The sequence below is a fragment of the Staurois parvus genome, unplaced genomic scaffold (assembly GCF_062004578.1).
Source record: "Staurois parvus isolate SC_StPar_1 unplaced genomic scaffold, SC_StPar_1.0 ptg000657l, whole genome shotgun sequence".
Lineage (NCBI taxonomy): Eukaryota > Metazoa > Chordata > Amphibia > Anura > Ranidae > Staurois > Staurois parvus.
Window position 1 is genome coordinate 798,734 of NW_028318453.1, and position 144,179 is coordinate 942,912.

The window sequence follows — 144,179 nt, forward strand, 5'->3', positions numbered from 1 at the left end:
ATCAAACCGAATCATTAAATAAGGAAGCAATAATATTGGCTAGTGCTTAGCTTTCTTTTTTTCTGCAAAGCTTGGTAAAAGTCTGGTGTGGATGTCAAGAAGGGCTCCACACCAAAAAAAACAGGGTCAATCCATAGTTCCTTGAGATCTGTTATGGATTTTAAGGGGGAAACCCACACAAAACACAAGAACAATTGTGAGGCCCTCTTGAAATTTATACCAAATCCTTATCCAAACATGCAGCCTGGCAGGCCAGGAATGGGGGATGAGCATGTCCCCCCTCCCATAACTCCTGAACCATACCAGGCCACATACCTTCATTATAGGAAGGATGCCTTGCCAGGGGGAAGAGGATGGGGGTTCTCTTCCCCACAAACCTGGCCTGGTGGTTGCAGTGGTCTGTGGGTCAGGGACATATTGGAATTTGGAAACTTCTTTAAAAATAAGGGGGCCCCCAGATGCGGACCTTTACCATGTGAATCACTAAGGAGTACATAGTATCACTACATATTCACAAAAAATGTAAAGTAAACAATGACAGCACAATTTTTGACAAGTTTTCTATTAACCGCTTCCATGCCGCACTATAGCAGAAATACTGCTACAGGGTGGCGTGGGTGTGCAAAATCACGTATATATATATGTGATTTTGCAGTTCTGGGTAGGGGGCGTGCCCTACCCATGCCACCATTCACGGCCTCGGCTGTCAATCACCGGGTCCCGGCCAGTGATTCTCCACAGATCTCTCCCCTGTCAGCTCCTGCACATTGCTTTGTATGGATTTGCATAGCAGAGCCATACAAAGCAGTGTGCTTACAGTGAAATAGACACACAGCCCTCATAGTAAAACAGCACACAGTTAACCCTTTGGTCGCCCCACATGTTAACATTAGTACAGTGTCACTGCTTTTTATTAGCACTGATTATTGTATTGGTGGCACTGGGGATGTCAGTTATACCAAGTTAGTTCCCCTCAGTGTCATAATGCCCGCCACAGATCCGCTATCAGTCGCTGATTGCCGCCATTACTAGTAAAAGAAAAAAAAATCCAATATATATACTGTCATATGCAAAAGCTATAACTTTCACATAAACCAATTAATATACAGGTTTGGAATTTTTTTCTAGCAAACACATGTAGCAGAATATATTTTGGCCTACATTTATGATAAAATTAGATTTTTTACATTATTTTACTAGGCATGTTTAATAGCAAAAAGTCAAAAATATTGTTTTTTTCCTCAAAATTGTTGGGCTTTTTTTATAGCGCAAAAAAAAAAACCACACAGGCGACCAAATTCCATCAAAAGAAAGCTCTATTCGTGGAGAAAAAAGGACGTAAGTTTCATTTGGGTGCAGCATTGCATGACTGCGCAATTGTCAGTTAAAATAACACAGTGCCAGGAAGGGGGTTAAATCCTCTGTAGGGCAAGTGGTTAATAGCAAAAAGTAAAAAATAATGTTTTTTCTCAAAATTGTCGGTCTTTTTTTTATAGCGCAAAATATAAAAAACGCTCAGGCGATCAAATACCACCGAAAGAAAGCTCTATTCGTGGGTGCAGCATTGCATGACCGTGCAATTGTCAGGTAAAGTAACACAGCGCTGTATCACAAAAAATGGCCTGGTCAGGAAGGGGGATTAAATCCTCTGGAGGGCAAGTGGTTAAAAAATGAAACAAAAAAACACCCAAAAATGTCCCATATTGTAAATCCATCATTAACCATATCATCCGTCTTTGTCAATCACAATTAATGAAACTCACAGACATGTCTGTTCCTGTCACTACACTTGCTGCAAATGATAGCTCACAGTCCCTGCCACTACATGTAAATTAAGGAGGAGGGTCTCCAAGGTGATGTCATTAACCAAAATTAGATCTGAATGGCTGGAGTCCCCCTTAAAATCTATACCAGATCTGAAGGGTCTGACATGGATTCTGGAGGACCCCAGTCCATTTTACCGCCTCTTTATTTACATTCACCTGTAAGTTGGGAATCCCTGACTGACAGCTGAATGATCCCAGCAGGGATGAGCCACTGATTGTCAGGACGCTAGCAGTCACAGGCTCTCTAACAACCATGTGACCTGAGAGTTAAGCTGTTACATTAAGCCGCTCAGTTATGAAAATGACTATCCTATATTTTCTATACTTTTGAAAATCTCTCTATACTAACCCTACAAAGCACCCTAAATAATTTTCTTTGAAATGATAAAGCTTGTAGGATGTCTATCTCAGTAATTTTGGCTATTTTTTAGCTGTTCCTGAGTTAGTTAATCATTTGTCCTTCTGAGGATTTACCCCCCTTCCCGAACAGGCCATTTTTTGCATTACGGAGCTGTGTTACTTTAACTGACAATTGCACGGTCATGCAATGCTGCACCCAAATGAAATTTATGTCCTCTTTTCCCACAAATTGCGCTTTCTGTTGGTGGTATTTGATCGCCTGTGTGTTTTTAATTTTTTGCTCTATAAAAAAAAGAAGTCCGACAATTTTGAGTAAAAAACAATATTTTTTACTTTTTGTTAATAAACATGTCCTGTAAAATAATGTAAAAATCTAATTTCAGCATAAATTTAGGCACAAATGTATTTTGCTACATGTCTTTGCTTAAAAATAATCCCAATATGTGTAAATTCATTGGTTTACATGAAAGCTATACCGTTTACAAATGGCAGTATAGATTCTGGAATTTTTTTTTCTTTACTAGTAATGGCGGCGATCAGTGACCTATAGTGGGACATTCTGACACTGGGGGGGAACTGACTTGGTTTCACTGACATCCCCAGTGACACCAATACAGTGATCAGTCCTAAAAAAAGCACTGACACTGTACTAATGGCACTGGGCAGGAAGGGGTTAACATGAGGGGCGATCAAAGGGTTAACTGTGTGCAGTGTTTTACTAGGGGACGGTGTCTGTGTGCTTCACTGTAAGCACACTGCTTTGTATGATTGTGCTGTGCACAGCCATCCAGAGCAGTGTGCCCGAGCTGACAGGTAGGAGAACTGTCAGTAAACAAAACAGTCCTCCTCCTCATCAAAGATGCTTGGTAATCACCAGGCGCCGGCGGGCAATCACCGGTTGGGACCCGGTGATTGACAGCTGCGGCCACGAATGGCGGTGCGGGTAGGCCGCACACGTGGCTTGCGCGCCCTCTACCTGGAAATGCAAAATTACATACATACACACATACATATATATATATATATATATATATATATATATATACACACACACGTGATTTTGCACACCCCTGCTGCCCTGTAGCAGTATATCTGCTATAGGGTGGCGGGAAAGTGGTTAAATGTTACTACGCTGTCCACTTAAGACATACACCATTCAGGTTTACCCTCCTAACCCATAATAGCTGAATGGAAATTTATTCATCTTTGCTATCTAATCTGGCCTCCTAGTGAAAGAAGATTTGATATTCCTCTGCTATCTCCTATAGACTTCAAAGAGCACTTCATAGTCATTTAACCATTTAAAATTGTTGTTGGGAGAAATTTCCTCTATCCAAAGTCCTTTCTCTTCTTACTAATACCTTGCACAAACCTGTGTAGCTGGGTTTCTGCCCCTCCCTTTCCTCCTGTCAGCAATTCAGAGTATAACCACAAGACAGACTATGTGTGTGGACTCTTCCCCCTCTCTCACAGCAACAGCAATGGAAAATTTTGTATGTAAATGGATAGAAAACTGGCTAAAAATCATATTCAGAGGAGTAGTGGTTAATGATTCATACTCTGAATGGTTTGGGGTCACCAGTGGTGTACCCCAAGGTTTCGTGTTGGGACCCTTACATTTTAATATATTTATAAACAATGTAGGGTCTGGGATTAAAAATCTCATTTCAGTCTTTGCAGATGACACCAAGCTGTGCAGGGGAATAACGTCCTTACAGGATGTCTTCAATTTACAAGCCGACCTCAATGCACTGTTTAATTGGGCAACTATGTGGCAAATGAGGTTTAATGTTGATAAATGTAAGGTTATGTACTTGGGGGTTAAGAATATGCATGCATCATACATACTGTGGGTGGGGGTACAACTGGGAGAATCAATGGTGGAGAAGGATCTGGGAGTTCTGGTAGATCACATGCTTAATAATGGCATGCAATGCCAAGCTGCGGTTTCTAAAGCGAGCAAAATCCTCTCTTGTATTAAAAGAGGTATAGACTCCAGAGAGAGAGAGAGATATCATATTACCCCGGTACAAATCATTAGTAGTCCCTCATCTGGAATATGCAGTTAAATTTTGGGCACCAATTCACAATAAAAACATTGGGGAACTGGAGAAAGTACAGAGAATGGCAATCAAACTGATAAGAGGCATGGAGGAGATCAGCTATGAGGAAAGATTAGAGGAACTGAATTTATTCTCTCTTGAGAAGAGAAGATTAAGGGGGGATATGATCAACATGTATAAATACATCAGTTCTTCCTATAGTGAACTCGGTGTGGAGTTATTCACCTTGAGGTCATCACAGAAGACAAGGGGGCACTCTTTACGTTTAATCTCGAAATACGGAAAGGTTTCTTCACAGTGAGAACTGTGAAAATGTAGAATAGACTCCCTCAAGAGTTAGTACTTGCCAGCTCAGTGGATTACTTTAAAAAAAGGCCTGGATTCTTTCCTAGATACACAGAATATAACTGGATACTAACATTTATAGGCAAAGTTGATCCAGGGAATATCCAATTGCCTCTGAGGATCAGGAAGGATTTTTTCCCCTGCAGGAGCAAATTGAGTCATTCTGTGCTGTTTATTTTTGGCTTCCTCTGGATCAACTGTGGGTATAGAATTATAACTTTTTTTTTCTTTTTTAATGGTTGAACTGGATGGAGTTTTGTCTTTTTTCAGCCAGACTAACTATGTAACTATGACCAATCAGCAGTAAGGAGGGCAAAACCAGATGTTTCTGGAAAATGGATTCTCCTCATTTTGTGACAAGAGAGGGATGTGACGGGGACAGTGCTGAGGAGCTCCATTTTACCAGAAAGATAGCCTGTCAGATGTGCATTCTGGATTGGCGTGTGACCAGAGCTGAGTATGACAAGAGCTGAGTGTGACAGGACCATGTCAAAGAGCTCCATTTAAGAGAGAAAGAGCCTGTGTCAGCAGACTACCAAAAGCTACAAATTGTGACCAGATTTAGTGGACAAATAAGGCTGCATACCAGAGTTACCACAGACCACCCAGAGTGAGCGGATACCTGATCGGAGGGATCATTTCTGCTGTGTTGCTCGGTCTAGTGAGAAGGCCTTGTAGCCACTACTTTTTACCACCTTAGAAACTGAGTTGTACTGGGCTGCTTGTTACCACCATTACAGACTGAGCCATGAGGAACTACCTAATCAGCTGTTTCTCATCCCTAATACTGTCTGCAGGCATTATTTACAGCTATAATGCGCGCCCACGAGCCCCAACGTTAAGCTTAGCTGAAGAGTCAGGACTAAAGACAGTCCCTAACGATTGCTGCCTTAAGTCCTTGGTTTTTTTTTTAGTTAAGAGGTACCTCTTAAAAGACTCTGCATTCCAGCCAGTCCCTTGGAGTGCACTATAACCTAGTGTAGTGTTATCACAATTTATACTGCTTAATATACATTTATACTGCTTAGTAGGAATTTAGGAAGAATTTTGTAAGTTATGTTGTCTTTATGTGTTCTAATTACAAGTGAAAAAGTGTCAAACCAAAATAACTAAGCATTTCTGAAAATTTTGTGAAATAAATATATATCCAGGCAGCTGCCCCTTTAAGTGCAAATTACACATACCATATAAAAGCAGGCACTTACAGTTATTTATTTCACATTGTGTTTATGTGTGCTAATAAGGATTTTAGTGGGAATTTTTTTGTGAAAATAGCGATTTGATAAACATTTATGCAACTATTATGGGGCCTAAAAAAATCAGTAGCACTTCTTTTTATTGTAAGGTCGTGTGCTTTCAGAAAATATGTTTTTTGGATCTTTTACAAACCCTGAAAGCTGTAAACTAAACTAAACTAAAACCTCCAGCTTTTTGGAGAAATTTGTGTGTACATTTGATTTTCACCATTTCAGAAAAAGGTGCAATTTACAAATACATGTTATTTATGAACTTAATACAGGTTAAGCTTTTATATTTAATATGAAGTATTTAGTATTTAGCAGGAATTTTTAAAAAATGCTTGTATCTGCAAACAACAGTTTTAGTGTATTTTTAAAAAGCAAATTTGTCTTTATTATATTTTTTAGCAAATTTAACAGTACAAAGCATTAAAATAATCATAACATAGACAAGTAAGTGGACAGAAAAACATCACAGGTGTGACTATGATCCATGTGGTGAATGAAAATGATTCTAAACAACATCAGGATGGAGGGATCGATAACACATATTACAGAGATATGAAAAAACATAGATGCAAAGGGAGCATCCCCAGGCAAAAACGTATGAAACAAAAATGAGATAACTCTGTATAACCAAGAGTATAAACCCAAACAGACAAAAAAGAGAAAAGAATCTAAAGAGAAGAGAAAAAAGAGAAGCCAGTTGTAAAGATAGTGAAGGAGAAGAAGAGAGAGGGTCGGCAGAAGGATACGGCAAAAAGCAGAGTCAAGGTGGCCCCCCACCAGTATCCTATCGGAGTGACCCTGCCGCCCGCACCCTGGTACAGCCCTCGGGGCCAAACCGGTGAACATGCCAGAATGAAAAAGAATCGGGGGAGCAAGGTTCAACTCCTTTAAGGCACAACAGGGGAACACAAATCTCTGAGAGTCAAAGAGGAGGAGAAATGGAGCCAGACCGACCACAGTAACTTATGTTTATCATAGGTATCATTGGCAAATGCAAGCATTTCCTCCATTCGCATGGTATCATTAAGCACAGAAACCCAAATCGGAAGAGGTGGGGGAGTGGCCGTTTTCTAAAAGAGAGGTATCAATTGGCGGGCCACGGATAGAAAGAAACGCAACAAATTTCTGGTGAAGGGACCAAGAACTCACCATAGATCCTGTCATATACAGCAAAGACTTATCGCCAGAAGGGTTGTATTAGGTCACAATCCCACCAAATATGGAGCTGTGTACCAACAGCTTTAGTACAGTGCCAGCAGAGATTAGTTGTAGAAGGAAATATTTTGTGTAGGGAGAGGGGGGTCCCTGTACCATTGAGAAAGGAGCTTAAAATTCTTTTCTTGTGAATAACAAGAAATAGATGATTTATGACAGAAGTGGAATGACGTGGACCAGTCTTCAGCCGATATGTCTTTACCTAGGTCTCAAGCCCACGCCTTGGTGTAGGAAGGAAGTTCGGAATGAAGAATGTTGTACAGCACTTTATAGAGGGAGGCTAGGACATGTCTTGACGGTTCAGAGAAGGAGCACAGCCGCTCAAACTCAGAGAGTGGACGATGAGTGTAGGAGGAAGAGTATAAGTGTTTGCAAAATGAGGAAAAATGTAAAGTGGTCAACCAATCCTTAGGCCCACCCTGAAGGAGTGAAAGACCTGATTAAGGGCAAATAAAGTCTCGAGCTATGGGCCAGGAGGCACGCGTAAAGGGACCAATGGTAGAAGAGCCCAACCCCTAAGGAAGAGCGGGGTTGTCAAATAGGGGTGATAAGGGAGAGGGATCAGAAGATAAGAGAACAATGGTGCCCCGTTGATACCACAATCACAGTACAGCCACAGTAAATGGGGACAGGCTGGGAAAATGCCGATGGTCCTGGCTATAACCCCATGGTAAAGCCCAAAGATCAACCGGAGAAAAATCTTGTTCAATCATATAAGAGGCTTTACAGAAGGGTCTGAGAAACCAATCAAGCATCCGGGATAGCAACGTGGCTCTATGATGTAGCTCAAAGTCAGGAAAACCCACTCCGCCTTCGAATTTTGGGTAAATAAGTAATCTATATTTTAACCTTGAGAACCCTCAGTGTCAAATAAATCTAATCAAAAGGGAACATAGGGAGAGGAAGAAACTCTTAGGGACAGCAATCGGTAGAGTCTGAAAAAATATATAGTAACTTAGGTAAGGTATGAATCTTGAGGGTGTTGATGCGGCCAAACCAGGCCAGTGCAGAAGCACTCCATCATACAAGAAAGCAAGGGTAAGTAATTAAGGGAGTACAGAGCAGTAAGATTGGCAGAAATCATAACCCCCAGGTACGTAATAGCCTTTGGTCGCCATTGAAAAGAGAAATTAGAGCGTAAGTTCACCAACACATGGGCAGGTAAAAGTATATTCAAGGCCTCCGCTTTAGAGATATTAAGTTTGAAGTTACTGAAGAAACCAAATATGTGGAATTCATGGAAAAGACTGGGGAGTGAAATAAGTGGTTGTTGGACGTAAAATAAAATGTCATCTGCATATAAGGATAGTTTGTGGTGTGTGTAGGGAGTACGGTTGCCCAAAATTGAGTCATTCACTCGTATGGCTCATGCGAGATGTTCCATTACTAAAACAAAAAGAAGAGGCGAGAGGGGACAACCCTGTCTAGTCCCATTCGATATAGGGAAGGGCGAAGAGACCGTACCATTCACCAGGACAGACGCCGAAGGACGAAAAAAGAGGGACATAATCTGAGCGAGGAATCGCGAATCCAACACTATTAGTTCTAAAGTAAGATGTAGAAAACACCAGTCAACGCGATCGAACACCCTCTCAGCGTCAAATGAAAGGAGGCAAGCCTTTAAGCCATGTTGCTTGATATAAGAGATAAGATGGATTGTTTTAGAAGTATTATTCCTAGCTTAGCAACCAGGGACAAAGCCAACCTGATCATGGTGAATCAAGGTTGGTAGAAAAGGGGAAAGGCAGTTTGCCAGATGCTTAGCAAAAAGCCTAACGTCCAGATTAAGTAGAGAAATTGGGCTATGGCTACCGCAAAGAGAAGGGTCTTTACCTGGGTTAGGGATAACAGAAATATTGGCAGACAAAAAAGCTGATGAAGGCATGTTCATATTGTCGATGACATTAAAAGCTTGGGCCAAAAGTGGGGCCAGTTGGGCAGTGAATGTTTTGTAAACACGTCCGGGCTCGGGCACTTACCAGTTTTCAGGGCCTTAATCGCCCCAAGAACTTCCATAGTCGAGAAAGGCTCCTCCAGATCGAATGCATCTTGGGCATCTAGAACAGGTAACACTGTCTCCGTAATGTATTGGGACATAACCGGAAGAGAGGAAGCGGAAGGGGCATCAGAATTCACCGGGGGTAGATTATAAAGTTGAGAATAGTAACGCTAAAATGCAGAAGAGATTCCCTTATTGTGGTAGAGTTTAGCATTGTCAGGCGCCTTGATGTGCTGGATCGGACGACGGGACAGAGGGGGGTGGAGTACACGCGCCAAGTGTTGGCCACATTTATTAGCTAGGGAGTAGTGAGTGTTGCGCGCTTTGTCTTGTGCAGCAAGAGAGGAAGAATCTAAAAGTTGGAACAAGTCTCTACGAGCATTAGATAAGTCCAGCGCGAGCACCGGGTCCAACGTGAGTTTGTGAGAAGATTCCAGGTGCGCAGTGAGTGAAAATAAGTGAGAGCCATGTTTAATAAGAACCCCTCTAAGAACACATTTGAGGGTCTCCCATTGAGTGAGAGGGCCGGTAGTGTCCAATGTGTGATCAAAAACAAAGTCTTGAATAGTCTTCACGACCTCTGCGATACATAAAGAATCTTTGAGCAGGGTATCGTTCAAACGCCATGAAAAGTGATGCAAAGATAATGGTTGGTCCTGAATCGTGAGATGGATTGGGGTGTGGTCCAACCATAAGAAATGATGAGAGGATGAAGTTGGACAATCTAGAAAAGACTGTGACACAAAGAAATAGTCTATATGACTGTATGATGCATGAGCTGCAGAATAATAACTATAGTCTTGCTCCGAAGGGTGTTAGATATGCCAAATGTCCACTAAATGTAACTAATGCAAACACAACTTAATTTTAGATAAGACCACTAAGGAGAGAGAAGATTTACCCACGGAGGTGTCCAGGTCTGGAGAGAGAGCCATGTTAAAGTCCCCTTCCGACAATGAAACAGGGACCCACAAATCGGACAGCTTAGAGAGGACTGTTGCAAGAAATGGAGCCTGATCTTGACTGGGAGCGGAAACGTTCACCACCATAAAAACAAAATCTTGGAATTTCAAGTTGAGGAAGATGTAGCGACCAGCTGGATCAATTAGAGAGTCCAAGACCTCCAGGCCAGAGGTATGATGAAAGGCCACCGACACCCCCCTAGACCTGGCCTGCGGATTAGTACTATGATACCACTGAGTGTAGTAACGATTGTGGAGGACTGGGATACCATCAGAGTGAAAATGAGTCTCCTGAAGGAGCAAGATCTGCGATCCATGTTTATGGAAATGATAGAGCATCTGGCTCCGCTTCTTCGGAGTGTTAAAGCCCCTACAATTAATAGAGGAAAATTGAATCGGAGTCATATTTATCTGTGGTGGAGCAAATAGGAAAAAAGCGCGTCACCGACAGCGCTTCGCCAAACCTCCCCCAAACGTCAAAGGCGCATGTATCCAATTTCGACCCAGGCCTCCTACATGCAAATGATAACTTTGAGGAAGGTCACTCTCAGATGAGGATGCGCACCCCCCCACAAAACATATTCAATAAACCCTCAAACAGGCATGAGAAAACAAGTCCCTTCCCCAGACACATAGACATAAACATAAATACCACCTGGCAATAACAGGGTGTAAATGCAGCAAGTAGTTGGAGGGCCCAAAACCCCTGAGGCTATGGCCGGAGCCATCCCCGCCCACCATAGCAAGTGGCAGAACTCAGGAACTAGCCCCAAGCCACAGCCCCAAGGCCCAAAAGACAACAGGCACAAGTATAAGTCACAGATCCAACAGGAGTAGCAAACAGAATGCATAAAAACTGTAAGAAAAAGTAAAAAGGGAGAAACTTCCCAAATTACATGGATAGGGGATCATCTCTCTGGGATCTTCTGGGAGGAAGATCTGGAACGCTTTTTCTTCCTTCGATCGGACCGCTGCCAGGAAGAGAGAAATGGAAGGCCTGGGTTCTGGAGCTGGAAGAGCCAGTCCAGGAGGGTCACCTGGGGTAGCTTGAACACACCGAGAAATGTGGGCAAGTCCCCAAGAGTGCGGCATTGAGAGGATTTACCTTTCTGTGAGGCGTGGATTTGAAACGGGAACCGCCACTGGTAGCGAATATGCCTTTCCTCTAACATCTGAGTGAAGGGCCCTGCGCATGGCCAGAATCTGGTGGGAAAGGTCAGGGAGGAGCATCACCGGCACTTAGTTGAATAGAATGGTATCCTGCATGCTGGTTGCACGCATAATGGCGTCCTTGACCTTTAAGTAGTGGACTCTGCACAGGTTATCACAAACAAAAGATGGATCAGGATTCCTGGGGCCCATCGTGCGATGTACGCGGTGCAACTCAATATAGGTGTCTTTAGTTTGCTGTAGTAGTTGATTGAAGATGGTAACGGCCGCGGCTAAATCTTTAGATTCAATGGATTCTGGTGTCCCCCTGATCCGTATATTATTACGGCGGTACCTGTTCTCAATGTCATCTTGTTGGTACATGAGTTGTTGTATTAAAACCGTATGGGAGTTAAGGGTCTCTTCATGGGATTGTAAGGTGTTACTTAGACCATCAGCAGTATTTTCAATCTCTTCCATACGCGTACAAATATCTTGTTTAAGAGCAGAAATTTCTTGTTTGTATGTACTTTCAATACGTTTCACACAAAGTTCAAAATCCACCTTTGTAGAAAGAGATTTGATGTAAGTGTGCAGGGACCGTATGTGGGACTGCAGATCCCAGCCATCCTCAGAACAGAGAGATGCTGGAGATTGGCTGCAGGACCCCTGTGGCCCTGTGGTCTTAAAATAGGATCCCCAGGAAGAGAATAAGAGCCCCAAGGGCTTACCTGCCCGTAGTCAGGAAACTCTGTGTCCAGGGGGGATTAGGAGGGGAGAGATGCCAGCGCCATCTTGGATGCCGGAGCACCCGAGGCCTCAGCCGAAGATCGGGTCAAAAACCAGCTCATATCGCCGCCGGACCTGCCCTCCGTTGCCCCCCGAGGGGGCCGGTGCTGTTTCTTGCCCATGAGGAGGGTGGAAGAGAGCCCCTGGGGAGAGATCACCCTGCAGCGGAGGTCTGGGCCAGGAGCTGTGCAGTGGTGCTGCCTAACTTTCCATGCGCCTTTTGTACATTGTATTTTTAGAGGAAATATTGTTTTGATAACAATATGCACAAATATCGCCAGGAGGCCTTAAAAATCAGTATAAATCAAGTTTAGGAGGTCTTTTACAAACTCTGAAAGCTGTAAGTCAAAAATTAAAACCTTCACATTTTTAGAGAAGTTTGTTATTTACATTTTTGTGTACATTTGATTTTTACTGTATCACAAAAGGGCACAATTTAAAATTTACATATTTTTGTTATTTATTAACTCAATACAGGTTAAGCTTTTTTATTTAGTAGGAATTGTCAGGAATGGACTTGCCAGTGGTGGTGGGACTCACCTGCCTTGTGGGCTGCAGTACCAGGGCTGGCCAGCGGGTGCTCTCAGCAACCAGAGGCTCACTCCTGCAATGAGCCATCACCTGAAGCTGATTACAACAGGTGTATTTAAGGAATGGCCATGCCTGTGATCAGGGCCTTGGTGTATGTTTCCCATGGGCCCCTGTACCTGCATCCTGTCTGCTTTCTGCCTGATCCAGATTCTGCTTCGATCCCTGACTCTGCATGAACTCCGCCTGTCCTGACCTCGGCTATTCCTGACTACTCTTCCGCCTGCTCCTTGTGCCCTGCCTGCCCGTTTGCTACCGACCCGGCTTGCCCGACTACGCTTAGTATTGTTTCTATTGTTATCTGTTGGAGGTTTGGTTTGGTTTGTTTGCACTGTGTTGTTGTTTAGTCTTGCATTGCGTCTATGTTTTGTTTAGTCTTAATAAATTGTCTTATTCACACTATACCTGAAGTCTGCGTTTCCTAGTGTCAGTCCACACATTTCTGGTCATACCCGGATCCCTAATAGGAATTTAGCAAGAATTTTGTAAAAGTTGCTGTGTTTGTATATGCTAATAATGATTTTAGTGTATTTTTAGCGAAAATATTGATTTGATAAACATTTGTGCAAACATTGCGGGCCTTCAAAATTCAATAGCACATTTTTTATATTCTACTAGTCATGTGCTTTCAGAAAATATATGGTTTGGTGGGTCTTTTCCAAACTCTGAAGGTTGTAAGGGAAAAATTAGAGCCTCCAGATTTTTACGAAAATTTGTTAATCTACATTTTTGTGTACGTTTTGATTTTCACCATTTCACAAAAAGGCGCAATTAAAAATTTACAAATATTTTTTATTTATTAACTCAATACTGGTTAAGCTTTTATATTTAGTAGGAATATAGCAGGGATTTTGTAAAATTTGCTGTGATTGTACTCTCTGAAAGCTGTAAGGGAAAAATGAAAAAGCAATTGAAAAAATACAAAAATGGTCTGACCACCTGAGTTTAAAAGTGGAGCGCGGGGCATGGCAGCAAAAGTGTTTAAGGTATTTTACAGTTGTGTATTTATCCGTGCTTGCAGTGATTGTTAGTCAACTAGGTTTGTCAGAGGGGACAAGGATGTTCTTGGAGTCTAGGCACAGAACAGAGAACCCAGAGTTATCAATCGGCTCCTTCGTGGGTGGCGCTGTACCTGCTTTGCCTAATAACTTTTACATAGCCATAACATCATTATGGCCACAAGCAATTTTCTTTCAGCATAGAATTGTCACCTGCCCAGTAACATATTGGCTTAAAACACTTGGAGAATTATGCACCAAGCATGACTAACCTAAACAATTATTCTACTTCTATTTACAATTTAATTGTTTGGCTGTTAGATTACCAGCCTACAGTTAGAGCTCTCCACTGTTTTGAAGCCTACATTCGCAAGACCCTTCTCAGCCTTATATGATTACCAATTTTAACCAACTACTCTTTTCTACTTCTGATGCTAAGGAATAACAACACCTATACAGGATAAAAAAGGAGAACATTCTCCTTTTTTCAAAATTCTCCAACAATCAATACCTGTAACATTATGGAAAAAGATATAGTATATAGCTTGTGAATCTTCACTCTACACCACTCAAACTACATATAAAATACTCATGTTTTGGTACAAAACCCCAGATCTCTTACACTCATACAATCCTCTTATTTCCAAAGATATCTTATATGGAAGTCAGGTGGCACAGTCTACCATACTTTTTGGCAATATCAGTTTATTCAAGTTTACTGGAAAAGGGCAGCTGATTTACTACACCAGGCTTCGTGTCTAGAGTTTCTTTTGAACCCTCTACACAGGGGTCTCAAAATGTTCTAAACAAAAGCTATTTATCTTTCATTCAGACTTTAAGGGCACTGGATTGTGGCCAGTGGGGATAAAAAATGCCCCAGGTCCCAGGCTTGGTGGTCAGTTATATAGAGCCTGTGGTCAGTAGGAGGAGAAATAGTGCCCTATCATTGATATTAATGGGAGGAATAGTAACCCATGGTTGGTGTCAGTGGGAGGAATAGTACCCCACATCCTTGGTATCAGTGGAAGGGATAATGAACCAACATTGGCACTAGTAGGAGGAATAGTAACTCATCGTTGTTGTCAGTGGCAGGAATTATGCTCCACTGTGGGTGTCAGTGGGAGGAATAGTGCCTCATATCAGTGGGAGGAATAGGGCCCCAAAGGCTAGCAAAGTGCTGCATCTGACCCTCGGGCCCAGTTAGAAGCTTTACATTTTCTGGTGACCAGAAGATCCATCTCAGCTGGAGAAAAAAAAACAACCCCTTCACAGATGATTTAATCAATAAAATCTCAAAAGGCTTGAGGAAATAACTGCTTTATTGTAGGATAGGACAAGTACATTTCCTAAAGTCTGAGCCCTTTGGGTCCAGTCACTTTATGGTTCTCACTTTCTTTCAGCTATATCAGGTACACACTAGCTAAAAACCACTGCACTTCATTTTGGTAACATGTTTACAGTTTTAATTTTTTGTTAGTATTTTTATTTTATATAGAATTACCAAATGTATCAGATAATGTTCTCAATTATCTACTTTTCATAACCTTTTCCTGTGATTTTATTATCAGATCTACTACTAGAGCTAGTTGGAGATTCTCTGTGTAGTTCTATTGAATGCCACATTGGTATAACTACTATGCACTGTATATCACTCCTGTTGTTATATTTCTATTCAAATGCTGAATGTATCTTAAAGGATAGCTTTACCCTTGGGAACATGTTGCACGTTCCACCCATTTTTTGGGTGGAACATGTAACATGTTCCCACTGCCGGAGCCACTGCCCTCTTCACTGTATCTAGTGACAGCTAGCAGGAGATCTTCTCCCCCTGCTAGCTGCCAGCCAGGCTACATCCTTCATTCACAGAATTCTGTGAATTAAAAACTACTCTGTGGTTGTCAGCTTGTAGTTATGAATGAACTAACACTACTGAGCACTGTGGAAGTTCATTGTCTCTTTCTGTCAGTGTGTTCTGCTTGTCTGTACAAAGTATGAGCACAAAGATACACTGACAAGTCTGTAGGAGTCCTGCATAGCACCCTCAATTTGCTGATTGTTGGTGCAATGCTTTCTAGGCTCCAAGTAAAAAAACAATAAAAGCTAATTTTTTTTTTACCTGCAAAAAAAGATGTGCATTTTTTTTGTAGCGCTAACCCCATAGGAGCCGCTGAAATAAAGCCCAGGTATTCCCCACTTTAGTCTAACAGCCAGGCACACTGTAGTTTTACAGCCAGGTGCACACCCACATCCACTTGTTGTCTTCAATGATCAGTCTAGGTGGATTTAGTAGGATACTCCAAAAATAGAACTATTTACAATGAGGACATATATCTGATCTCTGGTTGAGCTCTAGGTGAAGTCCTTGCTGAAGCAGATGGCAGACTTCTTCTCGTAACTAGTAGTGAAACAGCTGTAAAGTTGAGAAAAGTCTCTAAGCAGCAGTGTTAGCTGGACAAAGCTCTTCGAAACGTTAGCCAGTGTTCCCTTGTCTGGATCCTTAGCTGACTCTAACACACCAGAGGGGGTTAACAGCAACAGTCTATGAAATCCTTAGGATGTCTGTACTCACAAGGCCAAAAAGAATAGCCTGTAGCCTGTTCTCCATGATACCGGACTTGGTCCTCAGTAGACATGCCCTCAGCCAGCTTTCTCAAGAACCAGGGTCACTCTGTTTCTCTTGCTTTAGGCTCTCAGGTCACCCACCTGAGGCCACTTGGCAGCAGGTGCCTGGGGAGGCAGCGTGCCTTCCCCTAGGCTGGTGCAATCCTCTCCAGGAAGGACCCCAGGCTTAGTGTGCCCAAAGAATAAATACCTTCTCAATGCTTGCCACCCCCTGTGTAATATTTATATATTATACACTATATTGCCAAATGTATTGGGACACCCCACCGAGTCCTTGGATTCAGGTGTTCCAATCACTTCCATGGCCTAAAAACACTTGCGAAAGAATGGGTTTCTCTCAGGAGCTCAGTGAATTCAAGCATGGTATCGTGACAGGTTGCAACCTGTGCAATAAGTCCATCCGTGAAATTTCCCTGCTACTAAATATTCTATGGTCAACTGTTAGTGGTATTATAATAAAGTGGAAGCAACTGGAAACAACAGCAACTCAGCCACGAAGTGGTTGGCCACGAAAAATGATAGAGCGGGGTCAGCGCATGCTGAAGTGCACAGCGCCCAGAGATTGCCAACTGTCTGCAGTCAATAGCTAAAGACCTCCAATATTTGTGTGGCCTTCAGATTAGCACAACAGTGCACAGAGAGCTTCATGGAATGGGTTTCCATGGCTGAGCAGCTGCATTCATGCCTTACATCACCAAGTGCAATGCAAAGCATTGGATGCAGTGGTGTAAAGCTTGCCTCAACTGGACTCTATAGCAGTAGAAACATGTTCTCTGGAGTGACAAATCACGCTTCTCTGTCTGGCAATCTGATGGATGTGTCTGGGTTTGGCGGTTGCCAGGAGAATGGTACTGGCCTCACTGCATTGTGTCAAGTGTAAAGTTTGGCGGAAGGGGGGTTATGGTGTGGGGTTGTTTTTCAGGGGTTGTTCTTGGCCCCTTAGTTCCAATGAAAGTAACTCTTAAGGCATCACCATACCAAGATATTTTGGACATTTTAATGCTCCCAACTTTGTGGGAACAGTTTGGGGATGGTCCTTTCCTGTTCCAACATGACTATGTACCAGTGCACAAAGCAAGGTCCATAAAGACATGGATGAGTGAGTTTGGGGTGGAGGAACTTGACTGGCCTGCGCAGAGTCCTGACTTCAACCCGATAGAACACCTTTCGGATGAATTAAAGTGGAGACTGAGAGCCAGGTCCTCTCATCTGACATCAGTGCCTGACCTCGCAAATGTGCTTCTGGAGGAATGGTCAAAGATGCCCATAGACACACTCCTAAACCTTGTGGACAGCCTCCCCAGAAGAGTTGAAGCTGTTATAGCTGCAAAGGGTGGACCAATGCAATATTGAAACCTACGGACTAAGATTGGGATGCCATTAAAGTTCATGTGTGTGTAAATGCAGGTGTCCCAATACTTTTGGCAATATAGTATAAACAGAATATATATATATATATATATATATATACAGTTGCAAGAAAAAGTATGTGAACCCCTTGGCATTACGTGGAGTTTTGCATGAATTGGGCATAAAATGTGTTCTGAACGTCATTTAAGTCACAACAATAGAAGAACACAGTCTGCTGAACATAATACTACACAAACATTAGATGTTGTCATGGTTTATTTGCACATAACATGTAAACACTCACAGTGCAGGGAGGATAAAGTATGTGAACCTTTGGACTTAATAACTGGTTGACCCTCCTTTGGCAGCAATAACCTCAACCAAACATTTCCTGTAGTTGCAGATCAGACCTGCACAATGATCTGGAGTAATTTTGGACCACTCCTCTTCACAAAACTGTTTCAGTGTAGCAATATTCTTGGGATGTCTGGTGTGAATCGCTCTCTTAAGGTCATGCCACAGCATTTTAATCGGGTTGAGGTCAGGACTCTGACTGGGCCACTCCAGAAGGCGTATTCTGTGCTGTTGCAGCCATTGTTTTGTTGAATTACTTGTATGCTTTGGGTCATTGTCCTGTTGCATCACCCATCCTCTGCGGAGCTTCAGTTGGCGGACAGATGGTCGTACGTTTTCCTGCAAAATGTCTTGATAAACTCTGGAATTCATTTTCCCATCAATGACAACAATCCGTCCAGGCCCTGAGGCAACAAAGCAGCCCCAAACCATGATGCTCCCTCCGCCATAATTTACAGTGAGGATGAGGTTTTGATGTTGGTGTGCTGTGCCTTTTTTTCTCCACACATAGTGTTGTGTGTTCTTCCCAAACAACTCAATCTTGGTTTCATCTGTCCACAGTATATTTTGCCAGTAGTGCTGTGAAACATCCAGGTGCTCTTTTGCAAACTTCAAACGTTCTGCAATATTCTTTTTGGACAGCAATGGCTTCCTCCGTGGTGTCCTCCCATGTACTCCATTCTTGTTTAATGTTTTTCTTATTGTAGATTTGTCAACAAAAATGTTAGCATGTGCCAGAGATTTCTGTAGGTCTTTAGCTGACACTCTGGGATTCTTCTTTACCTTATGCAGCATTCTGCACTGTGCTTTTGCATTCATTTTTAAAGGACGACCACGCCTAGGGAGAGTAGCAACAGTGCTAAACTTTCTCCATTTGTAGACAGTCTGTCTTACCGTGGACACATGAACATCAAGGCTTTTGGAGATACTTTTGTAACCCTTTCCAGCTTCATGCAAGTCAACAGTTCTTTATCGTAGGTCTTCTGAGAGCTCTTTTCTGCGAGGCATGGTTCACATCAGACAGTGCTTCTTGAAACCAGTAAACCCAAAACAGGTGTGTGTTTTTTAAGGGCAGGACAGCTGTCAGCAACACATCCAATATCATCACACTGATTGGAGTCAAGGTTGGCTCACTCCTGGCTCCAATTAGCTCTGGGAGAAGTCATTAAGCTAGGGCCTCACATACTTTTTCCTCCCTGCACTGTGAATGTTTACATGTTATGTGCAATTAAACCATGGCAACATCTAATGTTTGTGTAGTATTATGTTCAGCAGACTGTGTTCTTCTATTGTTGTGATTTAGATGATGTTCAGAGCACATTTTATGCCCAATTCATGCAAAACTCCACGTAATCCCAAGGGGTTCACATACTTTTTCTTGCAACTGTATATATATATATATATACACACACACACTGTATACATATTTTATATACATACTGTATATAAAACAAGCTACATAGAGATGCCAAGGAGCCTTTGCAATACTTAACTCTCCTTGTTTACACTTGTGATTGAGCTCCATTTTTACCACCCCAACCACTCTTTAGAACACTAGTGTAAACCAGGGGTGGACTGACAACTCATGGAGCCCCTGGGCAATAGGGGATCATGGGGCCCCTGTGTCCTCGCCCACAATCAAACCACACCCAAAAAAGCCTATGAAAGGTACCAGGGGCATCTCATGGGGCCTCTTACTGGCCCTGGGCCCTCGGGCAGTGCCCGAGTTTCCGAATGGTCAGCCTGGTGTAAACTAGCCTTTATGGTTCATAATATGCAACTGGGGTCAGAGAACACCTCTTTCACTTTCGACCCAGATGGTGCCAAGAGGAAATAGGAGAATATTTTTTTGGTCTCAATGTCAGTAGAGCAGCAGGTGAAGAAAGTGCTCAGTGACCAACAAAGCTTAGATATGACAAACTGGGAGCACAGTTATCATATTGTCAATAAACCTCATGCCTCTCATTTTCCATGAAATTAAGTAAAGTCAAGGTCTTTGTGAAAAAGGCACAGTACCTGCCCAACCAACGTCTAGAATAGATGGATCACTAAGTCTCTGAGGACCCCTGTTCTACTGTACAGTCTACATAAATTTTATGTCTGTCCCTGGCTGATCTTCAATGAGTGGTTCGTGTTATGCTGATGTGCACTTACATCACCAGAATGAGAAAAGAGATGGCCATAACGGTTTTATTCTCTACAGCCCGTGTTCTGTATATCATCATTGTGTTGAGTAGGGATTCATATATTGGGCTTTCACTGCAATTGCACCCTTATCAATAAAGAACAGGAAGTGTCTCATGTTTGTTAAGAATAAAGATTTCCCATAAACCATTGCAGCCTTTTTAGCTTCCTGAAGAACACCAGTGAAAGTCTCCTCCATTCTCCCTTCAATACACATATATCTTTAAGTTCTTTCATTGTGTTTGTTAAAGTCACATACATAGCTAGATCACGTTTCAATGTATTCAAATGTGATTTGTAGGTACCTGTTTGCAAGAAATGTGTTCATTGTATACATTTGAGAGGGTCGTGTACAAACAAAAGGTAATTTCAGTCTATGTGATTGTATATCAGTTTTACAGAACTATTCAAAGCAACAAATTCAGTTTGCTTCTGTCTGTTTTGTTAGCTAGCTGTCAGCTGACCATTAGTAGGACAGCACAGCCAGACTAGGCAGAAAAATAAGAGCTCAGCTGAAGGCTTCACCAACAATTATAGAGAGGAAAGCACTTGTGCTAATAATTTTTTTCAAATAGTGAAGTGGCATTTTTGGAGTGATTAGATATGTTTCTTAATTTGCTCATCCAGATTTCAGTTTTAAGTATATTTAATCTATATATTTATATCTAATTTATATCTAATGCGCTTTTTACATCATGGACTATGTTCTTACTTTTTGGATGGATTTATATTTTCAAAATACTGCTGACAGTGCTGTCTGTCAAAGGAAAAAGTGAAATTTTTCTTCTGCACAGATGTATCAAGTTGACAGTTTTTTAATAAGGATTAATTAGCATAATTCTGTGTATATACCCCCTAACAATTTTCTAAGCTTACTGCTGCAGGACTCTTGCAAAGTGAATCATCTAATTAAATATTGCTTCTTGTACATTCTCTTCTTCTATGGAATGCTACCACAGTCATTTGTGTTTATCGGGAAATTTTAAAATTAACATCAGTTGAGTAGCTTCCTACAAGGTTTGATTTTTTAACCAATTCCCTCAAATGCATCTCTTTTATATAAGAACTCCAGTCAAGGTAAATATTATCATTAAACATTCACAATTACAATTTATGTGCATTTTCTGTTTATTGTAAAAACTGAACTCCAGGCAAAACACCAGGCCAGTCGGCAGGGGGGGTCACCAGGTGACCCTGTCTTCATGTTTACCTGTCATTTGGCGAGTGACGTTTCCTGTGGAGAGACACTTTCCCAATGACAGGCAAACATGGAGGAGGGTGACATAATGGGTGACCCACCCCCATGTTTACCTGTCATTCAGTGGACGATGGGACAGAGTGGATCTACTTCTGGGGACTTTTATTTTTTGTTTTTTTTATAAAGGACTTTTTTTTACTTCCTTTTATTTTTTACTTTGGACACTATTTTTATTGAATGAGAAGACCCCCACAACCACCACCCAGGGTTGTGGGGAAGAGGCCCTTGCCTCCATCTACATGGGAACAAGAAGTTTTGGGGGGGGTCCCCATCCCCCAAAGCTTCCCATCATGTTGAGGGCATATGGCCTGATATGGTTCAGGAGGAGGCACTCACTTGTCCCCCCCCCCCTTTCCTGGCCTGCCAGATTATGCTCAGATGAGGGACTGGCAAGGATTTTGGGGGGATCCCACACTATTTAAGAAAAAAGTGGCATGGGGTTCTCCTCAAGATCCATACCAAAAGCAAAGGACCTGGTAGGGATTTGGGGGGACCCTCACACTATTTTTATTTTTAATGCCGGCACTTGAGTCATGGTTGATAAGGACGCGGTGGCTGCCCTCTCCTTAACAACCAGCTATTCACAATCAATTCAATATGTATTGAATGAATTCAAAAATCCCCAAAAATAATTGAAACAAATGTGTTTGCTTTTTTTCGTTATACCTTTTATTCGGATTAGTTGCCATTTGTTTCTGTCTCCATAAGAAAATTCAGATACATACGAACCTCCAAAAACAAACCAAATTTAAATGAATTGCACATATCTAATAGAAGAATTTAATTCTACTTCAAGTAAGTGAGGGCCTCTCAAGACATAATGTGGCCCCTTGAAGATGCATTCCTCATGATTCAGCTCCTGTTCCAATTTAGTTTGACATGCCTGCTGTAGATAAATAGTGCTTGTCTAGTTATGTCATTTGTCTCATTTATAATAACAATAAAATTTTGCTTGTGGTACAATGCATGTTGAAGTAAATGACAATGCACCGTGAATATGGCATAAAAGCATTTTCTTTCATATGTGCAGATCAAAGGATCATTCTTTGATCTGTACATACAATAATTAATCTGTTTGCTGGCGCCATCTATAAAAGACTGTTGCCTGTACATAAATTCAAGACAGTCGTTCAAATGTCACTCTTTTCAACTGGGGGAAGTAAAAGTTGCAAGCCCAACTCCATCCAAAACTTTGATTTTAGAGTTAGATCCTCTGTCAGGTTTTTATTGCCCTTCATGCTCTATTGTGGAGATTTTCTCTCACTTCCTATTGAGATAAGAAGTGATGGGAGTCTTGTTAAAGGGTAATTATATGTCGCTAGAATGGCTAGGAAGATAGGGTGGAGATGGAAGATTCTTTAAAAAGTCCCATAAAAGAGTCACAAAAATAATGGAAGTCAGTAAAAGGTATTTAAAGTCAATATTTGTGGCTGCAGCTTCCCTGTGAAGTGATGGATTCACTTGGTATCTGTAAAAAAAGAACAAAAGGGAAGGAGAGCTGCCACCTAAGTGTAGATGTATTGATTGTAGAGCTTGGTAGGGTAAAGCATAGGTAGGCAGGGCTGGAAACAGGCACTATCCTGGGCCAATATGGAGGCATGTCGTCCATTAGGTCCAGGGCTGAAGCAGAGATGCAAATATCATCAATGGGATGATGTGGAAGGCAGCGTTTACAACAACTTTGCACACCGCTCCTGGATGTTTCCAGCCCTGCCTGCCTAGCCGCAGCCCTGCTGAGCTCTGCAGCCTCTCACAGTGGATGTCATGCTTCTAACCTACCAATAAATGTGAGCGTGTTTTTAGTCCTATTGTCCTTTTTATCAATACATCTACATTTAGGTGGAGGTATTCCTTGTCACTTTTACTTTTTTTAATGATGGAAGCTTCTCCAACAAGGACACAAATGAAAAGCAACAGGACTTTTTTGGGGAAAATGGGGGTAAAATATCCACAATGTGGTTGCTTACAAAAATCAAAACCTGATGTAAATTGTATGGCTAATATTTCTTTACTGAAATTTTAAGAATATGAACAAAGTCACAAAATGATACATCCATAAACCTTATGGTGGCATACAGTATATAGTATATTGCTTGCTACATGGAACAATTATGCATGAACCCAGCAAATTAGATAACAAGTGAATGAGTAGATGGTCGTGATCGTGAAATCAGAATGCCTAATGACTTAAAGCGATATTAAACCCCCCAAAAAATTATTTTCCTGACAGACTCCATGACAGCATACGTAGAGTCTGTGTTCCTTTTTTGTCCTCTTCCTATGAACCTAGTGAGTGCAAGTCTTACCTTGTTCCTGTATACAGATGGCAGCATCCATGACCAAGAAATGGCGAGCCTCTCCGGGAGATGTAAGGTGACATACCGCTTGTCAGTTCCAGGGGTCCCCAGCTAATGGTGGGGTATTGGACGCAGCAAATGCAACACTCATCAATTACGGTGTTCCCCAGCTATTGGGGGAGGGGGAATGGGCAAGCAGTGTCTTGAAGAGCTAGGGTCTGCCAATGGTGGGCGAGCAGCAACTTGGACTGGATAGCACGCTAACAGTGAGTAGCCATGCAGCACCCTGAACTGACAATGTGGTCTCTGATGCAGGCGGTCATGGGAGTGCCGGGATTGGTAAGCGGTGTGCTCCCTTTTGTCAGTTTTCCCAAGTGCTGTGGTCCACTGAGGAAGGTCAGTACCCACTCCCTCTTGCCTCCCCTGGTGGTCTGTTGAGATCCTGCTTGTGGCATGTCATGTTTTTTTTTTTTACAGCTTGGTTTGCCTTCACAGCCGACCCAGCATGGATGTTGCACCGACTCCTTGTGGCCAGGCCTTGCGCAGTAGGTATGGACTGGCGAATTTATCCCCTTGATCCCCCACTGCCACTTTTGTGTGGCTTTTAACTATTCCCTGTTCTGTGTTTTTCAGCCCTGCTAGGTCTGATCGTCATTATATGGCACATGATGATGGACGTGCTTGCAGGTCTCTACGCCAGGGCTTAAAAAAGCAGCTCGCCTGCTCGCCAAATGCGAGGAGAAATTCTTGTGTGGTTAGCGGTGAGCACAGATGATGGATGGAGCGGCTGCACCTGCGCTGCAAGCCTCATTGTGAAGCTGAGTTTCGGTTTCTAACTTCAGGTTTCCGGCTTCTTCGGCACAGACATTAAACTGGCAGCACCACTGAGGGGACAGGTGCAGGAGAGGCCCCCTCTCTACCGCCTTGGGGGATTACTGTAGAGAAACCACTGCACTGCCCTCACACAGAGCTCAGTGGCCTTAGTATACTGCAGTATACCTCTGAGTCTAGGGCTACAAAATAAACTGTAAGACACTTGTTATTTACTGTTCCAAAACACATTGATTTTCTGTGTATAATTTTCTGCTAAAATACGACTGAACTTTATTAAATGAATAATAAAAATATAAAAGTGTTATACAAAAATCAGTTTAAGGAAAAACTGCAATAATAACTGAAAATATGTGCTCATTAACAAAAATCATATTGTCATTTTAAAAAGTCTCTTTTTAAAGATGCAGGAGATAACCAAAAAAAATACAAAATGTTCACTACAGGTTTAAAGCTGTAAAACTTGATATTTTGATTGCACCCTATTGCTATTAAGCTATTGCTGTTATGTTTAAATTGACATAATAAAGCTATGTTATAATTGCAGTTTTTTATATTTTAGACTCTTTATTCTAAAGAAAATGTAATTTCATAAGCTTTAAGGGGGCGTGGTTTGGGGCAGGGCTGGGGGCGGGGTTGGAGGATGGACTGGGGTTGGGGTTGGAGGCGGACCTGGGCAAGGTTGGGTGGGGCAACTGGTGGAGAGTAAGGTTTGTGCCTGGCTAGTAGGTCTAGACTCGAAATTATGCCATCACAGGTCTCCTTCCAGCTCCAGGCATTCTAGGAAAAGTTCTCGTTCCTCCTCCAGGCATCATGTTAAGTGACATTCCAGCCACTCCGGTAGGAAAATTTGCCAGAGGTGCGAAACTCAGGTTCCTGAGAACAAGTCATTATGTGCCTACTGTTTTGCCCGGCCGACTAGTGAGAGAGAAAGCACCAGACAACAGGTAGAGGCTTTGATTAGGCGGGTGGTTCAAGAGTACCTGACAGAAATAGGGTCTAGTCACACCCGAAGCCCAACGGTCAGGGTGTGCTTCCCTTTCAAAGACCCCCAAGAGGGATTGGAACCTTCTCAGCCTAGTCAACTGTCAGCCAGAGCCAGAGGCATTTAACTGCACCATTACCTAGATGACCTGCTGCTACTATCCAATGACAGAGAGCAGTTGCTACAACACAGGGCCCATGTAATTTAGACCCTTCTCAAGTTTGGGTGGTTGTTGAACATGGAGAAGAGCCAGTTGAAGCCCACACAGTCTCTAATATTCCTCGGGGCTCATTTCGACACAGTCAGCGTCACCATCTCCCTGCCCTTGGAGAAGATTCCAGTGATCCGGAGCCAAATACTACCTGCCCTGTCCTCCTCACATCTTCTGGCCCTCCAATGCCTGAAAATCATTGGCACCATGGTTTCCCCAGCACAGATGGTGAAGTGGGCACAGTGGAGAATGCGACCCTTCCAGAAGAATTTTCTTCAATAGTGGAACCCAGGCAACATGGGCCAGGTTATTTACATAACTCTGTCCATTAAGGAGAGCCTTCCTTGGTGGCTACAACTGCTCAATTGCCACTTGATTGCCCCCATCTCCTGGGTCACAATCACAGTGGTCGCCAGCAACTCTGGATGGGACGCTCTCTGCCAGTCAGAGATAGCTCAGGGCAGATGGAGTTTTCCCTCCCACAGGTTTGGGTCGAATATCCTGAAATTGTGAGTGGCATTCTTTGCCCTACAGGCCTTCCCCATATGGAAGAAAAATATATTTGAAATATATTTTAAAAATTGTTCTTTCCAAATATATTGCCATATATTTGAAATGCTACAATTTAGGCCATATTACTGCATATTGAAATGCGCTTTTATTAAAAAATATATGAAAATATTTTTAAAAATACATTTTTTTTAATATATTCTTTAGATTTTTTTTAACATATAAAAAAGTAATTTTAACATATATTTTTACATATATTTGTAAATGCATTCCAAAAATGTAGATTTGTATTTTTAAAGACATACAGTATATTTGAAATGTATTTTTCTAAATATTTTTCATATATTTTGTAATAAAAATGCATTTCAACATGCAGTATATATATACCCCTCTTGTCCCTCTTGTGGGAGGTAGAGCCAATCATGACCTGGGCTCAGAGAAATCTGTCCAATATATCGGCAGTATATGTCCACGGAGCCCAGAACTCGCAAGCAGTCTTCCTATCCAGGGTTTAATTAGACAATAACAAGGGGTTTCTCGACATGGAAGTCTTCAAGAGGATACTGACTTTTGGGATGAGCCTGGAAGTGTACTACACCAGGAATCGCTGTCCCAAGGTCTTTGGAGTGGATGCTGTGGCGGATCAGTGGAGGTTTCGTACAACCTATGTTTTAACCCCTGATCCCTGTCATTTTCAGGTTTCTTCAGAGGCTCAGAGCAGAAGCAGTGGAGATAGTGGACGTAAGTCTGTACTGGGCAAGCAGACCATGGCTTCCCTTACTGGCGCAGCTCAGCTTTCGGGATCCAGTTCCTCTCCCTCTCAAGCCAGACCTGCTGTCACAGGGGGCCATTCTTTAACCTTAAAATACACCCAAAGTCCAAATAAATGTCCCAAATCGTGAAGCCTTGTTGACAAAGTCCGGAAGTGACGAAACGTGTCCGGGGCACGTGACATAGTGATGTATTGACGTTCCCGGAAGTCCGGCAGCGGCCATTTTGAATTCTGGAGCGCATGGTCGTCTGTATTCCTGAGACTCTCAGTACACTCCTGGCATCCTTCTGGGGCTGAAGTGTCAGTGAGAAGTACTGTGACAGTATATACCTATAATTAGGAAGCTGTTTGATACCACAATATGGCTGTATATACATCGACAGGACCAGGAAGCTGTTTTTAATAAAATTTGTATGTTATTTGATTCACACGCTGATCTCTGGTCTGTTTGTGAGGTCTAAGGGAAGTGTCTGGAGAAGAGGATGTCTATCTGAGGATATTCCATGCCTAAAATTTTGGATTATATGTTTGATTATATTGAATTTAGGGTAATTATGCATTCATACTATATGGTTTGCAGTGGTGTATATTGAGTATGTTTACACGATTGCTGTGGCACTATAGTGTTTGCATGCTGCACGTGTGGCACTGTCTTTAAGACCTAAGATAATACACTATGTCTAGAATTTTCTTTTTTTGAGGTATTTGAAAAGCATCTGGGATTCATCTTCACTGTGTACGAGTGGGTACCTATTTGTCAAGATCTGGATGTAATTTGGACAATTTTTCACAGTTTTTCACGATTTGGGACATTTATTTGGACTGTTTGGGTGTATTTTAAGAAAAGAGGTAGCGCCAATAGTGTAATAGGTTCAAAACTTTATTGGATCAACAATAATGGTACAGCCAGGGTCACATGTGCATACAAATACCATTGGCCATAAAGCGGACTGGTAAGTGTGAAAAAAAGTTAAAACATGTACTAACCCAGCAGAGGTAAAGATCAGAGACCACCGGACCTCCTCGTGGTCTCAGTGGTCGGGAAGTCACACTTGCTACTGGCTCCTCCTGAGGCCTTTCGTGCTACGGCACTTCATCAGAGGGTGGACGCCATTAGCCAAAAAAAATGGCTCCCTCTTTTCTTTGAACCTCTTGTTGGAGGGCTTCAGATCTACATCTACCACTTCTGGGGTACCTGGAACCAGGAGGGGGACCCCTGTCTACCTATCATTTGGGGCAAAAGGGCTCTCTGGACCTGGAGAGATATATTACTACACCCAAGGCTGATGTCAGTGTTTAAGAGGGATGATCTATGTGTTCTCTGGATCTGCATGCCTGGCTGGTCATCCGGATAAAATTACACACATGCGCATTTAAAATGCGCGGTCGGTGAGTGCGCATTTTTTCTGTTTTCTTTTCCATTTTTTTCTGTTTGATTCCAGTCACCTAATGAGGAGGAGGCCTTCACATGTTTGAATATTTTATTGTGAAAGGACTGTATCAACTATCTCACTTTTATCTATTTAATTACATTACAGCGCTGCACTATATATTTAATATATATATATATATATACATGGTGCTCCTGTGTCACCCCTCAGTGATTATCCACCTCTGACACACTATTGCGCTCACCTTCTGATCTGACCTGAATATTCAGGTCAAACTGCGCCTTTCCCATTAACCAGGGAGGGTATGTTGGTACAAAAGCTCTCCACCTCCTTCAGCACATCTAAGCTCCAAAATGAATTTCAGAGCTTTGATTTGGTCTGTCCATTGTAACGGATAATGTCTTCTTTGTCTGTTATTCCATAAGGATTCACATACTCTGTATGAACTATCTCCCAATAAATATTCCACTTCTTTCCTGTACACAGGCCGCTCACACCACACCAGCCAGCCGGATCACACTGCTCACACCAATAACAAAGCAGCCTGCGACTCTTCTGTTTCCTGCGCTGCTCGTGTGTCCGTGTATCACTGTGACTGTTCTGGATACTGACAATTCACCGTTTATATGATTCATTTGGTATTTGGATAAATTATTATTTAGCACTGGTATATGTAGTTTATTTACATATATGTGTTGATATTAATTTAATGTAGCACATATTATTGTCATAAAGCACGATGGTATTCAGATATGTATATTGATTTATTTAGCACTTTGAGTTTATAGTACTGCGCTACATTTTTTTGATTTATGGTTTATATGTGGGAACACATTACATGCTAGCTGCAATATTTGATGTATAGGAGATCCATTGCCCTGTAGGTATTTCATACATATTTCACATACATATACTGCCATGCAGTCTATCAGGAAAACGGCAAATTTCCTATTAAATACTTACCGTAATTCTCCTTTCTGATGGAATCCATGGCAGCAGGAGTACCCTTCGAATGCCATGAGTAGCCTCTGGTGAGGAGCAAAGATTTATGGGAGTGGGGTCCTATAGGAGAGGCATGGTGAGTTTTTTGAAGTTGTAATTTTTCCCAAAATTCTTTGGAAAACGAAGAATTTTTTTCCACAAAATTGTCATATTAACAAGTCATTTCTCACACACAGCACAGGCATACTTGCAACTACACCCCAAAACACGTTCTGCTACTCCTCCTGAGTATGGCAATACCACATGTGTGAGACTTTTCCACAGCCTGGCCACATAGAGAGGCCCAACATGCAAGGATATCTAGGGACATAAAGTACACATCTAATATCTTGACTACCTATTACACTTTTTAAGGCCCTGAAGCACCAGAACAATGGAATTATCCACAAAATGACCCCATTTTGAGAAGCAAACACACCAACGTATATTCTGTAAGGCATTATGAGTCTTTCGAACATATCATTTTTTTCCACAAGTATTCGGAAAACGTGGAAAAAAATTTACATTTTTTTTTACACAAAGCTGTCCATTTATAAGATATTTCTTTTCAAATCTTTTTTATTAAAGTTTTCATAAAACAATTACAATAACATATATAGTTCATAGTAGAAGCTTTGCATAGACTTATTGTAGCACCATGGCGCTAATGCGCTCTTAGATCTAGAGAAACAATGATATAATGGCACGTAGGCCTACAACTGAGTACATATAAAAAGTCAAAATTTGCAATATAGCTTACCAGCAGATTAAGTGACCCATAAGGCATACAGTGCATACATAGTGCTTATTTCAGTCATAAATAAACAAAAGAAGCAAGAAGGGAAAACAAAGAAGTAAAGAAAAGGACGGATAGAAAGAGGAGAGATTAGAGCATGAACTCAGCCCAGAACACATCATGACATTCGATACTATATACTCATATAATCAAAGCATGGTATACAAACTTTCCTGACAAACCCGACCACTTTAGATCGAACTTCCCCATATGTTGGCATTGAAGAGCCACAGCTCTCTCGCAGATGTAATTCGAATTAACTCTATGGATTACCTCTGAGATAGAGGGGGTCTTCATAGATTTTCATGCAGCAATGATAGACATTCTGGCAGCTATAAGTATACGGCCGACTAGTGTTCTAGACTGGATAGGGAATAAATGTAAGGAGATATTGAGTAGTGCCAGACAAGGTGCTGGGCTAGTTATCATTCCAGATACTCGTGAGATAAGTGCAAAGACCTCTTGCCGGAAACTTTGTAAGCAGGGACATGCCCACATAATGTGGAGTAGGTTGCCTTCCTCTCCACAGTTCCTCCAGCATAGAGGGGACACATTGGGATACATTTTAGCAAGTTTATATGGTGTAAGGTAGCTTTGATATAATATTTTAAGTGAGCAATTCCATTGATTTGTACATTTAGTAATACTCAGATTACTGCTCAGAACAGAATCCCATTCATCTCTAGTAAAAGACCTTCGAAGGTCTGTCTCTCATCTATTTATACTGTGGAGAATAGCAAGATCGTTATCGTAATGTAAATAGTTGTAGAACCACAAAATACCTTTTTTTATTCGGACAGGGTTAGTCAAGGCATGCCATAATTTAGAATCAATTTCAGTCCAAGTCTGTGGGTTCACCCTATGATCTCCTAGATTGTAAGCTCCAAGGATCAGGGCCCTCCTATCCCTCTTGTATTGAACTGTATTGTTGCTGTATTGTCTCCCGTTATATTTAAAGCGCTGAGCAAACTGTTGCCGCTATATAAATACTGTATAATAATAATGATACCCTCTAATCTGTAGAAGGGAGTGAAGACCTCTACTTGGAATAGTGTTTCCCATTTCAGTAAAAGTATTGTAGCCCAAATCCTGTAGAAGTTTAGTGTTAAGATTTGGTATAAAGTATTTATATGCTGAAAGTGATATGTCTATTTGAATTTTAGAGAAGAAGGTCTTTATTTTATTTAAGCCAAATATCCATGCCTCAGGAGATGCAGTAATAGATTGGAGAAATTAAGCGAGGAGTCTTGAGATGACAGATTTAGCTAATAATAGGCCCGAAGGTCTTTATTGGGGACTACAGATTGTTCAATTTGTACCCATAGTTTGTCTGACGTGGTGAACCACGCCAGACGTTGGTCCAAAATAGCTGCCTAATAATAAGTGGAAAGCACTGGAAGACTGATCCCCCCTTTGGGTTTATGTTTAGTGAGGGACAGGAACGGAATTCTTGGTTTCTTCCCCTGCCAGATATAGGATTTAATAGCCACCTCCAATTTATTGAAGTAAACATGAAGGACAACAATCGGAATTGTTCGAAAATAGTACAAAATTTTGGGGAGAATCAGCATCTTAAAAGCCGCCACTCTACCTATCCATGAGGTTTCAAATTTATTAAGTTGCTGTAATTCTGCTAAAACAGATCGATATATCTTTTCGTAATTATCTTTGAAGGTATTAGAAGCTGGGGCTGATATATATATACCAAGGTAATCAAGTTTTTATGAGTCCAGCTATAAGGAAATTTATCTTTGAGATCTTTTAAGGGGTCCTTCGCTATAGCTATTGGTAGGGTACATGATTTTGTAATGTTGAGTTTATAATAGGAAACCGCACTAAAGGATTGCAAAGTAGATGAAATTTCTGTAAGGGAGTTCACAGGGTCAGTAACAGTGAGTATTTCACCGTCAGCATATAAACCAATTTTATGGGAGGCATCCGCAATTCGGATGCCGGAGATCCGTGGATTATCTCTAATCGCAGTTGCTAAAGGTTCCATTACTAACGAGAAGATAATAGGAGATAGTGGGCAGCCCTGCCTTGTTCCATTAGTAATGCTGAAAGGTTCCGATAGGGCATTGGACGTAAATACCTGTGCGGTGGGAACAGTATAAAGTGCCATAATAGCCGATTTTATAAATCCTCTTATACCAAATTTATTTAAAGTAGCGTCCAAATATTGCCAATGAACCCTATCAAAGGCTTTCTCAGCATCCAAAGCCAAGAATACAGCCTGTAGTCTACGAGATTCAATTAAGAGCCTCAGGTCAAGTATTCTACGAGTACCATCCGCTGCCTGTCTGCCCTTAACAAAGCCCTTTTGGTCAGCTCAGATCAAAAGAGGTGTTATACTAAGAAGGTGGGTCGATATAATTTTGGCTTATATTTTGAGATCAGTGTTTAACAAGGAAATGGATCTAAAGTTTTGGGGGCAGTCCGGGGACTTCCCTGGTAAGTAACAATGATAGCCTTTAACATTTTTGGTGGAAATATGGACTTACTTATAGCTTTGTCAACTGTTCGTTTAAGGTGAGGTACTAAGATAGATTGGAATTCCTTGTAGTATTCATTTGAAAAACCGCCAGCCCCCGGAGATTTCCCTTTTGGCAGTGCTTTAATAGCCGCAATTATCTCACTTTCCAAAAAGGGCCGGTTAAGGTCTTCTAACTTTTGGTGATCTAGTGTAGGTAAGGACAGCTCATTTAAAAATTGAGTGATCAAATCTGGTGTAGGTTGAGGAGTAAGAGGGTCATCTTTAAGGTTGTATAATTGGGAGTAGTAGGAGTGGAACGCTTCCGCTATTTTGTTAGGATGATAGGTGAGTGTATTGGATATGGGGTCCAAGATTGAGGATAATTTAGATTTGGCTTGTCTAGTTGCTAGGAATCTTGCTAGCAATTTGCCTGCTTTATTCCCGTGTGTGTAGAATTTAGCTCTAGCCTTTTTTAGATTTTGACTATGACGCCCTAGTAGTAGAATCCTAAGTGTAAGTCTAGTTGTTTGGAGCTCCTGTAAGATGGTAGGATACAAGGTTTGTTTATGTGTGAGTTCAAATCTAGCTATTTTATCAATCCTGTGAGAGAAAACTTGATTCCGATTATGTCTAGCCTGTGATGCCAACTTCAATAATAAACCTCTACAATACGCTTTATGAGCGCACCATAAATTAAATGCATTTGTGTTAGGAGACAAATTAATAGCAAAATATTCCTCTAAGGCTGTAATGAGAACAGAACGGAAAGAGGTATTACAAAACATAGAGGTATCATTCTGCCATAGAAATACTGGAGAAAATTTCAGTGACTCCTCAATACTCAAAGAAATAGGAGAGTGGTCCGACCATGTCATCGGATGAATCTCAGCCTTAGAAATATTTTGCAGCATTTGAACATCCATTAGAAAGAAGTCAATTCTTGAGTATTATTTATGAGGCGCTGAGTAATGCGTAAAATCCTTTTCAGATGCGTGTAGACATCTCCAGGGATCATAGAGGTTGGTTTCAGTTAAGGCATGAGCTAGGGAATGTCTCAAGTAGCGGGAGGGGTTGGAGGAGTCAAGTGAATTATTGATAATAGCGTTGAAATCTCCACAATAGAGCAAGAAACATTTTTGAATTTTTGCCACCTTCTTCCGTAGGGAATTAAAGAAGTTGACCTGGTGTATATTGGGGGCATATAGATTCACAATAGTATAAACTATATTGTTGATTTAACACACAATAATTAGAAATCTACCCCTACTATCAGACACCTGAGATTGCAATGAAAAAGCAACAGAGTCTCGGAGAGCGATTAAGACACCGCACTTCTTATAAGGACCATTGGATGTAAAAATGTGTGGAAACAGGCGATGCGAGCAGTGCGGTGCTTTAGATAATGAGAAGTGTGTTTCCTGAACACAAATCACATCGCCATGTAGCCGTTGAGCTTCTTTCCATAACATTTGGCGTTTGAAAGAACTGTTAAGACTATGTGCATTCAGAGAGACAATCTTTAAGACCATAAGAAAACTTAGAACTGAGAGATGTAGTCGCTGTCAAGCGGTAGAAGTGGAAATGGCATGTCAGGGTGTAATAGCCAAACAGGTAATCTTACATTAACCATGGTTTTCCAGCGTAGAAAGGGAAGTTTCAGCCCTCCAGGGTCATCGCGAAATGTCATATTGAGATCCAGTGGCAAAAATGGTGCTGAGGCTCTGTAGAAAAACACTGAGAAAAGGGAGGAAAATTTATGAAGAAAATCAAAATGAAGGAATAACATATAAGTTCATGTGAAGCAAATCATTTGACTGGATGGGGGAAATTGGCAAGGCGTGCAGCCTAAGAAACCGCTATTCAAACGCGCAGTGGGTAAAACAGAAAAAACAAGAAATTGCGGGGTTATTATGTTGATTAGCATCATCCTGCTACTTGTTCCCATTCCGAGGAGAGCTTCCTGGGAGAGGCTTTGTTAGGTGCGGTTTCCTCGTCTGTGGAAAGAAGTCCCTATTGTTTAGCTAATTGGAAACCGTCTTCTTCAGAAGGTAACTCTAAGCACCCGGTTATCTTTCGTAATCAGCAGTTTAGTAGGGAACCCCCACTGATACTTAATATTGTTGTTGCGTAATAGTTTCGTAAAAGAAATCAATTTCTTGCGAGCTAGTATGGTATATTGTGAGAGATCGGTAAACAGAGAGATCTCATTATAGGGCACGAGAAGTGGGTTGTTCTTCCGCGCGAATAGCATTATTTCCTCCTTCACATGGTAGAAATGGATTCTCGCTATGACATCCAGAGGTACATGGTCGGGGAGAAAAGAGGGATTTGCAGTCTAGGCGCCCTATCCACAACTACCTCCCTATGTGGAGTATGCAGCAACAATGTAGATATCATTTGTTAAATATACTGTATTTGCGGAGATCTGTGACAGGAGTATTTTCGCCAATCCCCCTGAATTTTATATTATTTCTACGGGAACGGTCCTCCAGAACCGCCATTTTCACTTTTAAGGCCTTCAGATTTTCCTCAGCCTCGTTATGAGCATCTACTAATTCGTTATGAGAGATAGCAAAGTCGCATATTTTAGTTTCCACATGGGACACCCGCTCCCCCAGATTTTCCACTTCGGTATTGATTTGTGTCACAAAGCTCATCATATCTTTATGTAGGGACCCTTTAAGGGTAACTAACATATCTTTCATAACTGCAGCAGTAAGTGGCATAGATTCTGCAGGATAGTCCTCCAGATGTTCTATAAATTTTCTCGTAGTGTTTTGTGAAAAGGAATCATGAGATTGCTCACCCACATGTAGCACATCTGGAGAGTACTTCTGTTTGTTCTTCTGAGGGCTGCATGTTGGTGTCCTCAGTGCAGGTTCTGCCATCACTGTATGCACAGCAGGGCTGGATGAGTGCAGAGGAGAGCTATGGCTGTCTCCCTCCTCATGTCCCTGGGAGTCAGGAGAAGAGCAGGGACCGGCACCATTTTGAGAGGAGGGGGGACCCGCCGGAGTGAAGAACTCCGTCAATTTGCAGGGTCCCTCCTTTATCTTTCTTTTCCCCATCTTAGCAAACAATGCCCCACACCATTTGGAAGAGCACAGTGTTGTTAGTGGGTTTTCCCACTGGCGATCATTGCTTCTAATAGCTGCAGCACTCGGCGGCTCACAGAGCTCTCCTGCTATGCGGCCATCTCCATCCGTGGCCGGCCACGCCCCCCCATAAGATATTTCTAAAACATAACATTTAAATACCAAAAAATACACACCAAAATATATTCTGCTACTCCTCTTGATTATGGCAATACCACATGTGTGAGACTTTTCCACAGCCTGGCCACATAGAGAGGCCCAACATGCAAGGAGCTCGATCAGTTATTCTAGGGACATAAATTACACATCTAATATCTTGACTACCTATTACACTTTTGAAGGCCCTGAAGCATCAGGACAGTGAACCTACCCACACAATGACCCAATTTTAAGAAGCAAACACCTGAAATGTATATTCTTTGAGGCATACGGAGTATTTTAAACATGTCATTTTCTTCCACAAGTTTTCGAAATATGCGGGAAAAAAAATAAAAAAAATTTTTTCTTCACACAAAGTTCTCTATTTATAAGATATTTTTAACACATAGCATGTAAATAACAAAAAAATACACCCCAAAATACATTCTGCTACTCGTCCTGAGTATGGCAATACCACATGTGTGAGACTTTGTCAAAGCCTGGCTACATACATCCAAGAAGCACTGTCAGGTGTTCTAGGGACATAAATTACACATCTAATTTCCTGACAACCTATCATTTTGAAAGCCTTTCAGATTTCTAACACATGTACATACCAAGAATTACCCCTCAAAATACATTCTGCTGAGCAAAGGTTAAGCAAAAGATTACCTGTGGTTATAGTAGTGCAGTTGTCCACAGAGGAGAGCATTGGTCCAGGCAGCAGGCATGGACATACTCAGCTACATCAAAAGGAATTTTACAGGCAGCAGGCAGGAATATTGTCTATAGTAAGTACAGGCAGCAGGCAGAGATATTGTCAGCACAGCCAAAGCATTGTGCCAGGCAGCAGGCAGAGATGTGGTCAGCAGCAGCCAAAGGAATTGTCCATCCAGGCAGAGACATGGTCAACACAGCTAAAATATCGGTCCATAGTACAGGCAGCAGGCAGAGGTGTGGTCAGTTCATACAGTCGGCGGATGCGTGATGGCAGTAAGTCGGCAGCAGACAGAAATATCAGGCTTTGGGCCTCAGTCCGGTAAGACTTAGGCACAGAGGTAGAGGCTTTGTCCCACCTAATCTTTTCAAAGCCTCTGGACTAACAGACTCTTTTCCAGGAATTACAAAACCCGGAGAAAACCAAAAACGTAGTTTTCTCCATTCTGAAAAACTATTCTGAAGCCCCTCACATATGTGATACCCCTGTGTTATCTTGGGTCCTACTACTACAGTAGCAGGGCAGAAGACCAGTCCAAGCGGCAGGCAGAAAACGTGGTCAATTAACAAGCCGAAGTCAGTTCAGATGGAAGGCAGAAACGTGGTTGATAGTTTAGACAGCAAGCAGAGGCATCGACAATAAACAGGCCAGGGTCAGTTCCAAAGCAGGCAGAGGTATGGTCAGTTTAGGTGGCAGGCAGAGGCGTAGTCAAATAACAGGTCAGGATCAGTTCCAGAGAATGCAGAGGTATCGTCAGTTTAGGCAGCAGGTAGTAACATGGTCAAATAACAGGCTAGGGTCAGTTCAGGAGCAGGCTAATGGAATTCAAAATTATGTTTACCATACTTCACTAATATTGTAGAGGAGTATGGTAATGGCGGAAACAGTCACCTATGCAGAGGCCTGGTTGGGAAGGACACTAGGAACAATAAAAACTGGTGTTTCGTCTAACTCCTTTTGTGGAGCACACCTGCCTTTTTTTTATACATCTTTGACCTCTTTCTCTGGGAAGGACTTTTTCGAATGCTTTCTGGCGGGCTTTCAGGGTACAAAGGGACAGTGACAATTTCCTCCTGATAGTGAAGAAACAATGTGGGTGTCTTGATGGATTTGCGGTAGATCACATATGAATTATGGCCAAATTGAAAATATAAATGGAGTCTTTTTTGTACCAATGGTGGGTTCTTCTAACAGCAATGTAGGGCTAGATCATCTGATCACTGATGTCAACTCCCCCCATGAACAAATTATAATCATGGACACATGATTTTTGGATTTTTTCTGGTTTTTGGATTGTGCCATTCCTTTTGGTGCTTTGCACGTGGGTGTCATTGTGAATTGATGAGAGCATGTAGATGTTTCGTTTGTCCCTCCACTTCATAGCCAATATCTCTTCATTCTGCAAACTCGCCTACTCCCCTCGTTGTAGTCTTGTGTTCACCAGCCTTTGCAGGACACCCTTCCTACTAGCTCTCACGGTGCCACCTGCTAGTGTTTTCCTTCAGTGAAGATTGCAGAAAAGGGGCAAGCTGGTATACAAATTAGCAACATAGAGATGATAACACTTTTCAAGGAATGGAAATATAAGCTCCCAAAAAACTATTCCACTTGATCCAATGTAATATGGGCATTCAGGGGGATGCAGTTGGGTGTCCTTTCCTTCATACATGAGGAAGGCATACACGTACCCTGTGGCTCTGTCACATAATTTGTAGAGTTTAACCCCATATCACGCCCTTTTGCTGGAGTTAAATTGCTTGAAGCTCAGCCTGCCAGTGAAGGGGACCAATGACTGATCCACACAGATATTTTTGTCCGGGATAAATAATTGGGCGATCCACACTACTGGTGGATGCCATTGATCTACTTGTGGATGCCACCGCGCTACTTGTGGTAGCCTGCTCCTACCCAGTACGCCTTTGTTTGGTGGGCACACTTTCCTCCTCTGATTCTGTAACAGACCCACTGCCTAAAATGGGCTTGTAATCCAAATCAGAATCAGACTCAGAGAGATCCCTGCTGCTCTTGTCAGTCATCCTTAGAATTTGGTATGCCTCCTCACAGGAAAATAATTTTTTAGACATACAGGAACAGATGTGGCTGCACTGATCTGTGCTGATGAGGCTGCTCTAATGGGTGCTGATGAGGCTGCTCTGATGAGGCTGCACTGCTAGGTGCTGTTTAGGGTGCACTGATGGGTGCTAATGAGGGTGAACTGATGGGTGCTAATGGGGGTGAACTGATGGGTGCTAATGGGGGTGCACTCATGGCTGCTAATGGGGGGGTACACTGATGGATGCTGATGATGGTGCACTTATGTTTCTGATGTGAATTGATGAGGCTGCACTAATGGGCATTTATGATGTGCACTAATGCACCACACTGAGGCTGCACTGATAAGCTGGCACTGATGTGCAGTGATGAGGTGGCACTGATGGGTGCTAACAAGGATCCACTGAGAGGGCGGCACTGATGTGCACTAATAAGTGGCACTGATGTACACCTATAAGCTGCAGTAATGAGGTAGCACTGATGGTAACTGATGAGCACTGATGTGCACCGATAAGCTGCAGTGATGAGGCAGCTCTGATGAGCACTGATGGGCACTGATGTGCACTGATAAGCTGTAGTGACAAGGCAGCACTGATGAGCCCTTACTGATGGGCACTGATGAGCACTGCTGAGCACTGAAGAGCCATCACCGATGGGCAATGATGAGCACTGATAAGTTGCAGTGATGAGGCAGCAATAATGGGTAAAGATGAGCACTGATGTGCACAGATGGGCACTGGTGAGCATTCACTGGTAAGCACTGATGAGTACAGAAAGGGCACCGTTCAGCACTGATAGGGAATTTATTGAAAAAAACTCACTTTGCTGGAACCGATTTTCTCTCCTTTCCTCACACTCGGTATTGGTGTGAGGAAAGGAGAGAGAAGACCCAGCCATGACCCCTGTGTGTTTATATTTGTGATTGCTCATCATTGGACAGAGCAATCAAATGGTAAATGGCCACTGTGATTGGCCCTTTACCCCTGTTCGTGATGCGCTGTGTCCAAGGCAGTTCCTGATGTCGGGGGCGCACGGGAAGCACGATCACGGGTGGACATCATATGATGCCCTCCCAGAACTGGCCAGCTCGGTGTAGCTGTCATATGGCTATTACCTGGTCGGCTAGCGGTTAAGTACTTCTAATGTTTCATTGTAGAAATAAACCCCATGCACCCACTTTCATGCTATATTGGCTACCATTTTCTTTGTTCACTAGACATGCCTTATACACTTGTGTCACATATTTATTTTGTTTCCAACCATGCAGACAGTGTTCCATGAACACAATGTGAATTCAATGATAATTTGTAAAATATATATACTATATAAAATAAATAAAACAACTTAACCTCTAGAAGATTTACACCCCGTCATGACCAGGCCACTTTTTGCGATACGGCACTGTCTCACTTTACCTGCTTTATCTCCGCCCCATAGCAGAAATACTGCTACAGGGTGGCAGCTGTGCGCAAAATCACATATATATATGTGTGTGTGATTTTGCATGGGAAAAAAAGGACCTAAGTTTAATTTGGGTGCAGCATTGCATGACCGCACAATTGTCAGTTAAAATAAAGCAGCGCAATAATGCAAAAAATGGCCTGGACAGGAAGGGGGGTAATTCCTCTGGAGGGCAAGTGGTTAACTGACATATGCGCAGTCATGCAATGCTGTACATAAATGAACTTTGTCATTTTCTCCCCACAAATAGAACTTTCTTTTAGTGATATGTGGTTTTATTATTTTTTGCGCTATAAATGAAAATAAACATTTAAAAAAAAATATATATATATATATATATCTTTTTACTTTCTGCTATAAAACATATCCAATAAAAAATTTTAAAAAATTTAATTTCCTCATAAATTTAGGTCAAACTGTATTCTACATATTTTTTGGTAAAGAAAAATCCCAATAAACGTTTGTTGATTGGTTTGCACAAAAGTTATAGCATCTACAAATGGCGGTGTATATACTGGAATTTTTTTTTTTCAATACTAGTAATGGTGGCGATCAGTGACTTATAGCGGAACTGCGATATTGCGGAGGACAGTCTGACACTAACTGACACTTTGTGGAAACCAGTGACACTAATACAGTGATCAGTGTTAAAATATACTCTGACTTGGAAGGGGTTAAACATCTAGGGCAATCAGGATTATTTGTGTGCCTAGCCAGTGTTTTGTGTGCTGTTTTTACTAGGCAATCTGCTAGATTTTATTCCCTGCTAGATTTTATTCCCTGAATAAAATCTAGCAGATCACCGTTGACATAACACAACTCTGCCTTGTTTACATAGGCAGAGCTGTGTTCTATCAGTCTCCTCAGCAATCAACAGGTGCTGGCACTCATCCATTGGCCGGCAGCTGTTGATTGGCTTCTGCTGTGTCCAATCACAGCAGAAGCGGTGCTCCAGCAGCAGGCGCATGCCCCCCAATGGCGTAAATATAACATCATGTTTATATACATGATTTTGCACAGAATGTCCACCCTGTAGCAGTAACTCTGCTATAGGGCGGACGGCAAGTTGTTAAATAAAATTTACCAGCAAAGTTGTTCTTACTTTTATCTAGTTTAAAGTTTCACTAATCCCTTTACTGCATTAAGATATACATAATTAAAAAAAACTACAAACCTCAGACCCAACTGTGTCACAATTGTTTCATGTTAAGCAGACATATATCACTAAAAATGATATTTCTTGCATGTCAGTTTTTGAAGAAGCGTTTCAAATTTGTCCAACTCTTTAATGTCTCATAGCTGCAGCTCAAGTTACAATGTTCATATCTTTCACCACCAGCACTGATTTTTTTCTTTTCCCTTTTAATGTACAAATACCTGTCCTCTGGAAGCAGACATCTAACCATTCTGTACACATAGTTCTGAGATGTCTTGGAGGGATTACAGTATTTGCATTTAAAGACTTCAACAAAAATTGCTTCCATGTCTTGAGCGGTAAATGTTTAGAAGGGATTCGTTATAGAAACCATCACTGTTCCAGGATATCCAAATCTTGGCCTCATGGTGGAGCTTTTTTTTGCTATAAAAAATTCAGTAAGGCAAGTTTTGTTATCGGACCTAATCACTTACATTGTACACTGTACATTGTAAACAGGATTGATGTCCTGGAATCAGGGTGGTACTTGGCCAAGGGACAGGGGGGCAATTGCTACCCGGGCTACTTTGATGCACAGCCCCACTGCATGGTAAAAAAAATTAACTGGAGTTCTGCTTTAGCACCTTGAGCACAATAAGTAAATATTACCCAGTAAACTGTGAAAATTCTTATCCCAGCAATTGCAGTTTACAACTTTCAATGCGGAAGGCTCCTGCTCTCTCAGTGCTGCTTCCCTGAACAATTCACAGAAAAAGTGACAAATCGTGCCACAGTGCGACCCCCAGGCACAGATGAGGTGGCGAGCCAGGAGGACATCATATGACATCCACCAGGATCGATGAAAGGCCTGTCCAGACTTAATTTTATCATAGTCCAGGTGTGAACTGGTTAACCACTTGCCCTCCAGAGGATTTACTCCCCTTCCTGAACAGGCCATTGTTTGCGTTATGGCGCTGTGTTACTTTAACTGACAATTGCGTGGTCATGCAATGCTGCACCCAATGACATTTACTTCCTTTTTTCCCACAAATAGAGATTTCTTTCGGTGGTATTTCATCGCCTGTGCTTTTTTTTATTTTTTGCACTATAAAAAAAAAGACTAACAATTTTGAGAAAAAAACTATATTTTTGACTTTTTGCTATTAAACATGTCCAGTAAAACAATTTAAAATCAAATTTCATCATAAATTTAGACCAAAATGTATTCTTCTACATGTCTTTGCTAACAAATCCCAATACGTGCAAATTAATTGGTTTACGTGAAAGTTATAGCGTTTACAAATGGCGGTATATATATATACTGGGATTTTATTTTTATTTTTAATAGTAATTGCAGCTATAAGGAACTTATAGCGGGACTTCAGTGGGCATTCTGACACTGGGGGGAACTGACTTGGTGTCATTGACATCTCCAGTGACACCAATACAGTGATCAGTGCTAATAAAAAGCACTGACACTGTACTAATGGCACTGGGCAGGAAGGGGTTAAAATGTGGGGCAATCAAAGGGTTAACTGTGTGCTGTTTTTCTGTGTGGTGTGTGTGCTTCACTGTAAGCACACTGCATAGCAGTGTGCAGGAGCTGCCATGAGAGAACTGTATTGTTTATTTACAGTTCTTTCCCTCCATCAGTAATGCTCCTTGATCACTGGGTGCCGGCGAGTAATCACCCGTGATTAACAGCAGAGGCCGCAAACAGCAGCGTGGGTAGGGCGTGCGCAGCAGCTCGCATGTCCCCTACCCAAAAATGCAAAATCACATATATATATATATATATATATATATATATATATATATACGTGATCTTGCGCACCCATGCTGCCCTGTAGCAGCATTACTGCTATAGGGCGAATGAGAAACGGTTAAAGTTACTAAGAGTGATAACTTATTATTTTCACGCCTATAATTTTGTGCTGTTTCACTGTGCTCTTACTTGACTCTATTATAAACAAAGTATCACTTCACTTGTTTACTCTGGCCAGAGGTGTATGGTGGTGTCAGCAGGGGTTGGGCTTTCAGAGTGGGGTCAAGAGTGACAGGGAGCCCAAAAATAACTTGGCGACCCTTAAGGCTTATTTCACATATGTGCGGGTGGTGCTGCTGCGGATCCACACAAAAATCCATGCAGCCGTGCCACCTGCACAAAGGAATGTGGACCCGCGGGCGGGTGCCATTACTTGTAATGATACGTCGCCCGCACTGAAAAATGCAGCTGTACTGGGAACCAAGGTTCCCGTGTGGGCTGCGTTTTCAGAAGAAGTGCAGGGACTCTCGTGTCCACGCAAAATGCAGCCCGCACGGCCGCATATATGTGAACCAGGGGTAAGGGGGTAGTGCTACACAAGATTGACTCCATAAGATGCTGTAAGAGAAAAAAGCCACCTTGAAACAGGAAACCTAAGGCAGCAGACATGGCAACCGCTTAAACTGGAAGGTAGGCAAGAATTAAAATTTAAAGAAGATGTATACTTTTTTAAATGTATCTGTTTTAGGTCAATTTTATTTTCTTTAAGTTCATTTGCAACTTAGTATTTAAAATAATGTGTTCCCATTACTTTGGTTCTGCAGAGTATTCAAGAGTTTATAAAAAGAGAGCACAGAAGTACATTTTCCCTTTGTGATTGTATCTCCTTAACCCCTTGCCACCCATGTAACGTATATATGTGTAGCAATAAAGAGGGCAAGCTTTAATATTACATATGTGTTCATGGGTGGAATAGGTTTCTGTGCTGAGTGCATGCTCATTGCATGCTCCCAGCACAGTGTCCAAGCTGTCAAAGACAGCTCTCAGTTGCTACTAATGATCAGGAGTTGGCAGAGCTGGCTTTCAATTATGTGACCACTGTGACAGCCAATTACAGTGGCCACTTGATCAGCTGATCCCCCCTCATCCCTGCTCAGGAGTAAAGACTGCAATTTTGTGTGTGGTTTAACCTCCCTGGAGGTATTCCCGAGTGTAGCTCGGGGTAAAGTTTCAGCACCACAAGCGGTAACCTCAAGCTACACTCGGGAATACCCTGCAGCGTTGCTCCGGGATCCCTTCTGCACAGGGGCGGACTGACAACTCATGGGGCCCCCGGGCAATAGGGGACCATGGGGCCCAGTGTCCTCGCCCACACCCAAAAAAGCCTATGAAAAAAAACAATGAAAGGTACCAGGGGCATCTCATGGGGCCCCCTACTGACCCCAGGCACTCGGGCATTGCCCGAGTGCTTGAATGGTCAGTCCGCCCCCGCTTCTGCACTTACCTTGTCCTGCGCTCCCGCGATGTCCCTCCTGCAGTGTCCCCAGTAATGTCCTCCGGCCGATGACGGCATCTGTCTTCCGGGTTCCGTTCCCTGTGACGTCAGGACATATGGGGATGAAACAGCAGGAAATTCAAAAATGTGAAAAAGTGACATTCGCTCAATACACCAAAATTTCATAGTATAACATTACTGTATCAAACCATTTCACATACATTTTGTCCCTAGTGCTTTGCCCTGTGCCCTGCCTGCATTTTTACTGTTCTTTCTGCCTGGAAACTGAGAAACGTCCATGGCGTCCAAAAAGCGTCCCTTTAGGTCAAAAGCGGTTTTAGACCAGCTAGAGAACAGCGATAGTAAATTAGAACTACTTGCAGAATTGAGCGATAATGATTTGTGAGGAAATTCGTCATCAGACACTGAAAACGATTTTGCGACTAAGACCAGTCATGTGCTATAGTTCAAATTTCAGTGTTTTTGGTTTGATTATATTATTGCATTAAATTTATTATTATATTATTATTTTTTATGATTATTTATTACATTATAATTTATGATTTCGTGTTTCAAATTTTAACATACCCGGGATGTTTACTAGACTCTTGTTCAGACAGATTTCAGTGAGTTATTCCTAAAAATTACAGGCCTATGATAAAAAAAATACATATTTCAATGCAAAAAAATGTACCGCTTTGAGAACAGAAATACTGACATAATCAGACCGCTAGGGAGGCTACGTCAACAAGCTAAGGTTAACTTGATAAATGCAGGCTTAGCCTAGCTGGAAATTGTAAATGTGTAATATTTGTTTACCTGACTACAAAGTTTAAAAAATATTTTATATATATATATATATATATACACTGTATGTTTAGTCCTAAGAATCCACAGATCCGATCCATCCTGCAGGGATCGTCAGCTTGCAACCTATACAGGGCTAACTGATTTCCCCGTGAGCTCCACGAAAAGGTAAGTTTTAAAGCAAGCCAATGATTCCCGCAAGATAGATCGGATCTGCGGATTGGGGAGCATAATGGATCGGACTCCGATCCATTATGCTCAATCTGCAGATCTGATACATCCTGCGGGGATCGTCGGCTTGCTTTAAAATTTACCTTATCTTGGAGCGGGTCTGGTGTCACCCCATGCGATAGGTGTCACCCCTGCACCTGCCTAGGGACGCCACTGGTTCTCTGTAATGTCCTTGGACTCCACCTTATATTTTATGTGATTTCTATAAAAAAATTTCAATAAACATATATTGTTTAAAAAAATAGCAGGCAGGTGATGTTGAGCAGTGGTCTGAGCATGCTGAGAATTTATAGCCAGGTAGCAGGGATATAACCATCTGCTGCTATAACTCATGAAGAGCTTACTGACATTGCTGAACATGGATACATTTTGTAGTCCTGGAGTACATCACATTTCATCTGCCTACATTTCTCCCTCAATCCTGACAGGAACTTTTCAGAAAAAGCCATATTCAGACATAGATTAATGAGGGTAAATCAGGTTAACTAAGACCTTTGAAACATGCTAGCAAGCATATTGATGTATTTGTAAAATGAGTCCCTCACGGCAATAGTCAAATAAAAAAACAGTGCAGCGCTAATAACAGAATAAATAGCTATACCTTAAAGTGTTACTAAACCCTGGACCCTGCATTCACCATATCTGATCTCCCACAGTACACACAACATGGAAGTGCAATTATTTTAGTAAAAATAAACTGCTAAATACCTTTTCTCATCAGCTGTTAGAGCAGTTTTGTGTTCAGCGTTCAGCAGAGCACATGTTAAAGCTTGTAGGAGGAGTTTTCTTCTGCTCTATGAAGATGCAAAACCCCTGACCCTCAGTCTGGACAGTGCTGATTGGCCCTGTGCTGATCACATGCACTCTCCCAAGAAAAAAAAACTCTTTAGCAGTACACACTAAACTGAGCATGTGTAGAAGGGCTACCGGTTCAGTCTGTCTTATCAGCATTGCTATTTGAGAAGTCAGGATCAGAGAAGTCAGGATCAAACAGCCTTTTTACACAATGCAGAGGGTTAACCCCTTAGGTTCCACAGTGAGTATAGCAAGCATGCTTTACTGCATATACAGACTGATTTTACTGTTGTGGGTTCAGTAACACTTTAAACTTAAACTTTCTGTTTCCTTTTATATCTGAACTGCACTGTTGATGAAGTGTCTGTTATGGACAAACAAGCTCTATATCTGCCCCCACCCCACAACCACCACCACCACCATGCTGCTATAAGTCTGAGGCAGCTGCCCTGACTACACAAATTCTAGGGGAAAATTTCTCTCTGCTTTGTAGTCAGACCAAGAGGTTTTCAAGTAGTTTTGTTCCATTTGTGACATACATGACAACTCCACATGCCCTACTCTGTATTTTCTGCCTAGTGGGTACCTTGCTATAGTTTTACCAGTATTTGGACAGACATTTCTCATCATTACATTTAGCTGTTTTCCTAAAGTCAAACTTTAACCTGTAAAGCACACATGTCAAACTCAATAAAACAGCAAGCCGAACTGAGTGATACAAATCTTCAAGGAGCCATATTGTATCTATTAAGGATCACACTTCCCCTGTAATTCATAAAGTGTACCATAGATAGTCTTAGAAATATGCCTCAAAAGTGTGTGAAAAACATTGGAACTTGTGACAGATTCAAGTCCATGTCATTTAGATGTATATGAATCTGTTTTAACTCTGACAGGACTATTGCAAGCATCATTCATGAGATTAAACTGGCTTTTAGGCGTCTTTACGGGCATCAAGTGGTTTTTTTTCTGTCAAAACGCTGCTACTCCTGGACTCAACGTCAGTGGTGGGTATTCTACTTCTAAACTCCTCTAAAAGTCTATGTGTGCATATAGACTAACATGCAGGGGCATTTAGAGGCAGAAAATAAATACACCAGATACGTATAGGAGCGGCTTAAAATATGTCCAGTGTACATGAGGCCTTACTGTATATGTCCCATGTTAACACCAGATATGTTAAGTTTTAATAACACCTGTGTTGTAAGAAATATAATCTTTTTTTCTTTCCACATTCTTGAGAAACACATCACTCTGCAGCATTACAGTGTTTGTATTATCATTTTTTCACTTCAGGGTATTAAAATACAGTCACTCCAGTCAGATTTGTTCATAAATTGAACTGAATTTAGATTTGTCAACAAAAAAGTTAAAATGTTAGGTGATATATTAGTTACTTTTGTCAGTGTGCATCTTTAAAGTGGTTGTAAAGGCTCAAGGTTTTTTACCTTCATACATCTTATTCACAAAGGTAAAAAACCTTCTGTGTGAAGCAGCACCCCCTAATACTTGAGCCCCATTGCGATCCAGCAATGTGCACGAGAGCCTCAGCTCGCAGGGGACTCTCCCTCCTCATTGGTTGAGACAGCAGCCGGAGCCATTGCAGTACCTGGATCTGTGAGTAAACAACGAAGTACTGCAACTTTTTGTGGTGTGTGTATGTGTGTGTGTGTCTGTGCATGCATGTACATGTGTCTGTGTGTATGTACATGTGTGTATCTGTACATGTGTCAGCATGTATGTACATGTATGTGTGTGTGCACATGTGTCTATGTGTATGTACATATGTGTGTGTGTTTGTGTGTATGTAGGTACATGTGTATGTGTGTGTATATGTGTCTCCGTGCGTGTGTGTACATGTTTCTGTGTGTGTGTGTGTGTGTGTGTATGTACATGTCTGCGTGTGTGTACAGGTGTCTCTGTTTGTGTGTGTTTGTTGGTGGCTAGTAACTCTTAAGGCCTAGCTAGTAGCTCAGAACTTGAAATTTTAAGCCCTGGTATAGACACTGTCAATACAATGATCTTCATTAGCTTTCTGGGTCAAGTGCCAATCAGCTGTCCTGCTTCACTGGGAACACAGGAGGTCACCATTCAGAGATTGCTTTGTATTAGTCAGTGAATGCAAAACATTCTCTGATTGGACTAGATGGAGAGCATGACATCACCAGCTGCATCTCCACCTTGTTCAATCATTTAAATACATCAGGCTTTATGTGATGTGAAGTTTACAGTGCAGTGAAATCAGAGTAGGAGAGGAGCCTATCCAACTGTGCAAGACTATAGAGAAGGCTGGAGTTCAGCTTTAATAAGTTCTGTGTAGTAAATCACGAAGAGCACAACTACAAATGTACACCAGGCATACATCTATATCACATTTTCCTGCTAGATGTATATTAATAAAGTACAAAAGCAGCTGTGAAGGCTGACAGTTGTCTCCTGTACATATAACAAATTGTATTTATGATTGTGCTTTATACAGCAATGAGTAAGTAATATCATGGTTCAGCTCAGAAATGTGATGCTTAAACTGTCATTACATAAAAATGTAGGTGTTTTAAGTTTACTGCGAATGTTATGAAGCCTATATTCAGTTTTACAAATGACTGTGGAAAAAGCCAACCAGTTTATTTATATGCAAGAGATCTCAAGATGATGGATTTTGCACATGTATTCATCCGCATTTATAATTCATGTTCCAAGGATTATGGCAGGGGACTGGAAAGCTTTCTGTAGATGAAGATGCATGACGTGGTACCTCAGCTAAAGTATCTGTTATACAATGAGGGGTTAGATCTCTGCTGTGGTCACAGACGGTCACACATGGTTATACAAAACTGGTCTGGTGAATACCTAAAAAAAAATCTCACATTGATAACTTTAATTCAGACCCCTCTGTAGTCAATGGGAGGAGAATCTTGAAATCAATTAGGGCAATTTTCAAGGCTAATATTTTAAGGGAGACCTCATAATAAAAAAAAAAAGCATCAGGTCCCCCAAAATTACCTGGTCTATCCCTAAGCATGTAGCATGCAGTGAGCATGAATGAACCATACTAGGTCACGTGTTCTCAACATTGGGAGGATACCCTGTCAAGTGTGCCCCCTAGTAGGGCACCATTTCTCTGTGTTGATTGGGACAAGGATCTCATCTAAACAACCATGGCCCAAAGTTTGTGTAGAGGAACCTATTGGCATCTGGAAGCCCCTTTAAAATATGGAGGTGTCCAGATATCTGTCCCTTCATGTGAATGAGTTAATCATTTTAAAATGATGTAGAATTCAAATAAATACACACACTATGACAAAGTATTTCATTAAAAAAAGTCCCATGGTGTAAATCCATTGTCAATCACGTTGTCCAGTGTTTTAGTTCCAGCATCAGTTACTATGAATGATGCCTGATCCACTGACACAAACACAATCACCTGCACACAATATTTCTCTCCTGTCTCCTCTCCCACCACAAAAGACAGCTCCTAAACTAGCTACTGAATGTCAACAAACAGTATTGTATTCTGTTATGCATTGTGCTGTGAGACACACCAGTTTATGGTTTAGTGCACCCAAACTGCTACTTTTATGATTTTTTTTAAATTACCTGCAACATAACATGCAGGTCCATTCGGTACCACTAAAAAAACAAAACTGATCTCTCTGTGGGCTTTAGGTGCCTTTTTCAAATGTGGAAACTCATGAACAACCACATAAGTACATTTCAATCACTTTTTGATCACAAAAGGTGATTTATATTGCTGCCACTGCTGCCAGTGAAGGAGAAGGAGGGGATTATTTATTGCTAACACTGCTGTTGAACACTATTGGTGGTGGTGGTATTGAGGGGGATTTATAGATGCTATTGCCTTTGGACACCAATGCACCAATGGTGGTGGTTTGTGGTATTTATTGATGCCACTGTCACTGAACACCAATGGTAATGGTATAGGATATTTATTGCTATCAGTGTCAACGAACACCAATAATGGGGTGGTGGTGTGGGGGCGGGGGGAATTTATTACTTCCACTGCCATTGAACATCAGTGGTGGTGTGGAGTATTTAATGCTGATACTGCCTTTGAACACCAATGCTGGGGGTGGGGGGTATTTATTGCTGCCACCCATAGTGGTGATGTGGAATATGTGTTGCTGCCACTGCCACTGAACACCAGTGGTGATGGTGGGAACGTATTTGTTGCTGCCACTGCTACCAATAGTGGTGGTGGGGAAGTATTCATTGCTGCTACTGACACCGGAACTTTAAAGAAAACCAGTGCTATAACTTTACTATCTAAGCAGTAATTATAGCAAGTACCTTTTCCTTTCGCTAAGCCACCAGAGTCCTAATGAACACTCAATACCGCTGGAGGAGCACATGAGACTCCTGCCTCTGTAAATGTATTGCTCAGTGCCTGAATGGCCAATTGCCAGGTTCAAAGTGTGGTAGTGGTGATGGTGTCTGTGTGTATATGGGGGATCGGGGGACCATGCATAGCATATTTCATATTTTAGCTTTCAGGAACATTTTAGGGGGTTCAAGCAATGGCACTGAGCAGTGAAGGAACAAAGGAAAGTTATGAGTACTGTGTATCCCCTTTGCTGCCTACTACTAATGCCACTGCCTAGATTGGAACCTATACACCTATATAAATTGCTGACAGGCATGAAGAGCAGATAACTAGACATGATTGCACATACCTGTAGCAACGTTCAGTTGCTCTTCTTTACCCACATGCTGAGTGTTCCCTCCTACTTTTCTGCATTACCTTTGGGCAGTGAAGCTGCCTATCATAGTGATGACGCAAGGAAGAAGGAAGAGGTGTAGATTGAGAATAAGAGGAGTAGGAGAATAAGAGGAGTAGGAGAGGAGGAAGTAGAGTTGTAAGTGACACTGAAGGTGCAGTGAGATAGATAAGATTCAAACCAACGGAGAGTATAGTCACGGAGACTAAGTATTTTTTTGAGGAGGAGGGGGTGGTCAACTATGTCAAAGGCAGTGGAGAGGTCTAAGAGCAAGAGTACGGAACAGGGGCGGACTGACAACTCATGGGGTCCCCGGGCAATAGGGGATCATGGGGCTCCTGTGTCCTTGCCCAAACTCAAAAAAGCCTATGAAAAAGGTACCAGGGGCATCTCATGGGGCCCCCTACTGACCCCGGGCCCTCGGGCAGTGCCCTAGTTTCCAAATGGTCAGTTCACCCCTGGTAATGAATAGTGACCATTGGTTTTAGCAGTTAGTAAGTTGTTTGTGTGTTTTAGGAGAACAGTTTCTGTGGAGTGTTGTGGGCGAAATCCAGACTGAAGGGGATCGAGAAGGTTATTTTCAATAAGGTGGCAGCTTAGCCGGTTGTAGACTAGATGTTCAAGGAGTTTGGAGGCAAAAGGGAGTAAGGAGATGGGTCTTAGGTTGCCAAGATTGGTGGGGTCCAGTGAGGCTTTTTTAAGTATGGGGGTGACTAGTTCATGTTTTAGAGAGTTGGGGAAGATGCCAGTAGAAAGGGGGAGATTGAAGATATGAGGTAAAGAATGAAGGATAGAGCCAGATGGTGACCTTAGTATTTGCGAGCGAACAGTGTCCAGGGGGGCAGGTGGTTAGGTGGGCTTTAGAAAACAGTTTACCAACCTCCTCTATAGTGGCTGGGTTAAACAAGGGAAATATAGATTGTGAAGGTGGACAAGGAGTGTAGGGTGAGGGAGATATGTGTACAGTGGACATCTCATCACGAATTGTATCAGTCTTATTTTTGAAGTGATTAATGATCCCCTGGGCAGTGAGTGAGTTAGTGGGTGGAGGTAGAGAAAGACGAAGTAGAGAGTTAAAGGTAGAAAAGAGTTGATGGGGATTGCGTGAGAGGGTGTTAATAAGAGTGATAAAATAGGTCAGTTTGGCAATGTGGAGACAAGAATTGTATTTTTGAAGAGCAGATTTATATTGGTCGAAGTCTTGCTGGGTCTTAGTCTTACGCCATAAACGCTCAAGAGCACAGCTATGTTTTTAAGGCATCTGGTATTGTCTGTTTGCCAGGGCTGTAGCAGTTGGGGCCTAATTCTGTGTGTAGTAAGGGGGGCCAATGTGTCCAGGGTGGATGACAGTGAACTATTGTAGAGAGAAGTGGCCAGGTTGGGGCTGGACAGGGCTGAGATTTTGTCATAGAGACAATCTGTTGCCGAAAAAAGAAGAAAAGGGTTAGGATAACAAAGGTTTCTACAGGTAACGGTTTGGTAGTTGGAAGCCAAAGAGGAGGAAGCCAAGGAAAGAGTGAAGCTAATAAGGGAGTGATCAGAGAGAGGAAGAGGAAAGTTGGTGAGGTTGCAAGGATTGCATAGGTAGGAGAATGCAAGGTCGAGGCAGTTACCATTCGGCTGAGTAGAAGCATGTGTTCATTGTTTTAGGTCAAAAGAGAATACCAATAGAAGACCAATAGAAATGTATTGCGGGGGGGTGTTCAGTAGTAATCTCCAACACAGGGCTCAGCCATGTGTCCAGATAAAGAAGAAGATGCTGAACACTGCTGCACTCATGTCACCTCTTGGTGTCTGCATTTTATGCATTTCTCTTTTTTAAATAATGAGTGATACCTTATTCATGTGTGTAAATTGACACTAAATTAGTTTCCTAGACAACTCACCCAAGCACTACTGCTATATTGGAAAAATGGGAGTGGAGGACTGGTGCTCAGGCTTCAAATGCTCACTGAAGAATATGTACAGATATTGCCGACAACACGATCACTTCTTCATAAACAGTCTTTATTAGTACAACATGGGCATGATATGATCCATAAAAGCTGAAGCCCTCCTCAAAGCATACATGAAACAAATAAATTACAAGTATACAGTATATATAACAGCCCCCTAATATAGGGGGGTGGTAAGATCTTAATTAAAAGCATTGATTGATTAATTAGCATCAGATAGAGATAGAATTGCTTCATTAGAACCCTCATTTTGGTAACAAATCGATTGATATAGACAAAGATATGCATGATGTTGAATTTGATAGCCATTTAACTTTTTCTTTTAAACACTTATATATGGTGTCTGTTCTTGATCGTCTTCAATCTAAGTCTGGTTTGGGTCAGCATGGGATAGAAAAGAGTATGGTCACAATGGGTGACAAATATTTTTATCCCGTCCAAGCCTGGAATGAACTGGTGGACTCATTTAAGATTATTGTAGAAATTGAATTGAATAAATTAAAGGAGTCCTCTAGAACACATACTGTAACCATCCTAGCAAGCTCAATTTAAACAGAGCAGAATATTTGGCTCTACAAGATTTAAAAACTAGGACAGTCATCATTATCTGTCAGGCTGATAAGGGGGGTTCTGTGGTAGTTCTAGATGTTGATAGCAATAGGTGTCAGGCTCTCAGACAGCTTAATGCTGTAAATACCTATCGTGCACTTGACAATAACCCCACATTACTATTCCAACAAAAAATGCAACAACGTTTGGATGATGGTAGGGATACGGGTGGTAATAGACCAAAAGATGATTGATTTTTTAATGGTGAATGATCTGATCATCCCATATTCCACCATCTTCGTAAGGTGCATAAACAGCTTATTCCTATTCAGGGGCATCCCATAGTGGCGGGAATTGGTTCCCTATTAGCGAGTGGGTTGATGGACACCTTCAACTCCTGATTACTCAATTACCAGGTTATCTTAGAGAGCTGACACTGGGTGGGAACTGACTAACACTGACATCACCAGTGAAACTTATACAGTGATCAGTGATAACACTATACACTGTCATTGTACTAATGACACTGGCTGTGAAGGGATAACATTTCGGGGTAATCAAGGGGTTAACTCTGTGTCTAACAATTGTTAATGTGTGTATTATGTGCTGCTTTTCACTGAAAATCTATTCCCTCTGTACAGAGCTCTGTATTAGTTGTCAACACAGAGCTCTAGACTGTGATTGGACACAGCCATGAATCATTGGCCAGGATCTGCTGACAAAATCACGCTGTGTCTAATCACAGCGGGACCCGGTAAATGGGGGGGGGGGGGTGTTGGGCTCTCAAGGTGCTCGCGACATACAGGTATGTCACTGTGCCTGTAGGAGCCATCCTTAAGTGATTTTAGGAAGAACAAAAACATACACTATATTGACAAAAATATTAGGACGCCTGCCTTTACATGCGCACATGAACTTTAATGGCATCCCAGTCTTATTCCATAGTGTTCAATAATGAGTTGACCCACCCTTTACCAGATTCAACTCTTCTGGGAAGGCTGTCCACATGGTTTAGGAGTGCATCTATGGGAATGTTTGACCATTCTTCCAGAAGCATATTTGTGAAGTCTGGCACTGATGTCGGATGAGAAGGCCTGGCTCACAGTCTCTTCTCTAATTCATCCCAAAGGTGTTATATCGGGTTGCGGTCAAGTTAAGTTCCCCACCCCAAACTCGCTCATCCATGTCTTTATGGACCTTGCTTTGTGCACTGGTGTGCAGTCATGTTGGAACAGGAAGGGACCATCCCCAAACTGTTCCCACAAAGTTAGGAGCATGAACTTGTCCAAAATGTATTGGTATGCTGACACCTTAAGACTTCCCTTCACTGGATTTAAGGGGCCAAGCCCAACCCCACACCAAGGTCCCCCCTACACCAAACTTTACACTTGGCAGAATGCAGTCAGGCAAGTATTGTTCTCCTGGCACCCTCCAAAACCAGACACGTTCATTGGATTGCCAGAGAGAGAAGTGTAATTCTCGCACAGTTGGCAACTTCTGCACACTGTGCGCTTCAGCATGTGCTGACCCCGCTCTGTCGTTTTACATGGCCTACCACTTTGTGGCTGAGTTGCTGTTCCCAGTTGCTTCCACTTTGTTATAATACCATTAACAGTTGACTGCGGAATATTTAGCAGCAAGGAAATGTCACGGATGGACTTGCACAGGTGGCAACCTATCACGGTACAATGCTTTAATTCACTGAGCTCCTGAGAGTGATCCATTCTTTCACAAATGTTTGTAGAAGTAGTTTTCTTGCCTAGGTGCTTAATTTTATAAACCTGTGGCCATGGAGGTGATTGGAATACCTGAATCCAATGAGGGGCGTCCCAATACCTTTGCCAATATCCTTTTAGTAATAAAGTTTATTAAACAGCAATTCCAAGCCAAAACTTAAAACATGTAATACACTACTAATGCTATTCAGTGTAGGGATATTGTAATTTTTTATATATATATATACTGCATGTGGTGTATTCTCAAGTTATTGAACAAGCCAGCATAGGACTGAGCTAGATGTATTTTACACAACAAAAGCATAGCCAATGACTCTTTGCTATGTTAATTTTATGCAATATCACCATGGCACTTGGGGGGCAACTTGTTACATTTTAAAGGAAGTAATTTGCAAACTTGCAAGGGTGATAAGATGCAAATAGCTCAGTCTGACTTGAAAGGACTTGGTCAACATCTATTATCTGATAACATGAAAAAGGGTATTGAGTATGGTAAATAGCATTCTTCAAAGGGTAACTTGTTTATCTAATTAATAGTAAAAGAATGCAGTTTAGGAACTATCTAGACAACTTTGATTATTATTTTTTGACTGCAGCTGTCCAAGCCCAAAAGGCATTACCTGTCACCCAGAAGATCAAAGGGGCTCCTAAAAGTGGCCAATCAGAGTGCTTGTCATTATACTGAATTGGGAAAATGTGTACATTAGGGAAGTTTCTTTTTGTTTAAGTTGTGACAGGAGAAAGTGGGTCCTTAGAATATTCATGCAACCATCAGAAACCTTCAAAGTACCCTGTCATCTGCCTTGTCTGTAGCTCTGTTTTATAAACTGTTGATGAACTGATTAAATGTATCTCTCTGGAAAAGAACTGTTGGACTAGTTGCTGGGGAAAGTACATTTATAAATATACACACTTGTCATCGTCATCCATCCTCCATTTGAGATAAAGACAACAGATCTGGTTTATGAACTGTGTCTGTGTGGACTTCCACATAATTAATATATGACAACATTCAGTAAATGTGCAATTCAGAATGTTTTCTCTATTTAACTAAAAATTAGTTTTCTGTTATCACTTTCTGATTAAAAAGAAATTCCACTTTTGTGGGAAATAATATCACAAACTAGAAAAGCTACAATTTCTGGGGAAATTGAGTGAAGTGTTCTTGCCTCCACCAGTAGTCTACAACTGGATTGGGCGGAGTAACTGTGTGGAGTGGCTTGTCATTCTGCTGCTTGCTCACACACCTGGGTTCCTATGGCAACTCACTCTACAGCAAGGGCAGAGAAGAGAGGTTAAAAACAAACTGCTCCAACTTGCTCACTTCACTGGCGGTTGCCATCTTCAAGCGGTTGTAGTTTAAAAATTATAAATCCTACACCAAAGAGCTTTATATTGTGAGAATCACAAGATATACATGTTGATGCATAGTATGTCTCTGAAATATTAAAAATGAAGGCACAGTCGCAGTTTAGAAATTGCCCTTCAAATTTGAGGTGGCTAGAGTGGAGTTTCAATGAATGTCAATGGGCGGCGTGAGTTGCAAACAAATGGTCATATTGTGACAACTATCAGGACTATGGCTTAGCCGTGGACATTTTCAGTGGCAATAGGGATAGCTGAACGGTTTGATACACGATTTGTGTAGGTGGACTTGTAAATGAGGGAGAGATGGCAGTTTAGAAATCATGTCCTGATTTTTCATCTCACACTCTAGCTTTTGTCAGCTCCCACTCTAGTTTTGAACATTCCTATGGGACCAATTTCACCACAAAAACGCAGATATTTCGTGAACCATTCGGCAAAACGTCCACAAAGTAATAGCGCACCAATCGGGAACAATCCGCATGTTTCGGTATAATGCTGTCTATGTAGTGTAAAAACTGTGGGAGGAGTTAGGGTGGTAAATTTGGCTATAATAATAAGAATATATATGTGAGATAGCAATGAGTGGTCTTGCCATGCAAGAACACTTAATGAAAGAAAAATAATATAGCATATATAGCTGTGGTACAATCCATGCTGTAATTTACTGTTATTCAAAATTATCTTTCCTTTTCAATCTGCGGAGTTGTAATTTTATGTAAAATCCAATGCAGTATGGCAACATAGAGGCATTCTGTGCACAGTTGATGTACAGACCTGCCTCAGAAATGTCATTTGCTGCTTGAGTGATTACCTCATTGATTTTCCCAGATGTGTACACTAAGATACAAGTTAGGTTTTAGGCTTCCTCTGCAACAAAAATTCTAGCTTTGGTGAGATGCTCCTGCCACTCTCTTTATTAGAGCAATGCAAGTGCATCAACTGATCAATAAGGAAAAAGTCACTCCCATTCAGAATCGGTATCCAAAAGACATAGAAAAAAAATGTTTTTCCGTCAGAACAAAAACAGGAATCTGCGACAAAGTTTGTTAAAATCCTTGCAATGTACATTGATCACTCAGAGGCGATGTTTTTCTCAGCAAAAGTGGAGTTACTCTTTAAGCACCATTAACTCAGAGCCTAGACCAATCTTTGTGGGTTTGGATCTAAACTGAACTTTCGGTGGGAATTGCCCCACAAAAAGCCATCATTTTGCCAAAGACTTCCACCTTACCCCTGTTCTACCTGACCAGGAGAGAGAGAGGAAACCCATGCAGGCAGAACATGCAAACTCCATGCAGGTAGTGCCGTGGTTAGGATTCAAAGCAACGACTCTAGTGTTACTAGGAAGGAGTGCTAGCCACTTAGCAGTTGTTGAAATATGAGTTAAAGGGACAGTACATCTATTTTATTTTTAGTAGTATTTGTGTCAAGGTATCCTGACACTAGTGAGTTGGAGTGTTTTGGTACACTCTGGGTTGATATTTTGTTAAACTTTGTACACAATACAGTGGCCTTGGCATGCAATAGTTAGAGAGCCTGAAGGCCACCGCGTCCTTAACAACCAATGAGTCATCAGCTCTCAGAAGGGAACAAGTAAAGAAAAAAATTGGCATTTAGAAATAAAAAAAGGCATGGGGTCCCCCCTATCCATACCAGTCCCTTTGCGCCCTCCTTTGTTGACAAGGACAAGGGCATCTTCTCCACAACCCTGGCTGGTGGTTGTGAGGTTCCACTGGCGGGGGCTTATCAGAATCTGGAAGCCCCCTGCAACATGGAGGCCCCCCTGGTCCAGGTCCATTTCTATGTGAATGAGTATGGGGTGTATAGTACCCCTACTCATTCACCAAAAAAGTAGTAAAAGAGTAAAAACAAAACAACGGGTTTTGACAAGTCCTTTATTACAATTTGTTTTTAAATTGTCCCCTGGTGTAGATCCAACGTCAATCAAAATGAATGCCGGCCGCCAAAAAACAGAAAAAAAAAGGTCCATCCCAAAGAACACTCCCACTGAATGACAGTTCCGCCACCTCCGGGCACTAAATAAACTAAAGGGTGAGGTCACCTGGTGACGAAAAAAAACAATTACTTGTATAGTCAGAATTAAGGGTTTCTGCCACACTTCTAATGTTGGGCATACGTGCAATGTTCTGTTTTTTTCATTTAGCCTGTAGACTGAACAAAAAAAAGAACCTAACAGATTTCTTTATTTACATCTATCAATGTGGTGAAGAAATCTCTGTCAAAAAAAGTGTATGCTCAATGTTAGAAGCCTCCAACACACATCTTTCTACGCTTCTAATGTTGGGCATATACAGTATGTAATGTTTTTTTCATTCATAGTAACAATAACATGCAGTGACAACAGAACATTAACTAGATAAAACAACTTTTTTTTTTTTAAGTTTTTTTAAACGTTTACTTTTCATAACAATATGATTTAAGGCTCTCAAAATGTGATTTTTCTGACTACCTATCATCTTTAGAGACCCTTCTTGCAGATCCCTATACTTGTGCTGTACCCTAGACTAATAGTTTACTATAGTGTGGTAGCAATGGAAGCAATCCTTGAGGCAGAGACTAGGTTAGTCAGGGCAGGAGGGACAAAAAAGAAAGTGTGATGCCTTATTCTGTGTTTACCACAGATATGACATCTTTTGGGGGAGACTTTTGTGTTGGGGTAGGTTGGAGGACATTTGAAAAATACCTCTCATGCAGCTGGCTAACTGCTTCTGGATTTGGGCTTTGGACCACAGCTCCTTCTGGACACAAAAAGGCTGAGATGATCGTTTCCTGAAATGTTAGGAAGGATCCAGTTCTTTCAGTAGATTTAAAGTAACTGTAAATAGTGAAGCGCTATAAATCCTATCTATTAAATGCAGATAAAAATGATATATTACTAGCCATGCACACACAATAGTGCTCAGTGACAAATAATTGCAAACAAATAAATATCTTTTTCCACAAGTATAAGTGAAACATGACCTTGAATATGTGACAAACTACAGATAATTGTGAAGTGATTCTTTAAGAAGAAAAAATTCCTGTGCTATTTATCAATATCTCTAAAAACACGGTGTGAATATACAAACGTCAAACAAATCAAATTATATATGTGTTAATTGAGAACATAAAGTCCATGCAAGTGAATCTGTGCTGATGTGATCTTCACTCCAGTGAAAAATGAACAGAAATCCTCAAATGGCAGCAATGCCTGCTCACCTCCATACATTGACCCACACAGGGCCACAGGGCTATAAAAACCAGTAACAGATCCTCTCCACTCCACTCCTCCTCACAGGGACCATGGGATAGGAAAAAGACCTCTGCTCAGCGCACCTTTTTCACTCCTCCTCCACTCAAGGTAATATATATAGGGTATAAAGCAAGAAACCTTCCATGGTGCAGTATCTTTTTATGTAAATTGCAGATAAAAGTTGGTAAAGCACTCACATGTATCCCCAGTAACAATCGCCTTTCAACACATGCTATGGGTGTACTGCATGGTATACTGGGTGTAGCAAGATGGCCGCTGCCAGAATTGCGTTACCACGCACCGGAAATGACGTACCGACGCGTTGCGTCATGTGACTTGTGACTTCATCAGGGTTCAGGGTTCAGGGAACCCTGATGAAGTCACGAGTCATGTGACGCAACGCATCGGTACGTCATTTCCGGTACGTGGTGACGCACTTCTGGCAGCGGCCATCTTGCTACACCCAGTATAGTACTGAAAGTACTATAGTACTTTTAGTACTGAAACTTTACCCCGAGCTACACTCGGGAATACAGCCAAGGAGGTTAAAGAATCACTTCACAATTATCTGTAGTTTGTCACATATTCAAAGTCATGTTTCACTTATACTTGTGGAAAGAGATATTTATTTGTTTGCAATTATTTGTCACTGAGCACTATTGTGTGTGCACAGCTAGTAATATATAATTTGTATCTGCATTTAATAGATAGGATTTATAGTGCTTCACTATTTACAGTTACTTTGTATCATCACTTATTGGTTTTAAGTTAAGTGGCAGCAGCTATTGTTAGGTTTGCGACTTCCGCATTAAGCGCATGATGATACTTACTGTACTTTCAGTAGATTTGCCAATAACCAAAGAATTGTATAAAGCCAATTGAAATAAACATATAGCCACTTTTTTGTACCAGTATCTGTGGAAGGCTAAATATGGCTTCATTTGGTTGTTGAAGTCTACAGCTCCTATATTTAGATTATAGTCGTGGATGCAGAGAGGCGTTTCAACAACACTAGACGCCATGTGAATTTGGACCATTGTGTCTGGATATATGGAAGACAAGATGAATACATCGTATTTGCCCTTCCATTTTACTGCTAGTAGTTCTTTATTCTGCAAGCAGGCTTTCTCCCCCTTTCTAAGTGGTGTGTTAATGAGCTGTTGGGGGAAGCCCCTGTGATTAGGTCGCATGGTGCCATAAAAAGAGGCACACTTGCATAAAAGTTGTCTACGTTCAAATGGTACCCCATAAACCCACACTATCTTATAACTGCTCCCCATGTAGTCTGAGCATCCGTGGAGCTCCACTTGACTGGGTCATTTTCATTCAAAGTGTGAATTTATGAGGAAAAAGACAGAGACAGAGACAGAGATTTCTTTTGTTGCTACTTAATCACCATTGGGTTTTTTAAATTTTGTTTTATATAAATGAAAAAAGACCAACATTTTTGAAAAAAGTAATCATGTTACTGTTATAAAATTTTGCAAAGAAATAATCTTTCTTCATAAATTTAAACCAAATGTATTTTGCTATATTTCTTTGCTTAAAATAAGATAAATCAGTGTGTATTATTTAGTGTGTGAAAATTATAGAGTCTACAAACTATGGTATATATATTTGGAAATTGGTCAATCCTAATGTTCTGACTGCTCATTTTTTGCTCATCTAATTTCTTGAAGCCCTAAGATGTCAGTAAAAATGACCCCTTTTTGGAACGTAGACAATCCAAGGTATTTTAGAAGACGGTAAATTTTTTGAAGTTGTAATTTTTGCTACAACTTTCTGGAAAATAATGAAATTAAATAAATTGTGTTTTCCCCCACAAAGTTGTAATTTTGCCAGGTTATTTCTTATACACAGCATAAGCATACTTACAATTACACCCTAAAAACATTCTGATACTCCCCATGAGTATGGGGATACCACATGTGTGAGACTTTTTCAAAGTCTAACCACATTGAAAGGTCTAAAATCCAAGGAGAACCTTCAGGATTTGTAGGGGCATAAACTATGCATCTAATTTCCTGACTGCCTATCACATTTTTAGAGGCCCTGGAGCACCAGGACAGTGGAAACACCCACCAAATGACCACATTTTGGAAAGCAAACACCCCAAGATATTTTCAAAGAAGCATAACCACTTGACCTCCAAGGGATTTACCCCCCTTAATGACCAGGCCTCTTTTTGCTACTCGGCGCTGCACTAATTCAACTGATAGTTGCGCGGTCATACAATGCTGCACTCAAATGAAATGTACGTTCTTTTCACACAAATAGAGCTTTCTTTCGGTGGTATTTGATCACCTGTGCGCTTTTTATTTTTCACGCTATAAACAAAAAAAGGCCAAAAATTTTGAAGAAGAACAATATTTTTTACTTTCAGCTATAAAAAATATATAGTAAACTCAAAGTTAGTTATAAATTTAGGCCAAAATGTATTCTGCTATTGTTTTTGGTAAAAAAAATCCCAATAAGTGTATATTGATTGCTTTGTGTGAACGTTATAGCGTCTACAAACTATGGTATAAATACTGCAATTTACGCCATTTTTTTGCTATACAGCGCTGCGCTAGTTTAACGGACAATTGCGTGGTCATGCAAAATGGTACATAAATGAAATTTACATCCTTTCTTTTCCCACAAATTGAGCTTTCTTTCAGTGGTATTTGATCGCCTGTGCGTTTTTTATTTTTTGCGCTATAAAAAAAAAGGCTGACAATTTTGAGGAAAAAAAAACAATATTTTGGACTTTTTGCTATAAAACATGTTCAGTAAAAAAAAAAAATTTAAAAATCAAATTTAGGCATAAATTTCTGCCAAAATGCATTCTGCGACATGTCTTTGCTAAAAAAAAAACCAATATGTGTAAATTAATTGGTTTACGTGAAAGTTATAGCGTTTACAAATGGCGGGAAAGATACTGGGATTTTTAGTTTTTTTTTATTCTAATAATGGCGGCGATCAGCGACTTATGGCGGCGATCAGTGACTTATGGCGGCGATCAGCGATTTATGGCGGGACTGCGGCGGACATTCTGACATTGGGGTTACTGACTTGGGGGTCACTGACATCCCCAGTGACACCAATACAGTGATCAGTGCAAAAAAAAAAAAACACTGACACTGTACTAATTAAGGGTTAAGTTTATTATTCAAGGAAAGGGTTAACTGTGTGAGGGGAGTGTTTTACTAGGAGGCGGGGGGTGTGTACTGCAGGGAACACCGCTGATAGGGAGAGAGAAACTCTTCTGTCCCGATCAGCGTGTCCTGGAACTGTCAGGGAACTGACAGAAAGCACAGCTACTGCAGCTGTGCTCTCTGTCAGCGATTGCCGCCGATCGACAGGATATAGCAGGTAACGACCAGCTGTGACCTGGCGACTGACATCTGCGGCTGTGATCAGCGGGACAGGTAGAGCGGCGGCACGCCTCGTGCGCACCCCCTACCTTTTTTAAAAACACACGTTTTAAAATGTGGTTTTGCCCAGACGTGCCGCCCTGCCGCCGTATTTCTACAGTGGCTGGGTGGCATGTGGATAATGAGTCTTTTGAAGATGTAACTTTAGCCACATTTTGCCTGCATTTTTGGAAAATGCAGAAAGAAAATGTATTTTGTTTACACAAAGTCAATTAGTAAGATATTTCTTGCACGTAGCATAGGCATACTTACAATTTCACCCCAAAATATATTCTGCTACTCCCACTGTGTATGGGGATACCACATGTGTGACTTTTGCAAAGCCTAACCACATAGAAAAGCCCAAAATCCAAGGACCACCCTAAGGTTTTCTGGGGCATAAATTACGTATCTTTACGTATCTATGTATTGTATATTTCCTGACTATCTATCACATTTTTGGACACCTTGGAGCACCAGAAGAAACACCCACAAAATTGCCACATTTTGGAGAGTAAACACCCCAAGGTATTTTTGGAAGCAAGGTGAGTCTTTTGAAGCTGTCCGAAAATAGGATTATTTTTTTTACACAAAGTTGTCAGTTTTATGAAATATTTTTCACACACAGCATAGGCATACTGAGAATCTAACCATAGCACTCATTCTGCTACTCCTCCCAAGTATGGGGATAACACATGTTTGAGCCTTTTTCAATGTTTGGACTGATTGGGAGATCTTCTCTCCCCGCTAGCTGTCACAATATTTAAAAAGCAGCCTTGCAAGGCTGTGCCCAGTATTCTGTGAAATGAGAATTCTACAAGCTCTGACAGCCTTTGTAGCTGTCAGCTTGTAGTTTTCAATGAACTACCATGGTTCTGTGGAGCCATGTGGTAGTTCATCGATTCTTTCTGTCGGTAAGTATCTGCTTGCCTGTACAATGTATTGGCACACTGATACACTGACAGGTCTGCAGGAGACCTGCATGGCACCAGCGATCTGCTGATCACTGGTGCAATGCTTTAAAGACTTCAGAAATAAAAAATAATACATGAACATTTGTTTTTCTTACCTGCAAAAAAATGTGCATTTATTATTTTTTGTTAAAAGGTTAACTTATTGCTTATGTAACCTCCCATCAGCTTGGGCCAGGGTTGAGCAGATTGCTGGAACCTGCTGACTGCTAGGAGACACCTGCTGGTGGATACTAGAACTACAGTTTTCTGCCCAGGGAAGCACAGTGCCTCCAGCTGGCAAACCAGGTCCTGACACAGAAACATGGTCAGTACAGGCAGCAGGCAGAGGTAGCAATGCACTGGTGTGGTGTTGATCAGGAATGTTTTTCCTGGTTGCACTGGCTCTGGTGATACTGTACTGATGTGGTAGGGACACTGTTGTTGCATGCATTAGTCTAGTGACATTTTCACTGGTGTGGTGATGATTAGGAACACTGTGGCAGTCTGTACTATTAGGCCCCATTCACAGGGGGCATATCAATGTGTGCCACGTGCAGGGCCATTTTTAACTGCATAGGGACACAGCCACTGCTCCCAAACTGTGAGCTCCCAAGCTTTTACATGAATGTCAGATTAGGAGCAGCGACAGTTTCCATGCAGCCACCGTGTCCCAAAAGACTCGAATGGAGTTGCCTGCATGGGCATGCACAAAACACCTGTGCATCCCCTCTTGGGTAAACATGGCCCTCGCATGGGGTATGCATTAATACGCCCCATGTAAATGTGGCCTTCTGGTGACACGGAGACAAGATACTGTGACTATCTGCATCGGTGTGGTGAGTGTGTAAGGGCTTATTTACACTTGTGATTGAAATTTGAGCTGTATTTTTACTGCCCCTCATTCGTTACCTCTTTAGCTGGGAGGGAATCATCCAGGGGTGTACACATGCCATGGCAAGAACTGTACCCCTGTTGCGCTCGGCAGGCATTACCAACTGCTGAGCACATCCCTTTTAGGTGAATAGGGTCTGTCTGTAAGTGCAGCACAACAATGCATCTTGCACGCAGTTGTGGTGCAGTCGTCCAGCATTTAAGAGGTTAAAACAGTTTTATGCTTTCTGAAGAGTGATCTGAATGTGGATCACTCTTCAGAGAGCATCACACATTTCAATCAGCTCTTTGTTTTCTTTTTTTTTTTACATCAAAAAAAGATCACTGTCACCAGAACAGTGCAGTGTCACTACAGTGATATTATACGGTTATACTGCTCTAATCAATGATCAGGGAAACTGTAAGCTGCAATCGCTTACTGTGCCACTGATCACTAACTAGAGCAGCCAGCTACCTGTGTTAACATTGTGATCATTGTGATTAGTCACTTGGCACCAGAATCATCTCTTACCCTTGAGGGTGGCTATCCGCATGCTCGCAAGGCTCAGTTCACCTTCGTTTAGAAAAATTCTGATTACTAGATGCCAGCAACCCCCTCCAGAATAAGAACATGAGGAGGATGACTGGAAAAAAGACTTTGGCATGGGATTGTTGAGCTCATCTGAACCTACGGATTCCACACCATCCACAGCCACCTCAAAGGACTACTCTGGAACTCATTGGCCAGAAGCTCTAGAGTTTGTGCTTTAAAGGATAAGTTCACCTTTGGGAACACATTACATGTGTAGCCCTGTTTTGGGGGGGGTTATGTGAAATGGCCCACACCAAACAAGCTATGGCGCTAACCTGTATATGAGTAGGCAATCCTGAGCCTTCGCTATATGGAAGAGGGGGATGTGATAATACAAATGGCAGTGCCTCCACCTAGAATAGGGATCCTGCAATTGAGGAGACTCACCCCTTTCTAGGAATGTAACAGGTAGACAACCTAAAGTAACTATACATAGCAGTATTAATGCACCCAGCTTATATTTCTAACATGAAAACATGTCACCACACCTGTATGAGATTAATGCAAAGTTTATATAAAGCAGCCACATAAAACAGGATGCATAAGAATAACATTCAGGAATTACAATTTAGCATAAATTGGGAGGTTGCAATTATACCCGGGTATATGTGCATGTAGTATACAGAATACCTCCAACCATGGGTTATAGCGCAGTCCGGTTGCAGGGGCCCCTGGAGAGGTGAGAGTCAATAAGATGCACGCTTCCACTTTAGATGCTGTGATGGCGTCCAAGTAACATGCGGATGATTGCACTGCTTGTCTGAAGATCAGCGATGCATCACCTAAAAGGATAAAATGCTCTATCTATCCTTACTCTTAGTCCCTATCCCTAAACTGGGCTGTCACTGCATCCGGGCCTCTATCTGTCTAAGTGGCCGTCGGATGCCTAACCTACCTCTAGCCTAATCTATCCAACGCTCCCTATGCTAATCCTAGCTAAAGAGAGATCCAGACCAATAAGGCTCTTTAAGCAAAGAGGCTGCAAAGATACACTGCAATTAACAGAAAGTTCACCTGACAGTCTTATGCAGATGAAAACACGGATCTATATATATATATATAGACAACTATAAGGATTCTGCAGTGTGTAAATAGAATAATGATAATGAACCACAACTCTCTCTCTTACAGAGATATTAGGGTTCCTACACAGAAGTTGAAATATAACAGAGGCAGACCTAATCTGCTTCAGTAACAACTAAATAGATAGCAGCCTTGTTAATCTGGATCAGTACTCACAGAATCCCCAGACAGTTCTCCCCAGATACATAGCACATGGCAGGCTGGTACCCTCTGCCTGATACTTCCTGGAAAACAAAACTATATAACATCCTGGGGTTTCTTGACCTCCTTGTAGGGGCAGGAAGCACACCTAGGGACTTGTCTGTAATGGGACCTCTATGGTAGTGGCTGTATATGGATGTAAACAAACCACAACTAGTGTATAAAATAACAGTTCCCTGCACATGTTCCACTCGTTTTTAGGATGCAGCATGTAACATGCTGCCACTGCTGCAGGTGCTGTTGAGCACCATGGTAGTTAATTGATTCTTGCCGCCAGGGAATCTGCTTACCCGTACATCCCGTACAAGCAGATATGCTGACAGGTCTGCAGGAGACCTGCATAGCACCAGCAATCTGCTGGTGGCTGGTGCAATGCTTTACAGGCTCCCGCAACCAAAAATAATAAAAGCACATTTTTTTACCTGCACAAAATGTGCATTTATTATTTTTGGTCAATAGGTAAACTTATCATTTAAGACAGAATAGAAGAGGCCAAAATAATGTAAAAAATCCCCCTGCACTGCTATGGAGCCTAAATAATGAATTGCTGCTCACACCCAATACTCTACCTATGTGCGGATAAATAAATATAATATATTGATAATGGTGTAGCGCTATAAATTACATCAGACAAACATATCCTATAAATCACACAATAGTGTTATTACTGTGTAGGATCCTACTGGATCTATAAAGTGTCTGAAAACGTGATAAATATTCTAAAGTACAAATAAATAATGAATGGGTCTAATCAAAGGACTTTTTAAACTGATAGCAACCAGTCCCAGGTGGGACCAACTCCCAAACTAATAAGTGATACTTATATAAAAGTGAAGTATCCCCAATCAGGGATATATATCAAAGGTAACATACATAAAGTGACTAGTGTAAATATCCTCATAAATAATTTACTTCAATAACCAAGTGTCCAAATAATACAAAGAATCTCAATACAGTTGATGTGTAGCAGTGCCTTTATCTTCATAAAAGTGCTCCAGTGCTGGTGCAAAATGGTGAGCATAGATCCTAAATGGCAGGCATGCCCCCTCACCTCCTTGATGCGACCCACAAGGTTCAACACACCTTTTGGATCTCCCTGGATCCTACAGGTAATGACTCTCCAGACCACTCAGGTTTCACAGCCCCTTATTGGTAATCGCCAATATAAATCACTCCTCCATATACAAGTACCACAGTGTATATGTCAATAGGTGAACATCATATTAGGACCATAAAGGGATAAAAAAAACAGATCTCCCATAGTGCAACACTGTTTATTAGTATAAGAATCACCAAGTTTCAACTCACATATAAGCAGATCAATCAGGATTTTCCACCACTAAGCATGGGTGTACTGCATTCAATTTGAAGTAGTAAGATGGCGTTCCACCGGAAGTGCGTCACCACGCCACATCTATGCGTTACGTCATGCTCACGTGACTTCCTCAGGATCCTATGCTATGTTTGGTGCCTGGCTATATTTGCATGTATAGATATTACTTCTTTGGAGGACCAAAGACTTTTGGTGCAGGGAGTGTGAATCCCCATCTAGAGCCATCATTATGATTAACTCTAAATTGATGAACTGTAAAGGTTTTCAAATTACTGTCACTGTACAGTTTTTAAATGACTACTACTATACAGTTTGGAGTATTGTAGTTTGTCACTGTTTTACCCACACCCACAATTTTGAGACTTAAAGTATTTGACATATATTTATCCGAGAAGTGTAACTAGGATTGTATAAGATCTGGGGTACCTTTGGGCACCCCAAGGAGAATAGTGATGATATGTGCATGGCAGCAAACAGTGGGTATGGCCAAACTGCATTAATAGTGGGGAAGACATAACAGGGCATAATCCCACACCTACTTTTATTATATATATTTTATGGCTCAGTTCTTTTAACCATAAAATATATATAATAAAACATTAGATCCTCATTCAAGCAGTGCTTTTAAAGTTTTACTAAACCCACAAGAGTAACATAAGTCTGCACGGTCAGTAATGCATGATTGTTGTACTCACTGTGGTACCTAAGGGGATAATCCTCTGCATTTTGTAAAAGGGCTGATTGATCCTGATTGCTCTGATCCGCCCTTTCTTCCAGTGTCCCGCTCTTATCTCCTGATAAAACATATCATATGGAGTCACTCTGCACATGCTCAATTTGGTGTGTATTGCTAGAGAGGTTTTTTTTTCTTGGGAGAGTGCATGTGATCAGCTCAGGGTCAATCAGCACTGTCCAGGCAGAGGAAAACTCCTCCTAAAAGCTTCAATCAGCGCTCTGCTGGACACTGACAGAAGTCAGAAGAGTGCTCTAACTGCTGATGAGAAAAGGTATTTAGCAGTTTATGTTTACTAAAACAATTGAACTTCCATGTTCTGTGTACTGTGGGAGACAAAATATAGTGAATGTAGTGTCCTAGGTTTAGTAATACTTTAACCACTTCATGTCCGGACACTTTTACTCCCTTCCTGTCCGATTTTTAGCTTTCAGTGCTATCACACTTTGAATGACAATTGCGCAGTCATATTAATTTTTTTGCTTTTTTTTTAGAAAGATAAAACTTTATTTTCGTGGTATTTATTCACCACTGGATTTTTTTTTTTTGCTATAGAAATGAAAAAGTTCAAAAATTTGGGAAAAAAGTGTTTTTCTTATAACATTTTCCAAACAAATATTCTTTCTTCATAAATCTTGGCCAAAATGTATTCATTTATCATTTTAGTAAAAAAAAATAACTCAAATTAGTTTATAACCAAATAATTATTCAAAAATTTTTCAAAAAATTGTTTTTACATTTTTATATTATTTATGTTTTTTTAAATTTTTTTTTAACTTACTGTCACCCTAGCAGTACAGTGTCACCATAGTGACACTGTACTACTTGTAGGGGGTGATGAAGATTTTTTTCTTTTTTTTTTACACTGATTGCTTTTACACCATAAAGGCTTTAAAAGCAATAATTTCTCCTTCTCTCTGGCTGCATTCTTGCAGCCATTGAGAAATACTGTGTGAGCTGTGATTGGTCACAGCTTATCACATGGTACATGGCTGTTGTGAATAGCCTTGTAGCATGTGACCTCTGAGATCATTCACAGATTTCACAAGTAGTAAGCAATGATGTCAGGAAGTGACATCTTGCTTACTAATAGTCATGTGATCACTGATTGGCCAATCAGTGATCACATGATCGAGACCTCACACAGAGGTCCCGTACAGCAATCGACACAGCGGGCACCGGATCGCAGTGCCGCGCGCTCCCAGGGCTTTTGCACAGTCCAAAATGGCGGGTGCCATTTATGAATGGCAACCCGCTCCTGCACTGCTCCCGTCCGGCCATTTATATACATGGGCCGGATGGGAAGTGGTTAAGCACAGGTGATATACTAGAATAAAACTAAATTAAACAAGGAAAGTAAGCCTTTTCAATAATTTATTCAACAAAAATATCAACAATATAATGGTGTACTGTGTATAAAGTCAGGGCACCCCTAGATTCAGAAGCTGGTATTGTCCCCTTTTGCAGAGATGAGTTCTTCTAGGTGTTTTATATCACTGCCCAAAAGTCTCTAACATGAACTACTGTATAATGCACATTTCTTCAGTTGCAAAATGTTTGTGGATTTATTTGCATGAACGGTTTCCTCCTACACTCCAAAGACATGCTGGTAGGTTAATTGGATCCTGTCTAAAGTGGCCCTAGTATGTGTATGTATGAATTTGAGTTAGGGACCTTAGATTCTATGCCCCTTGAGGGTTAGGGACTGATGTGAATGTACAATATAAATGTAAAGCGCTGCGTAAATTGGCAGCGTTATATAAGTACCTGAAATAAATAAATAAAATAAATACATTGCCTGTTTTAAATGCCTCCCATTACATTTCCATGGGATTCAAATCAGGCTTTGTTTAGGCCAGTCTACATTATTATTATTATACAGGATTTATATAGCACCAATAGTTTACGCAGTGCTTTACAATATATAACCTTAATTTCAGTTTTTTTAGCCATTCCTTTGTGGACTTGCTAATGTGCTTTGGATCATTATTGCGTTGAAAGATTCATTTGTATTTGACAGATGGCCTCACATTCTTATCAAGCACAATGTGATACAAGGCAGATTGCATAATTGACTCAATGATGGAAAGCTTCCCAGACCCTGAAGCACCAAAGCAACCCCAAATCATAACATTTCTGCCACAGTGCTTCACAGTTGGTATGAGTGTATTTTCCTAAAATGTTGTCTTCAATTTGTGCTATACATATCTAATACTATGGCCAAACAATTCTCTGATATATCAGTCCACAACTTGTGCAGAATGTTGCAAATAATTAAAGAAGAATTACAGCCAAAGCTCTTTTGGCTGTACTTCTACTGTGGATCACAGGACCACAGTTTGTTCTGCACTCCCGTGAAGCCCGCTGTCGGCTGACGTCACTCAGCCAGTCCAAGCTGGGGAAAGATCCTGTTTTTAACCACTTGCCTACCAGGCACTTATACCCCCTTATTTACCAGGCCAATTTTCAGCTTTCAGCGCTGCCGCATTTTGATTGACAATTGCGCGGTCATGCAACATTGTACCCTTATGAAATTTTGATAATTTTTTTCTCACAAATAGAGCTTTCTTTTGGTGGTATTTAATCGCCACTGGGCACTTTACTTTTTGCGCTATAAATAAAAAAAGTGCAAACAATTTGAAAAAAAAAAAAAAGTTTCTTTGTTTCTATTATAAAATTTTTCAAACAGGTAATTTTTCTCCTTCACTGATGTGCGTTGATGAGGCAGCACTGATGAGCACTGATAGGCGGCACTGATAAGCACTGATAGGCAGCACTAAAGGGCACTGATAGGCAGTACTAATGAAGTGGCACGGATAGGCGGCACTGATAGACAGCACTAATGAGGTGTCACGGATAGGCGGCACTAATATGCAGCACTGATAGGCGGCACTGATAGGTGACACTGATGATGGGTACTGATAGACGGCACTGACTGGCATCACTGCTGGGCACTGACTGGCGGCACTGACTGGCACAACCGCTGGGCACTGACTGGTGGCACTGACTGGCGGCACTGCTGGGCTGCACTGGTGGGTGGCACTGGTGGGCAGCACTGGTGGGTGGCACTGGTGGGTGGCACAGGTAGGTGGCACTGCTGGGCACAGGTGTGTGACACTGCAGAGTGGCACAGGTGGGTACACTGCTGGGCACAGGTGGGTGCACTGCTGGGCACAGGTGGGTGCACTGCTGGGCACAGGTGGGCAGAGCTAGTGGGCGTACTGTTGGGCACAGGTGGGCGGAACTTGCGGGTGGCACTGCTGGGCACCGATCATCAGGGCACTGATCATCAGTGCCCTGATGATCGGTGCCGATCCCCGCTCTGACAACTGCCGGTTCTCGGCAGTACTTTCCTCACGATCTGACAGCGTGAGGAAAGTGCAGCCGAGAACCGGCAATTGCATTTCGCTGTGATCAGCGTGTCATTGGACACCGCTGATCACGTGGTAAAAGGCAGCTGTGATTGGCCTTTTACCACATCACGTGATCAGCTGTGTCCGTAGGACACAGCGATAACGGAGATCGCCGGGTGCGCGCTCCCTGGGGCGCGCAGGAGAGCGCGTTCTGGGAGGACGTCATTCGGCTATCTGCGGTCGGCAACTAGTTAAAGTCGGAATTCACCCCAGAGTCTGGAGCGGCACCTGGCTTATCCTGTCAGTGATCTGCTGAGAACCTGAGCCTCCCACAGCTCACAGTGCTCATGTGATTGCTGAAGTCTCACCCTTAGAGCCAGCGGGGGACAGAGCCAGCATCAGTCCAATGCCGCATCCACCTAAGTAAGTATAATTTGGGGGAAAAAAAAATACTTCTCTTTTAATAAACCATCCAAGAAACCCCCAAAAATTCTTAACTTACATATTTTAGGATTTCACAGTGATCCTCAGAGGAGAAGTAGTACACGTGTTACTTTGTCAAAGCAAACCAGTAGAGCAGTGGGGTTGATTTACTAAAACTGAAGAGCGCAAAATCTGGTGCAGCTCAGCTTCCATGTTTTTTTTTAATCAAAGTTTAGTTGAACAAGCTGAAGGCAGAAGCTGATTTGCTACCATGCACAGCTGTGCCAGATTTTGCACTCTCCCATTTTAGTAAATCCTGTGTGTCATGTTAATAATGGAATGCAATGCCAAGCTGCAGTTTCTAAAGCGAGCAAAATCCTCTCTTGTATTAAAAGAGGTATAGACTCCAGAGAGAGAGATATCATATTACCCCTGTACAAATCATTAGTAAGACCTCATCTGGAATATGCAGTTCAGTTTTGGGCACCAATTCACAATAAGAAGTTTGGGGAACTAGAGAAAGTACAGAGAAGGGCAACCAAACTAATACGAGGCATGGAGGAGCTCAGCTATGAGGAAAGATTAGAGGAACTGAATTTATTCTCTCTTGAGAAGAGAAGATGAAGGGGGATATGATCCACATGTATAAATACATCAGTGGTTCATATAGTGAACTCGGTGTAGAGTTATTCACCCTGAGGTCAACACAGAGGACAAGGGGGCACTCTTTACGTCTGGAGGAAAAGAAATGTAATCTCCAAACATGGACAGGTTTCTTCACAGTGAGAGCTGTGAAAATGTGGAATAGACTCCCTCAAGAGTTGGTTCTGGCCAGCTCAGTGGATTGCTTCAAAAAAGGTGTGGATTCTTTCTTAGATAAACAGAATATAACTGGATACAGGGGCAGACTGACCATTTGGAAACTAGGGCACTGCCCGAGGCCCGGGGTCAGTAGGGGGCCCCATGAGATGCCCCTGGTACCTTTTTCATAGGCTTTTTTGAGTTTGAGCAAGGACACAGGGGCCCCATGATCCCCTATTGCCAGGGGGCCCCATGAGTTGTCAGTCTGCCCCTGACTGAATACTAACATTTATAGGTAAAGTTGATCAAGCGATTGCCTCTCGGGGGATCAGGAAGGAATTTTTTCCCAGCAGTAGCAAATTGGATCATGCATTGCTGGGGTTTTTTTTGCCTTTCTCGGGATCAACTGTGAGTATAAGATTATAACTTTTTTTTTTTTTTTTGGTTGAACTGGATGGATGTTTGTCTTTTTTCAGCCAGACTAACTATGTATCTATATGTAACTATGTTACTGACATGTTATGTTATTGACACGTTTCCCTATTGACCAAATGATAAGATGAAGATTGAGCCCTGGTTCACACTGATGCGGTGTGGAATTCACAGTGTTTTCTGTGTGAATTCCGCACCACATCAGAATCGCACCCCGTTCATACGAACCGCTGCGGATGTGTATGTTGAGTTAACAACACCCCGACATTGGTCCGCAAAACACGGTGTGATGTGCAGAATTGGATCACATAAGTGTGAATACCCATGCGATCCGATTCTAGTGCGGACCAAAAAAAGGGTCCAGCACGTTTTTGGTGCGGGTGCGGTGCGATTACAGCCATACAAAATGTACACAAATCGCATGTGATTTTCACAGGAATGCGGTGCGGTTCCTGTGCGAATCACATGCGATATACCGCACCACATATATGTGAACCCAGGCTAAAGGAAAACCTGCTGCAAGTTCTGTAACAATGAAAAGAACTGGTATATTCTAGTGATCCAAGGGGGCACAGATGTGTCTTATATATGTTTAATGGAGGAGCTACTTTACAGCTTTACATGAACCTAAGGTAACAGCTTGAACCAAAAGTAGCAGAATTGCATTTATCCTTACAAGAACAGTGAGAAATGCCAGTTTGGCAGAAGATGTAGAGGTATAGTCTCCACATTTGGGAATTTCCCAGGCTCATAGCCTAACAGACCCTACATGACACTCATCATGTTATTCAAACAAAACACAGCTGAACAATATTTTGAAAGCAACTTGCCCACAGCGCTTGATACAGTAATATCAAGCATTATAATGTCAAAATAAATAGATTAATTTGAAGTCTAAACCACACACTAAACCAAACATGTTCCATGGATGTCTACGGCACATTTCATGAGAGCATTGTGACCTTTATCTAACATCAGCAAAAGTATTTAATAATGTCTACTAAAGAGGAGAAAAAAAAAACATGGCCACATCTAGCAGTGAAAGGGTTGTTGTGAATACAGACAGGTTTAAACAGGTACTCCTTACATTATGATGTTCTAGAGGTAACAGATCAGACAGCTCATTCCATATCTAGGTCAGTATTGTATATTATGGCTAAGTAATATGTGGGCTCCAAGCCAGGTAATAAAGGGAAATGAATGAATCCTTTCTAACCAGCTCCTTTCCTGCCACAACCCAATGATGGAGCTTTGCAGCCAAGATGTTATTTTACTTGCTTACTTTACTTATCAGTAGGTGACTTTAATTGCTTGTGAAAGAAATATTTGAGCTTTTAAGCAACTTGTGGTATGAGGGTATGATTTTGAAAGAAATTCACTTATAACTGAGAAACCTTGGGCCAGCCAAAAGTGGGCAGATTAATTTGGCAATTTATAGAGTACTAAATATTGAAAACTGACATTGTACACTGAAAGTTAAGTCCTGTGTGAAATGAATTCATATCATGCTTCACCCAATGAGACACAAGAACTAAATAAAAGAAGAACAATATTGTACCTAAACGTCAACTATGTGGATGCCATGTTTTCTTTTTTTGCCATTTTTACTATTTTAATATCTATACTTAGAGGACAAGCTTTATGTAAAGGAAAGAAATGGTATACAGAACATAACGGATAACTGTACAATACAAAACACTACTTGACACCCACAGATGAAATGCGTCAGTAATAGTATCCTGCACACTAACCCCCACCTCCATGCAGGAGCAGTATACCAAAACAGGGGCGGACTGACAACTCATGGGGCCCTCGGGCAATAGAGGATCATGGGGCCCCTGTGTCCTTGCCCAAACTCAAAAAAGCCTCCTACTGACCCCGGGTCCTCGGGCAGTGCCCGAGTTTCCAAATGGTCAGTCCGCCTCTGTACCAGAATTACAATGTTGGGACTTGCTTACATTGCAGTCAGCAATTGTTGATTAACCTATGGTCCTGAAATGAATACAGCCATCTCTAGAAAGATACGCTGGATCTGTGGCTACCCTTGTTTATTTATTCAGTCTGTCCATGAATCAGATCCCTGGAAGGTGGAAGGTGGCATGAGCTAAGTTGATAAAAATTTCACTAGCAACCTTAACGTGATTCCCTTTTGTGATTGGGACTGAGTTACTATAGTGTGTCACCGTGTGTAAGTGTACATGCCTATACAGCTGTGCTCACAAGTTTGCATATTCTGGATGAAATCATGAAATTTTGGCATTGATATTGAAAATATGACTGATCATGCCAAAAAACTGTCTTTTATTTAAGGATAGTTATCATATGAAGCCATTTATTATCTCATAGTTGTTTGGCTCCTTTTTAAATAATAATAACAGAAATCACCCAAATGGACTTGATCAAAAGTTTACATACCCTGGAATGTTTGGCCTTGGTACAAACACATAAGGTCACACACACACACACACACACACACACACACAGGTTAAAATGGCAATAAAGGTTAATATTCCACATAAATTGCAATTAGTGTATTTGTATAAATAGTCAATGAGTTTTGTTAGCTCTCATGTAGATGCACTGAGCAGGCTAGATACTGAACCCTGGGGAGCAGAAAAGAACCTCCAAAAGACATGCATGACAAGGTAATGGAACTTTATAAAGATGGGAAAGGATATGAAAAGATATCCACAGCCTCGAATATGTCAGTCAGTACTGTTCAATCACTTATTAAGAAGTGGATGCTCCAGGGATCTCTTGATACCAAGCTAAGGTCAGGTAGACCAAGAAATATTGCAGCCACAACTGCCAGAAGAATTGTTCAGGATACAAGGAAAAACCCACAAGAAACCTGAGGCTGCTCTGGAAAACGATGGTATAGTTGTTTTTAAAGAGCACAATACGATGATGCTTGAACAAAAATGAGCTGCATGGTCGAGTTGCCAGAAAGAAGCCTTTACTATGCCAATCATCTTTTTCCGGAGCAGCCTGTATTTCTTCTAAGTTTATCCATGAGATGTATATTTTTTTGGAGTGCTCAATTGTTGCGTTTATACAACTGATTTCATTCTAGAAGGACCCAGTCTGCAGCAGTCATTTATTCTTAAACATTGGGGAAAGAACTAAACTACTTTCTTATCTAATGAAAGTAATACAGAATGCCACCAGAAATGTAATGTCCTTCTTTTTTGATTGGTTCACTGATTTGTAGGCATCCCCTGAAACAGGAATTTTATTTTAGGTGAGATACTTTCTAAAGCTTTCTAGTGTCTACTAAGCGCATGTAGACACAGCAGTCTCCTCATCAAAACACTCACTTTGTTCAGGTTATTATAATGAACACAGGTACACCTATGTGATGTGCTATGAGTTCAGTGAGTGCACGCAAACGCAAATCCACAAAACCTGACATGCACTGTGTTAATTGTGGGTATTTTGGTATGCAGTAGCATTGGGATTGGGTTAAGTTGAGATTGACGCAAAACAGTATAGTAGAGCAAGGGAAAAGCACTCAGCACACTAAAGGGACAGAAATAAGATGTAGCAATAGGGGTAAGCCCAGTGGGAACAGTCCTTGGTACAGCAGAGGACAAGTAGAAGGATTACAGGACAGTACTGTGCAGGGGCGGACTGACCATTTGGAAACTCGGGCACTGCCCGAGGGCCCGGGGTCAGTAGGGGGCCCCATGAGATGCCCCTAGTACCTGTCATAGGCTTTTTTGAGTTTGGGCAAGGACACAAGGGCCCCATGATCCCTTATTGCCTGGGGGCCCCATGAGTTGTCAGTCCGCCCCTGGTACTGTGACACAATAAGGGATACATCCAAAGTAATGGGGCAACAATCCATACACAGCAAAGGACAAGCTGTAAGATCACAAGGTAGCAATAAGGCACAGCAAAGGATAAGTCCAGAATTCACAGGACAACAATAAGGCACATCAAATGGACTAAAACTCACACTGTGGGCATTTTAAAAGTACTGGCTAGCTGACGGTGTTGCCTAGGCAGAGGGGTCCAAGCAAGATGGTCAGTAGAGTGAAGGGCTAGAAGGACACTTCCAGACAGATCTCACTGGGTTCTGGGAAAAAGGGAGGTCCTGGCCACAGCTTCAAGTCCACCAGGCTGCAAGGAAGTACAGGATAAAGAATCTAGAGTGCCACAGGGTATAGGGCTCCTGATTTTAAAAGGGGGCAAGAGTGGATTCCTGTATGCCCGGTCACAGTTGATGATCCATATAGACATAGGCAGGAGAAGTTCAAAATAAAAAACAGGGAAAAAATTACCCTTGCCCAGATATATAGACCTGAGGTGGGACATGATCCCACTCTCAGGCAATCTGATGCTTAGCATTGACTGCTAAAATAACAGTTCCACCACAGCAAAATCAGAAGCATGGCCAGGGGCAATCCCTCAGTGTTGCAAAAATAATTGCCAACCCTTACCATGCCACATAATGCCACCTCAAATGCTAAAATAATAAACCTACGTAACAATAGAAAGAAATATAAATATACAAATAAAAAGCAGAATCCCCTCACAAAGGATGACCAACAATGTGAGTGAATCTCAACTGCTGTTGTCTATTTCAATAACCAAGTTCTTTTAGCTAATACACAAGCATGTACAAGGCTGTGCAATGCTATTATCACTATTGGCGCATGTCACCGAATAGTAAAAAGGCAATAATGACAAACATAAATATGATAGTCCTTATAGAGAAAAATCCTTATAAATATAATAGTTCTTTTTCAGTCAGTTGGGTATAAAAACTACATGAAGTTTTTAGCTCAAAGGAAGCGTGTGTACTTTTTCAAGCTACAAGCTTCATTCAACCATACCGTATGCAAACTAGCAGAAATTAAAACTGTGAGATTTTGAATATTGAGCATTTTGAAGATTTGAGCTAAAAAATGCTCAGGTGTGAAGGGGTTTTAAGTCAATAGGAACCAAACCTTTAATATAAATTCTGGCCATTTGCAATGCTAATAGGCAAGGTAAATGCAAGTAAAAAATTGTGCATTTATTATTTTTAGTTGCAGGAGCCTGTAAAGCATTGTACCAGTGATAGCTGGTGCCATGCAGGTCTCCATATGGAATGTACGGGCAAGCAGCTATACTGACAGGAAGATTCAATTACCAACCACGGTGCTCCACAGCACCATGGTAGTTCATTGAGAACTACAAGCCGATAGCCATAAAGGCCATGCTGTTTTTAAAAAGTGACAGCTAGTACAGGGAACTCTCTGTACTTCTGTCACAGGGAGAGGGGACAGCAGGCAGCGACTGCAGCATTGAGAACATTTTACATGTTCCACCTTAAAAACTGGTGGAACATGTGACATGTTCCCAAAGGTGAACTTATCTTTTAAAGCTCTTACATTAGTTGTCTTCAGATTTGCCCAAGCTTGGCGATATGACCCAGCCTTTCTCTCTGGCTATATGTTCTTGAACCACTGATTGTGGGGTACTGTCCGCTATTTTTTGACTATTGGCCTTATTGGTGTGGACTGTTCCTTTATAGTTTTCACATTATTATTATCTTTTTTGAATGCTGCATTAGCCTACCTGGTTTGGGACACTGCTGGCCAGTTTCTATTATAGGTCTCCTCTCTCTTGTTGTCGGTGACCCTTAGTGGACCTGACTATGTCCTCTACCTTTTGAACATCTTTGGTATGCCTTTATTTGATTTTCATATGCTAGTTTTCAGCTGACTATCTGATGGCCACTCAGACCTATGTTGTTAACCTTAATTGGTATGTTGCATTACTGGTCCCACCTGTATCCCCTTTTTGCATGGGGGTTTGTTTTGTTTTTTTTTTTTTTTTATATATGAAGAAACACAGATAACAGACCCAAATGGTGAATACCTCCTGCTCCAGGGCATGCTTCAGGATGCAAAGGTTACAATCATCACTTCCTATGCTCCCAACAGTAACCTTTTCTGACCCATGTCTGCTCCCTTCTGGCAACCCATCAAAGAGGTGCTCTCCTTTTGGCGGGGACTCAAACTTAATACTAAATCCCTCTTTCTGCTTCTTCTGCTGATGCTAAAAAAATTCTAAGTCTTTACAGGTTCATGATCTGGTAGACCTCTGGAGTGATCTTCACCCTCTGGTTAAGGACTATACACACTACTCCCACTGACACCATTCTCATTCTAGAATAGATCACTTCTTTATGTTAGCAAACATCTTGCCTGGTGTTGTCAACCTCTATTCTTGCAGCTCCCTGAACTGACCACAACCCTATTTTGGTGGTCTGTCACTCTCTACTCTGCAAACCCCCACATTCCTCTTGGGTCATGAACAACTCACTTATGTCACTTAGGGAAATTCAGACTGACCTTACACAAAAATCTGTGAAATATTTCCAGCTCAATTTGGGGTTGGTCTTTTCTCCCGTGACTCTCTGGTAAGCCTATAAGGCAGTCCACCATGGCCACATCATTCAACTAGCCTCTAAGCGTAAACAAGACCTACAACTCAAACAACGCCAGTTGGAGGCTTAGCTGGAGTTTCTTACGGCACAATTTAAACAAGCTCCTACCCCTTCCTTCTGTAAACTGCTAGACCAAGTATGTACCAAACTAGGCCTTTGTCTCTCCGAATTGGCTGAGTGATCCTTGCAATGGTTTCGCCAAAAGTGGTATGCTAAAGCAAACCGGACAAGATGCTGGCTAACAGGTTTTTGTACCTTTGCTCCTAAATTCAACGCAATCACCCTACGTCATAATGTTCTTACCATTAACCAAATATGGGTGCAGGATGAATTTAGGTATCGCCTTAATACTATATGCGCAGTTCCCACCCACGTGGATGTCCACAGCATCACCACATTCTTGAATCGCCTCTCACGAGGCTCTCATGGACTGTGTTATTCAAGTTTCCAAGGTCCTCCAATGTATCAAAGACCTGAAGGAGGGCAAAAGGCCAGAGACATAAAGGCTGATTCCACTTGCAGTGTTATATACCTGGGGGAAAGAGAACTCTCATAGTGTAGTAGAAATGTTTATTTTAAAGAAGATTTAAAATTGCACTTCCAATAAGTCAACTGTAAAACGCCAAACAAACACAAAGTTTCAGTAACTCCTATGCGATCCAGGAATGCCACCGGTTAGCATACATTCCACTGAACCAGACATGATGGCACTCGCAAATCGGAAACTGGAAACTCCGTCAAAGCGTTTCGCTCCTCCCACAGGGCCCCTAGCCATATACCTGTCACATTGGAACATCGCTGACAACATAGAAGGAGTCCAGAGAGTATATAAGGAGGCATCCCTCACCAGAAAAAGCATTTTAGACTTAAAAGCAAACAGTCCACCTGGTCTGGTGAGTGCGGATTAAGTAGGGGCACAGGTAACCAAGCACCTTTGCAATTTTTAAGCACTAAGACACTTCATGAATGGTAAATAGCATGGAGTACTTTATTTGAAGAGTTTTTGGAAGTTAATGAGCATGGAGAACTTTTATTAGGGGATTCACAATATAGCTCACAGTATTTAAATTCAGATATTGAAAGACAGTTATACTGTTATGTGCTGCATTATGGTTAATTTTATATCTATAGTGATTTACACTTGAGCAGCAGCATCAGCATCAGGTATTTGTTTTTTTGTTTAACACATCACAGGTTATGTGAGCACGGGTTGATAATTTTCAGTTTGGATCTAGACTGAACGCCTCTGTGAAAGGGACCCTCAAATCAAAGAAATACTACTGCTAGTGGAATGCCACAAATATCATATAAATCATATGAAGATAAAAAAAAAAGGTTCCGCAACTAGCTTTCAAAAGAAAAAACACCTATTATCCAGAAACTAAAAACACAATGGTATACCTATCACAATTTAAAAAACACCTAAGATCCTAAATCCAATGCACAATTCCTGAAAGAAAATATAAAGTAGCCCCTTCACTATCCCAGGGGTGCTTGTACTAATCATAAAAATCTATATTGCTCATAAATGCAACAATGTAGGGTAATACTGTATTTCTCATGTCTTTCTGGAGAATGAGCAAACGTACAAATATTTCCATATTGGAAAGTCTGGAGTCTGGAAATATTTGTATATGTTTGCCCATTCCACAGAATGGCATGAGAAATATGATCCTACATTATTTTATTTATGAACAATAATAGAGTTTTATTATTAGCACCCTGGGGATGGTGGGGGGAGCTATATTATATTTCCTTAGAGGAATTGTGCTTTCTTGGGAAGATCTTAAGTGGGAGGGTTTTTAATGAGGACGGGTACAGTATACCATTGTGTTTTGATTTTTAGGGTTTTTATTTCTTTTGGATACCGGTTGCTGATTTTTTTAGGTTTATTTCATATAATTTGTATCATGTCAGAAGATACTAGAAAAAAAATCCATCATTCGTCTTTAGTGGGTACAGCAATAAGCCCAAATCATTGTTGTTTAGTGGGTGGAGCAATAAACTCCAATAATTGATGTTTATTGTGTGCAACAATAAACCACCAGCATTAGTGTACAGTGGCTTCAGCAATAAGCTCCCAGCATTGTCATTCAATGAGTGTCACAATAAAATTTCAGCATTGCTGTTCAGTGGGTGCATCAATAAATGTCCCAAACTGGTGTTCAGTGGGCACAACAATAAGCACTAAGTGCTGGTGATCACTGGGTGCAGCAATAAACCACCAGCATTGGCATTCAATGGAAGCAGCAATAAGCTCCTAGGATTGGAGTTCAGAGGATGCATCAAAAACCAGCATGTGTTCAATGGGTGCTGTAAAAATCCTCAGCATTGGTGTAAATGTGTGTAGCAATACACCCTAGCATTTGTTTCAATGGGTGCAATGACAGACTCTCAGATTTGGTTTTAAGTAGTTTTTCTTACTTGAGTACCTGCTTCCACACTGCTGTCTCTCTCTGCCAGCACTGGAATTATACGTGTAACAAGATCTATTGCAACTAAATGTGCAGGTTTAGTAATGTATTGTTTAGTCAATCTTTCCTGCAAGATTCATATTTGTCCTATTTGGATAACTGGTACCTTCTTTGGGGAGATTGACCGTTGTGTGGGCTCCTTCCTTTGGAGAGGGTTGCCCCCACTTGGCAGGGTCCACCATCCAGTTGCCGGTACAATGTAGAGGCTTGGTACTACCCAATTTTCTGATCTATTATTGGTCAGCTATCTTAGTCACTGTGCTATGGTGGTGCACGCGTTCTCGGGCTAATGCTGCAGTATGTCTCGAAGCGGCCATACTGGGTTCCCTTACAGAACTGATTAATCTTGTATATAGAGGCCCTAGGGCTTATGCCTCCCTTCCAATCCCTACGAAGGTCACCCTTGGTGTCTGGGCTGTAGCTAGGAAACGTTTTCTGCAGTCTCATCAGTGGTCCCCATACTGCTCCTTGTGGGGCAATCCAACAACCTTGTCTCACTTCCAGGCGTAGGCACGTTATGGTATAGGATTGATTAAGGACATCATGCCTATGGGTACCTTGCTATCATTTAGAGATCCCTCCTGTAAACACAGATTACCTGGGTGGATATGCTTTAGATATTACCAATTGCGCCATGCAACGCAAGAAATTCCAACCCCCCTAGACTGGAGAATGATCCAATAGAGGACCTTCTTGCACAGGAGTCCCTTTCTAAACCTTTGTCCTCTCTATATTAGGCTCTTCTCAGCGGAGACTCCCCCAAGATGAATAGGTTATGGGCAAAATGGCAGGAGGACATTCCAATCTTGGTTAGAGAATGTTTGAGGAATGTTTTGAAGATAGTTCTAAATTGGTTATTTCCAATAGAGATAAATTGCTGCAGATTACATTTTTGCATAGAGTGTACTACACGCCTCAGAGACTGCACAGAATTTATCCACAGAGGTCCATTGACTATCCCCGTTGTCATTCCGGGGAGGGCACTTACTTTCATATGTTTTTGTTCTGTCCTAAAATGGAGCAGTTTTTGATGGAGGTGTTTACCTGTGTCAACACCCGGCTGCAGCTGGCCCTTTCACTCTCCCCTGAGCTTGCATTGTTGGGAATACAAGATGATGAGCAGAGGCCTTGCCACACCAAGTTGCCTCTTTCCTATGTATAATATTATGCCAAGAAGATCCTTCATAATTGGACCCCCCCCAGTAGCCTCGTGGGAAGCATCCATTAATGCATTAATGTAATTAATGACATGCATTAATAGAGGTTGTCCTGGGAAGTTCGATAAGGTTTGGCAATCCTGGACAGAACAATGAATATGCTACTTTGTTGATGTTTTGCTTGTTAACTGGTTGCATAGCCACTGATATCGCTGTGCGCCCTGCTCTTCTTCGACTGATTAGTTGCACTGTCTTCGGATATTGTTCTCTCACTGTTCTGCTTTGTACTGCTTGTTTGTTGCTGTTATTGTACTATGCCATTGTTCAATAAACAATCATCCTGGATGTTAAAAAAAATCTTTCCTGCAAGAAGTTCCCTTTTTCTGTCATAAGATGGAGCTTTGTGGACTCTGATTTTCAGTTAAGAGCATTGCACTCTGGGAATTGTGGTCCCAGCCAGAAGGAACGCCAATACTAACCAGACCCATTAAACTACAAAAGCCAGCATGCCTTAAAGTGTTACTAAACACAACAGTAAAATCAGTCTGTATATGCAGTAAAGCATGCTTGTTATACTCACTGTGGAACCTAAGAGGTTAATCCTCTGCATTGTGTAAAAACGCTGTTTGATCCTGACTTCTCTGATCCTTCCCTTCTTCCAGTGCTCCCCTCTTATCTCCTAAGACATATCGTGTCAAGATATGCACATGCTCAGTTTGGTGTGTATTGCTAGAGAGGTTTTTTTTCTTGGCAGATCGCTTGAATTCACTAAGCTCCTGAGAGTTACCCATTCTTTCACAAATGTTTGTAGAAGTAGTCTGCATGCCTAGGTGGTTGATTTTTTACACCTGTGGCCATGGAGGTGATTGGAACACCTGGATCCAATGATTTGGATGGGTGTCCCAATACTTTTGGCAATATAGTGTACATGTATATACACTATATTGTTAAAAGTATTGGGGCGCCTGCCTTTACATGCATATGCACTTTAATGTCATCCTAGTCTTAGTCTGTAGGGTTCAATATTGAGTTGCTAAAGATAATTATTGAGAGGTTATAAAATAAATTATCGTATCACCCAATATTTGGTCTCCATTCAGTAGCCAAAAAGGCATGCAAAAAGGAGGATTTGTGAAAAGAGATTCACAGAAAAGTGGCTACATTATGAACAGAATGTGACACTCAGAAAAATTTCCAAAAATTATGTTTTATTACACTTATAAATATGACATATGGGCAGTCGCCCTGGTTTACCATCACCTCAGTATGAGACAATACACACAGAGCTAAAACCATTAAAATAACACCAAGACCGGTCTAAATGCATGTGCAACAGAGAAAATGACTACAAGAGTCTAATGTCCCTGTGACACAAACACATAGGTGAACACTTCCCAAAGGAGGTGTATCCAAAAATTACACCATAGGTATACCATAATACATGTTGTAATATAAGAATTTGGCTATTGCCATAATGGTTATATCCCAAACAGGGAATCCAAAAATTATACTATGGATATGGATATCACATGTATGCAATACAGCAAGCACAATATGCGTCAAGAGGAGAACAATATTCAATATTGAGTTGGCCTACCCTTTGCAGGTATAACAGCTTCAACTCTTCTGGGAAGGCTGTCCACAAGGTTTAGGAGTGTGTCTATGGGAATGTTTGACCATTCTTCCAGAACCGCATTTGTGAGGTCAGGCACTGATGTCGGATGAGAATGCCTGGCTCGCAGTCTCCGCTCTAATTCATTCCAAAGGTGTTCTATTGGGTTGAGGTCAGGACTCTCTGCAGGCCAGTCAAGTTCCTCCACCCCAAACTCTCTCTTCCATGTCTTTATGGACCTTGCTTTGTGCACTGGTGTGCAGTCATGTTGGAACAGGAAGAGGCCATCCCCAAATTGTTCCCACAGGAGCATAAAATTGTCCAAAATGTTTAGGTATGCTGACACCTTAAGAGTTCCATTCACAAGGGGCCAAGTCCAACCCCTAAATAACAACCCCACACCATAATCCCCCCTCCACCAAACTTTACACTTGGCACAATGCAGTCAGGCAAGTACTGTTCTGGAAACCGCCAAACCCAGACATGTTCATCGGATTGCTAGACAGAGAAGCGTGATTCGTCACTCCAGAGAACAGTTCTTCACTGCTCTAGAATCCAGTGGTGGCATGCTTTACACCACTGCATCCGACGCTTTGCATTGAACTTGGTGATGTAAGGCTTGGATGCAGCTGCTCAGCCATGGAAACCCATTCCATGAAGCTCTCTATGCACTGTTGTTGCGCTAATCTGGAGGCCACTCGAAGTTTGGAGGTCTTTAGCTATTAACTCTGCAGACAGTTGACAATTTCTGCACACTGTGCGTTTCAGCATGCGCTGATCCCGCATTGTCATTTTATGTGGCCTACCACTTCGAGTTGCTTTTGTTCCCAGTTGCTTCCACTTTGTTATAATACCACTAACAGTTGAACGTGGAATATTTATTAGCAAGGAAATTTCACAGATGGACTTATTGAACAGGTGTCAGCCTATCACGGTATCATGCTTGAATCCACTGAGCTCCTGAAAATGACCCATTCTTTCACAAATGTTTGTAGAAGCAGTCTGCATGCCTAGGTGCTTGATTTTATACACCTGTGGCCATGGAGGTGATTGTAACACGTGACTCCAATGATTTGAAGGGGTGTCCCAATACTTTTGGCAATATAGTATATAGATATATATATACACAGGGGTTGGAAGAAAAAATGGAAGCACTACATGATTTGCAGGTGTTAAAGTGATGACATATTTGAACGTGGAAGTGATATAATATTCTTTTGCTTTCGGTGTGTGATCCTAGCTAACAGGTGGGAAGCCTTACTTTTGTCCTTCACTCCATGTGTTTCTAGTAATATGGAGTCATGTCAGAGCTTACTGAGCTTCAAAGAGGGAAAATTGTTGATACCCACTTAGCTGGTGCCTTTGTGACTGAAGTTGACAATTGGTTGTTGGATTGTTTCCTTGGTGATAGCTCTTGGTGGGGTTGGGTGGGGAGGCTTTACCCTGTCCCCCGTTCGCTGTCCATTGGTTGGCGCTGACCTATATCTCCCTCCTCACCTACATGCACACTTGTGCACATCTGGTGGGTTAGTTGGTTGGTTCAGTGGCCTTGGCTTCAGTGTGGGAATGATTAGTTCTCCTGTCCGCCCTGCCACCACTGTGCATGTGCACAGTACGATGTGCGTGTGCAGTGATGCATCCACCCACACTACCAATTTCCTGGTGTAGACACCATATGCGGTGTGGGATGGGGATGGGATGACGGAAGAAGCAGCCGCCAGTCCAGATGAGCATGGTCGCAAAACCTAGGAAAGATGATACTCGCTCACCAAGACTCTCCTACTTCCTGGAGCTGTTTGCAGAGATGACGCTGTCCCTTCCATCTCCAATCCATGTTTTCTGACTGTATTAGTGTCACTGGGGATGTTAGTGGCAGTTAGTCAGTTCTCTTTCGGTGTCAGAATGCCCCCCGCAGTCCCACAGTCTCGCAGTCCCGCAATAAGTCGCTGATCGCCGCCATTACTAATACAAACAAAAAAATTCTAGTATATATACCGCCATTTGTAACTTTCACATAAACCAATTAATTTACACGTAATGGGATTTTTTTTTAGCAAAGACATGTAGCAGAATACATTTTGGCCTAAACTTATGATAACATTTTATTTTTAACATTTTTGTATTGGACATGTTTAATAGCAAAATGTCAAAAATATAGTTTTTTTTCTCAAAATTGTCAGTCTTTCTAGCGCAAAAAATAAAAAATGCACAGATGATCAATTACCAACTAAAGAAAGCTCTATTTGTGGGAACAAAGGACATAAATTTCATTTATGTACAATGTTGCATGACTGCGCAACTGTCAGTTAAATAATGTGCCGCCGTATCGCAAAAAATGACCTGGTCAGGAAGAAAGGTAAATACCCTGGAGGGCAAGTGGTTAAATATCCTCCATGTTTATATGCCAAAGTGGGTTTTTAGTTTCCCCGTGCTCCTCCTTCCCTGTGTGAAGATGAAGAGAAGGGAGAAGAGATCAGCGCTGTGCACGGCTGCATTTCTTCTCCACTCTTTTCCTCTTCACACAGGGATGCGAACAGCAGCAGGAGCCATTGGCTCTTTCTGCTGTCAATCAAATGCGGTAAAGAGGAAGTGGGGCTAAGTTCCACTGTCTGTGTTTATGGAGCGTGGCTCTGTAGACATACAGATCAGGAGCAAGCACACAGCGTGTGGCCCCATAGCAAACAGCCTGCTATGGGGACACACAAAGAAGAAGAAGAGCCATGATCACAGGCGGGAGACCCGAGAAGAGGAGGATAGGGGCCACTCTGTGGAATACCACTGCACAGAGCAGGTGAGTATAACATGTTTGTTATTTGACAGTTAATGCATGCTTTCTCTACACTGACTTGATTTTAAAAAATCCTCTACTAGTCGCAAGACTATGAACATACCGTCAAAAATGGGAAAGCCCTTAGCTCATATAGACTTTCCTACCACTACTGTCCCCTGTATCAGAACACAGACAGGTGATTTGACTTTCGATCCAGTAATCCGGTAGTCATTAATGCCTCTTTCCTAAAGTCCTTTCATACTCAGTGACTCCCAAAGTATCCTAAACTGAAGCCCACACTTTCTTAGAGGTGGTTACCCTACCAAGTCTGACCCACAAACCAGTGTGATTTGTACCTCTGATTGCACTGGGGCTTGTAACTCCATTTAACAGAAGTCAATACAAGTCGAAATGAAAGTTAAAAAAAAAGTAGCACATGAACTATTTTTTAAATCGTGCTACTTCTGATCTCACTGATTAAGACAGTGCCATAGCAATACATTAGATGCAGCTTCAGGTGCGATTTGTAAATAACATGTCACACCAGTGTAATAAGCCCCTGCTCACAGACCCCACAACCATTGATCCAGGGTTGTGTGAAAGGGCCCTTGTCAGTAACATAGGGACAAGGTGCTTTGAAGAGGGTTCCCCTCTGGCAAGGTAGCTCCCTCATGTTGAGGGCATGCATCCTGGTATGGTTGAGGAGCTAGCTCTTCCCTCTTGAAATATAGAATTTAGTGGGACCACACACTTTTTTTTTTTTTCTTATATGGTCCCTCTTACAATTTTTACCAGACCTGAAGGTCCTGGTATAAATTAGGAGGAAATGCCATGTCATTTTTTTGGAGGTCCCTCATTAACATCTAAAGACCAACATGTAGGATAAAGGTCTGGTATAGATTAATGGAATCCCCAGTTGCTTTCTTTACAAACAGAACAAAGAGGCTTGGAGGTATAATTTTGTTGACACACTCTTTTTTCTCTGTAAATGTCAGTATTGCTCTAGTAGGTTGTTTGTTTGTTTTTTCGCTTTGGTACATGCTACCCATGGTACATGGTACATGGGCTTTGGTACATGCTGCCTAGCCCTCCATGCCATTGACAATAGAATCCAATTCATATTCATATATGGTCTTCATAACATCCTTGCTAAACTCAAAAGTGGAACTCTGCGACCATGAATGCTTTTTGCACTGCAAGCATTCCTGCAACAAAAACTGGTCTTTGAAGACCCTAAGACCCCCAAAGTGCTACTGTTGGGTGCTCTTTAACCCTTTACTCTATGTTCCATTAACCGAACTTTTTTCAGATTGCTTTGCATCTACTTATGTAAACCTTTACTGCTCTTCTAGAAAACCTCCCATCCTCCTACACTAAAATGACTGAGAAAGCCCTACAAAAGAACATCCTAATTTTCAAAACCAGAGCATACCCAGCTAAATTTACTAAAATCTTGAAAGATTGGCAAGAACTGGCTGCCACTGTCTGTTTTTCTAAACTGTAATTCTTACACTATACTACTCCGTACCTCTTATACTTACCAAACTCTCTGTAATGGTAAGGGAAGAGTTTATCGCAAGTATGGATGAGTGGAATGAACCTAGGTTCAGTATGAGGAAGGTTCACAGAACATAACTACAGTTTGGTCATCATATTTGAACCCTCTGGAAGTTAATTGGAGTGGAATATTAAAGTGTTACTAAACCCACGACAGTAAAATTAGCCTGTGTATGCAGTAAAGCATGCTTGTTATACTCACTGTGGAACCTAAGGGGTTAATCCTCTGCATTGTGTAACAAGGCTGTTTGATCCTTTCTTCTCTGTTCCTCCCCTTTTTCAAGCGACCACCTCTTACCTCCTGATAAGACAGACTGAACGGTAAGCATTTTGCACATGCTTAATTTGGTGTGTATTGCTAGAGAGGCTTTTTTTTTATCGTGGGAGAGTGCATGTGATCAGCACAGGGCCAATCAGCACTGGTCAGACAGAGGTCAGGGGGTTTGCATCCTCCTGGAGCAGAAAGAAAACTCCTCCTACACGCTTTAGCTAGTGCTGGGCTGGACACAGATAGAAGTCACAAGACACCTCTAACTTCTGATGAGAAAAGGCATTTAGCAGTTTATATTTACTAAAATAATTGCATTTCCATGTTCTGTGTACTGTGGGAGACCAGATATAGTGAATGCAGGGTCCAGGGTTTAGTACTGCACATTTTATAGATTAATAGGCAAAGGATTGTCAAACAAATGGCATGGGGGACTGGTACAGCCCAGGGAGGCATATACTGATGGCATTGTCAAGTAGGAAGCTACCACAGATTGTGATGGTAGAAATAATGCTACTATATGTAATGTTCAGCTCCCACCTTATGAGAAAAAAAGTCCATAATCTGGAAAAATATACAAACAGCCAAAGTTTGGTCTGAACTTGCATGCTGATAACAGCTCTACCCATGTTAGGGGTGATGAAGAACACTAGTACAAACGCCCATAAAAGAAGCACAAATCTACTGTATATCTTCGTAAAAAAAATTGCAAAGATATTATACCTTTGCATGAGCTTTTATTAAGTATCACAAGCTAACAAGAAATATATTTATTTTACTATTGCAGCAAGCTGACATTTGACCGTTTTCTTACATTTTTCCTGATGTCTTCAGAGCTAAAGGAAGGGCAGCTTCCACACTTGGCTTAGAAACAATGTTCCAATTTAGCTCAGCAAATCATGAGCCAAATGGAAGAGCCCCAATATCCTTCATAAAGGTGAAAGCTAAAATAAATACACATCTGTTTAATAAAACCAGTTGCAGTATATGCACTAAATATAAGGTGTGGCAGCATAAATTCAACCTGCTCCTAACAGGATTCCTGGTCACAGGAAAATAATATATTTTTACATCATGCAGCACTTTTACATAGCATATAAATTTGATTTTTACACTGGATTTTGTATCTTCATTTTTCTCAAATGTAACAAGCTGAAAAGAAATCCACACATAGTAACTGCTAATATTTCTAGCTAGAGCTCACAATCTGATCCTTAAGCCTGCAGTGATTCTCTGCCAAAGCATACTAAATGGCACAGACATTGTTAAATGGGCAAAATAGTTCTATTTTTTGAACTGCATATGTCTGTTGCTTTTTCAAAAACATTCAAAATTAGTAAAGAGATTGGGTGCATTGGCGCACATTTAAATGTTTCAAATGTTAATTTCAAATTGTTAAAAATGAGAGATTCTAACATATTTGTTTCCATAGGTAAACTTAAAATGACAATCTCTCAAAAAAGTTGTTTTCCATCATATTGTTTATTCAAGTGTAATCCATATACCTGGGCACTTTTGAAATCAAATTTTTACAGATTTAAAAAGAGGAATTGTTTTGTGTTGTCAGATTAACAGTATGGCCAGAATATGTTTTTTTTAAAGTTGTGCTTAAATAAGTATTAAAGCCAAAAGCAAACAGTTATTTTATTTCATCCTACCAATTCTTATTTTTCAGCTTTCTTTCCGTTTTGTCACCTGTGATCCTGCCAGTAAGTCTGTTGTTTTTCAACAGAAAAAGCTATTCTGCAGATGTAGCAGTTAGAGGGTTGAGATAAAAAAAAAATTAACACTGACGGGGTACTCACAATGATCAGCTTTTATTTATTTGTATAAAATATTTATCCTAAAAGGAAAAGTTACATTTTTTATAATTATTTCAAGCTGGAGTCTGTTTCCACTTGGACACAGACTGGCTAACCAGAAATTAGAATCAGCTGGGGCTAGGCTGTGGCAATGGAGAAAGGAAAGAGAACTGCAAGGAGTCTTGTAAAAGCAGGGTACCCATTGAACTGGAAGGCAAGCCCAGTATGCTCATTCTGCCATGTCTTCACCAGGGTACCTGACAGTGGAAATGGGCCACAGCCGACACCCAGGTTGTGGTCCTCTGACCCACTCATGCAGGCAGCTTCTGGGAACTAAGAGTGGATATGCAGGGAAGAGTCCATGCAGAGTTAAGTACAGAAGGATCACAAAGCAGGATTCAGGCTGGAGATTAAGAGGATCACTGAAGAGACATATGGCACTGGGGAACATTGGGGTCATAGAGGCAATGTGATGGGTGTCACAACAGACATTATTAGGTACATAATGCTGGGGGGGGGGGGCAGCTGCTAGCTTGGGAACACTTTGCTTGAAGGCTGAGTAAACTACATGCTAGCCCTCTGTATTCTTGAGATGATTTGGCAGGAATGGTAGTCAAGGATGAAGGACAGGAACATTTGTTCAGGACTAATGGTTTAGACAGCGGTGTATGGAAAGAACTCAGAATCTGCAAGTGTGATTCTTGTGGTAACAATATAACGCCCAATGTACCAAGGAGCAAAGGCTAGAGTTGGTACCTTTAGGTGGATATTCTTCATTGCAAACCCAACCTTATGACTGTGATGTAGTATAGGAGTCTTTTTCCAATAAATCAGCAAATCTTTTGTGCTTAAGAGCTGCTTACTGAAGTTATACTTGTGCTTGGGCTGATATCTGATTCAATTCCTGTACTTGGAATCCAGAGCAGTTTTCAAGGCTGAAGGTACTGGCAAGGGTATGCAAGGGTTTTTGCCATAAACAATGAAAAATGGTTATTCCTGAGTGCTGCCATTTTGGTGATTATTATGGGTGAACTCTGCCCATGCCAAAAGGGTAACCAAGTTTTCCTTGTGTGTGGACATAAAGGCTCAGAGAAACTGCTTGAGAGTCCAGTTGATTCTTTCAGTTTGCCCATTTGATTGCAGGTGATAGACTAAGGAAATCTGTAAGGACACTTCCAGATATTTGCAAAGGACCCTCCAGAATCATGAGGTGCATTGACTGCCCCCATCAGATATACACCCTGGAGTCTGAAAATCTCCAAAATAAAGTTTGAGACTAATGTAGCTGTAGAAGGCAGCAACATGAAAGGCACAAAATGTTCCATCTTGGAGAAGCAGTCTATGGCCACTGAGAACATGGTACAACCCTCAGAGGGGGCAGGTCACTAATGAAGTCCATTGAATAAGGTTCAGAAAAGCAGAATTTTCAATATGAAGCCAGGATCAAGAATACCAGGACATGACTTATGACACATTATCTTACCGAAAAAGTAGTTGATGCTTGGAATAGACTTCCAGCAGAAGTCAACAGCAAGTGGATTCAAACATGCTTGAGACAAACATAGATGTCTTCAGACATAAAGTTAACAAAAAAAAATCACAAAAAAAATACAAAAGCATGTATAGAATAAAACATGGGCAGACTTGATGGACCACTTGGTGTTCTGCTGTCACTTTCCTATGTTTTTATGTTTCACTACAGAGTTTGCAAATACCTCAATGAAAAAAAGTATAGTTAAATCCAGCCTCAAAGGATCAGAACCATAGAGAAAGGCTTACTTAAGGATGCAGTATGCTTCCACCACTTTGGACATTCAGTTCTTGAGGTTAGCATTCTTCTGAGCTAGAGCTGTAATTGGAGTGCCCAGCACAGAGTAATTAATAATTAAGTATTGATAATAGTTTGTGAAGCCTAGGAAGCACTGAGTAGTCTTAATATGATTGTAAAGTCTTATTTAAAAAAAGAATAACAAACATGTTATACTTACCTGCTCTGTGCAATGGAATTGCACAGAGTGGCTCCAAACCTCCTCTTCTTGACTCCCCCACTGGTTCTCCTTGCTCCTCCTATCTTTCAAGTTCCCCTATAGCAAGTCGCTTACTATGGGGGCATTTCTACGGGCTCAATCCCAAGTTGCGCTGCCTGCATCCATAGACACAAACAGCACATCTCAGCCCCATCCGCGATCACTCGCCACAGAATTGGACTAACAGCGATGGGAGCCAATGGTTTCCTCTGCCTCAGCAAAACCTGTGAGAGTGGGGAGAGAGAAGAGAGCCACTACAAACTGGATCAAGTGAGTATAAGTGGGATGAGGGGGTGATACTGCTACCTAAACATTTGTCACCTTAATGCAGGCAATGCATTAAGGTAAAAGCTGTTTAGATTTTAGAACCACTTTAGGCCACTGGGCAAAAGAAAATGAGTGATGGCTACTACATTTTCTGCATGCATGGAAAGTCTATCCTTGTAAATATGTAGCCCAGAAAGAGGAGGAAGATTTACAGATGAGCCCCTTTTTAGGATTTTTGGCAATTTATTCTGACATTAACTTGGTCTCAGGTAGGATGAAGGGATACACCTATCTTCTCAGACCACAGGCACCTGGAATCAAGTCAACAGCACAAATATAGGGTTTTTGAGGTGGAAGCTGGTCTGCCTTGTTTTAGAGAGGACATCCTGGAATCCCCAGTAAGGAGCAAGTGCTAGACTGGAAGGCTTAGAAGAAGCTAAGAATAAAGGATTCACTGTATTCACCTTGACAAAGCAGCTAGAATGACAAGATAGATCCAAAGCCAACAGATAAGAGGTGACTAGTTCGGACACTGGAGGATGCTGCTGAAGCCAAGGGAAACTCAGGAGAAGCTTGGAGAATACTTGTGGCTGTACATGAAAAGTAATATTCTAATGACAAAGTACTCTCAATATTTTAATGGAGTTTGAGAATGAATAGGTCTGAACACTAGAAAGGCTCCATCAATTGCTGAAACTTTTAATATTTCTGGAAGAAGTTCAGTCAGCCAGGCAAGTTTCTTCACTAAGGAGGATGAGACAAAACTGCCATCTGCACCAGAGTCTACACATGTCTTCACTGAAGTAATAGAAATAGGATCACAGGTGTGGATCAAGGCTGCATTTTATGAGGATCAGTGAAGATGGCACTAGGTAATGCTGGGGTCATGGAGGCAATGAAAGGAGACACTGGGTATCACTGTAGACATCACTAGGGAGTGCAGGGGGTTCAGCTACTAGGGTGTGGACATGTTGCCCAAACACTTAGTAACTGGCATGCTAGCCCTTTACTACAGCACACCCTGTGTGACTGGCTGTGGCGCCAGCAAAAGCAGGAAGGTGACAGCCACACACAAGGGGTAAGACTCGGTAAGGAAACATGGACAGGTGAGTGTCACAAAAAAAAATATCCAAAGCCAAAACTTTTTTGTTTTTCATTTAGACTAGAGCATAGAAGGTTTAAAGCTGAACTCCAGTATACTATTACGAAATAAAGTTTCCCCAATTCTTCTTTTCCCCTTCCTCTGTAAAAGTAGTTTCTGTTTAAATCATTTACCTATTTTATAAGGAAATCTTCTACTGAAATGTTTGTGACATTATCATTTAAATTTGAAAAGTGCAGAGACTTGTGGCTGCTCAGAGGAGAGGCAGACACAAACATTACACTGCCTATAGGGGCATAACGGCCACAGGTCTTATAAAATGGAAATGATGAACACCGAGCCTTTATGCTGCAAGATTCATGGTGGGATTTTACACTGGCTGGGTAATTTCTCTTTAAAAAGCAAATATATTGTTTAAAGGCAAAAATTACCTTTCTAAATGTGACAAAAATTCCTGCTCAGAATTTAGCTTTAAAACCCCTGTCAAGCATTGTTGCCATTTGTGGAGATTTCTTCTAACCTTCTCTCTTGTAGGTATAACAAAACGTGAGGAAATTTCTCCATAGTGAGGAAAAAACTAAAAAGAGAGAGAGAACCTACAGAGGGGACACAGACAGCAATTAAAATTGGAACGAGATTCCAACAGTGCCACACTCTATCCAAAACCAAATATAAATTTTACTTTAAATACATTTTAACTATCAAAAAGCATCTAGGATTGGTCTAGATTGATCACAATGGTGTTAGTGTTCTGGAAAGTTTGATTAAACCTCTGTTGTTGTTAATATTTCTAACAACAGACGAGTCCAGAGAAACAAATTTATTTTCCAACCCCTTTGAACAATGTCCATCTACTACAGCTAACATGCGAGACTGCCAGAATGTCCTAACATGATACAAAAGTTCAGATCACAGCAGGGACACCAAAGTATGTCTCATAAAATAGAACACACACAAACAATGCCTGAATTGATTTAGCATGCTGAACACATTTATATGAGATTAACTGAAGCGATATTAGAAAAACTTTTTCTTCTATTACCAGTTACAGATTTTCAGCTGCATTATTTGTATTGTAGCAATGCCCAGTTGTGCTTCATGTAGAATATACTAAAGCTTTTTGAAACTCATTGACAGTGAAATATATTGATATATGGATCTTACATTTTTAACACTGTCTTGTACAATTATTCCAAATTATATAATAAAACAGAAAAAAAAGAAGAAGGGAACTTTTGAGGTACTGACTATAACACATACAACATACTGTAATAGATTAAAATTCAGTTTATAAAATAAAGAGTATTAAAATCCACTTTACAATAGTTGTACAAAACGAGAAAGTACTTACATTGCTCTGCTTTTTATTGAGTTAAAAAATAAATCTTCCTGGTTCAAAATATACCATGTGACAAATATCTTTAATATTTACTCCAATCACTAATATAAAATCTTGGCATCCATAATGTGAATATTTCACAAGGCAACAATAGATTTTACGAACAAACTCTTCTCAACTGTTGGACTACAGTCCATTTCCTTGGAAAGAATCAGGAGATAAATTGGATATTAATAAATAATACAATAATCAGTTACAGTTTGTGTAAAATAACACGTCATTTAGGAAAAACAATAGTTCATTAAACACAATAAAAAATGAAGTGTATGTAAGATTATCTCAAACAGTACCGCCTTCAGTGCATACGTGGGAACATCCGCAACGTGGAGGTTGGGACTGCAAGGGATTCTCAGGGTAACATATTCTGGTATAAAAGTATCTATGAAGTAGATTCAAAATTAACATGTCAAACAAATGAATGAAATTTCAGATAATCTTTATATATTATTTTTAAAAGAATTATCACATAACCATATGACCGTATGACTATACCAACTCCTATTCCTTTACCCAGTGCATCACATGCTAAGTATTATCCTAATCCAGCAGGCAAGGAGAATCTTCTATTAGATGTACTAGCAGCTAGCTTTCCCCAGGAGGCAGGGATACACGGCAGCATATGTTCTCCTGAGGATCCCCTGCAGCCCCATCCTCCAGATTTTGGGTGTTCTTGTGTATGTGCTGTAAGTGTTACTGTTATTTTAAAAAATCTCATATGTACATATTTTTGATGTAATTGTTTATTGACTGTTGGTCTCATATTTTCTCTATTTGCTGAAACACATATTTTTTAAGTTATACTAAAAGAATGCACACTCTGTCATACAGACACACAGGCCCTGATTCACTATTGGGCGTGGGCGCATATTTATGGGCTTAAGCCCAATTTTCATGGGCGTCCGTCCATTTTTGACCCTGCAACCTAATTCACTATTGAGCAGAGCCCATAAGCAGACGCCCAATCTAATTCACAAAAAGACACACGCCCGGAATCAGACTCACAAAAGCAGACTTGCTAAGAAGCACGTCTAACACCATGAAAAATCACTGTAGAGACATGTTCACTTAGAAATTTGCTTTGCCAAATATCAGGACTTCACTTTAAACAATATCTGCTATTTCCAAAAAAATTAAGAATGTGTTAAAAAACGTTTTTCTCAAGGAAATCGACACAGTAAAAATCTAGATGCCCGTGCAGTGTCTTTGGCAGATAGAACTGAGCATGTGCAGAACACATTTTAGTCCTCTGCCATGGGCGTTTGCTTTTTAGCCACTGACTAATAGTGAATCTGATTGTGGATTCCTCTGACAGCCGGCACTCGGTCGCGACTACTGTGTTTAATAAACAGCATTAAGCATATCTTCATGTAATCTAATTAGATTTCCTTCGTTTTAGTGATTATATTTTTGTTTCTTATCCTTTATAATTATTTCTGTTATGATTTTACTTATTTTGAAGGTCTAGATAAAATTTATTTTGAAAGCTGAATGTAAAAATAAAGGTCCGCAATAAAAAAAAATAAAATAAAAATAACAGCGTGGGTCCCCCCTCTCATCCATACCAAGCCCTTCGGGTCTGGTATGGATATCAAGGGGGAACTCCATGCTGAAATTTAAAAAAAAAACAGCGTGGGTCCCCCTCAATATCCATACCAGACCTTTATCCGAGCATGCAGCCCGGCAGGTCAGGAAAGGGGGGGGGGGACGAGCGAGCGCCCCCCCCCTCCTGAACCATACCAGGCCACATGCCCTCAACATGGGGGGGGTGCTTTGGGGCAGGGGGGCTCCCCCCCCCAAAGCACCTTGTCCCCATGTTGATGAGGACAAGGGCCTCTTCCCCACAACCCTGGCCGGTGGTTGTGGGGGTCTGCGGGCGGGGGGCTTATCAGAATCTGGAAGCCCCCTTTAACAAGGGGGCCCCCAGATCCCGCCCCCCCCCCCTACGTGAATGATTCTGTGGTACACGGTCCGCAGACTCATTCACAAAAAAACTAAGTGTGGTGTAAAAAAAACACAGTACAGGGTCTTTGACAAGTCCTTTATTAAAACAATGTCCCCCGAAGTAGATCCAACGTCAATCACGGCGGCGGCGGCGGCGGCGGCGGCGGCGGCAGGGACCCGAAAAAAGAAAAAAAAAAAAAGGTTCCGCTCCAGTCCGAGGCTTCCAGCCTAGTGAAGAAGAGGCTAGCTGACAGTTCTTATATAGGTATGGGGCGGGGCCAGCCGGGCACATCATCCCCGCCCCTTACCTATTTGAGAAATGTCACCCTGTCTCTCCACTGAGGCTAACTAGCTGAATGCAGGAGACAGTCTGACATTTCTTATATAGGTATGGGGCGGGGCCAGCCGGGAACAGCAAGCATGTGACATGGGGCGGGTCACTCAGATGATGTCCCCGGCTGGCCCCGCCCCATACCTATATAAGAACTGTCAGCTAGCCTCTTCTTCACTAGGCTGGAAGCCTCCGACGGGAGCGGAACTTTTATTTTTTTTTTCGGGTCCCTGCCGCCGCCGCGATTGACGTTGGATCTACTTCGGGGGACATTGTTTTAATAAAGGACTTGTCAAAGACCCTGTACTGTGTTTTTTTTACACCACACTTAGTTTTTTTGTGAATGAGTCTGCGGACCGTGTACCGCAGAATCATTCACGTAGGGGGGGGGGCGGGATCTGGGGGCCGCCTTGTTAAAGGGGGCTTCCAGATTCTGATAAGCCCCCCGCCCGCAGACCCCCACAACCACCGGCCAGGGTTGTGGGGAAGAGGCCCTTGTCCTCATCAACATGGGGACAAGGTGCTTTGGGGGGGGAGCCCCCCCTGCCCCAAAGCACCCCCCCATGTTGAGGGCATGTGGCCTGGTATGGTTCAGGAGGGGGGGCGCTCGCTCGTCCCCCCCCCTTCCCTGACCTGCCGGGCTGCATGCTTGGATAAGGGTCTGGTATGGATATTGAGGGGACCCACGCTGTTTTTTTTTTTACATTTCGACGTGGAGTTCCCCCTTAATATCCATACTAGATCCGAAGGGCTTGGTACAGATGGGAGGGGGGACCCACGCTTTTTTTCTATTATTTATGCAATAAAGGGAATTATTTTACATTCAGCTGTCAGTGGGGAACCCCGCTGACAGATGAAACATTAACTCATGGCTGTCGCTCCTACAATCCCGCATGAGTTATGTTATCAACTCATGCGGCGTTTTAGTAGTGAAAACCAATGCAGCGCTCATGTTTCAGCTGTCGGCGGATTTCCCCACTGACAGTTGAATGTCAAAGTATTGCAGGGATTTAGAAACAGTTCTTTAAATAACTGGCGTGGGGTCCCCCCTCCCATCCATACTAAGCCCTTCGGGTCTCGTATGGATGTTAAGGGGTACCTCCACGCTGAAATTAAATAAAAAACAGCATGGGGTACCCCCCAAAATCCATAACACATACTTATCCGAGCATGCAGCCCGGCAGGTCAGGAAAGGGGGGGGGGACGAGCGAGCGCCTCCCCCCCTCCTGAACCATACCAGGCCACATGCCCATACCAAATTATTCAAACATTTGTAAACAGACCATTAACTGAAATGGTTTGGCATTTGTACCCCAAATATGACGTTCCCTGAGGCGTTGGTAAACCGAGGTACGCCTGTATTAGTATTGCAATCCTTTGTATTGGGATACATAGAACCATCATACATGTGAATTGGCAACATAGCACAACATTTGTGTCACATTGGAGATATCTGGCTAGTTAAACTGACCATGCCCAGGGACCTAGGATTGATTCACAGCACAGAAATACAGGCTTGGTTAGCAATGTAGCTCCGTGGGTTAGTGGTTAGCACTGCTGCCTCACAACTCTAGGGTTGTCGGTTCGAATCCCAACCCCGGCGAGGTAGTAGCATGATCTCCGTGTGTGGCTGTCTTCACATACATGTTCTGGCAACATCTTTGCATTCTGTCTAAATGATCCCTAAAATGTGAATTAGAATGAGGCCTTGTCTGTTGAAACACCTTCAAAGCTGCACCTTATGTGAATGTCATACAATGGTATAAGATAAGGGCCTGAATCACTAATAGATTTGATAATGATGGTTTACACTCCACCCACTTTTGTGAAGGATTTGGCAAGCAAAGAGCTGACAGAGAGAGAGAAGAGTGAGACGAAGAAGAGTGAGCAAGAGATACATATGAAGAGTGATAAAGAGAGACATTCAGAAGAGTGAGCGAGAGAGAAGAGCGAGCCAGTGAGACGAAGAAGAGTGAGCGAGAGAGAAGAGCGAGCCAGTGAGACGAAGAAGAGTGAGCGAGAGATACATACTGAGGAGTGATAAAGAGAGACATTCAGAAGAGTGAGCGAGAGAGAAAAGACTCGGTTGGTGAATCCACACATCAAACTTGTCACAAATCCTGGCGTGCATTTTTCCCCCAAATGCATAGCAGACCCTTATCCCAGCAGGCAGGTACCGCACGCCTTCAAAGATTTATTTCCTTTGTTGATTTTCCTGCTTCGCTCACACTATATGCAATTGAAAATTACTCTTTAAGTTGCCAATTTTACTGTGTTTCCTAGAGAATTACTAACTAGTTGTGTTTTCAATTGTGTGTAGCATTGCGATTTCTATTTGAGTCTAGATGTTAAATTGCTAATAAATGGCCACAATTCTCAAATACCTTTGAACTCTCGCTGCAACAAATGGTGTATGTTAATACACTCACATTCATTATATCCAATATCAGGTACGATGTCAATGCACAAATCGCACCTGAAATTGCACACCCTGGATGTGACTTGTCATGTGATTGGCATGGCCAGCAGCTTGCTCTTTGCATGGCAAATTGCACCCAATGTTACTGGGGGCCAACACCACTGTCACATCTAATCCGATGCGGCAATTGTCCAACTTACAGTGAAGTTGCACGAGTTCACAATCCAATTGGATATGAACAGAGCCTACAGTGGCCAATAGGGTGCGACTTGGTCTACGATTTGCAAGTCGCCTGTCATGCCAATTGCATGGCAATCGCAAACAATGTTACTGGGGGCTACCCGGTCACATTAAAGCAGATTTCTAAGTGGTGTTATTGACACCACAGTCACATCATGTGACTTGCATAGAAGTTGCATGATTTCAAAGTCGGGGTACATGGTGATTTCAAGTGCAATTTGCAAGACATTCGACATCGATCTCTCAGCAAATTGCATGAAAAGTAGTGTATTCATTACTCTATTATTACTTGCGGCTCCTACCAAGTTTGAACCACAACAATATGAACGCTCCAATAGCGTGCTCATTGAGTGGGACTTGGCATGTGATTTGCACAACATGCAAGCTGTAAATCATCTGCAAAGTCGCACCCTATTGTCTGCTATTAGAGTGACCACATGGGTGTGTTTCAAACACTGATTTCTATAGTAGTACATGTACTACTTTAGTGGCAATTTGCATAGAGATCTGTGTCAGATGTCTTGAAAATTGCATTGAAATGGTCAACTTTACTGTAAGTTGCATGATTTGTAAATCAGCTTTGCCCAGAGTGTAATGTTTGGTGATGTTTGATTTCTGGAGTGTTTTACCAATTGATGGGAAATTCACCATACTAGTCAAATCGATTTGTCATTTTCAGTATTGCATACAAGATGTGGTCATGTGACTGTCTTAACTCATGCGAGAATCTGGAGGGAATTGTGACCATAGTAGCAATAAAGGTTCCAATTGGGGTTCCCTTTCACATCCCTGCTCAATGTTCTGTTGTATGCTGCACACGTACATTTCACTGTATATATCTTTCTGATTTGTGGGGCCTGTATACCAAGGGTTAATGCAGGTAGGAAGCGGATTCATCAGGTGAAAACACTTTCACTGACCAAACTAAGGTCAGTGGTGGGTGTGGCTTCATTGGGTGTGGGGCCTTGTTTGGCGTGCTCCAAATACAACCTAGCTTATATAAAGATGTGCAGTAGGGAGTGATTTGGCCTGTTACTAGGCCGGGTGGTTTGTGACTAAGTCCTTGCTTGTAGTGGTTTGGGGGAGGAAGAGATTTTGTGCTGAATTGCCCCAGACACCACTCAGGCTGTGTTTGGAAGTGGGCTGGAAATGTTTGCATATTTTTGGCCTTGTAAAGTGTGTTTATGTGTTATTGCACAATGATTGTGTTTTTTTCTCTTTGCATTGAAAGCCTCACACATGTCAGTTGTTTTGTTTAAAATCTGCTCTTGTTTTAATTTTGCTTGCTTATTTAGACTCAAATGCTTTTTTCTTACAAACCTGCTGACAAATGTATGTGTAGGGTGTTTGTAGAGGTGGGAGGGGTTTTTCACATATGTCTTGTTTTCTTTATATTTTGATGTGTAGACTTTTTTTGTGAATGGATCTTTATACTAAATGATTGTGTAAGTAAACCTTATGTGCACGAAAATGTTACTTGATTCATCTTCCCCTTTGTTTCCTGCTATAACCTGAGCACACACAGTTCATTAGAAGTATCTTTAGATTGTAAGCTCTTATGAGCAGGAGTGTTTTATTTTTGCCACATCAATCCTATTTTTGTGACTCACCAAGATATTGACTGTACCTACTTGTTCCTGCTGACCAAATAAATGAAGATATATTTGATCAATAAATGTTTCACCGATGTTTTTGTGTTTATTTTATGTTCAATATATGAACAACCTTAATAGTTACTTTGTATACTTATATAATCTGCTCAAATGTAGCTTGTAAGAGCGTGAATATGCAAGTGGGTGCAAACTGGCTTTTTCAAAACCAAACAAAAAAATAAAAAACCTGCTTGCACCACAATATTGTTATGTACTAATGAATATGTCACATTCACTGTGCAGCCAGCTACAGGTTTTCTACAATTTGATTTACAGTAATAAAATAGTCCCCACTGTATGTTGATTTTTGGCCTTTGGCAACAAATATATATTAGCCAAGGTTTAAAAAGAAAAAAATCACTAAAACACACATTCGCGAAAGCTATCATAGCCGTGCATAGAAATGAGCGATCGTGCACAAATAAACGCCAAACAGGTGTCCCCCATGGCGCACGAGCAGCTATCCTCCTGGAAGTCCGTCATCTGGTGCGCGCGCACCCGGAAGTGGTTGTTGGGAGTGTAAGTGGATGAGAAGTGGTTGGAGGTTTTGTGTTGGTTGAAAATTTTGATAACTTTATTGGCATTTGGACATGGCGAGAGCACAGTTCTCAACTGAGGAGATGATCCTTATATGTAAAGTAACTGTGGCCATTGCAAATATGTTTATAACATGTGAGGGACAAGTAATTGTAATTTTGTGGGTGGGGCCTAGCAGAATCTCACTTGGTGCACATGCTACTTATCTGTACATTAGCTCCTGGGTATTGATGGGTCAATTATATTAACCACTTGCCTACTGGGTACTCATACCCCCTTCCTGTCCTGGCCAATTTTCATCTTTCTGCACTGTTACCCTTTGAATGACAATTGTGCGGTCATGCCACATTGTACCCATCTTAAATTTGTATCAGTTTTTTCAGACAAATAGAGCTTTCTTTGGGTGGTATTGACTTGCTGCTGTGAGTTTCACTTTTTGCTCGATAAACCACAAAATAGCTCATAATGAATAAAAGTCTGTTTATATTATAACATTTGGTAAACTGGTAATTTAGCAACACTGATGTGCGTTGATGAGGCGGCACTGCTGGCCACAGGTGGGCGGAACTGTTGGGTGGCACTGGTGGGCACTGATCATCGGGGCCGACCCCTGCTTTGATAACTGCTGGTTCTCGGCAGTACTTTCCACACATTCTGACAGCGTGATGAAAGTGCAGCCAAGACCCGGCAAATGCATTTCCCGGTGATCAGCGTGTCATTGGACATGGCTGATCACATGGTAAAATGCCGCTGTGATTGGTCTTTACCACATCACGTGATCAGCTGTGTCCTTAGGACACAGCAATCATGGAGAGCGCGTTCTGCCAGGATGTCATATGACACCCTCCCAGAGCTGCCTGGATGCAGTGTAGCGTTATTCGGCTATCTGCGGTCGCCAAATAGGTAACCAGCTAGGCCTTCATGGCTAATCTTTGAATATCTGGACATGTATACTGCGTATAATGCATTACATTCTACAATGTGTTGGTGTACATGGTATAACAGTGTGCAATGCGTTGCTGGATTCTGCATGACAGTGGACAGCGTATCACAGTGTGCAATGCGTAGCTCCAGCCTGCATGACAGTGTACAGTGCATTACAGTCTACAATGTGTGGGTGTACACGGTATCACAGTGTGCAATGCGTTGCTCCATCCTGCATGACAGAGTACAGTGCATTACAGTCTACAATGTGTGGGTGTACACGGTATTACTTTGTACAGAGTATTACAGTGTGCAATGCGTTGTACACTGCAGTGTGCACTAAAGCATTTTACACTCATGCACTGTACACACTAACGCATTTGACATTTCTAGTGTGCAATGCGTTCGTGTGCAATGCCTTGGACAGTACAATGCATTTGCAGTATTGGTGTATGTTTATTAAGCACAGATAATTCATCTGATTTTAGTTATCAAGGAGAAGTCTTCTCTGTCCCCCTGTTTATGAGGTGGAGGACAATTGTTTTCCGAAGAGGAGAGGAGACTTTTTTTCAAGGAGATCTGTATAGATTTCCAGAGATATGTGTAGATGGTTGAGGGGCTGCATGTGATCTCCGGAGATAATTGTGATTAATGATCACCTGAGTTAAACCAGTGAATGAAAAGTGTAAAAAAACATGGATTGAAAATAATCTGCACTGACCACTGTGCTTTGTCAAGCCACATATTGGCACATTCTGGTGTCACACAGATGCGATGTGAAATTTGCAGTGTTTTCTGTGCAAGCGCTGCACCGCATCACAACCGCAACCCCTTCATGCCACCTGCTGCGGCTTTCTAGGTGAAGTTACCAACACACCAATATTGGTACACAAAGCGTATTGCGATTTGCCAAATTGGATGGCATGCCTATTCACACCCATGTGCATACCCTGAAAAAGGGTCCTGCACATTTTTGGCCCGGATGCGGTGCAATTTGAGGTGTGCAAAATGTTTGTCTCTAATTGCAACGCACACAAATTGCATGTGATTTGCCCAGGAGTGCGGTGTTAGACCACAATGCATGTATGTGAAGCCAGAATAAAAGGATGTGGATTTTGTCTATTTTTACTTGCGCATGTTAACATTATGGAAGTGCGTTATTCTTCTGTTTAACATGCTATAGAAATGCAACATGCATTTGGATGTAGTGTTTTTGTATGTGCATTTTGGAAGTATTCTAAACACACATTGACCCTAGGGTCACACCATATCTTATGCAGGCCATAGATGGGTCGAAAATCGGCCGATTTTTTTACTGATAAAAAATCTGCACATGAGCAGTGACCTGCAAGAGGAAGACAAAAAGAAGAAAAAGAAGAAGAGGATGATGATGATGATGAAGAAGAAGAAGATGATGAAGAGGAAGAAGAGGATGACGATGAAGAAGAAGAGGAAGAAGAAGAGGAAGAAGAAGGATGAAAAATGAGAGGAATTCCAGTATGGCAAAAAGTGTCCCTGCAGAGAGCTCCGCTATTTCTTTGACAGTTCCTTGACATTTACAGCGGTTGCAACATTGTATCTATTTGTTTCCGAATAAAAACATCTGTATCCGAAATGGATACAAATACATTGTTGCAACCGCTATAAATGTCAAAGAACTGTCAAAGAAATAGCGGAGCTCTCTGCAGGGACACTTTTTGCCGGCTGTAGACGGGATGAAAATCGGCCGATTTTTTTTTTACCATTGCTGGTAACGTCGGCCGCTTGAACAACCGATTTTTCATTTTTTAAAAGAAAAATCGGCTGTTTTTCTCCCCGTCTATGGCCTGCATAAGCATTAGTGTGCCTGGGGGAGGGGGGGGCCTTTGGCCTTTCCAAACACAGTAGATGCTCCAAGAATGTTTCCTTGAACTCTTGAAATGGTTAAAAAGGAAAGACACTCTAGATAGCCTGCACTGAGAATTGACTGTCATGATGACGTGTCAATGATTATTTGCTCTCATTTTTCAGGAGTGGTACTGCTTGCGGTTGAAGCTGGTAGAAATCCACCTTCACGTCCTCCACTCACCTTCACTTGTGGCCAGTGGATATTTTGTGGCCGCAGGCAAGAACTGGCATCGAGGACCTGCATAATGACCCTGGCATGCCAGAGGTGGTTTGGAAGCAGCACAGCAATTTGACCATCCCTTTCCTCTATGTTGGTTTTAGGGTGCAGAATTGCTTCTCGTTCGTGAACGGACTGTCGCCGGATATCAGAGTCCCCATATTTTCAAGATATGTTTTAGCCATGTTGGCTTATTTTTATGTTATTTTCCAAGTGTGTCGCACCTAACCGCACAATAGTGTGGTGCCATGCGTATTTGTGGCTGTGAATGGGGCTGTTTTTAATAGACGTGTGTAGGTGCAACAACGTTTTCATCATGGTACCTGCGCACATCTACATAGGGCATTGCATTTCTTTGCTGTGCTGGAAAATGTGTGTTCTTGCATGCGTTTCTGCACCACCAATGGTGTGAACAAGTCCTAAGGGCTGGTTCACACTATAGAAACAGTCTAGATGTGTTCCTGATGGGGTTTTTTCATGCCCTTTTGGCATGCATGTTTAGTGTGTTCCAGTACATTTTGGATGCGTTTTGGACATGTTTACATTTCATTTTTGTATCCCTTCCACTTATTTTTTTCTATTTTCTTTGTATTCAATGTAGTTAGGGACATGTGCGTTTTAGTACATTCAAGGACGTTTCAATGTGTTCCAGTACAGTTCTGTGCAGAAACAATGCAGCGCTGATGTGAACTATGACATTGACAACCATATAACCTTCTTTCTGTGCGTTTGTGATGCTGAAAAAGCAACTGAAACACATGTAGTGTGAACTGGCCCTAAAGGTTATTAGAGGTCAGGGAACAGGACTGACCAGGAATTGTGAATTCAATCAGACTAGTGGTGAGATACAATCAGCAATTGTATAATAATGTGAGATCTGAGCTGTAGCTGATAGAAAATGAGACACATTCACTTGATCAGTAAATAGATAGTTAAAGAGTGGGGCGGTGATCCATAGATTTGCATATGGGACAGGTGATGATGGGGTGGGGGAGGGGGTCAAGTTGTATAAGGAGACAGATTTAAAAGAGAAAAAAGTTACAATGAAATATACACGGCATGAAACTTGCACATGACCTAATTGGCAGAAGAACAGTACGCAAGTAACATTCATCCACTTTCTAGTCACTAGGCAAAATCATAATTGATTGATCAATATTCCTGCCACAACCCAGAAAATTGATCTCCATTTTTTTGGGATGTTGCTAAGACTGGGATTAGAACCCATGACCCAAGTGCTGTAAGTTCTGAGCTCTAACCACTAAACCACTGTGGGAAACACAGTTTGAGCTATAATGTAGAATAGTTACATTGTTTAAAAATGATAAAGCGAGCGCTGGTCAAATGATATAGACTAGTAAAATGGTATTACACAAGATAAATATAACCACGAACAGTAGTGCATGAACTCGTGAAAGGTCATCCACCCCTGTGACAGTGTACTACACTATTGAGCACCTTTCTGGCTCCTGTGGCTGAGCTAATTCCTCCCCAGGACCATTTGGGCACCCACCCTGATGGATGGATGGATGGATGGAGCTGGATGACTAACCCATAGCTGCCAGCATACCGCTGCACCCCCAGATGTGCGATGTGTATAACCCATGCACATTAATACTTTTTTTCTGGTGAGTGTAGACCAGTCCCAAGGGTGGTTTACCTTTCACGAGTTCATGCACTACTGTCCGTCACGGAGAGACCACACGTGCCATTCATAGGCACTCTCTGAGTTGGTACTCTCACACGAAGGACATTCCATTATTCAGGAATGATTCTATGAACTTATTTTAGCACGATTTACCAGTTTACATCATTATTGCAATTCTTTGCACTTTTTGGTTTTTACATGCGTTCATTATTGATCACATGCATTTATAGCGCTGCACTTGTCTTTAACATAGAATAGTTATGTGATTAAAGAGAATGAAGATATATAACTATATTGGGAAATTAGAAGTATATAAATTATTTGAGATATAAGTGTGAAAATGTTTAACATTTGAATATAGAATGTATGACATTCATTAGTAAATGCAATACTTTCCTGATCATTTTGGAGAAACAGCAAAAAAAAAAAAATAGCAAAAGAGAATTTTCAGAATGTAATAGTACAGCTGTATTAGAATTTTCTATCAGGAAAACGCCAATGTTAATAAAGCCCGCGCTTATGCGCCATCTAGCGAATATATCCGGTATTGCACCTAAAGATGTGCCAGACGGGATACCTCATTCACTAATGGCAAAGTAGTCAGTAGACGCTCGTTAATGAGCTTGCTAGACGCTGGTCAGACGACTGATTGATTGACCGGAGTCTGCCTGAATGGTCAGACTCTGCTGATAGACTCACATCTTAGTGAATCAGGGCCACAGTGTTTTAAACTGCTGTAACAGCCAAAGAAGATTCCATCACAACATGTAGGTGTACGTGTGAACAGGAATCTAAGGGACAGCCAAGCCCTCTAGCACTCCTCAAAGTGTCTGTAAACCCAAATGAAAAAAATGAGTCCCTAGTATAAAGTGTGTGAAGGCACTGACAGTTGTTTTTCTCAAACAGTTGTAATATGTGTTCTCTCCTGTAATGTGCCATATCTCACTGTGTTCTCCCTGCTGCAATACATTTTAAAAAGAAAACAATAAAAAAAATAGTGCTTCCATTTAATTAAATGTGATATACAAAATAATCTAAAAGTGTAAATAAACTGATATAATAGAGTGAGGTTTCTTCAAGCAGAAGGAAAATTTCTTAAGGATTTCAGATCACAATCCGCCAATGCGATCGCCATCTGCCTCCAAATGGTAAGCAAAACTCACCAGATGAAAAAGACCTTTTGACTTTATACCACATAGCTGCATGTACACTCTATGATAGCCCCTCTTAGGAAAATTCTTTTGTTTTTATTTACAGAATGCAAAGTGTTGACCCCCAAATGTTCTTTAATATGTATATTTGATACACTTATTTGAACCCTTATCATTAACCATGATCAGTGGAAGCTACCAAATCAGGTTCCTTTCCAGAGCCAAGGAATATCAGTGCATCATGATTCATGATTCATAAATCCATAGATAAGCATAAACAAAAAGGAAGATCTAATAGTGTAATATTGTTGCCAAATGCAAAAGATAAAAATCCACTTACACTTTACAAGTGTATTATAGCACTATTTGTATTGCATGTATTATAGTAGAAAGACAAACTCCCTATTGGCTTAGCTGGTGTTATCACAATTGAACACCTGTCTGCTTGCAAGTTCTCAGCCATCTCCAGGGATCACATACCATACAGAAAGCAAGAGCGCAGGTGGCATGTCCTTGGCCATGACCTACACATTAAGTCATGCAGACTTCATCAGGGGTATAAGGCAATAAGTTGTTCACTGATGCTGCTCCTGCAGGGAGCCTCACTGTCAATCTATGCACACAGTAGTCTGGCAGTGAATAGTGAGAGAAAGTGATAAAAGCCAAAAGCGAAATGAAACTCACTGTAGCTTAGTCCTGCCCACTGGCTCTGTGGAGTACAGTTGCTGTATAGAAGTCTGTGCTGCTTTTGATATATACGGTGATTTTTATATCTTAGATAAGTAAATTGGTAGAATTTAGGACCATGTTATTTTTTAGAAGCTAGGCCTCTCCTGTTGATACGCTAATAAACCAGCTGGCCTAGTTTGTAAAGTTCTTTATAGGAAATGATGTACAGGAAGTGGCAGGAGAGGTGAGGACTCACTCGAGCATGATGATGAACAAACTATGTGTTCAGGAACAAAGGAGACAGTTGTTTTGAGACTCCGGAGGATGCTGGACTCTGAGAAGGAAGGAACCATAAGAAGATTCCATCACAAGGAAACCCAGGTTAAGTAGCTGATTAGTATACTTTTGCATATATTGTCCATGATAATTTGCTGGGAAGGATATATGGTTTAGGCATTTGTACATTGTATGCATTTATTGTTATACTTTGACTGCTATGAATTATGTTTCCTGCAGTTGTATATATAACCTTTTCTGCTTAGTAAAGCAAATAGTAATACACCATAGAGTTTTAAGATTCCTTAGCTTATACCATAAAAGAACATTAATAGACACCAAGCAAAACAAGGTCACATGACTGTTAGTGAAAATTTTGAATTAAAATGTGCCATGCGAATTTTATAGGAAGTACTTGCTGGTTGCTTGCCACAAAGTAGCTATATATAGAGAAATCCATGTATAACTATGACTTATACATATACGTTAACATAGCTCAAGTAGAATTGCACTGTTGCCTTGTATACATTTCAATGAAACTGCCTAACAGCACATCAGAACAAGCCTTGACTAATTAAAGCAGGTTGGTGAACGAGTGCTTTTCACTTGCTTTGACCCATATTCTGCAGTGTCAATGCGTGTTACCGCAAGTGACTGGAAGGTTTCAATGAAATCTATATAGAAACTGTGTACAGTTACTTTAATAGGGGTTAATGAAGGAGTTCAGATCCTCCCAGGAGGCCAATGCAAATGTATTCTAAACCTGGCTCCTCATAGTATTGGCATCACTGCTAGAGTGCCTACAAAAACGGGTTATTAAATAAACCAATAGTAGCTTCAAAAGAAAGATTTACGAGGGCACTCACTGGCCAGTTTCCCTTTATTCAGAAATTTATAAAGGTAATAACAAGGTGAAAATAGCTGATGAAAATTTCTTTTAAATGCCACACTATCTTTTATTTGTTTAAATAAACCAATAAGCAGAAAAAAGAGTAAATGTTTCAATATGAATTAAAAAGGATTTTGTTTTCAATCTGACCTTTCAGATCAACAAAATTTACAATCAGTGTAGTGTGGTGGTATACTTAACCCTTTGTCAACCACTTAACGCGTTTGTTCAGCAACAAGGCGGGTCAACCGCAGGGCCGGACTGACAGCTCATGGGGCCCCCGGGCAATAGGGGATCATGGGGCCCCTGTGTCCTTGCCCAAACTCAAAAAAGCCTATGAAAAAGGTACCAGGGGCATCTCATGGGGCCCCCTACTGACCCTGGGCCCTCGGGCAGTGCCCAAGTTTCCAAATGGTCAGTCCGCCCCTGGTCAACCGTAACGCCCACAAGACACACGTATGCGTCCATGGCAGCTGCGGTTTCTGTGCTGAGATCACTTTCTGTGACAGTCAATCACAGTGTTCACATGATCAGGAAGTTCATTAAGCCCCCCAGCCGTAAGACCCAGTCAAATGGCTGTTGGGTAAGGGTTAAATATTTATTTAAAGTTATTCACATAAATTGTTATTTTTACACAAGATCAACATCAAAAAGTGTCTAAATATTTTAATGTTAAAAGAACATTTTAATGCTTAAGAAATTTAAACCCCACTTATACCTAAATATGAGGATACTGTGCAAGCATTCATTAAAAAGCATGATGCATTGCCCAGAGATACAGAGATCCCCAGCATTCCAGAAAAAGAGGCTTCTGAGTAAGGACTCAATATATGTCACTCATGCAATGGAATTTTCACTAGCTGGAAGGCTGCATTCTGCATCTGAACACATCTAAAATGTAGCTTTCGTTATTGACAGTTAAAGCTGAACTTTGGGATAAGCTAATATTGTACAGGAGATATGTGTATTCTTACTTGAATCTTGGTGTACGTTGAGTATTTCTTACAGATCTGTGCAATAATCTAGAGTGAAACTTTACCTCTGTAGGAACTTCCTGCAGGAACTGCAGGAATAAAGACTGATCACTGCTGTTCTCTCCTTGTGGAAGGTGACTGGTCTTGTCTCTGCCCCCTCCTGTAGTTTTTTGCAGACAACCTGTAGTGGATGGTACCAATGGGTGCCTCTCACAACTCTTTTCTCTGCACAGGCTAAGTACAGCACAGTGATGATCAGGGGCGGACTGACAACTCATGGGGCCCCGGGCAATAGGGGATCATGGGGCCCATGTGTCCTTGCCCAAACTCAAAAAAGCCTATGAAAAAGGTACCAGGGGCATCTCATGAGGCCCCCTACTGACCCAGGGCCCTCAGGCAGTGCCTGAGTTTCCAAATGGTCAGTCCGCCCCTGGTGATGATATTACCAGGTGTGACAATTTAATTCCTGTGAATTGACTGTAAAAATAAATATGAAGTGCCTGCATTCTTCGAAAGATTGGATGAAATTTTAAGACATTTTTCAGATCTTCTGTCAAGATTTGAGGCACCATCCTTACGGAAATATTTCTCATTCCCAAATCCTCCATTAGAATCCACTGCATTGTTTCCCTGTTAATGCTCAATTCTTCTGCCATCATTTGCACACTCAATCGTTGATCTGAGCATACAAGGGTTCGCATTCTGTCCACACTTGTAACCATCCTTTCTGTTTTTGGCTGTCCACTTCTTGCATCATAGTGGACATCTTCCCATCCGTACCTAAAGTGCCTATGCCATTCAAAAACATTTTATTTCTTCTTGGAATGTTCACCATAAGCCTGTAGTAACAGAGGTAAAGTTTCACTCGCACTTTTGCCAATTTTCATGCAAAATATGATGTTAATCTGTTGCATCAGATTCCTGCCACTCATTTTCTTCCAACAGCGCTGTTGTTATTTCTTCTACTACTCCAACCCAGACAAGTGCAAGGTAGAACATGTCAGAAAATGCTTGAGTGCAAATGGCTGTATGACTCACCAACATAGTGCTACACCGCGGGCAATCCAAGAATTAAATTGCCACACCTCACGCTGCTACTTTTACCAAGTTAAAACTGGGTTTTCAAAGGCATTGTTGTACACAAGTGGATTTATATCCTTTGAGGCTATTGAGGAATATATTTAAATGAAGTTGTTATGCCTAGAGTTCCAGGCCTTAAGGATCCTGCTAAATACATTTCAGGTAAATATAAACAGAGTTAATCCATGTGCACATGCTAATAACATGGTAGATTCTAAGATTTTTTGACAAGATATACAAAAAAAGTTTTATGATTTTTTTTGAAAAGCATTAAAGAGCATGAAAAAAGATGCCTTAAATCTCCAGTCACACCAAAATGCTTAGACTGAAATAATGTCATCAGTCTGTAGACAGAAAGAAGCAATTCCTCAGCTTCTTCTATCCCAGTGATCACATAATGTTTTCACAAGTCACAGTATAAAAGATTGATGTGGAGAATGATTTAGGTCTGACATCTGTGCACACGGCCCAGAACTAAAGAGATGCCAGGATTAATATACAGGCGTACCTCAGTTTACGAACGCCTCGGTTAACATAATTTTCGGTTTACGAATGAAAATCCATTGAAAATAATGCCTTGGTTTACAAACGTTTTTTGCAATACGAACGGATTACTTGGTTTTCAATGCATTTCTTAATTTTTTTTTAATCATGTCCCTGTACAGTACTATGCCTTTAAAGTACACTTTATAAAGAGTTTTGAACAGATAAGACTTTTTTTTATTTTTTTCTGACCTCCGGAATGGATTAATTGGCTTTCAGCACATTTACAAATTTTTTTTATCATGTCCCTGTACAGAATTTATGCCTTTAAAGTGCGCTTTATAAAGAGTTTTAAACAGATAAAGCTTTTGTTTTACTTTTTTCTGACCTTCGGAATGGATTAATTGGTTTTTAATGCATTTATGAATTAATTTTTAATCATGTCCCTGTACAGTATTTATGCCTTAAAAGTGCACTTTATAAAGAGTTTTGAACAGATAAAAGACATTTTTACTTTTTTCTGACCTCCGGAACAGAGTAATTGGTTTTCAAAGCACTCCTATGGGAGACCACGTTTCAGTGTACGAATTTTTCGCAATACGAAAAGTCCCGCAGAACGAATTAAATTTGTAAACCGAGGTACGCCTGTAATGGTGATATCTCTGAGCTAGCATCTTACTCCAAAACATTAATGATGCGTCTTACTTCAAAATGAAGATGTTGCATCTTACTCCAAGAAGTACAGTAGATGCTGACGTTAACCCATCCCAGGCCCTTTCAGGAGTTTCAATGCCAGGAGGTGGGCAGGGTTTCTGATCATGTGACCACCATGATCAGAAGGCTCCTAATCGCAAGTAGAGATCGAGAGCTTTCCTTTAGCCACCGACAGCTGCACCGGCAGTGCGGCCCAGCTCTGTTCAACTTTACGTAAGAATATATGCAGCCTTTCTTCATTTAGGCCCACCCACTGAGAGGCTGCATGTTTGTGTACGGAGTTAAATAAAGCCTGCACAAAAATGGATCCATCTTTTTGGAACGAAACTCAGATAATGACTTTGTCAGTGGTAGTTCTTTGATCTCTGACAGGTTATATTATCTTTAAAGTGTATGTTACCTCAGCATTTCATATTCCTGATATGCACGTGTTGTGTACAGTACTTGTATTCTGTTTTCTTTGTATTACTTCCTTTGTGTGGAATATCGGGTAATCCTGCCAGTCCCCCTGCTTTTTTATTTCAAACTGTACATGCCAGGATATGGAAGCACATCCATTCCAGTGTGGTCAGTTTTATGTTTTGCATTCTACTTGGGAGCACAGCTTGCCTGTAATCCAATGGTCACACTTGTGATGACACGCCACGCTGCCCAGCTAATCACTGGGAAGATCTTTATCTTTCTGACATGCCCCCCTGCAGTCTGCACCCTCACCTCTCTAAGATCCTTATATAGCTGACAACAAGGTCATGCGATCATTTATGAAAAAAAAAGTATATATATATATACTGTATATACAGTATATATACACACACACAAATGTTTTGTATTGCATTTCTATTTTAAACTGAATGGGTTGTTTTACAAGGTAAAGGCTCATATATACTTTATACTTGCACTTTACGTAACAATAATGCATGTCTGTTTTGCTAGTTTCACTTCAAGTTAATGGTGTTTATAAATACCATTGTGAAAATGGTAATATTAGGCAGTAAAGTGTACCAAGCAAGTACATGTTAGCCTTATTCTGTTCAAATCACTAGTTTCTGAACCCACATATTGGAACTGACCCACTGAGACTGTATATAGTATGTCTTCTCGTCTTGTAATAGTAGTAGTAGTAGTAGTAGTTTAGACCATTTTTTTGTTGTTTACTTTTTTTTTTGCTCATGGAAAAGCCAGAATTTGATAGATGAAGATCTTTGGTGCCTTTAAAGTGATAATAACCCTAAAAACGTTTTTTATTTTAATGTATTTCTTGCATTAAGGTATAAAATTTTTTCAGTTTCCCTGTGCACCCCCTTCCCTGTGTGAAGGGGAAGAGAGGGGAGAAGAGATCAGCGCTGTGCATAGCTGCATCTCTTTTCCCCTCACTTCCTCTTCACACAGGGACTCGACCAACAGTGGGAGCCATTGGTTCTTGCTGCTGTCAATCAAGTCCGCTGAAGAGGAAATGGGGGGTGGGGCTAAGTCTTGGTGCGTGTGTCTATGGAGCGCTGCTCCTTAGACATACAGGTCGGGAATGAGCACGCAGAGTGTGTCCCCTAGCAACTGGCTTACTATGGGACACACAAAGAAGAGGAGGATCAGGTCTGCACTGTGAAATACCACTGAGTATAACATGTCTGGCATCTTCATTTTCTTTTTTTTAATCTGCCTTTAGTAACACTTTGATATCAAATTGGTATCAAGCATACTCCTTCTCTTCAAATTGGCCTCAGTGGGCCAAAAAGGGATTGCTGGCAAGGGAGAATGGCAATTACCTGGTCCACTACTGTTTTAGCATTTAGGACCCGCACTGTTAGGGAATATGCCTCTTTCAGTGCTGGATAAAATGCACATTAACCACTTGCCCTCCTTAGGATTTACCCCCCTTAATGACCAGGCCTTTTTTTGCTGTTTGGCGTTGCACTAATTCAACTGCTAATTGCGCGGTCATGCAATGCCGTACCCAAACAAAATTTACGTCCTTTTTTTCACACAAATAGAGCTTTCTTTTGGTGGTATTTTATCACCTGTGCGCCTTTTATTTTTTGCGCTATAAACAAAAAAACATGAAAATTTTGAAAAAAAATTGATATTTTCTACTTTCAGCTATAAAAAATATATCGTAAACTCAAAGTTAGTCATAAATGTAAGCCAAAAGGTATTCTGCTACATGTTTTTGGTAAAAAAAATCCCAATAAGTGTATATTGATTGCTTTGTGTGAAAGTTATAGCGTCTACAAACTATGGTATAGATACTGTAATTTATGCCCTTTTTTGCTATACAGCGCTGCACTAGTTTAACTGACAATTCTGTGGTCATGCAATGCTGTACATAAATGAAATTTATGTCCTTTTTTACCCACAAATAGAGCTTTCTTTTGGTGGTATTTGATCACCTGTGCGCTTTTTATTTTTTGCGCTATAAACAAAAAAACCACAAAAATTTTGAAAAAAAAACTATATTTTCTACTTTCAGCTATAAAAAATATATCGTAAACTCAAAGCTAGTCATAAATTTAAGCCAAAATGTATTCTGCTACATGTTTTTGGTAAAAAAAATCCCAATAAGTGTACGTATGTTGATTGCTTTGTCCGAAAGTTATAGTGTCTACAAACTATAGTATAGATACTGTAATTTATCCCATTTTTTACTATATAGCGCTGAACTAGTTTAACTAACAATTGCGCGGTCATGCAAAGCTGCACCGAAACAAAATTTATGTCCTTTCTTTCACACAAATAGAGCTTTCTTTCGGTGGTATTTGATCACCTGCTTGAACCGCTACAAAAAATTTACCGACAAGTGCTAACAGAGATCAGGCCTGATTATGTGAACACTGCGGTTTTGTGTGTAATGTATCAAGTGACAGTTATCTACTGACACTGCACTTGCTGGGGGAGAAGGGGGGGCATAGGGGCTAAACGCAGGTGCTGGCAGGCTGATCCCGCTGCATTTTTGGGGATACTATAGTAATGTGAACGCTGGTATAGCCCTGATCTGATCAAAGATATTGATCCAATCAGACACTATACTAGCAATGGAGGTTTATCGTGCAAGTGAGTGTGTTCCTGGCAATCAAGGGGTCAAATGTGATTACTTGTGTACTAGCGGCAATCTGACGCTATCTGGGAGGGGCGCTAACTGATGCTAACACTATCGGAAGTCACCAGTGACACTAATACAGTGATGAGTAAACATCTGTTCACTGTAATCAATGACACTGGTGACAGGGCAGTGAAGGGGTTAACTGGGGGGTGATCAAGGGGTCAAATGGGATTACTGGTGTACTAGCGGGCAAACTGGCGCTATCTGGGAGGGGCGCTAACACTATCAGAAGTCGCCAGCGACATTAATACAGTGATCAGTAAATCAGTAAAAATCTGTTCACTGTAATAAATGACACTGGTGACAGGGCAGTTAAGGGGTTAACTAGGGGGGTGATCAGGGGGTTAAATGTGTCCTAGGTGTGTTCTAACTGAAAGTGTAGTGCTTTGTACTCACAATTCTTCTGTCTTCTCTGTCTGGAATGGAATGTGCCCAGGCAGAGAAGAATGACATCATATCCTGTCCTGTGTAACTGTCAACACAGGACAGGATAGGACAGGATAGGACAGGGACCGATCATCCGATTTCAGCCGGACATCATTGGCTGAAACCGAATGATTGATCCCTCAGGGATCGAATAGTGACACCTGCAGGTCGGAGGGGGCGCGGGTGCCCCCCCACTTCCCTCGAAAACCTTGGGAGCGTGGGACGCGTTTAAAAACGTGGTTTTGCGCAGCCGTACTGCCCTGCCACCGTTTTAATATAGTGGCTGGGTGGCAACAGGTTAAAGCCTAACTCAATTTTTTTTTTTTTTTTAATACACCGGAAAGAGTAAACCTTTATACCAAGTTTCATGTGTGCCTGTGACCCTAAGCATATTTTGAATAATCCACACCCCTTTATATTTAGTTAGGCCCATTTCTGGTCACCCCAAAGAAAGTTTTGCCTTGTTAACACATTGTGGCTGATTTACTAAAGAAGTGGTAAAACAAGCAGGTAAGTATACAGTAGTACAGTATATAGCTACTTACCTGCTTGTTAACCTAGATTGCCTCTTGTTCTCCTGAAGATGTGAACAACGAAACATGTTGAGACTGATTGGCCTCCATCCACAGAAACTTTGCTGAAATCCATCAGAAAGTACTTTTTCTATTTGTATCATATAACTATGATAGATGGCAAAGAGGCAATCATCGTTGACATCTTTTCCTATCTACTAGGTCATCAATTTTAAAATATTTTTTGTGTATATGCAATTTATTAAAGATTATTGTATGTAACAATTTGTGTGGTATGTGTGTTTAGCACCTAAAAAGTCCTTCATCCAGCTAAAGGATGTTTTGTAGTATGCTTTTTCTATCGGGATGTGGCACCCAATGGCCACTGCCTTCACCAACATATTTGAACTGGTTCCAATAGCTCATTGACAGCCAGACGGGTATTCATCCCTCTGGGTGGACGCCATATGATGTCCTCCTGGCCACGTCGCTTGTCGTCATCCATCAGGTCATCCATCAGTGTACCTGTCAGCGCAGCCCATCAGTGTACCTGTCAGCATAGCCCATCAGTGTACCTGTCAGCGCAGACCATCAGTGTACCTGTCAGCGCAGCCCATCAGTGTACCTGTCAGCTCAGCCCATCAGTATACCCGTCAGCTCAGCATATCACTGTACCTGTCAGTGCAGCACATCACTGTACCTGTCAGCGCAGTCATCAGAGTACCTGTCACAGCAGACATCAGTGTACCTGTCACAGCAGCCATTAGTGTACCTGTCAATGCAGCCCATTAGTGTACCTGCCAGCGCATCCAACAGTGCAGCCTGTCAATGTACCTGTCATCAGTGCAGCCTAATCAGTGTAAACGTCACAGAGATGCCATCACTGCCACCCATCAGCCGTTTACTCATCATACAGTCACCATGTTCACAAAATTGTATACTAGTGAAGAGGTATTTCAAATCCTCAGTATGAAGGACGAGAGCAGTGGGGAGCTCTCACCATTTGATTCTGATTCAGAATATTAGAAAGCAGGGGATGGAAATCGAATCAGCGGAGGAAGCAGTCCCTCATAAAAGAATAAGATGCTGTGAAAACCAGGCAACCACCAACAGCACCATACACCCCAATGGAGAATAGGTAAACACCAACGGCGCTAGACCCCAGGATGAAAGGTCCAGTACCAGCACTGGAATATCACACCAGATTCCAAGAATTAGGGCCCAAACATATCTTCCAGATACCCTGGCAAACCCATTATGGCTGCCTTCCAGCTCAGGTTCAGTTACATTCCCCCCTTTCACTTAACAGCCAGGTCAAGCAGGCCAACACTGAAACTTTTTCAGAAGTTGATTTTTGAAATTTATTTTTCCCTGCCAATTTTCTTCAATTCATTGTGGACCAGACTAACTTTTTTGCCCAACAATATATTGAAAACAACCTCAACTCATGCCATGTCCATTTGAATGGAGACATCTAACAGTGGGGGAATTTAAATTGTTTTTGAACCTTATGATCAACATGGGGCTTACAAAAAAAACGAATGACATGCTTACTGGTCCACACGCCCCATCCATCACATCCCATTTTTTCAGCTGTAATGTCCAGGTCACTCTATGACATGATTATGCACTTCCTACATTTCTGTGATAACTCACAGTGCCCTCCCCAAGATCATCCTGGCTATAAAAAACCATACAGAATTTGCCCCCTAATCGATTTTTTTCAGAGATTTGCTGAACTTTATGTCCCTGACCAAAACATCTGTGTGAATGAATCCCTTGTCCACTTTACTGGCTGGCTGGGAATCAAGCAATACATTCCCAGTAAAAAGGCCAGGTATAGAGTAAAGCACAACAAGCTCTGTGAAAGAGGCACAGGATTTGTGCATGCCATGTACGTAGTTAAAGACTCCCAACTCCAGCCCCCCAAGTGCCCAGCCTACATCAGTACAAGTGAAACAATTGTCTGGGACCTGGATTTTCCACTATTCCAAATGGGGTGTCACATCTATGTAGAAAATTATTACACAAGCCTGCAAACAGAAAGGGCTTCCCACAAAGTCTTGCAACCAAAGGGGGGATTCAGCAAGTCTGAGGAACGGGGAAGCATTGACATTGAAGTGGAGGGTTAAGAGAGATGTGTACATTCTGTCCATCGTCCACAAATGACACCTCAGTGGAAATTCATGGTAGATTCAGTCCCATCCAAAAGCCTGAGTGTATCCATGATTTTAATCAATTCATGGGGGGTGAGTTTATACGGGTTTTACCACCCTATTTGCCAACAAGAAAGTCCCTCTTCTAGTATAAAAAAGATGCAATTTAGCTTTTCCATTTGGACATTTTTATTGCATGCGCCACTTATCAAAAGTCTACAGAAAAACCCTCCACCTTCCTCAAAATTATAGAAGACGTCATCACTGCCCTAATCTACCAGCAAGGATCTCCATCAGAAAGCATTAAGTTCGATTGTGCCAGCAGACTTCATTAATGCCTTTTCCCTGAGAACATTCTACCAAGAGAAACAGGAAGAAGACACCAAAAAAATTTTAGGGTATTCAGCAGAGGAGGAATTAGGAGAGACACCAGTTTTCATTGTTCCCAGTGTCCCTCCCAACCGGGCCTTTGCATCAAAGACTGCTTCCAACTTTATCACACGTCTCTAAAATATTAGTTCCCCTTATTTTTAACAGCCGCCATTTCTCCATTTTTAATATCTGTGCTGATAAATTGCCTGCTGCCTCAATTGACAATGCCTCTGCCTTCCACCTTAACTGACCCTAAACTGTTTAATGACGATGCTTCTGAATTGTTTCTAAACCATGTTTCTGCCTTCCATCTGAACTGACACTGGTCTGTTTATCGATAATGTTTTTTGCCTGACGCTTGCACTGATGTTTTGCCCTGCTACTGTAGTAGTGGGATTCAAGATAACACAGGGGTCTCACATACGTGAGGGGCTTCAGAGTAGTGTTCCAAGTAGAGAAAAGGGTTTTGTAATTCTTGGATCAGGGTCTGTTAGTTAGGAGCCTTCGAAAAGATTGGGTGGGAAGAAGCCTCTACCCCTGTGCCTACGTCTTATCTGACTGAGGCCTTAAGCCTTATGTTCCTGCCTGGACCTGCCTGGACCAATACTTTGACTGTGCTCTCCATATCTCTGCCTGTACTGAACAAGGACTGTTTATGGACCATATTCCTGCCTGCTGCCTGGACCAATACTTTGGCTTTGCTGACCATATCTCTGCCTGCACTGACCCCGGACTTTTTATGGAGCATGTTCCTGCCTGTTGCCTGGACAAATACTTTGGCTGTGCTGACCATGTCTCTGCCTGCTGCCTGTACTGACCCAGGGCATTTTATAAACCATGTTCCTGCCTGCTGCCTGGATGATTTATTTTGCTGTTGCTGACCACATCTCTCCTCTGCAGACAACAGCTCTACTAAAACCACTGGTAATCTTTTGTTTACACTTTATTCAGCTAGGTGATACATAAATGAAAACACAACAGAGCAACATTGGTATGCTTGCTCTGTGAGTGGGTGCATAGGCATGCTAAGCAACATACCTGTACATCACTTAGCACATGCACACAATCGCCATCTCTCAGGATATCTACTTTCCAAAAGGGGGTCATTTGGGGCATATGTACTGTCCTGACATTTTAGGGCCTCAAGAAATGAGATCAATCAGTATATCAGGACTGATCAGTTTTCAAATATATAAACCATAGTTTGTAGACTCTATCACTTTCAAACAAACCAATTAATATACACTTGTTTTTGATTTTTGTTTTACCAAAGACATGTAGCATATAACATTGTAGCCTACATTTAGGGAGAAATTTGATTTTATTGGATATGTTTTATACCAAAAATTAGAATGTTTCCAACATTTTCGGTCATTTTAGTTTATATAATAAAAAATAAAAAACACAGTGGTGATAAAATACCACCAAAAAAAGCTCTACTTGTGTGAAAAAAAAATATAGATTTCATTTTGGTACAGTGTTGCATGGCCACGCAATAGCCAGTTAAATTAGCACAGTGCTGAATAGCAAAAAATGGCATGGTCATGAAGGGAGTAAAACCTTCTGGAGGGCAAGTGGTTAAGGATTTAATAACATTTTTCTTAACATTTCCAACCAAACTATCTTTGGGAAACCATTAAATTGTGGGTTTAGTTAGCTTTAAGGAAAAGGAACATTCTTTCAAGGGCAGCGTGGTGCACATTTTAAACAGAGAGGATAACTGGTTCACAAAAGGCATGAAAGAGGCCATCTATGTCAAAATAGAACAACCATCCCAGAGGGGGCATTCAGCACCATCTGTCACCCACATACAATGTTGTTTTACTTACAGAAAGGTTTCTCAAATTAACAGGAAACTAAAATTATCCATAGGCATGACATGAAAAGAAAACCTCCAGTTATATTCTGTTTTCAGTTTGAATTGCCCACGTTTGAGATGAGTTTACTGCAAAAATAATTCTTCTTTTGGTTTTGAATGCACAGCAACAAATTACATTACTGGGTCAGTTTAGAAAGAATAAATTGCAGACATGGTTTCGAAGCATTCATTACTTAATTCTAATTCCATCTTTCAATTTTACTGGCTGTACTCTTTCAATGCTTCAGTTGTGTGAATGCACAGTACTTTTCCACATATTATAAATAGACTTAGATCCTTTGCCATTAATTTGCATAGAGCTTGAGTTCTCTGCTTAAACCCAATCGACCATTCTGACTAAATATCAACATACTGGAAAGTTAGCGTAAATGATGTTTTTGGACCAACAAAGTTGCTTTTTCTTCCAAAGTATAGGACAGCTGCAGAAACGCAGCTCCTGGGAAAGCAAACTGAGGTTTGGATTTTAATAAGGCAGGCACTCTGTGCTTTATGCGTCTTCCAACAGAACTGTTTTTAAAAATCAAGCAAATAAATCTATGTGGTGTATAATATCATCGTCATCATCACAGACATTATTTCATTACGTGAATAATCTAACAGAGGCATCGTTATGTCACAGGCTGCAAGACCTTCATACAAAAACACCATTCTGTAAGCTAACGGAATACTCGTCCAGGCACTCTGGCAAGCTTCTCTACAGATGATATTATATAATCCCAGCATAGCTGTGCTCTGTTTACTACAAAATTAAGACTAAAATTAATTTATTTAGCAAAGCAAATCCTTATCTAAAAGGTTATGTTTCTATTGTGGGTGGGCATTGATGGAATGAATCACCTTTCAACTAATATGGCTAACATTGGCTGTGCACATTATAATAAAAAAAGTGACCAATTAGTCATAGAGTCAATTATTTCATGCAATCTTTAAAATGGAAAAATAGCTTAACACAACAAAGGAAACACGATTTGGCCTAATTTGATCAGAGTTTCTGACACAATCAGTTGCTTCTTCATTTTCTTTTTCTGCTTCCCGTCCACCCTATAGCAGTAATACTGCTACGGAGCGGCACGGGTGTGCAAAATCACGTATATATGCTATTCGTGGCCTCGACTGTCAATCACCAGGTCCCAGCCGGTGATTACAATACAGTTCTCTCCCCTGTCAGCTCCTGCACAGAGCTATGCAAGCCAGTGTGCTTACAATGAAGCACACACACACAGCACACAGTAAAACACACACAGTTAACCCTTTGATCCCCCACATGTTAACCCCTTCCTGCCCAGTGCCATTAGTACAGTGTTGGTGCTTTTTATTAGCACTGATCACTGTATTGGTGTCACTGGGGATGTCAGTGTCACCAAGTCATTTCCCCCCAGTGTCAGAATGCCCGCCGCAGTCCCGCTATAAGTTGCTGATCACCGCCATTCCTAGTAAAAATAAAAAAATCCCAGTATATATACCGCCATTTGCAAACACTATATCTTTCAAGTAAACTAATTAATTTACGCATATTGGGATTTTGTTTAGCAAAGACATGTAGCAGAATACATTTTGGCCTAAGTGTATGAGGAAATTAGATTTTTAAATTTTTTTTACAGGATATGTTTAACTACCTGCCGACCGCAGATAGCCGAATGACGGCTTCACTGCGGCCGGCCAGTTCTGAGTGGACGTCATATGACGTCCCCCCAGAACGCGCTCTCCTGTGTGCCCCAGGGGGTGCGCACCCGGCGATCTCCGTGATCGCTGTGTCCTACGGACACAGCTGATCACGTGATGTGGTAAAAGGCCAATCACAGCGGCCTTTTACCACCTGATCAGCGGTGTACAATGACACGCTGATCAGAGGGAAATGCAAGTGCCGGTTCTCGGCTGCACTTTCCTCACGCTGTCAGATCGTGAGGAAAGTACTGCCGAGAAGCGGCAGTTGTCAGAGCGGGGATCGGCACCGATCATCAGGGCACTGATGATCAGTGCCCTGATGATCGATACCCAGCAGTGCCACCCGCAAGTTCCGCCCACCTGTGCCCAGCAGTGCGCCCACTAGCTCCGCCCACCTGTGCCCAGCAGATCACCCACCTGTGCCCAGCAGTGCACCCACCTGTGCCCAGCAGTGCACCCACCCGTGCCACTCTGCAGTGCCACCTACCTGTGCCCAGAAGTGCCACCTACATGTGCCCAGCAGTGCCACCCACCTGTGCCCACCCACCTGTGCCCACCTGTGCCACCCACCTGTGCCCACCCACCAGTGCTGCCCACCAGTGCCACCCACCAGTGCAGCCCAGCAGTGCTGCCAGTCAGTGCCACCAGTCAGTGCCCAGGGGTTGTGCCAGTCAGTGCCGCCAGTCAGTGCCCAGCAGTGATGCCAGTCAGTGCCGTCTATCAGTACCCATCATCAGTGTCACCTATCAGTGCCGCCTATCAGTGCTGCATATTAGTGCCGCCTATCCGTGACACCTCATTAGTGCTGTCTATCAGTGCCGCCTATCTGTGCCACCTCATTAGTACTGCCTATCAGTGCCCTTTAGTGCTGCCTATCAGTGCCCATCAGTGCCACCTATCAGTGTCCATCAGTGCTGCCTCATCATTGCACATTAGTGAAGGACAAAAATTACCTGTTTGAAAAATTTTATAATAGAAACAAAGAAACTTTTTTTTTTTTCAAATTTTTTTCACTTTTTTATTTATAGCGCAAAAAGTAAACCGCCCAGTGGCGATTAAATACCACCAAAAGAAAGCTCTATTTGTGAGAAAAAAATTATTAAAATTTCATATGGGTACAATGTTGCATGACCGTGCAATTGTCAATCAAAGTGCGGCAGCGCTGAAAGCTGAAAATTGGCCTGGTAAATAAGGGGGTATAAGTGCCTGGTAGGCAATTGGTTAATAACAAAAAGTCAAAAACCTTTTTTTTTCTCAAAATTGTCGGTCTTTCTTTTTTAATAGCGCAAAAAATAAAAAACACACAGGCGATCAAATACCACTGAAAGAAAGCTCTATTTGTGGGAACAAAAAGGACATACATTTCATTTATGTACAGCGTTGCATGACTGCACAATTGCCAGTTAAAATAATGCAGTGCCATGACACAAGGAAAGGGGGTAAATCCTCTAGAGGGCAAGTGGTTAATGAAAACATTAATCCACTGGTCAGACAGCAAATTTTGTGCATTTGATCTTTGAAAAACATGATTAATTAATCTAGACAAAATGTGACATTGAACAATCATATTGCATAAATACATAGACAGCATCAGGATTCAAATGCTAGAATTTGTTACCATTCTACAGGGGAATACAATAGGTAGTTTAATTTTTTCCATGATTTAGAGTAGGCTTTTGAATTCTTTTTACCACTGAGGAAGCCTTGATGTAATCTTCAGGTATTAGGGAACCCCTGTTAAAAATAATTATATCTACAACTCACAGTACATTAGCATGACCAGTATGTTGTTAATAATCCATTTTTACAAATTGCATTCTGGCATACCTAGTGCATTTTACACAGTTTTTTTAATAGCCCTCTCTCTACTGTAAGATTTACAAACCAAAACAGCAGGACTGCCATTAAAAAAAAAAACAAACACAGAATTTTGTTTTTAGATTATTGGAGCTGGAAAACCTTAAGAAAACCCAAGCAAGGATAGGAAGAGCATGTCAGTGCCATGCAAATATTTTCATTTCTGGTAAACTAACTCAGAAAACCAGCACTGCCAAGCAATGGTATTTTCCAATTGGGTACATTAGGAGGACAATATAAAACCCCTATAAAACAACAGCATAGGTAACTATTGCCCACTCTTGCTATAAATCATTTATTTATAACTAAATGTAAAAAATATAGACTAATTAAAAATATAAACAAATTTCCATCCTTCCACACAGGATTTCTGAGCATGCTCCACTCCTTAAATTAAGTATTAATGATTCTCCGGGGGAAAAAGTCTGGAGGTTATCTTGGTATTGGATCACTGATCGTGATGTGAACTCCCTATAGAGCATTATTGGGACTCTAATGAGAATACTGCTCTGCCTACTACTACCTGGGAGGCTTGTAAGGCTACTCTTATGGGCCAGTATTGGACCCTGATACGGGGGTTGCAGGTTAGATGGCAAGAGGAAGTGGACTTGGTGGACTGGAGGGTACAAGAAGCTGAATCCAACTGTGTGCTCAATCCAGATCCTGTTAGTCACCACGACTTACAACTGGCTACCAGATAAACTTTATTGTTATGCATAGAGGCCTCCAGGAAGGCTATGCTGCATCAAAAACAGCGTATTTCTGAACAGGAAGAAAAAGCGGCCCACCTACTGGCTTGGTTGGCTTGGGAACAATCTGCCCTATCCAATATAGCCCTTATACAGGCTGAAGATGGTTCCAGGATCCTTGATCCAAACTCAATCAATGCGAGTTTAGATTCCTCCAAAGCTGCCTTCATGCCACAGGATGTGCCCTGTTATTTGGATCATGTTGACCTGCCATCTTTTTCTCTCTCTGGTCCAGAGGGAGCAGTTGAGGCACCGATTTCCTTGGAGGAGATCCATCAGGCGATTGGCGCTCTCCAATCTGGCAAAATGCTGGGCCCAGATGGCTTTCCAATTGAATTCTATAAAACATACATTGAGGAAATAGCTCCCCATTTTCAAACACTTTTTAAAGCAGTACTTGAGACAGGAACTCTGCCCTCCGACATGCTTCAGGCAGTGATAGTGGTGATTTTGAAGCCTGGGAATTACCCGGCTCACTGCTCCTCCTATCGGCTGATCTCCCTGTTAACCTCTTCCATACAGGGCACTTTTACCCCCTTCCTGCCCAGGCCATTTTTCAGGTTTCAGCGCTCTCACACTTTGAATGACAATTACGTGGTCATACAACATCGTACCCAAACTAAAATTTTATCATTTTCTTCACACAACTAGAGCTTTCTTTTGGTGGTATTTAATCACCACTGGGGTTTTATTTTTTGCTAAATTAACAAAAAAAGACCAAAAATTTTGAAAAAAAAACACGTTTTTTCTTTGTTTCTGTTATAAAAGTTTGCAAATAAATAATTGTCCTTAATAAATTTAGGCCAAGATGTATTCTGCTACATGTCTTTGGTGAAAATAACCCAAATTAGGATGTATTTTTTAGTTTGTAGGAAAGTTTATAGAGTTCTATGGGATATATCTGAATATTGATCAATCCTGAAGTACTGACAGCCAATCTAATTTCTTGAGGTCCAACAATGTCAGGACAGTACAGATATCCCCCAAATGACCACTTTTTGCAGAGTAGACAGTCCGACGTACTTCATAAGAGGCATGGCGAGTTTTTTGAAGTTGTATTTGTTTTGTCATAATTTGTCGGAAAATGAAAAAAATCAAAAAAGTTTTTTCACTATTTTATTTTTACATAGTATCACCAGTGCAGTACAGCATCATCATATAACTGGCATGGCGGTGATCAGGGACACTGACTGGTGACAGTATGAAAAAAAAAAATTTTTTTTAATTTTTTTTATTATTTTTAATTTTTTATTACATTTCTTTTCTTTTTTTAAGATTTTTTTTCATATTTAACTATGACCAAAGTAGTACAATGTTACCATGGTAACATTGTACTACTTTGGGGAAGTGATCAGTATTTTTTTTTTTTAACACAATTTGCTTATAGCAAAGAATTACTTTGCTATAAGCAAGCATTTACCTGAATGACATCGATTCATTCAGGGTTTTTTTTTTTTGTGCTTAGCTGTGATTTGGCCATGGCTAATCACATGACACAGCTGGGCTCTGATTGGCCCAGCTTGTGCATGTGATCGCTGTGACCATTCACAGCTAGACACACTAGTTTACAAAGGATGGCATGAATGAAGCCATCCATTGTATACAACTGTCATGTGACCTGCTGTGATTGGTCACAGCAGGTCACATGGTACCGGCAACGGGGCCGGTACTCAGATCTGTCATCGGCCGTGTCCGAGGTACACGGCCGGTGACAGATCATGCCGCTGAACGGCTCTGCAGGCGCGCAAATTGCGCATGCCCGAAAGGACGCCATAGAGCGTCCACCCGGAAAGGTGAGTGTTTTTGCCGGCTGCCATTCGGCCATAGGCCAGGCGGGAGGAGGTTAAACACTGATGTGAAAGTACTCACTAAGGTGCTTGCTAGGAGACTGGGTTCGGTTATCGTTGCAGTGGTGCACCATGATCAGACAGGTTTTATGCCGGGGAAGGGTACTGATATTAACATACGGAGATTGCTCACCCATATTTCTGCGGCTTGTGACAGTGGTGACCCTGGTGTGGTGCTGCCCCTGGACGCCAAGAAGGCCTTCGATTCGGTCGAGTGGGAGTATCTATGGGAAACTCTTCTTCGCTTTGGGTTTGGTCCTCACTTCATTTTTTGGATTAGATGCCTGTACAGTGCGCCACTTGCGAGAGTACCTACTAATAATATCCTTTCCCCCCCCTTTTGCTCTCCACAGGGGCACTCGGCAGGGCTCTCTGCTTTCAATGGGCTTGTTTGATGATTGAGCCTTTGGCCTGCCTGATCCACTCTTCCAATTCCTTACATGGATTACCGGTGGGTGACTGGGAGGATAGGGTTTCCATGTATGCGGACGACACTCTCTTATGCTTGAGGGACTGTAAATTGTCTCTTAGAGAGGTGCTGAGTCTTATCGATCCCTTTGGCAGCTACTCCGGAATACACATTAATTGGGAGAAGTCAATACTGTTTCCTCTTGTGCTGGGGCCCTTGCCTGACATTTCCTTTGCCCCTATTAGATTGGTCTGTCAATTTAAATACTTGGGTGTAATGGTGCAGCGTGACTTGACGAAGTACTTAGCGGACAATCTTCATTCCCTCCTGCAACAGCTGCAGATTAAATGTACTGCTTGGTCTTCCCTTCCTATTAGCACCATAGGCCAGGTTAATCTTTTTAAAATGATATTTCTACCTAAGTTTATCTATTTTTTCGGCATACGCTGGTGCAGTTCCTGCAATCCTTTTTCCGTCGTGTAGATGGTGTTGTCTCTGGGTTTATTTTGGCTGTAAGGACCCCTAGACTTTCCCGTTCTACTCTGCACCTACCTATTAACCGCAGTGGCCTAGCACTTCCTAAACTGCTTTTATAGTACTGGGCAGCTGTTCTGTTCACAGTGCGCTGGTGGCTCTCCTGGCCTAGGGATAATGCTGCGGTGATCTTGGAGGCGGCAATATTGGGCTTGTATGCAGAACTTTGTAACCTAATTCATAGAGGTCCAAAGTCCAACTTGGCCATCACTCTTCCCATGCGGATGACCCTGAGGGTGTGGAGTCAGGCTAGAGTTCAATTTAGTGTACATAACTCTTACTCCTCTCACACGCCGCTCTTGGGCAACGATGCCGGATCCTGTTGTGTGGGCTCAATATGACATTAAAACATTGCACCATATTATGCCTAGTGGCGTCCTGCTTCTATTTGACTAACTCAAACGCAATCATGGCCTGCCTAACAGGATGTTTTTCTGGTTTTTACAATTGCGTCTTGCGGTGGCCACTCAATTTCCTTTTCCACCTACCATTCAGACTGACCCTTTAGAAAACTTGTTGATAATGGAGGACTTGCCTAAACCGTTGTCCTCTCTCCATTCCCTGTTGCTACCCCTATCTACCCCTAGAATGCATTTACTTTATGATTAATGGCACACAGACCTCCCTTCTCTGTTGGAGGATGATTGGGAAGATTGTCTTTTACAGTGCCTCCCTACTATTTATCCATAGAGTATATTACAAACTGCGGCGATTGGCTGTGATATATCCTGGTAGTTTGGCAACTTGCCTCGCTGTGATATGGAGGTGGGCACGTTTCACTAAATGTTTGGGGAATGTTCCAAGCTTCTCCCCTATTGGGCCAGTGTGCTAGATACTATTAACACTGCTAGTAAACTGTATATTCCCATGGATCCACTGATTATATTGTTGGGTTTCCTGAAGCTCGTGGAGACGTCTAAGCATAATAGATTGTTTGTTTTCTATGTTCTCTATTATGCTAGAAGATAAATCTTGCTGAAATGTAAACAGTCTGCCCCGCCGACAGTTGGAAATCGGCAATCAATGGTGCACTTCCATTGTATTACTTAAATGAGTTGTAACTGTCCGGCTAAATTTGATAGAATATGGGCTGGGTAGGTGGATGCTCAAAGCCTTACGGTCTAACACTTGGGTTTTTTATCTTGCGGGTATGTCCAGTTTGTATCGTTTGTCTGATTGGCTATTCTTTATGTTTATGGTTTGCTTTTACTCTTTGTACCCTCCTTTCCTCCTCCCCTTTTCCTCCCCTCCTCCTCTCCCCCCTTTTTTTCTTCCCTCCTCTTCCCCGCCCCCTCCATTTGGTTCCCTCCTCTTCCCTTTTCTCCCTTCTCCCCCCCCGCCTTCCCTCCATTTTATCTTCTCCACTCTTTTCTTTTCCGCTCCCTTATATCTTTTTCCTACATCTTATTTGGTGGATGATGGCTGTCTACAATGTAATATGTATGTGTCTTCTGATCTGACTCAGGATGACCGGTTGACTCTGTATGATCTTTAGCATTGGAATCTCATGTGTATTGTCTACTGACTGCCATAAGCTTGCTCATTCTTATGCACCTTTGCTATACTTCTGTACAGTTTCAGTAAAAGCAACTGTCAAAAAAAATATAAACAAATTGCTTCAGAATGCAAACGAAATGTAAAAAAATAAAAACATACTTCAAAATTATTAAAGAAAAAGATTAAATTGTTTGTTCTGCTATAAAGTTGGCTTCAAACTACTCCCTAAACCTAAAGCAAAAGAGTGATAGATCTGCCAAGTAGGAGTGCTATGCTTGCTTTAAGTGCTACTGACCCTGGGGAAGTTAATGTCAGCACATCTTAGAATTTGCTTCATCAGCAATTTAGTCAGTGAGGTTGTTACAGACTCAGAGGAGTTTTGCCTAATTCTTGGGATCAAGACTTTCTTCTATTGCAGAAATAGTATTCTGTTTAATAATTAGGATGATGAAATTAGAAGGCTGGTAACCAAACCTTGCATGTAGTTTGAATCTTTATGTCTTACAAATACCCTCAAAGACACCTAGGGGTTTATTTACTAAAGCTGGAGAGTCCAAAATCAGACTCCCTTCTGCATAGAAACCAATCAGCTTCTAACCTCAGCTTGTTCAATGAAGCTTTGGCAATGAAACCTGGAAGCTGATTGGTTTCTATGCAGAAGGGAGTCTGATTTTGGACTCTCCAGCTTTAGTAAATAAACCCCCTAGTATCTACAATTTACTCTGTATTGCTTCAGTCTGCCTCCCTGTCTCTGGATTGTACCTGACAAGCATGGGAGAGGGAACTTGCGCACACCCTTACAGATGAGGACTGGTCTGTTATAAATGAATACTCCCATAAATGGTCTCTCAATGTGGCCATCCAAGAAAATAGTTATAAAATTCAAACCAATTGGTACAGAATCCCTGTTCTCTTGCATAAGTTCTCACTCACAGTTCAATACACAAGCTAGAGATGTGGCAAAAGAGTGGGTACAATGCTCCACATCTGGTGGGCCTGTGAGCAGCTCCAACCTTTTTGGCAGATATAATTTGGCTAGTTACCACATACACTCTGGATTTTACACCTGAACAATATCTATTACATCACACATCTCTCAAAAACGCATTATGCTACTTGCACCTGTAATTTATTTTTAACATAAATAAGAAAAGTTTATGGAAAAAAAAAATAGAAGTCTGGTGATATATTACAGAAGGATCTTAACAAAATGGCAACATGGGCAGGTAAAATGAAAATTAAATTTAATATTGAGTAATGTTATTCAACTAGGCAGGGGGATAGTATTATTCCATATGCATTAAATGTTGGGCAACACAGTCAGAGAAGGATTTTGGAATTCGAATTCTGTTTAAAAAGTATGCTAAGCAACACCACCAAATGCCATGTAACTGCTGAAAATGCAAAAAAATCTTGGGATGAGTAAAAAAGGGAGTTTAACATAGTATTACCACTGTATACATCACTTGTACACCACCATATATAGTAGATTATGAAGTCCAGCTTTGGAGAGGGTTCAGATGGGGGAAACTACATTAATAAAACGGCTGAAAAATATTTTTACAGTGAAAGACTGGGGGGTTTGGCTTGGAGAAAACATATTTGGGAGGCAATTTAATAAACAGATTTGGCAATTTTTTTATTCCAACGACTTAAAAGAACAAGCAGACTTCATCTGCACATAGGAGAATATAGATTTTGTTCCTCAATTTTATTGAGGGTTTTTCTATAGTAAAAATAGTTAAGCTGTAGAATGGTATATTGCAGTAGCTAGTAAGTAAATAAAAGAAATGTAATTGCTAAAGACTAAGAGAGTAATATTTTGTTCCAGGAATTTGAATTGATTGGCTTTGGAGGCAATGAAGGTATTGTTCCCTCCTGTCTGTAGGTGCAGAAGTTGTCAGAGGTGGAACTTAATGAGCACTAAAGTGCTTGTAAACTCTTAAATCCAGTGAAGTGACTAGCCTCAGATGACACACAGACATGAAACAAATCCTTATACATAACTTGTACTTGTTTATCTGCAGCCCTCTATCCTCTAAAGCAGTGTTTCTCAACCGGGGTTCCGCGGAAGTCCCCAGGGGTTTCTCTGCAAATCAACATAGTGGCGGACAGGGGCGGACTGACCATTTGGAAACTCGGGCACCGCCCGAGGGCCCGGGGTCAGTAGGGGGCCCCATGAGATGCCCCTGGTACCTTTTTCATAGGCTTTTTTGAGTTTGGGCAAGGACACAGGGGCCCCATGATCCCCTATTTCCCGGGGGGCCCCATGAGTTGTCAGTCCACCCCTGGTGGCGGATGTATACTGCCCAATGTTGTTTCTGGTAGTGTTCTTAATGCGTGCTGACAATCAGTACTGTCAGCACGCATTGATACCCAATGCCTCCTCTGAAGTTCTGGCTCCTGAGAACTTAGAGGAAGGCACCGGAAGTACTGCACAGAGTGGGAGTGGGAGCTTTCTATGGCAGCGCTGATCGTAAGACGGTGAGAAGGAGCACAAGGCATGAGCCCATGACTGGATCACGAGGTGAGATTCCTTGATGACTCTGTAGGTGTGCCATGCAGAGTGTAGGGAAGGGGGTACAGAAGGACTGAACACTGTATGTGTAGGGCAGCAGTCAATACAGACTGGAGGTTGAGCAGCGAGAAGAAGCACAAGGCTAAAGCAGGAGGTGACATCCAGTGTTTGGCAGTAGTGATGCAGACTGAAGATAGGAGGGGCGCACAGATGGATGAGACTGAGTGTAGCAGGAGGTGAGATTATATTAGCTTTATATTATGCCATAACTGTACAAAAAAAGCTATTATGATCTCACCTCCTGCTACATTCAGTCTGATCTAGCCATGTGCCCCTGCCTTCCGCTCCCCCTCTTTGCAGTCCGCATTCAGCACTGCCATACACTGGATGTCCCCCCCTGCTACATTAATCCATGTGCTCCCACTCTCTGCTTTCCCCCTCCACAGTCACTAATGCCATACACCGGATGTCACCTCCTGATTCAGACATGTGTTCCCACTCTCTGCACTTCACTCGATGCCACCCTATGAGTTCACAGGAACTACAACTACAGATGAGACATTCAGTATCAATGCACACTGTCAGTGCGTATTAAAAACAACATTGGGTGGATATACAGACACTACAATATTGATCTGCACTAGAACCCCATGTGAGAAACCCTGTGTTATGGATTTTCAGAGCTGTGCAGGGAAGCATACTGTAATTTACTCTACTCTTCCCCACAGGTCCTCCTCTTCTGTCTGTCCCAGGCTGTAAAATGTAATATCACCTGGGATGGATGAGAGGCGGGCTAGTGGGGATCAAGGAAAAATGGCATTTTACAACAACCGATTCCCTGCACTGCCCTGCATTTGTATGTTAATTTTTGTTATATCTACAGCTCGCTGATCAGATCCAATGTTCCGTGAGCTGTAGATCTGAAAATGTTTTTCAGGGGTTCCCCGAGATCTCAAACGTTTTGCTAAGGGTTCCTCCAAGGTAAAAAGGTTGAGAAACACTGCTCTATGGTTTATCAAAACACACATTTATCACAGCATCTCTCAGCTGCACAAAGCTGTGTAAGGACCTGATGTCGCACATACTGCAGAACTAGAGCACAGAGCTCTATAAAATCTGACAACTGATTAAAAGGAAGGGACACACTCCCCTTTAAGGCTTCATGTACAGGAGTCTACCCTGACCGCCGGCAGCAGAAAAACGCAAATTGAGTCAAAATCATGGCAAAGCACGGCAACCGCGGTACCGCATTTTTGCCGCTTTTTGTGTTTTCCAAGCGGTCATCGGTCAAAACGCTGCTATCCTAAACGTGATTCTTCCACGTTCAGAAGAGTGAGGTTTAACCTCACCTAAACGTGGCAGCTCCTAAACTCTGCTAAAATCTTATGTGTACATGGACATACAGGCTTTTATGGAGTTGAGTTTAGGAGCTTTGGCAAAAAAATGCCAAAAGCTCCTAAATGCGAGTTTAGGAGCTGCTTGTGTACATGTAGCCTAATTGGATCATAGAGAAAAACAAAGAGCGGAGTCTTTGAGTCACCTGCTGTGGGCTGGAGGGGGGTTGTCTATCTCGCAGGAGGCTGAGGTATTGGCTTAGAGTTTTATCAGTGACTCATGCAGATAGCAGAAAGAGGAGAGATCAGATAAAAAACAAACTTTGATGCTTTGGATTCAGGCTAGTACAGTATAGAGATAAGCTTTGTTCACTTTTCATGTCTGAAGTTTAAAACCACGGTAAGGCATGACTATATTGATTATGTAACAATGTATGTAGTTATTTTAAGGTCAATAGTAATTTAGTACATTGGACCTGAGAGGCATGTAAGGGTATCTCTAAAGTTCTGATGAATACAGGTGTGTCCCTCTTCATCTTTAACAGTCACTATTGAAGGATACTTTTTGTGCATTGCAGATTCTTGGATGCACCTAGACCGGGTGTCGGCAACCCGCGGCTCCGGAGCCGCATGCGGCTCTTTTTCATCTTTGCTGCGGCTCCGGAGCACACTGCCCACCAGGTGGTCGGCAAGCCGCAGATCGCGAGCCACATGCGGCTCTTCTGTGTGCCGGGCGCCCGCTCCCCTCCCTCCTCAAAAATCCGGCCCGCGGAGCGTGGAACATTGGCAGCCAGGATGTAGGCGGGGCAGAGTGACGAACTCCTCTCTCAGTCCGCCCTGAAGACCAGAACGGCGCGGGAACACAGCGAGAGGAACGCGCGGAGCAAAGGTAAGTGAATTGAGACAATATGGGGGATGAATTACTGTGTGGGGGATGAATTACTATGTGGGGGATGAATTACTATGGGGGATGAATTACTATGTGGGGGATGAATTACTATGGGGGAAGAATTACTATATGGGGGATGAATTACTATGGGGGAAGAATTACTATATGGGGGATGAATTACTATGGGGGAAGAATTACTATATGGGGGATGAATTACTATATGGGGGATGAATTACTATGGGGGATGAATTACTATATGGGGGATGAATTACTATATGGGGGATGAATTACTATGGGGGATGAATTACTATGTGGGGGATGAATTACTATGGGGGATGAATTACTATATGGGGGATGAATTACTATATGGGGGATGAATTACTATATGGGGGATGAATTACTATGGGGGATGAATTACTATATGGGGGATGAATTACTATGGGGGAAGAATTACTATATGGGGGATGAATTACTATATGGGGGATGAATTACTATGGGGGAAGAATTACTATATGGGGGATGAATTACTATATGGGGGATGAATTACTATGGGGGATGAATTACTATGTGGGGGATGAATTACTATGGGGGATGAATTACTATATGGGGGATGAATTACTATATGGGGGATGAATTACTATGGGGGATGAATTACTATATGGGGGATGAATTACTATATGGGGGATGAATTACTATGGGGGATGAATTACTATATGGGGGATGAATTACTATGGGGGATGAATTACTATATGGGGGATGTATTTTCAGTTTTTAAAATGTGGCTGTCAAAATAAATTTCAATCGTGGTTTTGGCGAGATTTGGCTCAGTTGAAAAAAAAGGTTGCCCACCACTGACCTAAGGCTATGATTGTGATTATGAAGATACACTGTGGCCCTGATTAACCCTTTGCTTACTGGGCCCTTAAACCCCCTTCATGACCAGAGTGCTTTTTGCAATATATGCAGTGTCGGATTTGTTATAAATGTTGCAATGGTTTTGCGGCTCCCAGTCTTTTTTTTCCCTTCGGAAACGGGTCCAAGTGGCTCTTTATGTCTTAAAGGTTGCAGACCCCTGACCTAGACTAACTGGATCAACAAGGAAGCATTGAATTAACAGAATTCAAAGCTGAATTCCAGGTATGCATAATTTTACATAGTTAAATTGGTCCAGGTTGGACCAATGTAGGTATGAATGTGTCGTACCTGCTAAATCCCTGTTGAACCTGGAAATCATTGCACTAGGCACCATCATCACCCTGCTGTTCCGCCTAGTGCAGTCAGAGAACTCTTTGCACTCATTGAGAAATTGTTCTCTGGATGGTGCCTATCCTGAATGAGTAAAAGCAACCTTTCCTTTAGTGGTCAGTGGAAGAACACCCCTTCCATTGGTAGTCAGTTATGAGAATGCCTTTTACATTGGTGGTCAGTGGAACAATGTTCCTTACATTGGTGTTAAGTGTAAAGAATGTTCCTTACATTGGTAGTCATTCAAAGAATCCCCTTAGATTGGTGGTCAGTGGAAGAATGCCTCCTAAATTGGTAATCAGTGGGAAAAATGCCTCTTACATTGGTGGTCAATGATAAGAATGTCTCTTACATTGTTTGTCAGTGGAAGAATGCCTCTTATACTGGTGGCCAGTGAAAGAATGTCCCCTTACATTGCTGGTCAGTGAATAAATGCCCCTACATTGGTTATCAGTGAAAGAGTGCCTTTACATTGTTAGCTAAAGAAGGCCCCTTACAATGCTGGTCAGTGGAAGAATGCCCTCCTTACAGGTACCTGAATTGATCATTGTTGTCAGTGGTTACCTTTCTGAGAGACAGAAATTGGTCACTGCTCAATAAACACCTAGCAACCTCTGGAGGAACCCTAGGGTTCTATAGAACTCTGGTTGAGAAAGACTGCTTTATACTATAACACATTATGGCTGCCTGTCAAGTCAAGGACTCAGCTTTTATTTCCCTATCACATGAGTACTCATTGAAAGCATGCAAGCATGTTAGTTGCACTGCAGTTTGCTTGTGAAAGATATAACTTGTGCAACAGAAACTCAAGGGCACAGATTCTTTGGTAGAAGCACATGCATGCTATCATGCAAAAATATACTCAGTGATATACAATACTTTTTTGTTGAAATGTTTGTGGTAGCAACACCATTTTGTCATCAGATTAGTTTCTATCTTAATCAACACCAGATACTACATAGATGCTTCATTATTCCTGACACCCCCACTTTGCTCAGGTGTAAAAAAAATCAACTAATAATGCAACTTCCCTGTTGGGTTTACAAAAGAAATTGCACCAACCAGCTTTCAAAATCAAACTGTGATAACTTCTGGAAAGAAAACTGACTCATGCTGTTGGAAATTCAAGACATTTCATTTGGAGGAGGTGCCTTTTGGAAGTTTGTAAAAACAGTGGGAACAGTGGTTATGAGTTCCTGAATTTGATACACTGGCCATCACTGCTGCTGAGACTAGCTTTCCTCTCACTGTGGGCTTTGATGCTTTACAGAAATTCACTATTTAAGCAAAGGAAAATTTCAAAACAATGGACAACACAAAAGTCTATTCATTTTGTAAAAAAAATTAAAAATGAACATAACATGTCTGTATCCAGCAAAGCAGGCACTACATGGAGCTAAATCATGTCTAAACAGACCTTGATTTCAGTATACTGTATATTGCTATAATTAAAAATAGCTCCCTCTCTGCCACTGAGGGACACAGGAATTCTGAAACCTTCAGGTTATATTTCCACTTGCACAAGGATATGACGCTGACAAACAAAAATACTGTTCGACAGCCCTGTATATAATCCCTCCTACTACCAGCATGTCTCAGATTTTTTGCTAGTAGGATGGGCATCTTTTCTTAAGCGCCAGTGATTCAAAACCTAACTTGTAGTTTCTTCTAGCAACTTATTCTCTTCAATCCAGAATCTGTACCTGATACCTGCAGATGGTCCCCCCACCTTCTTTGCAGTTATCCAATGCAGTTGTCCTCAGCCTTAGCTTCCAGACCTGCACTTCAACTGGATCCCATGGGATTAGACATTGTAGAGTGAGCCTGGAAGTGACCCTTGGGCACTGGGATCCTTTGATGTGCTTTCTATACTCATCTTGGTTATGGTAGCTATTGAGCATTTTCCAGGCCAGGATGAATTTTGGATGGCAGGTATGTATCCTCTCTCTTTGTATGGCAGGTGCTGAGTCCTTTAAGGGACACAACAAGGGTTAAAGAAGGAGAGATGTGATGTTTAATGAGTAAGAAGAAGAGAGGGGTTAGGAGAGCTTCTGAATTTTGCACCTGTTTTAATGTTGGACAAACATCGGACAACTCTCTATGACTGGCTGAGACATGTGGTGTTATTCTGTTGGACTTTTACAATGAATAGATGACGCTACCTGGCTGATATATGGCCTTGTTTTGGCTAGTACATATTACCCCTCAAACCCAATCTGGAGGAGGTGGAGGTGCCATGGAAGGCAAAGCAATGGACCCATTAAAACATCAGCATTCTGATGATGTTTCCAGGGTCTATGCTTCACGACAATGCAAAACTCTTTGAGGACCAGGAACCACTGGTTTATCCACAGATTTGTCCCTTTATTCTGTAGCATCTGTGTTAATTTAGTATGGTCAGAAAGCATCTAGAACTTCTTTCCAATAGGTAGTACTGAAGCAACTCTAAGGCCCACCTAATGACAAAACATTTTCACTCTGCCATCACCTAATTTTGTTCAGCTGTGATAAATCCCCAACTAAGAAATATCATAGGATGCTCCTCTCCATTAATGTCCTGTAGTAGAACAACTTTAAGTCCCACATCTCAGGTGACAATATGAACAACAAATTCCTTTGAGAAATTGGGAGCTTTTACAGGATTTTCACACAGTGCCGACTTGTTTAACTAGAAATTCAATTATTGATAGGGACACCATGAGACTGTGAATGTGCAACATTTTATCAGCTAAAGGACAAGGGCCTCTTCCCCACAACCCTGGCTGGTGGGAGTCCCTGCCCCCTTGTGACATCAAGGACGCAGGGCATGCTGGGTCCGTGACACCACAAGTGGGTGTGGTCCCCCAGTGATGTCAGTGGATGGCCCCGCCCCTTAGTTTTTAAAAGCTGTCAGATGGTGGAGCTGCTAGCCGCTGGGTGCCTTTGCTGGGACTGCTGGGATGATGGATCTACACCAGGGGACATTTTTTTTTTATATTTGATTTTTTAATAAAGGCCTTGTCAAAAACTTGTGTTATGTTTTTATTCACTTTTTACACTTTTATGGTGAATGAGTAGGGGTACTATGTATCTGGGGGCCCCCTTGTTAAAGGGGCTTCCATTCCGATAAGCCCCCCCCGTCTGCAGACCCCTACAACCACTGGCTATGGATGTGGGGAAGACCCTGCCCCAAAACACCCCCCATGTTGAAGGCATGTAGCCTGGTACGGTTCAGGGCCATGCTCAGATAAGGGTCTGGTAAGGATTTTGGGGGGGACTCCACATCGTTTTTTTATATTTTGGTGTGGGGTTCCACTTAAAATCCATACCAGATCCAAAAGACCTGGTGTGAATTGAGGGGACACCACACTTTTTTTCACATTTTTTATTGCCGGCAATGTTTTTTTACAGCTGATGCCTCATTTGTTGTTAAGGGCACAGCGGCTGGCTTCCCAGCCCTCTCCTTCATTGAATTCATGAAGCTTTACGCAACCATAAGGATCTATTCTTTAGCCATGTGACTGATTTCCCAATCTCAGAATTCAGATGAAAATAAAGAGCTGATTTGAAGCAAATTCAAACATTGTTCAAATATTGTATACAGTTTTTTCTATTGACCCAGAAGATATGATTATACATTTAAATTTAAAGATATTAACAAAGTAAAATAAAGAAAGGAATCAGAGTACTTGTAAATAGGTGCATATAATCTGAGACAGGGGTCCTATAACAAGAAATCTAAGGTGCAGCCCTTATAATCTATGCATACAGAGTCACTGAAAGAGTAGATTTAGTTTCTGACATTTTCCTACAATCCATTTTATTATTCCACATCTAATATTGCTGCCCTTAGCACTTGATATAAATCTAATTATCAGTATGCCTAAGGCAAACGCAGGTGCAGCAGAGAGACAAAAGCTGAACTGACATGTCCTGTTCTTCATTTATCTGTGTCCCTCCCTTCTCCAGTATGAAGAAAAATTGTTTAGCAAAAGTAGAGAAGAATAATATAAAACAAACTTCAATAAATTATATAGATAAGCACAACTACAGAAAATACAAAAAAGATGCATGGCATGCAGGGGCTGACTAACAACTCATGGGGCCCCCGGGCAATAGGGGATCATGGGGCCCCTGTGTCCTTGTCCAAATTTAAAAAAGCCTATGAAAAAGGTACCAGGGGCATCTCATGGGGCCCCTACTGACCCCGGGCCCTCGGGCAGTGCCCGAGTTTCCAAATGGTCAGTCCGCCCCTGATGGCATGTTTATCCATGACTCTGGAGGCTTCACTTTAAAGGTGTAGTCCTCTTTTGTGTGTGTGTGTGTGGGGGGGGGGTAAGAGAAATAGTCCTCTCCAAACAGCAGGACCTAGTGCTAAACCTGTAAGTAAGTAAGAGCATTTGCTAAGTGGAAAAGTGAGTGTTATAATAAAGTTAGCAGTGCCTTCAACCAGGACAGGGCCCCTGTGAACAGAGGAGATTCCCTTCTTGGGAAATTAACCAGTAATCTACTCAAAGTAATTGGGAGCAGAGGAACTACTGCAACCAGCATAAAACTGTAGCCATAAGTATATACTATAGATGTACACCAATATGGAATTAATACAAGCGTTGACCGCTTCCCACCTGGCCACTGCACATAAACGGCCAGGTGGGATATTTGCCGTTCTGAATGGATGTTCCTGAACATCCCTCAGAACATAGGCACGCGTGTGGCCTCGTGGCCGTGCAGCTGCGTGCTCTCGGTGTGCCTGTGTTCCCTGGACACAGCACAACACCACATGGCAGAAGGGCTCTCTGATTGGCCCTTCTGATCACATGATTGCTGAGTCCAATCACAGCCATCATGAAATGTCAACAAAGCCGCCAGTCTGTTGATTGGCTCTGCCTCTCCTCACACACAGCCCGCTAGTGAGGAGAAGCAGAGCCGATTTGTATTAAGCAGTGAGTTACACACACACACTCATCACCCCATAGTTATTGTTATACAGGATTTATATAGCGCCAACAATTTCCGCAGCACTTTACAAAATAGTGCCTCCCACACAGTGATCAACATCTGTCACACAGTACCAGTAATCCACATCTGTAACACAGTACCAGTGAACCACATCTGTACCACAGTACCAGCGGTCATTCACATCTGTACCAGTGATCCACATCTGTCATAGTGTACCATTGTAAAATCCACATCTGTGCCAGTGATCAATATCTGTCACGGTGTACCAGTGTAAAATCCCCATCTGTTCCAGTGATCCACATAAGTCACTGTGTACCAGTGTAAAATCCCCATCTGTTCCAGTGATCCACATCAGTCACGGTGTACCAGTGTAAAATCCCCATCTGTTCCAGTGATCCACATCTGTCACGGTGTACAAGTGTCAAATCCACATCTGTCATAACACACCAGTGATCAATATCTGTCACATAGTACCAGTGTCAAATCCACATCTGTACTAGTGATTAATATATGTCACAGTGTACCAGTGGTCATCCACATTTGTACTAATGATCAACATCTGTCACACAGCACCAGTGTAAAATCCACATCTGTACCAGTGATCAATATCTGTCACAGTGTACCAGTGCTCATCCACTTCTGTACCAGTGATCAACATCTGTCATTGCCTACCAGTGTCAAATCCACATCTGCCAGTTTACCAGTGCGCAATATCTGTCACACAGTACTAGTGTAAAATCCACATCAGTACCAGTGAATAACTCCTGACACAATGTACCAGAGTAAAATCCACACCTGTATCAGTGATCAATATCTGTCACAGAGTACCAGTCTCAAAGCCACATCAATACCAGTGATCAATATCTGTCACAGAGTATGAGTGTCAAATCTACATCTGTACCAGTAAACATCAAAATCAATATCAGCAATATCAGCAGTGCAGCATAAACATGTTTAAAAAATTATACACCAGTGAGGAGGCTTGCCAGATACTGGCAAGTATAACGGAGGAGAACTCTCTCTGTCAGACGTCAGACTTAAATTGAAAGCAGTGGGTCAGCAACAGATTCTGAGAAGGAAAGAGTCCAAACAAAGAGATTCAGGAGATCTGAGGAGGAGCAGGCATCCACCAGTAGCACAGTGGCAAGCAGGGGTGGGCTGACAACTCATGGGGCCCCCAGGCAATAGGGGATCATGGGGCCCCTGTGTCCTTGCCCAAACTCAAAAAAGCCTTTGAAAAAGGTACCAGGGGCATCTCATGGGGCCCCCTACTGACCCCGGGCCCTCGGGCAGTGCCCAAGTTTCCAAATGGTCAGTCCACCCCTGGTGGCAAGTACT